A 144,179-nucleotide genomic window follows, 5' to 3' on the forward strand; every position below is an offset into this window, starting at 1 on the left:
TTTATACGATACTCTAACTACCGTAATACTAATAGCATTTTATACGGTACCGTAAACACTAACCCTATTATAGGGCACTAAAAATATCGTAAACCCTTTTATCATTATGTTTTTCTCTTTCATCTTTAATTCTTTTTATGTTTACCTATTCTTTCTCTCTCTTTGATTTTTCTCTCTCTTTGATATCTAATTCTTCTGTTTATCTCTTTGATCTCTAATTCTTTTTATGTTTATCTATTCTTTCTCTCTCTAATGATGCCGTAAACTCTTTTCTTCTGCTGTTTATCTCTTTCATCCCTATTTTTTTTTTTTATCTTTTTTTTTTCTCTAATTCTTTTTAATATTTATCTATTCTTTTTCTCAATAATTTTTTATCTATTCTTTCTCTCTCTACAATCTCATCATCGTTTCCTTAAAAGGAGTTCTCTCTTTAATTCTTTTTTATCTCTTTTTCTCTCTCTACAATCTTATCATCGTTTATTAAATAGAGTAATCAAACACTCGGCTATGCAAAAAAGAGGACATGATCTATCTAAGGATACGATGATGAGATTGTAGAGAAAAATAAGAGATAAAAAAACATGAATGAAAGAAAGAAAAGATAAACATCTCTTTCATCTCTAATTCTTTTTATGTTTATCTATTATTTCTCTCTATCATTCTTTTTAATATTTACCACTTCTTTCTCTTTTTTATCTCTTCTTTTTCTCTGTACAATCTCATCAAGGAAACTATTTAAGGAAACAATGATGAGATTGTAGAGAGAAATAAGTGATAAAAAAGAACGAGAGAGAGAAAGAAGAGATAAATATTAAAAAGAAATATAGAGACAAATAAGAGATAAACATAAAAAAAATAAGAGATGAAAGAGATAAACAGAATGAGAAAAGGGTTGCCGTATAACATGGGTTAGCGTTTACTGTACTTAAAATGCCGTATAGACTCTAATTAAAATGTCGTATAATGGGTTTTAGTTTTTACGGTACTTAAAGTACCTACTTCATGGTCACGACCAGAGTTTTACGGTATTTAAAGTACCGTAATATTACTTGAAGTTACTGCAGTATTTAAAATACCATATAAAATGATATGTATTACGAACCGAAAATGAGATAAAAAAGTGTAGACGAGATAAACGAAAGTTTGGGGTTTTTTTTCTAATTAAGCATAAATTAAGGTATATTTGCGATAATTTCCCTTTAATGTTTCACTAATATTTTTTCATTTAATTTTAGAAGCCGATGATTTCATGCAATTGCTGTATCATAGTATAATGCAACTACATTTCTAGAAAAGCATATTTTGTATAACCCAAAATTTTGTACGGTTGTATCATAGTATAATGCAACCACACTTCTAGAAAACCATGTTTTGTATGACCCAAAATTTTGCATGCATACTCCATTCACCTCAATAATCAAATATAAAAAAAACTAATGTGTACCTTGTATGTGGTCAAAATGAGCTCCTCTAAAAATTAATCTAGACCGTCCATTTGATGAATTTCAAGATCTAGGCCTTTATGAATTCAAAATTATTTTTTATTATTGTTAATCTAATGATAATAAAATTATCTAAAAAAATTGAAAAGAAAAAAAATCATTCTAAAGCCTAGATCTAAGCATCTCACCAAAATAGATGGTCTATGTTAATTAGGCTAAAAAAATACTTTCTAGATTACGTTTTCAAATTTTCCTTTTTTGTGATTGTTCATTAGAATGAAAAGACTATATATTCTAAAATTTGGATCAAACAAATGGCTCTAACTATTGGGAAGCAATGCCTTTACCTTATATGTGTGAATCAAAGGTAAAAACATATCACACAATATATGTTTTACAAATAATAAAAATGGGCAATTTGTTAAGTGCCAAGAAAATAGAAATCACAAAAAAGGAAAGGAAAGTTCCACTAAGCACAATCACAACACAAGATTTAACTTGATTCAATGTGAAGGGAAAAACCACAGGGCAACTTCGAGAGAGAAATCCACTAAAAATAAATGAGGGTTACAATATAGTTTCTTATCAAGTTTTGCCCAACACATGAGGCTTACAATCAAATTAGAGAACAACAATAACTTGGAGAAAATATAAGGTTATCTCACAAGCATCAACAAGATAATCTCTTTTCCACCTCAAAAATTCCCAAAGATGGTCTTCCAATGGCTTGGAGAAGCAGCAGCAGAACACACCAACTATTCTTGTGGAGGGTGCTTGCTAGTCGAGATAGTCGCTCATGGAGGTCATCACTGGTGGATGGAAGGTGTTGCCCTCTCCCTGTCCTCTCTCTACAGTAGTGAGAAAACCCCTTTTGGGTTTTGTCTTTTAAATACCCCTAGGTTCTCTCTCTCTCTCTAACCTTTTCTTATTTTATTGGGTCTCTTTTTTCTTTTCTTTTTCACTCCTAATGGGGCTAGACCCCACAAAGTAATCACCCAACAAACTCCCCCTCCTGACCTATGAGGAGGGCTCCCCCATACTGGATGCTCACATGGCTCCCATGCCTACCAAAGCTCTACATAACTCATGTTTCTCTTTTGGTATTGTCTTTGTCATCATGTCTGACGGATTCCGATTGGTATGGATTTTATGAATCTTCATCAACCTATTTTTTAAGGCATCTCGAATCCAATGGTATCGCACCTCAATGTGCTTGGTTCTAGAGTGGAATGTAGCATTCTTGCTCGGATCAATGGCGTTTTGACTGTCACATCTAACTACCTATTCCTTTTGCTTCAAACCCAACTCTATAAGAAAATGCTTCAACCATAGCATCGCCTTACAGGTTTCTGTGGCAGCAATATCCTATGCCGATGTAGTCGAAAGTGCGACACATTCTTACAACTTTGATTGCCAAGAAATGGCTACTGCTGCAAAAGTAAACAAGTAACTCGAAGTAGACTTTCTTCTATCAAGATCTCTTGTCATATCCGCATCTGTATAGCCTTCCACCAAGGGTAATGAGTTTCCAAAATATAGACAAACTTTAGATGTACCTCTTAGATACCTTAGAATCCATTACAGCTTCCCAATGTTGTTTGCATGGATTTACCAAGTATCTGCTAACTACATCGATGGCATGTGTCATGTCAGGTTTTGTACACATCATATCGTACATCAAACTTCCTACGACTGAAGCATAGGGGATCTTCTCCATTTCCTTCTTCTCTTCGCTGTTGGTTGGAGATAACTTGGCACTCAACTTGAAGTGACTAGCTAATGTGTACTAACTAGCTTGGCATTCTTCATGTTGAATCTTTCAAGTACCTTCTCAATTTACTTTTCTTATGATGGCCACAACTTTTTGTTCTTCCTATCATGCTTGATTGTCATGTCCAAAATTTGTTTTGCGGCCCCTAGGTCCTTCATGCCAAAAACCTTGTTCAATTCTTTCTTCAACTTGTCAATCAAATTTGCATCTTGACCAACGATAAGCATATCATCAACATCTAACATGAGAATAATAAAAGAAGACTCGGAATACTTTCTAAGGTAAACATAATGATCTGCAGTGGTTCTAGTAAAACCATGACTCGTCATAAAAGAGGCGAACTTTTCGTACCATCGTCGTGGAGCTTGCTTCAATCCATACAAGCTCTTCTTCAACTTGCACACCATGTGTTCCTTGCCCTTCTCTAGGAAACCTTCTGGTTGTTCCATATATATTTTTTCTTTTAGATCTCCATGCAAAAAGCTATCTTAACATCCAACTGCTCAACCTCCAAGTCTTTATTAGCAGCTAGACCTAGGATGGTGCGAATATAAGTCATTTTCACAACATGAAAAAAGATTTCATCAAAATCAACTCCCTTTTTCTGCCTGAATCCCTTGACAATCAGCCTTGCCTTGTACCTCATTTTTTTATTGCCATCTTCATTTTTCAACATAAATACCCATTTGTTCTTCAAAGTTTTTCGTCCTTTTAGTAGCTCAACAAGCTCATAGGTTTTATTCTTATGCAAGGATTCAAGTTCTTCTTGCATGGCTTTCTTCCATTGATCATTTTTCTCATGTACTATAGGTTCTTTAAAACTTTCTGGTTCACCACTGTCAATGAGTATGACATACTCTGATGATGGATATTTTGTTGAGGCTTTTCGTTCCCTTTGTGACCTTATCACTATAAGTGGTTCTTCTTGAAGAGGTTGCTCCCTCTACTCAATATCATCATGTATATCATCATTTTGAGGAGTCTCACCACCCCAAACTTGGTCATCTTCATCTTAAAGTTGCTGCCCATCATCATTATGCCGGGGTAAAGGGGTTTGTGCTTCTGGTAGCTCATCTACAACCCGATTTGGCGGTTCCTCCTTATCAAAATCGAAAAGTATTTGATTTTCACGAAAGATCACATCTCGGCTTCTATGCAACTTCTTGAACTTGGGATCTCACAACCTGTACCCAAATTCATCATATCCATAACCCAGAAATACACATTGGGTTGCTTTATCATCTAACTTGTTTTGATACTTTTTAGGTGCATGTATGAAAGCCTTACATCCAAAGACTTTCAAGTGTGAGTAGGATACATCCTTGTCGATCCACACTCTTTCTGACACATCCGCTTCCAATAGAGCCGAAGGAGATAGATTTATCAAGTAGCACGTTGTATTTATAGCTTCACCCCTAAACTCCTTTAGTAACTTAGCTGAGGAAAGCATGCTTCTAACCTTTTCCATTATTGTACGATTCATTCTTTCTACAACAGCATTATGTTGCGGTGTGGAGGGAATAGTCTTCACATGTCGTATGTCATGCTTGGCACAATTGTCCTCAAACTTCAATGAGGAGTACTCTCCACCATTATCTGTGCAAAGGCATTTCAAGGACTTTGATGTTTGTCTTTCAACCATGATATAGAACTTTTGAAAATTTTCAAATACTTGGGTTTTACTCTTCATGCCAAAACTCAAAACTTTCCTGGATGCATCATCAATTAAAGTGAAAATACAAAGCACCACCAATAGTTTCCATAGTCATAAGGCCACATACATCAGAGTAAACCATTATTTCAGTATCCCATTTAGTTTTAGCATGTGAAAATAAAACTCTATAATGTTTTCCTACTAAAGAATTATCACAAGGGGTTAAAGACGTACCTTTGAGACTTGGAATAGAATTTCTCTTCACCAAAATCTCCAAACCTCTCTCATTCATGTGACCAAGTCGCTGATGCCACAAATCAGATAGAGATTCTTCAATGGCAGTGTTCACCTCACCTTTGGACAGCTGGGCTTCGACATTGTAAAGAGAGCAGTATTTTTTGCTTTTTGTCACAACAAGGGAGCCCTTTTTCAACTTCCACACTCCATTGCCAAATTGTGACTCATACTCTTCATCATCAAGCGTTCCTGTTGAGATGAGATTCAATCTAAGGTCTGGAACATGTCTCACATCCTTGAGGACCAACTTGTAGTCGGTATTGGTAGTAATGCAAACATCACTCATTCCAACAATTTTAGATACTTCATTATTTTTCATCCTTACTGAACCAAAGTCTCCCGACTTGTACATGGTAAAGAAATCTCTGTGTGAAGTAGCATGGAAAGATGCTCTTGAATCAATCACCCAATTTGAATCATCACATGATGCACTAACACAACATTCACCACACGTCAAGAAGATTATAATCTCCCCAGATGCAACCGTAGTGATTTCCTGATGTTCTTTGTTTTCGTCACCACATTTTCCTTCTTTTTTCTCTCTTTTGAACTTCCGACACTCATTATTCATATGTCCGGGTTTCTTGCAATAGTAACAAGTCACATCTTTTCTCGACTTGGATCTCCCTTTTGATTTGCTTCGGTTATGATTTTCTCTATTCTTCGATCTCCCCCGTTCTTTAGTTATTAATGTGTGTGAGTGGGAGGAATCTGAAGATTTTTTTTTCACTTTTTCATTCAACAAACTACTTGTAACTTGGCTCATGGTAACAATCTCATTGGATGACGAGTTGCTAAGGGGTACAATAAGGGTCTCCCAAGTGTTAGGCAATGAGCTCAACAACCATAGTGCTTGCTGCTCATCATCTAGCACCATCTTCATAGCCGCCAACTGATTTACAATGCTTTGCATTTCATTCATATGCTCCACAACTGAGCCATTCTCCTTAAGCTTCAAGTTTACAAGTTTTCTAATTAAAAATGCTTTATTTCCAACCGTCTTTCTCTCATACAAATCATGCAATTTCCTCCACAAGGAAATTGCACTAGTTTCCATTTATGCATGGTGGAGCACGGTATCATCCAACCATTGCCGAATGCAAGCAATTGTTTTCCGGTCTACCTTCTTCCAATCATCATTGGTGATGGTTTATGGCTTCTTATCTATCTCCTCAATTGGCAAATAGATGCCTTTAGAATAGAGAAGGTCTTCCATCTTGGCCTTCCAAATTGACCAATTACCCCCATTCAAACTAATCATCAGTGTAAAGGTATTTGCATCCATCTTTGATTCACACACGAATAAAAACAAACACTTGATGTGCAAATGCTCTAATATCAGTTGTTGAGAAGCAATGTCATTCCCTTCTATGTGTAAATCAAAGGTAAAAACATATCCTACAATGTATATTTTACAAATACTAAAAATGGCAATTTGCTAAGTGTCAAGAAAAATAGAAATCACAAATCATAAAAAGGGAAAGGAAAGTTCCACCAAGCACAATCACAACACAAGATTTAACGTAGGAAACCCTTCAATGTGAATGGAAAAACTACGAGGCAAATCCGAGAAATGAATCCACTAAAAACAAATGAGGGTTACAATATAGTTTCTTATTAAGTTTTTGTCTAAAACTTGAGGCTTACAATCAAATGAGATAACAACAATAACTTGGAAAAAATACAAAGTTACCTCACAAGCATCAACAGGATAATCTCTTTCCCACCTCAAAAAACCCCGAAGATGGTCTTTCAATGGCTTAGATAAGCAGCCACAGAGCACATCAATTGTTCTTGTGGAGGGTGCTCGCTAGTGGAGATAGTCTCTCATGGAGGTCATCGCTGGTGGATGGAAGGTGCTGGCCTCTCCCCGTTCTCTCTCTACGGTAGTGAAAAAACCCATTTTGGGTTTTGTCTTTTAAACACCTTTAGGTTCTCTCTCTCTGTCTAATTTTTTTTTCTTTTATTGGGTCTTTTTTTTTTTTTTCACTCTTTATAGGGCTGAACCCCACAAGGTAATCACCCAACACTAACAAAGTTTGTGAAGGTTGTTGCATCATATTACTATACAGCCGTTGCATGAAATCACTACCCAATGTTAAGGCCAGTGCCCATAAAAAGGCACTCCCAATAAAAAGAGAAAAGTTTATATAAGTGTGAGGCTCTAAATTATTAAATTAAGACACACCTCAAAAACTCATTTTAAAATGTCATTTCTATGCTGAAAAACCCCCAATTCGATCATCTCAAATGTATGGACAAGAGAAAAAAAAAGTTTTCAAGTAATAAAAATAATTTATCTTGTAATGTATTATCTAGAATGTCAATTTTCAAGATTTTCAAATGTTCATAGATCTACTCGATCTATACTATTTTTAACTTTAAATTTTATTATTAAAAATAAAAATAAACTTTCATGTCATTATAAAGATTTCTAAGATTACAACAACATATTTCGCCAGTATTTAAAAGTGCGCCTATTTTGATTGTTTCGAGCCTCGGCTTTATACATACCACGCCCCCAACAAAAACTATGATGGAGCCATTGGCGATTCTAGAGATCCCCGGTCTATTGGATGCAATCTACATACCTTGTTATCCTTAAAAAAATAAAGGTTCATGAAACTTGGTTGGGTGTGTAATTTTAGTATGATGACAAAAATGGCCTGGGGCTTTGGCAGTAGTCTTGTTTTGTTTTTTTGTTTTTTTAGTTATCTGACAAATGTTACTACTTTTATTGAATACTAAAGAAATGTGATTACAACATTAGAAATAACAATATAAGATAAATAAGCACCACCCTTTGCCAACGCATCACGGTAGTGTTGTTGAGCCCCATTGTGAGGTCTCTGACTCCATTTTCACCAAAGGGTAGGGGCTCAAATTCCCACTGACTTTTTAAATGGTACGTGTCCAACCCCCACTAACTTTACAACTTTTTAATGAGTAATGATACTATGAGACCCTCCTACATCCATGTGAGTAGGACCTCAAATGATCACCATTAAATTTTAACACAAATCTCTATAAAAGTTATCAATAAATTCATTCACCCAAGTCCCACACCCATGTCATAACTTTTCTAGATATTTATGTCAAAATTTAATGGTGATCCTATGGGGTCCTACTCACATGGGTGTGGGAGGGTCTCATAGTGTCATTACTCCTTTTTAATTGCCCCAAAAAATCACTTTTTAATTACTCCAAAAAAATCCCTTTTTCAAAGGGTACGGGCCCAAATCCCCACTAACTTTACCACTTTTTAATTACCCAAACAAATCCTACGATAACCTAAAAGTCTATTTTTGCCCTTAATTATGAAATTTAAATCTCCAAAAATAATACAAATAGAGAAAATCTATAAACACTTTAAAATCTTGAAAATGGTTCAAAAGGTACAGGCCCAAATCCCTACTGATTTTTCCACTTTTTATTTTACCTAAAAAAATCCTACGATGACCTAAAAGTCTATTTTTGCCCTTAATTATAAATTTAAATCTCCAAAAATAATACAAATAGAGAAAATCTATAAACACTTCAAAATCTTGAAAATGGATGGCCAGACAGTTTCTTATAAGATGCACTCCTTTTGGGACTTGGAATTATTATTTTTTCCTTTTTTTTTGTTTTCCTCTCCCTGCAACTCGAGGTCAGGATGAATAGCCTTTTTTGATGGATTTTTGAAGTGAGTCTTATAAAATGGGTTTTTGAAGTGAGTCTTACTTTTATAGTGTAAACTTGATATACATGAACACCTTATACAAATTTTTCACCAATTTACTTTTACTTTGTTAGGGTTGCTATTTGTGCATTATTTATCTCAACTGGATAGACAATTCAATATATGCCGAAAAAATTAAGCTACTAAGATTGAATAGTGACCACTCACTATTTGTTCGATGAAATATAAGTGTGTAAAAACACAACATCCAAAATTTTTCTTTTTAAAAATTGTCATCATGTGATTTTTATATGGATTCCAAAATTTTAGATTAAAAATTAAAATCATCCTAAGTAACTCTTTCACCCAAGGACTAAATACATAATATGTTCCCCAAGAAGCATACTATATGCGCTCTAGATTTACAAATAAATTATTGATGTTACATTTAATATGTTTATTTACCAAATTAAATATAAAAAAAAGTACACTCCTCCCGTTAGGGAAAAATGTACACTAATTACAATGGATGAGAAACTATGTCAAACGTTTGCAAATTATCTCAATTCATCCTGGCAATCAATCTTAAATAAATAAAAAATAAAAATAATATGAATTGAAGTTACACAAAGAGTTGGTCCAAATGAAATCCGCTTAAATGGTAAACACATTTCATTTTTTGGGCAGCTAAACCTAAAGTTCTTAAAAACACAAAATCAAAATTCTCGTAAAAAGATATATTTGTGAAAAGAAATCAGATTAGTCTACAAGGGAAAATAAATCAATGCACTCTAATCTGATGAAGAGTTTCCCAATAGGCCCTCAAGTGTGAGATGTATTTGGCGGTGTTAAGATTTTAAAAAGGGAAAGTATATAATGGGACTATTTACCTATAGTACAAGATGGTCACAATTAATCTTGATTATTGGATGTGAAATTGGATGGATACATTTATTTCATTGATCAAGCTCAAAGTTCAATAGAAATTTTCTCGAACATTGTGACACACACAAGCTATTAGATTTTGCATTGGATGGTGGTAAGTAATTGTGACTTCCCTGTACCAAAAGTAAATGATCTTATTGTATCCTTCTAACCTTCAACTCCTAGTTTTTATGACCTTTTACCATCCTAAACAAATATATAAATACGAAACACATCTACCATCTTCCTCTCTCGTTTTACCCTCCATCTTTAAATGTTGGGTTTATATGGCCATTGAAGGCTTTATGAGAGCTTTACATAAACATTTTATATAATGAAACATAAATTCAGTGGGAATGTGGTCCTCTTATGGACCATGTTAGGCAAATGTTATTTGTTTATATTCAGACTTCGCTCTACATGCTAAGCCAATTGAGTTAGAAAACCCAAGGCACCCGGGAATAGAGCTAAACTAGTGAGTGTTCAGTGGGTCAATCCTTGATGAAGTCAGAGTTGCCCGGATGAGTGAGTCGAGAGGGACTGTGTGGTCTTGTATGTGATGGTTGGCCTTTAGAGACTAGGTCAAAGCCTCATCCATGAACCATCTCACGACATATGCATAAATAATTGTATCAATATAGCAATCCACTATTGAAGTTGAAGCGTATACTTGTACATGTACTAGAGATTACCCCTATACGTCATGGAGTGTTAGTTGCATCATGGTCTGAGGGACTACGGATTTATCTCTAGGGGAGAATGTGTAGTCCATCGATTGGGATTACGTCCCCTAGCATATTGGCTGACTTTGGTGGCCCAGTCATGAACACCCCTGCAGTGGATTATTGGTCATAGAAACCGTTGGGTCAATTTAAGAAAGCTAGTGTGGATTGTTGTCCACAGTTGAAGGTGGAATGTTCCAGTATATTCTTTAATTCCTAGACCTATACGGATCCAATTTCCATTACAATTATTTAGTTTTAATTAATTTTATATTGTATGATTTGTAGAATGATTATTTAAACTTTTGTTATTCTCTTGATAGTTTATTTTTATCATTTGGATTTATAATATAAGATAAAATCAATTTCCAATGTTTTAAACAATCAAAGAGAAATAAGTTCTATTTTCAGTTCTAAAAATCAACTTAAATATTCACTGTAAATATGAGGGACCCTCCATATGGTATGGGGGCCCATTTAATCACATGATAGAATTAGGTGGGGCCTATGAGGGGCCACCTAGGGTGGCATGCCCCATCAATAGGAGCTTGGCTTACTAAATTTTGAAAGTGAAGCCTCCATAGCTTTCTAAAATCATGCAAAGCCTTCATGCATTAGGAATCAATATAATGAATTTGATGTCTTGTAAATCAAGATATTTTAATTGAATAAATAAATAATGAATATTCATAAAAAGAGAAGGTATGAGTACATTTTTTTTATTTAAATATTTGATGGGAATAGGTTTAGAAAATAGAAGATAAGGTTCTAGCACATTCTTCTGAATCTTGATGGTGGATCTAATGAATTGATAGTTCACATCTCTCACCCCACAAGTCTCCTTAGATCAATGGCTTAAATTTAATCTTACTAAATATGGTAAACTCTAAGGTATAAAAAATATATAATTAGACATTCTTCCTTTCATAATTCTCTACATCTCTCATCTTATCTCTTCTCTCTTCTCTCTCTAAAAGCTCTCTCTAAGCTTTCTCTCTCACTAAGGCGCACGCCCCACTGAGGAAAGTTTCTCTCTCTCTCTCCAAGAGTTTCTCTCTCTCATAGATAATGGAAGGGTCATGCCCCACCTAGAGATTCTCAATCTCTCTCATCTCTCTAGGTTAAGGAAAAGGGGCCTAAGGAAGACTAAGGCATTGAGGTCTTATCACTTTGGTCCTAGATAAGATTCATATGCTATTGGAGGGTTTTTGTCATTTTTAGTAGAATTAAGACCGATCATGATCCTGAGCACCATTGGAAGGAGTAGACTCGGTGAAGTGTATTAAGTTCGGTTGAGGTAATATCGGATAATTTTACTTGCTTTATTTTATTTCTTTTGTTGTGCTCTTCTATTATTATAAAGCAATGCGTCAAGTTTTTATTTTTTGAATAAATTAGTTGTATTTAAATGGTAGAACCTTTTTTATTTATTTATTTCAAGAGTTATTTGTAATTGGACATTGTAAGTGACATCGCCAATGAAAGAAAAGAAATTTTAATTTTATATGCATCATGCTTTATTACATAGTCCAACTTTCAGTTCTAGCCAGTATGAATTAAAAAAAGAAAAAAAAAAATATTTATATATTTGGTCCACCTTACACCTCCCCCCTTTCGGATTATGTTACACGTGGGCAACGATCCAAGTGGGAAGGAGATCAATACTTTGGCTCAACATATTCAGAACTTGTTTACTCCCTCAACACCTTTCTTCTTTAACACCCTCTCTGATCCATAGCGAAAGAGCTAATTTGGTTCGAGGTTACCCATTTAGCTTGAGGAAGGGTGCTCCCACTACTATCAAAGTATGCATACCCACGTAATCATGCATTCAACATCAACTGCAAATCTAGATGATCCCCTCTATACAGAACTTTGATTTGCCTCAAAAACAAGGGAAAAAAGTAAAGTTGTTGTTGCAGGGAGTGTGCCTCATGACTCAAAAGTAAAATGCCTGGAATCTCAAGTTGTCCCCTCTGCTTTCAGGAGGAGAAAACTGTTAAAAACATGTTATATTGTCTTACTATTTCTTGCAGGTATTATGGAAATACCTTCCTTGGAGGCTCTGCAATGTTTGAACAGCTCACACTTGTCTTTTGCTTAACTCAAAATTGATTAGGAGATTAGATGGTAGAACCAATGTAGTCAGATTTGCCTCGAAACTTTCTTCGGTTTGGTTAGAAGAAGGAAATAGTTCGATGAATTCCCAGAAAGATTTTGGATTTTTTATTTTAAAATAAATAAAATTCATATATAAAAATATACTAAGACCTGAAAAATTTTAAAAATTGAAAACTTCTAAATTTAAAAAGTTCTAAACATACAGGATTTCTAAATATTTAAAAAACAAGAATGTATTTATAATTTGAACCGTAAAAAAACATATACAATAGAGATTTTTTGCTATTTACAGTTTTACACTGCATTTAATAAATTACCAAAATAACTCATCACCATGTACCTTGCATTATTTCCTATTTCTTTCACATAATAAATTATGCTAACTAATTACTACATAAAAGAGCAATAAAAGAAGGAAAAAGTTTATATAGAGCTGAGGCTCTAGACAATCAAATTAGAGCCCATCTCAAAAATTTCACTAGAAGAGGTTGTTTTAATGCCCAAATATCTTCAAATTGATCATCTCGACATCAAGATGCATGGACATGAGAAAGAAAAAATTAATTTCAAGTTTTAGAACTAGTGCATCTTGTAATAAATTTTTGGATTGTCAATTTTCAAGTTTTTATAGATCTGCTCTATCTACACTAGTTTTAAGGTTTAAATTTTATAATTAAAAACAAAAATATATTTTAAGGCTATCAAAAAGATTTCTAGTATTGAAACCACATTTCTCAACACTAATTGAAGGTGGCTCTACTTTGAGTATTTAGAGCCTAGCACCCTTAAAAGAATTAAAAAAACCCAATATTAGGGGGCATTACTTCTTTTAGAAAGAGACGCAATATTAATGCTTAACTTTTAGAGAGAGATTATTAATTGTTTGAGAGATTAATTTTTTGGATTGATATTAGCGTCACCTATCTCCTTGAGGTGAAGCGGGAAGTAATCTTTACTCTTTGGAATAGGTTTTGTACTTAGGAAGGAGTGAGACCATTTACCTTTGTTACAAGGAATAGGTTTTGTACTTAGGAAGGAGTAAGACCATTTACCTTTGTTACAAGGAAGCCACAATTCCTACTTGCCATTAGGTGTGAAATTGTATAGCTTGAGTCGTACAAATTTAAACTTTTTAAAAAAAAAAAAATGAAAAATTACAAAAAAAATCTGAAATGCAGTGTTTAAGAACCTCTAAAAGATTGCAAAAATACAAAAAATTATTGTTGACTAATTTGGCTGAAACTCAGTTCTTCAGCCGAATTTGCCAAAATACACCAAATAAGACTGAATAGTTTCTACAATGCTTCGGCCTAGGCAAAAAACCTAAAGACTTTGGCCACTGTAGCCGCAATGAAGCCAAGATGACAACCAGCATAGAGACGAAAAAGAATGGTTTGGAACAGTTTTTTTACTCGGACTGAGTTCAGACATTGAAAACATATGACTTGGACATAAAATGAAAAAAAACTTACGATTAACGAAATGGCTCCTTTGAGAGCGTTGCTCATATGGATCTTTGCTCCCTACTTCTTCCATTTCTCTCCTTTCGTGCCCCTTCACTCTATCTTTCCTTCTGATGTCTTACCTTTTTGTTTGTTTTTTTTTTTTTGCTTCTTCCTTGTTGCTTCTGCTTCTTTCCTTGGTTTCTCTCTCCTTTTTTCTCTAGATCTCTCTCTCCCTACTCTTCTCATGGGGAGGCTGGATGGAACAAATCATCTTCTAATGGGGTTGGGCCTTCGTATCTCTCCAGTCGTGATCCTTGTGAAGCCAAGTTCCCGGCTGCCTACTCTCGCCTGAATGGCTCTTGGAGCTCTAGCTCTTGTCAAACGTCTAGGGCCCCTCCTAATCCTTTGTACCGGGGCAAGGAGAAGCAGTTTACTAAGGGGTCTCGCGTTATAAACTCTTCCAGCAACTGGAAGGAAGTCTGTTTTGGAGTTAGCCCACAGCTTAAATGCGATGTGGAAGCTCAGTCTTGGATTCCTAATGGTACAGCTTCTTCCGGTGCTCCGGTGGTGGAAGTTAATTCCAAAGCAACTGAAAGTTGGGTTTCACAGCTCCACAAAGCAGTTGTATACACTTTTAGCCCTCTGGTTGAGGACCTTAGTATGTTCCAAGATTGGGCTATTCGGTCATGGGGAGGCCCTCTAACCTGTAGAACCATACCTAACCATCGAGCCTTGGTCAATTTTGACAAGCCTGAGGATGAGACTGGAGTTCATAAACAACATTTCTGAAGGTTTAAAGGTGTGCTCATGATGGTGGAGCGTTGGTCCATTACCGCCAATACTTCCCTTATCCGATTGCCTGCGGTTAGGATCAAGGTTTTAGGGATCCCGGTCCATGCCTGGACCAAATAAGTTTTTAACCTTGTTGCTACGCAATGTGGTAATTTGTTGGAGATTGACTGGTTCACCACAGCTGGCCCGTGCTTGGAAATCCTCTGCATGAGTATCCAGCCTATACCAAGTAAAAGTATACCTTATGAGCTACAGATGAAGGTTGGTGGGGTTTTATGAATTCAGGTCGAAACTAAGAAGCCTCATTTGCCTCCTAAAAGCTCAGTTTCATCTGATTACTCTGTTGATGTTGGTCGGAAACCAGCAGTCTGGCAACCAAGCTCAACCATGGACGGCGATCACTAAAAAAAGAAGGGCCCGCTTCGCCAGACATGCTCGGACGCAAAAGAAAATTTACCGACAGGAATGGAGGAGGAAGGTGGTTGGCTCTGCTCCTGCAATGCCCAGCGGCGAGAAGGAAGCTAAGCATTTATTGCCCGGTTCAAATTCAAAAAACAAAAGTATGCTCAGAGTACCGTTGGGTGGATGGCTTAACCTTTTTCCCTCACTCAGACTACCGCTAAAGGTGAATCATCCAAGAAGAATGATAGTTCTTTCTGGAGAAAGGCTAACACCCTAGTTGCGTCTTCGGCTTCAACCCTTAAGATTTGCTCTAATCAAACGGTCACTGAGGCTTGTCATGATCCCTGCCTCTCGACAAAACGGGTGGACGTTAAGCACGCGTTTCTTTTCCTAATACATAAGGAGGCGTGCAGTCGTGCCCTTTCGAAGGCATGGAAGATAGAGGTGGACCTCATTGAACAGCTTCATGTTGACATTGGGTTATCCCGATCGCCATCTATTGAAGATCTAAAGGATCATGCTTGTGATAATAACGGGAAGGAGATTTTTGAAGAGGCACAAGTTATACCCGTCTCTTTAGTCCTGCTCATTGACATGCGGATGTTACCTTTCCAAGAGCTTATTTCTTCCTTCATGTTTCAATATTTAGGGTCCCTCCTATTGCTTTGGGAATTATTCTCTTCGTGCCCTCTACATCTTCTGTTTTTCAAAGTTCTATGTGCATGTTATTGTGTTATTGCGCATGTGCTTACTAAAATGGATCTCACTGAAGAACGCAAGGTCATTCTGACCAGTCCCACTGATATCCTAAAAAATATTGTTAGAATGTCTCTTTCGGCTTGGGAATATGGTCTAGCGTAGTGACACTTCACTTTCTCTATCCCCTCTATAGTTGCTTCTCGTAAGCAATGAGAGAACGGTCTGTTGCCCACTGCCATCCTGGATATCCCTCAAGCTCCTCCAATATTGGTGACTGAATCTTTTGATTCATCGGAAGAGGACCTTCCCCCTGATGCTGGTAAATGGTCTATCAAGGCCTTTAAGAAAGGAATGGTTTGAGAGCATGCGGCAATGCTACTGGAAGGGATGAAGGCCAAATTCAAAGGAGAAATCCGGTTTGAAGAGGAAGCCATCTTCCTGGATGATATCCCCGTGCCCTAAAACCCGAGACCTAGGAGATGAAAGTCGAGGCTGAGGAGCTTGCTGCTGGGCTCTCCTTCAACCCTCTTGCTACTGATGCTACAGGTACCACTAGGAGGGGCATAGGCTTATGTTCCCAATTATTCTGATATCTTGGAACGTGGGAGGCATGAGAGGGGTGCGGAGAAGAAGGGAACTGCACAAAATGGTGCAACCATGCAGACCTAAGGTCTTTGTTTTGTAGGAAACCAAGCTCGTTTCCCTGGATGTTCTTTTTTTAAGAACGTTTTTGGGCAATGGCCCTTTAAACTTTGCTTATTCTCGTTCCTTGGGCTTTTGTCGAGGCCTTTTGACTTTATTGGACCCCTATTTATTTTCGAGATATATTTTGGATATTTTTGTTATTTTCTCTGGTCTTGATGGTTTTACGTGATGCCTAACAAATATTTATGGACCTAATGTGAATGCGGAGAAAGGGGAATTCTTGAATTCCCTTTCCAATTCTATTTCTAGGGTTGGGACCCCTTGGTGCGGTGCAAGGGATTTTAACATGGTTAGGGGACCACATGATGTTCTCTCACCTTCTGGGCTCACCCGACCATGTCTCTGTTTGACAACTTTATTTCAAATCATGGCCTCTTGGACTATGAGATCTTGGGTAGCACGTTTACTTGGTCCATCAATTCGGCAAGTGATCTGAAAATGCCCAAATTAGACCCTTTTTTTTATCTCTGCTATTTGGGATGATGTCTTCCCTAAGGATGTGGTGAATACGGTGCCCTAATTTGCCTCCGATCATGCGCCTATTTTATTAAATACTAGTGGGGTGGCCTTTGAACCCCCGCCTTTCCGTTTTGAATTGATGTGGTTGGAGGATAAACCTTTTGTGAAAGTTGTTAATAACACTTGGGACACTGTTATGGATCATCGATGGTGGGTTTTGTTCTGTCCAACAAGCTAAACCTTCTGAAGAACAAGATTAAACTGTGGGGCAGAACTAAATTTGGCAACCTAGCCGAGAATATTGGTAGGCTGGAACATGAGATCTCAACCCTCAATTCATTAGAACAAACGAACGAGGGCTCTCACAGGACCAGGTGCTAGTTTTCCAAAAAGAATGATCTCGATAAATTCATCAGGCTAGAGGAAATCTTTTGGTCTCAAAGATCCATATCTAAATTGGTTGAGAGAGATAATAATACGAAATATTTTCATGCTATTGTTAATTCTAGAAATAGATCCAACTATCTGACTGGCTTATCCATCCACAATAATGACATGGATAATGCAACGGCTATCAGGGAAAAGCCATAGTGAATCATTTCAAACTTGCCTTTACCTCTAAGCAGAGACTACAGTTTGACTTTGGGGATGTGCCTTTTAAGACTATGTCCCAAGTTTCGGGCCTTGAAAATGAGTTTACTCTTGCAGAAGTCAGAAAGGCAGTTTTTGGCCTGCATAGGGATAAGGTCCTTGGCCCAGATGGTTTCCCTCTGGCATTCGTCCAATAATTTTGGGAAGTGCTTAAGGTTGATATTTTGCGCTGAGTTAATCAGTTTCATAATGATGAGATTGTTTGCAGCAATTAACTCTACATGTATCTCTCTGATCCCTAAAAGAGTTTTGTTTGCTCTCTTCAAGATATTCGGCCCATTAGTTTGCTCTCGGGTCTGTATAAGATTTTGACCAAGATGTTGGTGAATCGTCTACGCTTGGTTATCAATGAGGTGGTTGAGGGCCCTCAAATGACCTTCATCAAGGATCGATTTATTATGGATGGGATTTTGCTGGCACAAGAAACCACTCATACGATATGTTGGGATCAAAAGGCTTGTTGCTTAAGATTGAATTCGAAAATGCCTATGATAGAGTAAAGTGGGATTACTTCGATAAGATAATGGGCCTTATGGTTTTGGTGTGAGATAGTGAAAGTGGATTTTGGATTTCCTCAACCCATTTCTTAGTGTTGATTAATGGGAAAGTGAATGGCTATTTTCATGCCACTAGAGGCCTGAGACGGGGTGACCCATTATCCTATTTTCTGTTTACCTTAGTTGTTGAGGCTTTTAGCAAGATGTTGCAAGGTTTGGTGGACACATAAATGATCAAGGGTCTACAAGCCTGGCCTAATGGCATGGTGGTCAGCCATCTACAATATGCAAGATGACGTGCAGATCCTCTTGGAGGGGACTTATAAACTGTGCATAATCTATAGTTTCTTCTCAAGCTCTATGGGTTGATCTCAAGGGCCCAGATCAATATGGATAAATCTAAACTTCTGAGGATTAATTGCTCTACCACTAAAGTTGAAAACTGGCCCAACTGGCTTGACTGTGTGGTTGAAGGATTTCCCACGAAGTGCATGGGGCTGCCACTCCTTAATGGTAGTTCTACAATCTCTCTTTGGGATCCTCTCATTCAAAAGCCCCATGTAAAATTGGATGAATGGAAGGCAAGGTTCTTATCCTTTTGTGGCAAAACGACACTTATTAATGCCATTTTATCTAACCTTCTCATTTATTATTTATTGCCTTTTTTGGCATTAGATGCAGTTATTGATAAGATTGAACTTCCTTTTGAATGGATCCCAGAATAAAAAAATATTCTATTTGGTTAAATGGAACTCAGTTTGCCCACCAAAACGAGTTAGTGGTCTGGGTATTCGTCAACTCAGGGCTGTCAATGAGTCCTTGCTTACCAAGTGGTTGTGGAGACTATATGTGCATGGTGATCAACTATGGGCCAAGGTGATTCTTGGTAAATATGGTCGAGATGCCGATGGTCCTTATGTTAGGTGGTGTCCGAGATCGCTGAATTTGTCCATGATTTGGCGAGGTATCCAAGTGTTGAGCCTCTTTTTTTGGCTTACATGAGGATAGTTGTTGGGGATAGACTTTCGACCAGGTTTTCGCTTGCAAAATGGCTATGGGAGCTCCCTCTAAAACTACTCTAACCGGAACTATACAGAAAGTCAACCCAAAAAAGTGCCTTGGTTGCTGACTTTTCACCTTAGATGATGGTAATCCTGTGTGGAATGTCACCCTTTCCATTAGAAGGATGGACCATATGGTTGTACAACAATACTCGGCATTGCTAGAAGCTTTGTATAGCTTTTGTTTATTCCTGTGGAAACAGGATAGGCTCATTTGGAGCCTAGAACTGAGGGCAATTCTCTACCAAATCGGTTTATGTTGAGATGTAGAGATATAGATACTTTGGGGACAAAAAGCACCGTGCAAAATTCTGGAAGTGTAAGGTGCCTCAGAGTCGAATTCTTTCTCTGGCTCTTTGCTTATAGGAGGTTGCTTACCGTGGACCAACTACAGAGGAAGGACATGATTATGACTAATGTTTCCTTGTTCTGCAAAGAGGATGAAGAGGCGATCGATCATCTCTTCCTCAAACACAAATATATGACAGAGTTATGGGATTGGCTTGCTAGTTTGGCGAACTGGCACAGACCCTGGCCTTAGGATGTTCATATTCTGCTACGACAGATATGAAACCCCTTTGCATCTTTGGGGTTAATCAATGGAGAATTACTAGTGCTGCATCTCTCCATGTCCATGTCCTTTGAAAAGCGATAAATCAGAGAACTTTTGAATGTCGTTTTAGGTACTTCCCCACAATTTTGCTGTACTATTCAACGGTCTAGTCAGTTGGGCATTTGCTTCTCTTCCATTGACTGCGGTTCTTCGTGGGGTATGGACAAAACCACCAAAAGGCTGGTTCAAGCTCAATTTCGATGGAAGTGCGACAAGAGCACGGTCTGATTTTGGAGGCCTCCTTCGAGACCATATCGATTGTATGATCTGGTCTTACTCTGGTTGCCTCCATCCTTACAAGATTAATGAAGCTGAGCCTTGACCCATGAGGATGGGTGTGTCCCACCTGAACAAGATGTATCAGAAAGTAATCATTGAAGGAGATTCTATCGATGTTATCTCATGGTGTATCTAGCCAAACATTATTATGTGGAAGCTTAGTGCGATTATGTAAAAAATTACTCTGGCTCTTAGGACCATAGTCTTTCCTTTCTTCAGGTTCAACGTGGTGCTAACACTAATGCGGACTCCTTAGCTAAGCTGGCTACGGCTCCTTTCTCTTCATATTAGCATTTGCTTAGATGCCCTTTCCTTTCCTCCTCTTTTTTTTTTCTTCTTGTGTTCCTTTTCCCTTTCCTTTCCTCTTTTTTCTTTTTCTTTTTCCTTTTTATTGTAATTATCTCAACGAACATCGCACTTACTTAAAAAACAAATTGCTTATGATTAATTCGAATTGCGAAAATTAAACGAGACAATGTAGAATTTCCCAGAATAAAAATACATAGACAATGTAATTTGGACAATTACTATCAACAATCATTCCATGCAATTTCCATTTGAGCAAAAGACCAATTGGCATGTTGACACAAAAACCACACTCGGAAATACATGCACGCATTACTCGGCATCATCATCATCATAGATTATCATTTTCCTTTTTGGCCTAACATCAGACACAACAGTCTCCACATTATCATCTTCAATGCCCAAGTCATCAACCATATTATCATCTGGTAACAATTGGGACGAGGCCAACAATGAGCTCTCCATTTCACCAACAGCCATATCCTTGGCTTTCTCCATGGCAGCCATTCCATCCATCATCACCTCATTGCCTGTTAACTGATATTGTGATTTGATTCTTTGGATGTCCTGACGTCCGAAGGATGCAAGTTTTAATTCGTCGTCTTCTTTAGCATGTATATCCCTGACAAAGAAAACGCTTTCAGCATGTATAACAAAAAGTTAGAATGACTTTGGTACCAAGGCACAAACACATTTATGGTTGCCACATGTGACTTGCAATGAAACTTAAAAGCAATTAAAAGCCTGTCGCTTAATAATAAGGCACTCGATTTGAAATGGGAGAGGCCTTGGGTTCGAACCTCTTTCTTGCAAAGCAAGGTTACCTACCATTAACACTTGGAGGAACAAGGTATATCGGACTTCCAACTTTTAAAACATATCATGGAAAATTATCATAAAGAAAATTAATAAAAATTATAACACGAAGGTTGGATTGTTTTCATCATTTGCCATAAATGATTGGGTTGATTTCGTTGAAATATAATTGCAGGTATCATAGTCATCTATAAGATGGCAGGAAAGCTGCTGAACAAGGGCTAAATATTCCTACAATGGAATATCAGGAGGAATCATGGCCAGCATAGGGGCGCCCCTTACCTGCTCAGGATGTAAACTTTCTGTTTACATTGGTTAGAGCTTTTGGGCATCATATGGGAAATGAAAAACATGCAACCAATTGACTTGTATGCTTGGACAGATGAACTGCATTGTTAGGCACCATACTTAACCGAAGCATTTGCAAGGAAGAAACACAGTTGGGAACTTCAGTCGGGACAAAAAGAAGAAAAAAGAGCTTGTTGAGGACACAGCCAATGTGCAGAAAATATACCATCAAATAAAGAGCTTACTGAAAGTATGCAGATGATCTACCCTACATGTACACACAGTTGGGGAGTTAAAACAAAAGCGCTAGGCAGCTCACCTAACAAGGAAAAGAGAAGATAGAGCAAATGTGAAAGAAGATTCCATTTTCATCATGCATCTAGAAAAGGATAAATGAATATATAATTAAGAAATGCTTTTAACAGAGGGATGTGAGATACCAGTCCACTGCATGCTGAGAAGCACCACTTATGTTACTATGAGTTACTGTCACCGGAACTTGAACCAAACTAAGATGGTCATTCTTTACTTTTTTAGACGACCTTCGGATCTTTTTCCTGGTGCAAGATAAATATGAGTAAATAACCATAATTTGTACTAGTGAGCACACAATTGGACCACCTGAGAAACAGGCGGGACCAGTTAAGAGTATTGATCATTCCAGATTTTCAGCATTCGATTGAGTTCCAATTTCTAGTCACTATTTAATTGTGAGAATGTCCAATCACAATTTAATCCATTTTATATATTATAGAATTATAAATAGCCATAGATTAATTCTGTTCTACAATACAAAACTGGAAAACTGTACATTTCTTCTGAAAGTATAAATTACTTCCCTTCCAGTTATCCAAATAAAAGTAACTTTACATGCCAAAGTGATATCGGTAGCAGAATAAATGGCTGTAAAGGATGAAATAGAAGAAATCCCTGGAACTTCAAGATATTCAATATCCATCAATACTGAAAATTGGGACCATAACTTCAACAATGGCCCCTATTACTGCCAACCACAAAAAATCTTTTGTAACCGAAAGCCTCCTTGATGTATACATATAAGACAATCACTTACAATTGGAAGATTCTCATGAATAATAAAAAGAAGATTTCTTTGTCAATTTCGAAACCAAATTGATGCTTAAGGCTACCATAAAGTCCAGAGCTAAATATAACTTACTTCAATTCATCATATCAATTTTGTGAAATTCACAATACACCAAGACATAGTTAAGGGAACCCTGTGGGTAGGGTGACGATCCCGCTACGGAACCTCGATCCCACGGTTCCTGCAAAGGTTCTTGTAGGGACCCCGGTTTTTCTATTTTGGGATCTTGCTCCCAAAAAAAGGGGACCATGTTCCATCCATCAGTGGAATCCAGTTCCATTTCAAAATAGATCCGCGCTGTCATCAACTACGATCCAAGGTTTTCGTACATTAAAATCTTGGGTTCCATATTTATGGGATATAATGTTCGAAAATTCAACCGCCCGACCGCCTAGGTGAAAAAATTCAAAAAACATCTCGTCTAGGCGGGGTCACAAGGGGGCCTGTCACTGGGTACCCACCTAGGCAGCCAAGGTGCCGCCAAGGCACTAATGTCTGGGCACCCGCCTAGGCGCCACCCCGTGACAACTTGCAAACGGCAGGGAAAAAAAAACAAACATCTCAAGTGGGGTTAAAAAAAGTCAGTTTTCTCACCTAAAAAGGGGGGAAAAGGGTTTTGGGAGGACATTCTAAACCCCAAAATCAAAATTGTGGCTTTTAGAGTGAGAAAAACTCCCCAAAAACCACTCTTTTGAGATTTATTGAAAGATCGATAACTTTTTTATTTTTTCGATTGCTTTCCAAAACAAAGACAATAGTTCGCGGGTGGATTTGGAGCTTCTTTTAGAGACCCAATAGACGAGGTTTGCACCGACATTGATATGACTTTGATATTTTTAAAGTATTATCATATTTTAAGGAGGGTTTTTATTTTATTTTGCTACAACATATTATGTTATGAATCATGTGTTTTTTATTTTATTTTTTTTTTCTTTTACGTTATATTTACATGTTTGTAGTTAAAATATTGATTTTTTTTGTGATTAATGAATTTCTTCTCATTTGGACGATGAAATTGAGCATACATCGTATTCTTTTATGAATAGTTGATTCTTTTTTTGTACAATGTGTCATGTTTTGATATTCTATTTCTATTATTTTTGTTTTATTTTATTTGACAAATAATTGATTAAGTGATATTTTAATGGGTTAAGCCTTATGTGAAAGTGAAACTAATGCCTTATATATTGAATAGTTTCTTATTGTAAAGTAATAGTTAATGACTTAATTCTTTAATCATATCTATTTTACAGGTCTGTTGATGTGGTGATTGATTTTAATTTACATTGATTGATACTTGATCAATTATTATTCATTGAGGATAATGACGTTTAGTGCATCAAATAGGCCAACTGATTCAGGTTGGAAGTTTGAAACTTGTCCAAATCCTCTTGACAAGAATAGGATCGAGTGCAAGTTTTGCTAAAATTGTTATAATGCCGGCATCAACAAAATGAAGATGTATTTAGCCGGCGTTAAAGGGGATGTGGCGTCATGCAAACTAGTGCCTGCTGCGGTCAGGAGAAAGATGCTAGAGAACTTGGAGGGGTGAAAGCCAAGAAACAGGAGGTAAGATTAAAACGAGATCAACTTATAGGGGCTGTAAATATAAGTGGAGATCGAAGAGAGGAAGAACACATGTATACTGAGGTTGGTTCTTCTAATAGGGACAAGAACAAGAGGGCCTATGGATGCATTCTTACCCCACCCTGATCCCAAGGTACTACCACGAGAAAAGGGTCAAACAAGCTTAGAGACCCATCTAAAGAAGGACAAAAGAGAAAGGGTCATCCAATATCTGGGGAGGTGGATGTTCCAAGCATGCATTTCTTTCAATACCGCTAACTTGAGTAGCTTCAAGGCCATGTTGGAAACATTGGGCCACGGTTAAGAGCTCCAAACTACTTATGAGCTTAAAGGGCCAGTACTCAAGAAAGAAGTGGAGCTAACGAACAACTACTTGAAGACCTATAGTGATGAGTGGGTGTATATGGTTGCACAATAATGACCGATGGCTGGAGTGATAAGAGGCACAGAAGCATCATGAATTTGATGGTAAATTGTCCATTAGGGACAATGTTCAAGAGGTCTATTGATGATTCAAACAAGTCCCATGATGCAGAGTTCATTTTTCATTTGGTGGACCAGTGTATAAAGGAGATAGGGGAGGATATAGTGGTCCAAGTTGTGACCGATATGTATTCAGCTAATATGGCGGCCACTAGATTATGGATGGATAAGCGACCACGTATTTTCTGGTCCCCTTGTGCACCATACTGCATAGACCTCATGCTTGAGGCCATTGGTAAGAGAAAGATGTTCATGACAACCATCGAAAAGGCAACGAAAGTCACAATTTATTTGTACAGTCACACTCAAGTATACATTTTAGTACTATACCAATTTCTTTGGCCATTTGTTATTGATTTTGAGTATTTTTAATGCATTGATTTATTAACGATAATCTACTTAACTTATGGAATTCTATATTGGTCACTCCTAGCCATGATGAGAAAGTTTACTGAGAACAGAGACTTGGTGAAGCAGGGGTGAGTAGATTTGCCACCTCATACTTCCCTTGCAATCTTTATTTGAGAAAAAGGACAAATTGCGGTCCAGGTTTGTGTCTGAGGATTGGACCAAGTCCACGTGGTGCAAGAAAGCTGATGAAAGAGTTGTTATGGACATTATCATGGATTCAAGATTTTAGAACCAGGTCCAGTATGCCTTATTAATCTTTCACCCGTTGGCAAAGGTTCTCAAGTTGCTTGATGCTAAGAAGAAACCTGTTATGGGGCATATCCATAAAGCTATGCAGGATACGAAGGAAGAAATCAAGAGATCTATGGGGGATGAAAAGCGGTATGGGCCGTTTTTGAAGACTATTGAAGACAAATAGAGCTCCCAGCTTGAGAGGCCCCTACACTTAGCAAAATATTACCTTAACGCTGCTCACTTTTACACTGATGTTGAAGTACATAGCAGGCCTGAGTTCATGGATGCTCTCAACCATTGCAATGTGAAGCTCAACCTTGATCTTGAAGTGCAGGATAAGGCAATGATGGAGTTAGATTTGTATAGGCTCGCTACTGGATCTTTAGGTAAGGAGGCAGCAATCAGGCAAAGGTCCAAAATATCTCTCAGTAAGTTTAGAACTTCAATTTGATTTTGTAATTTGAGTATTTAATTTCAATTAACCAAATGGCCAGATACCTAATTTACTAAATTACTACATTCACAATTTTACATTCACATGAAATATGTACATGGTGGATGGGCCATGGAGGAAGCACCCATCATTTGAGGCAGATGGCCATGAAAATACTAAATCAGAAGTTCACACGTCCAGAAGAGCTGCAAGTTCACACATCCACACAAATTTGAAGCAAAAAATATGGGGGGACTGCCACAGCTCCCGTAGATCCGTGAATAGCATGTCCGTGATGGGGGCAAAACACTATAGGTCTGTAGCACTTCGCCTATAGCCGTTTTCAAGACTTTTCCTATATATATATATATATATATATATATATATATATATATATGGAAGAAAATACACAACGGCTATGGGCGAAAATGAACAGTGTTTTCGCCCAGAGGCTCATCACCGTCCGAAAAAATTGCACAGCATGCGTTTTTCGACCGCCACATACCTAGCATGTCCGTGGCGGTACCATCACGAACATACTAGGTCAGTGACGTCAAAAAATCACGCGAAACCGCATCGAACGGCAGGTATGTTCAATAAACTGCCACGAACATAGCAAGTCTGCAGCAGTAGCGAAACACTGTAGCATTTCGCCTATAGGCGTTTTTAAGGTTTTTACACACACACACACACACACACACATATATATATATATATAAGGAAAATGCTGAGATTAGCCCACTAGCTCATATGAACATACGAGTTCATATGAGCCCAATGGCTCAGATTGAATCTGGGCGGATTTGACGGTCACAGCCTCATTTCGTATTTTAATTTTAATTTTTTTTCTACAAATCCAAATAACTTGAAATTTTAAGCATTTATTCTTCAAAAATAGGATAATCTAATAGAAAATATCAAAAAAATAATTTACAAGAAATAAATTGACCAAAATACTTCTGAAATGTTTATGTGTGCCTTGATGAGAAGAATGGATGCCTAAAATTTCAAGTTATTTGAATTTGTATAAAAAAAATTAGCATTCAAACATGAAATAAAGTCGTGACCGTCAGATTGACCCAGATTGAGGACTAATATGTTCATATGAGCTAGTGGGCTAATCTCTGCATTTTCCTATATATATATATATATATATATATATATATGGGAAGCATCTACGCAACACCGATGGGTGAGATGCTACAGTGATTTCGCGGAAAGGCTAATTGCTGTTCGAAAAAATCCAATGACGTGTGTTTTTCGACTGCCACGGACCTAGTATGTCTGTGGTAGTCCAAAAAATCACGCGGAACCGCAAAGGGCGTCGTCGTCCGTTCAATAAACCGCCACGGACATAGCAAGTCTGTGATGGAGGCGAAACACTGTAGCACTTCTCTTACAGACGGTTTTTAGGATTTTTCACACACACACACACACACACATATATATATCTATCTATATATATATATATATATATATATATATATATATATAGTCAAAGTCGAGCAATATATCACAAGAAATAACCCTATTATATATAGTCAAAGTCGAGCAATATATCACAAGAAATAACCCTATATAGGCTTGTCATTACTTTTAAAAAAATGATTTAACAAATAAACCAAATAAATAAATGAAATACTGAATCATTAGAAGATAACTTTGTTATAAGCTTTGCATATCACAACTCTAAAGAAAAACTTCAAATAAGCATTATGTACAACATGATAAAGAACTTACTCCAGAATTGTCTTCAATGTTTCATCTTCAGACTCAGAGTCCTTTGTAAAACCTATTTTGCTCCTTCCTTGAACTTCAGCAGTTATGGCACCCTCCACTTGGACATGCTTTCTGTTATTGTTGTTTTTCCTCCTTGATCCACAATCACGATAAAATCAGGACCACAACAAATGACCATCATTCACTCAAAAGCTATCGAAGTTATCACTATTTTCCTTAAATTCCATGTAATATTTCTGTAATGTCCAATGGTAATCTAAATAACATATGTAGGTGATTCATCTTGAATGCTGGCTTACAATGAGCATCATAGATAGAAGTCGATCAGGAGTTGAAATTTGAAATAATGATGTATATCAATATATAGTCAAAGCCGAGCAATATATCACAAGAAATAACCATGTATAGGGTTGTAAACTTACTATTCTATTTAAACAATCTCAATAAAAGAAACAAAAACAAAACAATGAAAAAAAAAGAAAATGATTTGAAAATAAACCAATAAATAAATGAATACTAAATCATTAGAAAACTCTGCTATAAGCTTACATATCATAGCACTAAATAAAAACTTTAAATAAGCATTTTGTACAGTATGATAAAGAACTTACTCCAAAATCGTCTTCAACGTTTCATCATTAGAATCAGAGTCCCCTGTAAAACCTATTTTGCTCCTTCCTTGAACTTCAGCAGTTATGGCACCCTCCACTTGGACATGCTTTCTGTTATTGTTGCTTTTCTTCCTTGATCCACAATCACGGTAAAATCAGGACCACACAAGAGATGACCATAATTCACTCAAAAGTTATCGAAGTTATCATTATTTTCCTTAAATTCTATGTAATCCATATAATGTGTCAAATTTTAGGATAAAAAGTTTTGAGGGTCACACAATAATGAAGTGAATAAAGGAACTAAAAATAGTTATAAAGATTACAAATCAACTTCCATCCCTACGGTGCAAAATAATGATGCAGTTAATTTCATCAAAACTAATGTTTAGAAAAGCATGATGCAAGTGATGCACATTGGCCATGGAAGGCAACCCATGAAAATTTCAAGATGTGAAGCATGTCTCATAAATCAACATTTTTAGTATACTAGTAAGAATAAAAGATTAGTAAAAATATCAATGACTATTGGAGAAAATCTAGAAAGAGAAAAAATTGGAGAAAACTGAATTCACATTTTTCTACAGCAACGAGTTTTTAAATAACACGGCTTCAGTAAGAGACTTCAAATAGAGATAGATTGTATACTATAAGACTATTCACTTTGGGTACGAGGACACAATCACTTTTACCCATTGGATGAGAAATCCGATAGATTGAAGTCTATCACAACATTCAAGAAATTTTATTTTGGACTATGTCTGTAATGTCCAATGGTAATCTAATTAATATATGTAGGTGAGTCATCTTGAATGCTGGATTACGATGAGCATCATAGACAGAAGTCTATAAAGAGTTGAAATTTGAAACAATGATGTTTATATATATAGTCAAAGCCGAGCAATTTATCACAAGAAATAACCCTGTATAGGATTGTAAACTTACTGATCTATTTAAAGATCCTCAATAAAAGAAACAAAAACAAGAAAAAGAAAAATGATTTGAAAAATAAACCAAATAAATAAATGAATACTGAATCATTAGAAGTTAACTCTGTTATAAGCATACATATCATAGCACAAAAGAAAAACTTTAATAAAGAATTTCGTACAACATGATAAAGAACTTACTCTAGAATTGTCTTCAATGTTTCATCATCAGACTCAAAGTCCTCTGTAAAACCTATTTTGTTCCTTCCTTCAACTCCAGCAGTTTTGGCACCCTCCACTTGGACATGCTTTCTGTTATTGTTATTTTTCCTCCTTGATCTACAATCACGGTAAAATCAGGACCACACAATAGATGACCATAATTCACTCAAAAGCTATCAAAGTTATCACTATTTTCCTTAAATTCCATGTAATCCATATAATGTGTCAAATTCTAACATAAGAAGTTTTAAGGGTCACACAATAATGAAGTGAATAAAGAAACTAAAAATAGATAGAAATTACAAATCAACTTCCATCCCTACGGTGCAAACAATGATGCAGCCAATTTCATCAAAACTAATGTTTAGAAAAGCATGATGCAAGTGATGCACATTGTCCATGAAGGCACCCATGAAAATTTCAAGTTGTGAAGCATTTGCCTCATTAATCAATGTTGCAGCCAGAGGATGATGCCTGAGACATCATTGCATTGAGGTTGGAAAGATCCTATGAAGGCGCTTTCAAAGCATGCTATACGGATTGTAATCTCTTGATTTGTAGAGAACCAAATATGAGTAGAAGAGTTGAAGAAAGTAACATGATGATCTGGGTGAAGACAAGGATGGGAATGAGTTAGGTTGGGTTGATGGGTGGGTCTGGCTGGTGTGTTGGCTGCCACTTAGAGCGAAGCTTCTAGTGGAAAAGTTTGGGGGAGACGGATCTGCAGGGGCTGAAAAGTGGGGTTAGGGGCTGGGCTAAGTGGCGTTGAGGAGTGGTGGAGAAGAAAGTTTTGGGCTTTGCTCTTCGACTACATGAAGAGGTAGAATTGGGGGGTTTGAGGATAGGGAAGTCTGTTGAGAGAGGTTAAGCGGACCTTGAGAAAAAGAGAACTAAAAATGGTGAGACTTATTGTGGGGTGGTGGTGGCTTGGACAGGTGGTTTCTCGGGGTGAGAGGTGGTTTTCTGAGGTTTTTGGGGCGAAGTTGGGGCTGGTAAAGATGGGGGTTCCTGCGCTAAGGAGCAGGACGAAAGTGATGCGGGTCTTTGGGGTTTCTAGGGGGAGGGCTGGCTTATAGTGGTGGGGGACCCTGGAAGAAGAGGGATGCTGAGAGTGGTGGCGATTGTTGTGATGACGAGGGTTTCTGAGATAACCGGGTAGGGGTTGCCAGGAGTGGAGGTGTTTAAGGTGGTGGTCGTGGTATTGAGGTGTAGGCTGGTAATGGTAGGTGGATCAGAAAGAAGAGGGTTGCTGAGAGCGGTGGTAATTGTTGTGGTGACGAGGGTTTCTGGGGTAATTGGGTAGGGGTTGTCGAGAGTGGTGGTGGTTAAGGTGGTGGCTGTGGTATTGAGGTGAAGCCTTCACCGTGAAGGCTGGTAATGGTAGGTGGATCTTGAATGCTCTGGTAGGAGAGGCTTGAATGCTTGACGGGGTCTGGTTCTCCCATTACGGGTAAAACGGACTTACTTATCCTGCATTAAACTTACCAAAAATAAGAATAAGCCTCCCAAACAAAATAAAAGATATCCTAAAAACAAACGGCAAAGGTTTACTAAACAACCAAAACGTAACCCTAACTCAATAAATATAATTCCTTAAAAAGAAAAACCTAATAAAAATTACAAGTAAACCTGTCAAATCAAAACAAAAATATAAAACATAATGGATTTGACAATCTCTTGATGTGCATCCTTGTCCCCTAGTTGGAAAAAACTCGTCCTCAAGTTTTGAAATAAGCTAAAATGAATTTCATGTTAGTCTTACAACCTTTTTTAACCTGAATATTGAAAACACGATCCTGAGATTCGTAGTTTATTACACTAATCAAAAGACAATAATTGTGCATTGAAACTGAGAAACCCTTGAGGAAAGGGTCATTATATGTCGACAGAATATATTTAGTCACATAAACTTGTTGAAATTGAATCAGTTCAGCTATGTCCTTGTTGAAATTGCTTATGCTCAGCCCTAAAACATACCAAGGGAGCATTTTCGAGATCAGCACTTTCAATGTTGAACGAACTTCACATATTGATTCTCCTTTGAGTCCATCTTTTTCTTCGTCAACTATCGATTCAACCTCAAAATTTTGATCATCGTAGACCGAATGTCCTACAAAATCTTGTTCTTTATCTAAATACGCATAAAAAATTGGTAGCAGATGCCAATCTATAACCTCTTGATTTCCAATACAACCTATGCCAAAATCAATAATGTTCTCCTTCAATTCATGTAAATAAACTTTAATGTTGAAATCCCAAGATCTACTATCCCGAACATGAGGCTCTTGACGCAGAGCATATGCATAGAACAGGTTCTCAAAAGCAGCTTCTGACTCACAGTCGTCATCATGGTGTGTCAGAGCTGGGTTTTGTGCCAAGCGTTGGGCCAACTCCTCAATTTGTCTTCTCAAGACTTCTATCTCAATGTCTCCAAGGTCTTGTTCTCACTGGATGGGTTCATTCCCAATACCCGGCCATCGACTACATCCAGCAGCCATGATGCCTTATCAACAAACACCATGATCCCATAAAGAACCTACGCTTTGATACCACCTGATAGAGCTGAAAATTACTAGTAGCCAATGACCAACAATACAGCTCTGTTTTTAGAGAGAAAAGGAGTGGACTGAGAAGAAATCGCAAGAAAAAGGGTATAAACGCAAAGAGTTGAGATCTCTACTACACACCACAAGGAAGAGAACCAAGAGAAAAGCTCTCTCTCTCTCTCTCTCTCTCTCTCTCTCTCTCTCTCTCTCTCTCTCTCTCTCTCTCTCTCTCTCTCTGTTAAACTTCATTTTATTCACTAAAGAAACCACCTTTTACAATGGGACGTACCCCCTTTTATTCACTCCTAAAACCTCCTAAAAGATCTGCTTATTAAATTAGAAAATGAACACTTCTTACTAATAGCTAATTGGTATCTCATGTACATATCTTTTGGACAAGGCTCCTTACAAAACAACTCAATCAAAAAGAAAAGAAAATGACTTATCAAAACAAACCAATTCTTCCTAAAAGATCGACACGCTACAAATAAAATAAAACAGACTATTGTATCCTTAACGAACCCTTTACTAAGAAGAAATTCAGTCTCTAAAAAAAAGGAACCACTTACTTATCCTGCATTAAACTACCAAAAATAAGGATAAGCCTCCCTAACAACATAAAAAATACCCTACAAACAAAAGACAAGCTTTCCTAAAAACCAAGACGTGACCCTAACTCCTAAATAAATGTAATTCGTAAAAATAATCTAATAAAAATTTAAATAATATTGATTGAAGAATCTCTTGATCTGCATCAAATACCCTAATCTTTCACACAATATGTTAGTCCAGGATTCATTTTCTTTAAGAAGTAAGTCCAATTCTGAAACATAGAATTCTTTCTTATGTAAACAATCTAAACAAAATGATCCTACAGTCGCTAATGCATGAACAATATCCAAGCACAGACATCATTGTATTTGTGTTACATCAAGTTAATTCACCAGCCATGCTCTAAGCTCCCTAGGTTCCTTCTGCAACAAATATTCAATAAAAATGAAAATTGCATGGAATTGCAAATTGTTAACAAGTCATTGGAGGTCCTTCCCTTTCTCAAAGGGTTAGAAACCCACCAATGTAAGAGATTCAGAGATTCTAAATAACCATTGTATGCAATACTAGAGATTTCTCATTTAAATAAATTAAGGTTTGCAGTAGCCATATTAAACTACCTTTACTTGCAGATGTAAGAACTTCCAAAATCCAAAATGGCTACCTATTCCTAATAGCAGCTAATGTTTCCTCTTCAGATTCCAGTTCTCTGTCTACCGCATCCACGTCTTTGACAGGCTCATGAACAGAAGGTTGTGCACCTCTAGATGGCCCTTTTCTTTGAGGAACACAAAGACCAAGTTGCCTGAGCTTACGGGATATTTGGCTTGCAGAATACATGCCCTTGTCGTTAAGTGCAGTTGCAATTAGATGGCTGCACTTCTTATGCTCCTTAAACCTGTTAATATCGCGAGCATACAACAGGGAATAAGAAAAGGTCCCTAGAATCCTCACTCAAACCTTCACAAACATAATTATAATTATGTAAAAATGCCGCAAAGATTGTGAGAGAAATTTCATGTGTAAGCCAGATATGAAACAATTCATACAAAATTGGCTAAGAGAATACATTTCTAGACACAGATAAAAAATAGGACAAATATCAATTCTTAAATACCCACTGCTCAAAGAGGTACGTAATCATCAGCTCCTGCTCTTTGCTGAAGGCATGTATCCGCTTTCTAGGATGGCTAATTAACAGAAAGCAATGAGTTAGCTATTTCTAAGAATTAAAAGATCATAAGAAAATATTGCAACCAGAAGTATTCAATATAAAAGCACTATAATGGAGAAGGAATCATTCCCAACCAATCCCTTCAAACTATGGTTCAAAAACCACATGAAATAACAGTAATGGTGGCAGTTATAATGCTAATGGTCCCTGTCCTTCACATTATAGGCATGGCATGCTATAATACAAGTTTTGTACGTGTTAATAACATAACACGCATTAATTAACTGTATTAATAAGAAGTTTTTTTATTAAATTGAACAGCCCTTATGCAACAATATAACAATTACACCGGGAAAAGAAAATAATAAGTATATCTGCTATAACACCCATTGTTTTATTTATTTCTCATAAAATGCTTTTTATATTTGTTATATTTGAAAATTTATATCATATTTAGTTCATAAACATATAATGACTCTACGTCCTAATACCCATGATATTTTTATGACTCCTAATTATTTTAAATATTGGAAATTGGCTACTGAATTTCCCTTTATTTCCATTTTAACATCCATTAACAATGCATATGGCCAAAATTTTTATGGCCTGATGTGATGGAGTTAGAAACCATTCATCAAACAGCTCATATAAAAGAATAAGAACACTAGTATCACTAAAAAGAACCTGACACACTAGTAATTTAACTTACAACAACGAAACAGGGAATATAAGTTTCCTGGTGCAAAGGAACTACACTTAGAAGATAAATAGCTAAATCATATGCTATGAGAATTCTAAAATAACAAGAACAAACATAAAATATAAACAGATGATACCTAGATAAAACTAGGAGCACATGGTTCTTGACAATAGTATCAAAATGCAAACATGACATACGCCTAATAAAAAACTTTCGAGTAAAAAAAAAATGAGCATTCATTTGACCAATTCTAATGAATATCCACAGTACAAGACATGGTATCCACAGGACAGTACATATGAGCCCAAAACCTTCCCATTAAATAACACTTACTTCTCATAAACATCCCTGATAATATCTTCCTTATCATTATCGAAAACCAAGCGCTTCCTTCTTTTTGGAACTCCCCCGTGCTCACTGTGAGAGTCAGTAGAAATAGTTAGCTGGTGACAAACATAAAACAAAATATGCAATTGGAGCTTACCTGCTTTTCTTGCCTTCATTATAAATTAAATCATCAGCAATCTGATCAACCGAAGTGAACTCCAGATTTTTCCATGAAGGGCCATCTTGGTCGTTACTTCTCTTAAACTCTTCCTGTAAACCACCTTCATAGGGATGTTTGATCCCTTTTGAAATCTCAAAGTCCATTTCATCTTCGCCAAGGCAATCTGCAACACGTTTTCTATATGACCGTTCTCCACCTATCACAGGTCCAGCTTCTTCATTTGTATTCTCACCATCAATAGAAACATTTCTCCATTTATTAACTTCTTTCATCAAATTTTCAATCTCATGCGATAAAAATTCTGCATTGATGTCATTGCATTCCTTACGTGTTTTCCAAAATAGTATTTCTACAAATAGAAGGGGCCGACTCTTCAATTTCATAAATAATTTTGTCACCAACTTGGTGAGAAATGAAACTATATTTTTGTGATCCTTAGAACCAGATGTTTGTTGTTCAACTAGGATGTCATAGAATATGCAAAGAAGAGAAAGCTGCAGAGAAAAACATGCACAGACACAAGATAAGCATAAGATAGTTTAAGGTGACAAGAAAGAAACTTCAGTTTTCAATATGAACCTGAAAAAACATTGGGAAGAGCTCCAAATCATCAGAAATGCGACGCAGAAGACAGATTATATAGTGATTTGTACTAAGAGAGTTGCTTCTGTAGAACTTCAGCAACCAGCAAAGATTTTGAACCACAGTGTTGTCTGCAAAAGTTGCAACTAGCTTAGGTACTTCCAGGTCAACTTCAACCATGTCATCCAGGGTATCATCCTCAGAGTAGCCATCAATTCCACAAGTTTGATGATTCGGAACATCACTACAAATCTGTGCACCATCTTTAGCCAAGTCATTAGCTGGTTGCTCTGTTGTAGGCAGGACCACTCCATGATCACCTGTCGGTGATGGCATGGAGCCATTTACTTTGATTCCATCAGAAATTATGCTGGATAAAGATTCATCATTGGGGTCAGCAACATTGATTAGAGGATCTAAAATGGATTCTCTAATCTCAGGGTTCATGTCCCCACTTGCACTGGGTAATTCTGCATGCTCTTTCATCAGCCCCTCATTTTTCCTGGATTCCTTATTGGCCAACTTTCTCTTCATTGTCTGTTTCCTTGCCTTTTTGGAGACCTGAAATACATGGCCATTTGAAACCTCATGAGATATATGACCAGTACCATAAATAGATGAATAGCAATGTCAAAGACATAGATGGAATTTCATCTTTGACTGACACAAGGTATCTGAAAATCAATTTGGTTTTATGCTAGGAAGGTCAACAACGGAGGCTATTTTCCTACTTACACAACTGATAGTGTAGTTTAGGACGAAGGAAAAAGACCTCCACATGGTCTTTATTGATGTAGAGAAAGCTTATGATAAAATAACTCGAGATTGATTTGAAGGCTGTTGGAAAAGAACGGAGCCCCAAGACACACATCAGCTTGGTGAGAGATATCTACAATGGAGCACTAACTAGTGTGCGAACAACTAGTGGAGAGATGAGTGAGTTTTCAGTGACAATAGGTTTACATCAAGGGTCAACATTGAGCCCGTACCTCTTCGTCTTAATTATAGACGACTTAACTAGACACCTACAGGATGAGGTATTGTGGTGCATGTTGCTCACAAATGACATAGTTTTGATCAACGAGACCCGAAACGGCATCAACACAAAGTTAAAACTTTGGAGGGATGCTCTAGAATCAAAAAATGTTAAAATTAGCCAAGCTAAGAAAAAGTATATGAAATGCAAGTTTAGTAATAATAGGAGTAGAGACGAAGAAGTAGTTAAGAATGACGGCCAAGAAGTACAAGAAAGACAGCATTGTCGATAACTTGGGTCTATAATCCCAGAAAATAAAAAGATTGAGGAAGATGTCATACATCGAATTAGAGCTGGGTGAGAGAAGTGGAGATGTGCAACTGGAATTTTATGAGATCGTCGCATATCAATGAAGCTAGACAGCTGTGAGACCAGCTTTGATTTATGGGGCGGAATGTTGGGCAGACAAAAAACAATATACCCATAAAATGAGTGTAGCGGCAATGAGGATGTTGAGATGGATGAGTGGCAAGACAAGAAGGGATAGAATCCAAAATGAATGCATTCGATAAAGTTTAGGTATGGCATCAATAGGCAATAAGATGAGAGAGAGTACACTTAGGTGGACTAGCTATGTGTGGCGTCGACCCAGCACAGCACCTGTTAGGAGGTGTGAGTTAGTTCAATTGAAAGGATTGAAAAGGGTCAAGGGTAGGCCCAAAAAGACGGGGTTGGAAGTAATCCGAAAAGATATGTGGACTTATGGCCTCACTGAGGGTATGGCCTTAAACAGAGCAGAATGGCTGACCCGGATTCGTGTAACCAACCCCAATTAATTGGAAAAAAACTATGATGATGATGAAGATGATGGTGATAATGATGACTGACGCAAGCATTGAAAATCAAAGGCTACATAAGAGACATGCTTTAGATAAGAGAACACAGGATCAGCCCTTCAAGGCTCATAACTGAGAAGAATGCCTCTTTCAAAGATGTCACCAATCAAGAGGCTTGGAAACACAAGTTGACTAGTACAAGATGCAAAAGCAATTTTGTAACTATAATCAAGACTAGCAACAAGATATAGCACTTGGTAAAAATCTGTAAAAAATCAGTAACACATTTTGTTACGGCAACTGACAAATTGATGAACCCTTGAATATATTAAAGCAATGTATAATGCTGCATGATTTATTGTTCTGAGGCATTTGTGTGGTATCCATGAAGATATTTCCAAACCACCATAATGTCAGAAAGATCCAAGATCTGGCTCATAACTTTCGGTGTTAGAAAAGAGTAAAAGCAAGGAGTTGATAGGGAGAAAGTCCTTTGTCATATGTCAGGTTGGATTCCAAGAAAGGAACATCTGGCCAATTGCATTGACAGGAGAAGCCCAAATTTCCCAACGGGTTGTGAGAAGTCCCAACGGGTTGTTGGCTGCATAAGAAGGGATAACTCCAGTAGCTCCACCAAAACATAGAATATATGTCATCTAGTTTACAATGACTACTAGTGACAAAATGACCATGTTTTGAGACGCCATAGCAAAGCAATAAAAGGACATGAATAAAGTAGATTACTGCAAAGAAAAACAAAGAAAAAAAGCAAAGAGTGCAGAAGATAGACATATATACAGTATTCTGTATATATATAGAGAGATAGAGAGAGAAAGGGAGAGGTAAGAAAAGTAACAATCTTGGTACGAAGATTACAAATAGAAGATTTGTTTTTTTTTTAAGAGAGAGAGAGAGAAGGATGAGATATCATTTCTTCTTTATCATCTTAGCTGCATTTTCATTCTGGAAGCATTTTATTTCTTTTTTTCAGCGCTGCACTTTCTTTTCTGGCAGCAATGCACATTCTTTTCCAACCCTTTTCTTGTCAGAAGAGAAATGGAGGGAAGTTACATCAGCAAAGTGGGAGAAAGAGAAAGAGAGAGAGGAAAAGAGGAAAGGGGAGAGAGATAAAAAGATGGCTCATGGAAGGAGAGACGAGAAAAATGTCTTCGTCATTTATTGATAAAACAAATTCAGGGAGAAAAGATTGCACCATGCCAATAATTGGACGAACGAACCAGCTTTCAAACCCCCCTAGAAGACCCAGATGAGATAATCTGATCAAGTTAATTAATGATGTTTCCTCCTTATGCATGATATACCTCAGACAGATAAAAGTCATACTTATCACAGGATAATGTTATTTATCTGAAATTTCAATATCTCAATGAACACAAATGGGAAAGTTCTCATACCCTTAGACACCCACGTGCTTGAAGATTTTCCATAAGACATAAAACATAATGGACCATTTCCACCAAATCTGCAAGATCACTGATACAACAAGAAAATGAGTGCCAGAATAAGGCTTTTAGTAGTTACAAAAAGTACAAACCTAAAATGCAATTTAAAAACACAAAAGCATTGTCATAAAGTGCAGACGAGGCAACAACAAAATGTTTTAGAAGTAAGCATTATAATCAAAAACTTAATTTTTTTTTGGAAGAGACCACATTCCTGTCAAAACTGGTGAACCAGCTCGTCCAACCATACTGGAGTCCTCGCCTATTTTGGAATCCTCACCTATTCAGTGTGCAATCAATTATTGATAGCATTTGTTATTAGTGGAGTTGGCAATCCAGTAACAAGAAGACAACAGAGCATCTCTTCATGTAATTTCCAGCATAAAATATGAGAAGTGAAACATGTGCATGAGCATTTGTGTCTATGGCATGCAAGTCTACTGGTATAAGTATGAAGCTTGACTACAAAATGAAAATACATGTCAAAGTATGTGCAAGGTACCTTTTGGGTTGCTTATGAGTGTCAAAACCCCTAATCAGATTCAGAAGGAAGTGAGTAATCCCTTGATCCGTCTGATCATAAAAGATTTTGTAAAGTAGGATACGAGCTGTTTGGGACTCTTTTGCATAATCTTCCGGAAATAATTTGAGAATAAGATCAAGGACACGGATCTGCAGGAAAAAACAAACCTGCTCAGTGCAAGAATGTTCAAAAGTGATATGAGGAAATATACAGATTCTGATCCATGATAAATTACTATCCAGCACAAAATAGGCATAATATGTCCATAATTACAATAGCACCGGCCACTTATCAGAAACTTCATAGAAACATCTATGGACAATCTCGACACAATATGACCAAGTTGCATCCACCAAATACATGACGGACATCGCTCTCGTATGCACCTAATGATCAAGGAACAGGAATCCTATAATACAAAAATCCACAAACGAAAAAACTACCATTCAAGGACACAGAACATATTTGCAAACTAGGTTTTACACTGTCTCCCGCAGGAAAAAAAAACCATCTGCTTAGAAGGATATGTGTGTGTGTGTGTGTGTCTATATATATATATATATATATATATATATATATTATTTTGAGATTTGCCTTAGCATCACCAGATTAATAATTTCCAAAAAAACATTGAATTTGAGATCTCAAACACATAGATCTTACTGTCCAAAGTTGACAGCCTGTGTTCACTCTTTAGATATGATAGTTTTAGGCAGTTTCAGGGTGTGATTCCAATTTATTTTTAAATTTCTAAGATTTGTGTCTAGGAGGAGCAGATTACATCCTAAAATTTGGGATCCAAAAGATAGTCCAAAGTACGTTTTGCCCGAGGGAGTAGGCATAAATTTTGTTCCCATGGGAGCAAGTAATCATTTCCATCCAGCCAATAATGCAAGGCTACAAATTTTGCTTCATGGAGCATGCAATCTTTTCCATCCGCAAGGCAACTAAAATAAGTTCCCATTATATCTAGCAAGCGTCTTTTGCACCAACAAGGACTTGTGTTTGTCCAAAGTGTACATTTTTGTTTAGAAACTGATGCAGTCAAGGCACGATTAGAGTTTTTGTTACACTTGGTCTTTCTTTTATTATTTCATTATTCAGTGATTTTTCTCTATTATTCTTTAAGGTAAGCCCTTATTGAAATGTCAAAGGGTAGCATAGTCATTAAGTGATAGAATTTCATTTTAATTCAATAGCACGTCGAACTCCAATTTTGGTGGGATTTGGGCGAGAGGTGCATAAATAGATGGTTCATTTCAGAGATGGGTGATGTGCACATCAAGAAATAATGCTGGAAAGGGATTGTTTTACGTACTATAGGGGGAGTTAGAAAAAAAAAAAATATGAATTCTCACATTTAGGAAAGAAGTCCAAATTTTCATTATTTTTTCTATTCCTTTTGTGCATAAAAAGGATGTGTACATGGCCAAAGATATTTCTTATGAAGAAAATTCAGATGTTTCATGAAGAGAGAGCACCAACACATGCCCCTTGAAGGACTCATCTCTAACATGGTTTTCTCTCCTGTTTCAAAGCTTCTATTGGACTCTTCTAAGGCTGTTTGTGTGGCTGAATACTTCCTCTCTCTACTCTCATTCTCCTCGAGATTTGTTGTGTCAAGGTGGATAGAGCAGGTTTTATTGATCCACCATGGCAGCCAGCAGACGTGGAAGAGTTGAAAGGCACAATCAAGCCTAAAGATCCAAGAGCTACAGAGACAAGTAGATCAGATGATGCGAGAACTTCTAGTCTTGTGTTGACAACAACCACATCAACAAGTTTACGAGTTAGATGTTGAGTCAAGAGATGATTCGCAGCCGGACGAAGTGCATTCCACATGCAAGGAGGGAAAGACGCTCTGAAGGGTGGGGGATTGGAGGAGAGATTCATTAGAGTGTTGGAGAAAGGAGATCATGGGGTTCAGTTGGATATTGCTGATTTTTCAGGATGGTAGGATCCCAAGAAATGTCTTGATTGGCTAATCAGTCAAGAAAAGTTCTGAGTAGTTAGACAAAAAAAAATTTGTTGAGTGACGGTGCTAGTAGACGACAGTAAAGTCAAGTTTGTAAAAGCTATGTTGAAGGGTCATGCTTCCATTTGGTGGAATCGACAGCAAACAAAGTGGGAGAGACAAGTCCAAAATTCTCACTTGGACTAAGATGAAAAGTAAATTGGGAAAAAAAGAACTTCGATTGGCCTATGCGCAAACCCTATCCAACATTATCGATTTGAGGCAGTGTGAAAGAAGCATCATGGAGTACACAGGACTTTCTTAAGTTGTTCATCCAAGCTGATTTGGTGGATGGGAAACTGAGGAGCATCTCATGGCTCATTAAATTTATGGTTGTGCATAAAAATCCAAGCTGAATTCATTATTGAAAAGATGTGGAGTGTAAACAAGGCATACCAGCTGGCATTAAAGGTGGAAGGAAAGTTGAAGAGGGCAATAACACAGCAAGGGTTTGGAGATAGTAACACAATTTCAGGCATAAGACATGGGCATGCAATCCATAGCCGAGGATCTAGTGCATCTGGCCTCAGCCCTAATCAAGGGGGAGGCACTCAAACTCAGACTCGAGTGGAATCATCTTCGCATTGTCGTGGAGATGTTAAACAGACCTCAAGTCCCTCGCTTCAAGGGTGAGGAGAATAGGCATCGCTCTTTTGAGTGCCCAAGGGGATGAAAAGCATGACAAGGATGCAACTGATATTGAAGAAGAGTTAATATATGAAAAAACATTCAAACAAAAGAATGTTGCTCCAAATGAGGGACTCTATAACCATTAGGTGTGTTATGGTGACTCCATAATGTGAGGAGAATGAGAATTGGATTCGTACCAATATCTTTCTCGCCAAGTGTACCTCAAGTGGAAAGGTATGTCAATGATCATCGATGGCAGCTGTTGTGAGAATATCGCTTCTAACGAAATGGTAGACAAATTGGGTTTTAAGAGCAGCAAGCATCCTACCCCACAGAAGATGTCATGTTTACGCAACATAATGAAGTTCCCAATGATTCTCCTTGCCTATTTAATTTTTCAATCAGTAAAACCCATAAGGGTGCAATGTAGTGTAATGCTGTTCCAATGGATGGATGTCATTCGTTACTTGGTCATTTGCTGATGATGTGATGCATGCTACAAGAAAGAATACCTACACTTTCATGCATAATGAAGTTAAGGTCACATTGCATCCAATGAAGGGATCCAGCCTAATAAGGGGGTTGAGAAGCGATCTCATCGCTTGACTGTTTGGGGATTATTTGAAATGATTCAAGAAATTAGGCTGGTTTTTGCACTTGGAGCAAAGGAGGTCGAAGGTCATAAAAAATTGCTCAAGGGAGTAATGACTGAATTTAAGGACATCATTCCTAAAGAGTTGCCTGAGGAGCCCCCACCACTATTAAACATTCAACATTGTATTGATTAGTACAAAGTGGTACACTTCCAAACTAAACTGCATATCGAAGGAGTACACTTGAGCATGAAGAGCTGATAAGGAAAGTGGGAGACTTTCTTGAAAAGGGGCCGACCATGAGACATTAAGCCCATGTGTTGTCTCAGCTTTTCTTTCCATGACTCGAGGAGGATGTGTGGAACAATCACACTCTCAATAAAATAACAATCAAGTATAGGTTTCCTATACCTCAGCTAGACGATACATTGGATATGTTGTCTGAATCCCTTACTCTTTTGAGATTATTCACAAAGAGGGCTTATATGTCAACGAATGCTAAAGCCATGATTGCGTGGCCTACCCTATTGTCTGTTGGAGATGTGAGAACCTTTCATGGTCTTGGTACAGTTTATCAGCATTTAGTTCACAATTTTAGCATTATTATTGCTCCTATAATTGATTGTAGGACGGAAAGAAAGTCAGCATGGACCAAGGCTGAAGAAGACCTTCAATCCAGTGAAGCAAACGATGGTTGATGTGCCAATGTTGCCTTTGCTTGATTTTGAAGAAGTCTTTGAGGTAGAATCCGATACTTCACATTTGGGTATTGGTGATCTCCCTCGCCAAGAGGGGAAGCCAATTGCATAGTTCAGAGAGTGAAGCCAAGAAACAGCATCCCACCTATGACCTCAAGTTCTATGTCATTGTGCAAGCGTTTGCAACATTAGTGGCATTACTTGATCTACGGAAGTCTCATTTATTTAGACCATGAATCCTTGAAGTACGTAAATTCTCAAGAGAAATATAATCATATACATAAAATTGGTGTCTTTTCTTCAAGAACATATTTTGAAATCAAGCATAAGTCCGAGGCTCGAAATTGTGTGGCTAATGCTCTTAATCGGAGAACAACTAGTCTGAGCACTATATCAATGGGAGTTTTGGGCTTCAAGCACGTAAAAATGCAATATAAGACCGATCCATATTTTGGGGATATTTATGAGCAGTGCAGCAAGGCAGTGGGCAATCAACAGGGGACATTCTTGTTAAATGATGAGTATCTCTCTTTCAATATCATTTGTGTAATCCAAAAGGCTCTCTACGTGGAAAACAATGGAAGATCTTCATGGGGGAGGCTTAGGGGGACATTTTGACGAGGCACGACGGTTGCTTTGGTAGAAGACAAATATTTTTATCCTAGGCATCACTAAGATGTTGGCCAGTATGTCAAAAGGTGCAGAGTTTGTTAGTTGGAAAGGGCCAAGCTCAAAATATTGGATTGCATACACTATTATCTACGCTTACAACACCTTGGAAACATCTTAGTATGGATTTTATATGGGGATTGCGTAAGACTCAAAGAGTTAATGATTGTTGATTTTCCGAAGATGGCTCATTTCATTCCTTGTAGAATGACTATCGATGTCGCTTGTGTTGCACATTTAATTGTCAAAGAGATTGTGTGCCTTCATTGAGTACCAAAATTAATTACTTCAGACCGTGGTGTGCGGCTTATGAGCCACTTTCGGAGGACTCTATGGAAGAGGCTTGTTACTGGGCTTCAATTAAACAATGCATATCATCCACTAACTAATGGACATATGTACGTGGTAAATTAAAGCTTAGGAAGCTTATTAAGAAGCCTAGTAGGGGAGTAGACCAGCCAAGACATGCAAACTTCGCTTATAACAATTCTCAGAATCGAACTATTGTCAAGGCTCCATTGAAGGCAGCCGATGAAGATAACCCCAAGCAAGTTCTTGATTTGGTGCATTTTCCAATTGAAGTCAAAATAAGCTAGTCTGAGTAAACTACGAGGAAGTCCAGAATTCTAATCGTATTTGATTAGAATTGAGAACTCCACAATGAATTGGGTAGTTCTGAGGCAAATATTGATTTCGTTCCCATATGCAGATTAGTTGGTCTAACAGGATCGGGGCCAAGGTGGATTTGAGGCGAAAGGGTCAGTCCCTTAATACAATTATGGTCAAAAAGAATTAAAAAAAATGGACGTTTGCATAAAGACATGGAAGAGAAGGAGTGATATTAATAGGTGTCCAAGAAGTAGGTGATGGAATTTAAAAAAAAAGAAAATAGACTTATTTAAAGATAAATTAGTTAAAGAAGGGAAATAGAACTCTGAACATGAAGTCAATGTTATGTGGAATGAGATAATTGACTGCATTAAAAAATGGAAATGAAGTTTTAGGAGAACTAGAGGGAAACAAAATTTAGATGAGGAAACTTGGTGGTGGAGTGATGAGGATCAAAAGGCCATTAGCAAAAAACAATCATATTATAAAACTTGGCAGTGTAATAGAAATGATCAACACTTAGAAGAATATAAAAATGCTACGAAAAACGTTAAACAAATAACAAGTAAGGCTAAACTTAAGACATGAAAATCTATACGGTAAACTGGGAACAAGAAAAGGTGAAAAGATGTCTTCAAATTAGCAAAAATGAGAGAAAATAACTGCAGGCATCTAGGCCATATTAAATGCATTAAGAGAGATTGATCAAAGGGTCTTAGTGAAGGATGAAGAGGCCAATGAATGGTGAAGAGTTTATTTTAAAAAATGAGGGCGGAGGTTATAGATAGATTCATAGGATTAGGATATCGAAAGTGAAAGAAGCTTTGAAAAGAATGAAGATAGGAAACGCTTTAGGACCAGATGGTATCCTGATAGAGGTTTGGAAGTGCATGGGGGAGATTGGCATTGACTGGCTGACCAAGTTATTTAACAAGGTGTTGAGAACAAAGAAAATATCAGAAACGGAGGAAAAGTATTGTGGTACATATTTACAAGAACAAAGGAGAAACAAAATTGTGAAAATTATCGAGGGATCAAACTTATGAGCCACACGATGAAGTTGTGGGAGAGTGATTTAGCAACGACTAAGGCATGAAACGAGTATATCAGAAACCAATTCAGTTTTATGCAGAGAGGTCAATAACTGCGGCTATTTTCCTACTTAGGTAAATGATTGAAAATTTTAGGGCGAAGGGCAAAGACATCCACATGGGTTTTATTGATCTAGAGAAAGCTTATGATTGAGTAAGGTGGAAATTCTCCTCCCCCCACCCCCTCCTTTGGAACAAAGTAATTCAAGCCAAATACGGGATGAATGGCACTAATTGGTTGCCCAGATCACCCCCACACAAATCCTCAAGAGCTTGGATAAGCATATCCTCCACTACAATAGATTTCACCATCAGAACTCGATTCTGGTTAGGCAATGTTTTGAGAATTAAGTTCTAGACTGATGGCTGACTAGGATCTTCTCCACTCTCCCTAACCTTCCCTCTCTCTTCCTTATCGCTCGCCACCCAGCGACTCTTATCACTAACTACACCTCTTTCTCTGGAACTACTATGGTCTGGGCACCAATATTCAAACGAAATCTTAATGAGCAAGAATCCACCACCCTTATCTCCCTTTTTCAAACCTTAGAAAGCTGCTTTAGTACTTTGTCTAGACCAGATTCTCTGATCTGGTCCCTAGCCCCCTCAAGTTCATTCTCAGTGTCTTCTTTCTACACTTCCCTTATACCCAACCCCAACCCCCTCATTAACCTAACTTGGTCCTTAACCATACCTCACAAAGTTCAGGCATTCATTTGGGTTCTTACATGGAAAAACCCTCACCCTTGATCAACTCAAAAAGAGGGGCCTTGCATTCCCTGATCGATGCATTCTGTCTCCAAGCAAAGGAGACTATCCCCCCCCCCCCCCCCTACACGCACCTCTTTCTCCAGAGTGATGTGTCTCAGAGCCTCTGGTATTCCCTTCTTAAGCTGTTTGGTTTACAATGGGTCACCCCAACTAATTTGACCCAGTTCTTCAAAACCTACTTCTCACCTCCCTTCTCCAAAAATGGTAGAAAACTACGGCACCTTGTTGTTGCCAACCACTTTTGGAGTCTTTGGCTAGAAAGAAACTCCAGGACCTTCAGAGGGGTACAGAAAACTATAAAGGCAGCTTTTGACTCTATAACTGCACAAATAGCCTTCTGGGCCAAATCCATTCCCATCTTTTCTACCTTGCCCATCTCTCATTTTCTAAAAGACTGGGAGTGTCTCTTTCTCCTTGCAGCCCAAGCGAACAGACCTAGACCCTTATGGTCCCCCCCTCCCATAGGTTTCCTCAACCTAAATGTAGATGGTTCCTCTTTAGGCAACCCAAGCCCTTTGGGCAGAGGAGGAACATTATCGGATCCGAATTCTACCAATTGGACCTTCTCATAATACATCGGGCATCGAAATTCTAGTTTCACAAAGGTTATGGCCCTTCTGGTTGGCCTCAAAAGATTGTTTGAGTTGGCACCAGCAGTACAAGGCATTATAGTGGAATCAGACTCTTTCAACACCGTTTGCTAGGCCACACAGATGCACCAGCCTCCCTGGAGGCTCTCAGCTATTTTCAAGCACATTTATTTCTTATGTAATTCCCTTCCTTAGGTATCCCTCACCCATATCTACAGAGAAGCAAATTCGGTGGCAGATCGATTAGCCAAGGAGGGTGTTAAGAGGGGCTCGTGAGCAATCAAAGGTCAGTAAGCCCAATCAGCCAACTCAGATAGCTACAAAACCTGGATTCTCCCTCTATCTCATCTCTTCTTTCTCTTCTTTGCCCCTTTCTCAACCTCACCTCTCCACTCTCTCTCTATTCTATCTCTTCCTCCTCTCCTCTATCTTTGTTCTATGGTTGTACTGAGCCAGATATGGGAGGGAAAAAAAAAGAAGGGAATTTTTTTGGTGGAGGGCTCGGTTGTGGCACTCTTCTCCCCGCACGTCACCTCAACCTATAGCTTCTGCAACGGTACTATATACTCGTAGCCACGGCTGAATTGCTCGAGCAAAGAATGGTACTTCTCCACACCACAGTCTTTGTCCCTTCAACAGTTCATTCTTTGGCTAGACCTTCTCAGCAGGAGATCCCTTAACAAGGTAAGCACCTATTCACCCATACCCCCCCTGAAACCTCTCTCTCTCCTTCACCTAAACCCTCTCTCTCTAACCTTTTAACTGCCCTTCTCTCTAACCAACCCACTCAACTTCCTCTTCTATACTCAAACCACAATTCTCCCTATACCCGAATACACCAAATCCCTTCAATCTAATACACCTCCTATCAATCAAACCCCTCTTCCCTACGCATCTCTTATTGTTGCCCGAACCTTATATCTTTAGTGATGACAGCAGTTACTTCTCTCTCAAGACTCCTTCTCTCTATTTTACATTTTCTCTATTTTTCTCTTCTTCTTGCTTAGAGTACTCTTTGTACTCTCTCCTTATTCTTTCCTTTCCCCTCTTCTCCCCTCTCTCATCTATTCTTTCTTATCTTCTCTACTCTAATAGCAGACCAAAGATTGCACCTCGTAGCCACTAGCAGCTAGCTCTTTCTCGGGACAGTTTTATGTCCCCGCATGTTCTCTATTTTCCCTCTCTTTTCATTTTGAGTACTCTATGTACTCTCTCTCCTCTAATTTCTTCTATTCTCACCTCTCATCTCTTATATCCCTTCCTCCTCTCTCTCCTCTCTTCTCTTACAGTAGACCAGAGTTTGCCTCATGCAATAGAGGCTACCTCACCCCTTCTTTTTTCTCCCAGTTCTCTCCTCTCCTCTCCTCTCTTCCTCTCTTTTTACTTTTGTCACCTAGTGGTAGCTGTCTTCATACTACAACACACGATTGAAGGCTCCTCCTTCGACAATCGGAATAGCGGTGTGACAGTTTTTTAGTGACAGACCAAGATAAAAACGAAACAGAGGTGATGGGCAAGTTTGGGGCAAAACGAAATTGGACAATGGGATAAACTACAACCCCGATCAGTTTCAAAGGATTTCAGGGTGAGGAACGTCTGCTGGATAGCCTCTCACCAGTAGCCGGAGCCCCAATTGTGCACCACAATATCTCCGCTTATTCTCTATCTTGCCTCCACATCCTTATTACCTCACCAACATCACCCCTTTTTACCTCTTCGAGCTGCTTCACCTCATAATGTCGGCTGCTTAGCTCGCACCAAAGCAGGCAGCTTATGAAGGCAATTGAAAGCTCGCTGGTCAAAAGCAAAGTCTCGATCCACAATTTTTTTGGGAGATTGTCGAATATTGTAGTTCCTTTTAATCCGTTTTTTTTTGTTCCTTCCTTCTTTCTTTGACTACGTACCTCTCCCGCTTTCTCCCTCTTCTCTTACTGCTATTTGTCTGAGCACTTGTGGGAGTGTCGCCTTTAGGTTATAACCAAATGTATCATTTCTATTTAATTACAAATTTAACATTTCTCAAAAAAAAAGAAAGCTTACGATTGAGTACCTTCATATTAGATTTGGTGGGTGTTAGAAAAGAAAGGAGCCTTTAGGCACTACATCGCCTTGGTGAGAGATATGTACGATGGAATGCTAACTAGTATACGAACAACTAATGGAGAGATGAGTGATAATAGGTCTACATCAGGGGTCGGTATTGAGCTCGTACCTCTTTGTCTTATGGATGACTTAACAAGACACCTACAAGATGAGGTACATGGTGCATGTTCTTCGTTTGAGGTACCATGGTGCATGTTCTTCGTTTGAGGTACCATGGTACATGTTCTTCGTAGATGACATAGTTTTGATCGATGAGATCCGAAACGGTGTCAACACAAAGTTATAACTTTGGAAGAATGCTCTAGAATCTAAAGGTTTTAAATAGTCTGGCTAAGACATAGTATATGAAATGCAAGTTTAATAATAATAGGAGTAAAATGAAGAAGTAGTTAAGACTAACAGTCAGGAAATATTAAAAAGAGTGCACTTTCGATATCTTGAGTCAATGATCCAGAAAAATAGAGAGATTGAGGAAGATGTCGCACACAAAATTAGAACTGGGTGGACGAGGAGGAAATTACATCCAAAATTTTATGTGATCGTGGCATACCAATGAAGTTGAAGGGCAAGTTCTATTAGATAGCTATGAGACCAGCTTTGCTCTATGGGGCGGAACGTTGGGTGGTCAAAAAACAACATACCCATAGAATGAGTGTAACGGAGATGAGGATGTTGAGATGGATGAGTGGCAAGACAATAAGGGATAGAATTCGTAATGAATACAATCGAGAAAATTTAAGTGTGGCACCAATAGGCAATAAGATGAGAGAGTAGACTTAAGTAAGCTAGCCATGTGTAGAGCACACCTAGCACAGCATCTGTTAAGAGGTACGAGTTAGTTCAATTGGAATGCTCAAAAAAGGCAAAGGTTAGGTCCAAAAGAACATTGTTAGAAGTAGTGAGAAAAGATATGAGAACTTATGACCTCACTGAAGGTATGATATTGCCCTTAATAGAGCAGAATGGCAAACCAGGATTCGTGAAGCCGACCCCAATTAGATGAGAAAAGGATTTGACGATGATGATGTACAAAAAAGAGTTTTGGATCTGATGAACAAGGTCAATGATTTGTTGTTTTGTATGAAGAAATTTTAGACAAAGAAATGAAGTATCAAGACGAGCTCCCTGGAAGGACTCGTCCATGGCAAAGTCATCTTCTCTTATTTAAAGCTTCCATTGGATTCTTTTAGGGTTGTTTGTGTGGTTGAATCCATTTTTTTGTACGCTTCTTTCCTCTAGATTTTGTAGTGTCAAAATACCATGTGATCACTCCTGTGAGTGTCGCTTGTGAAGAAAATAATTCCTGTGTAGGCATGATACAAACCATTACTTTATCAGCTTGCCTTGTGGCAGGCATCCATGTGTTAGTTGATAACTATCCAATCATTTGCTTTAGTTAGGACAAGTCACTGAGGAATGCTGAAACTCCTACAAAACTCAATCAGTAGCAAAATGAGAATAGAGAGTTTGAAACATAAAAACTTATTTGCAGAAGATGGACTGGAAAATGTTCTTATCAATTGACATGCATATCACTGATATGAGGGGACTGCGCATGAACAATAACAAACAACCAATTTTGTGTACAAATTGTCATAATAAAAATTCAATACAAATACAGTTTGCAACTAATTGTCCAACATGATGAGAGGATTAAGTCCAACAGACCAGTGGGACCACATGATGACAAAAAGAAAATTCAACTGCTAAGGCAACTGGATCTGAGCAGCTCATATCTGTATTTTCTTTTTGGGTAGTTCAGCGATTTGGAATCAAACGTGGAATGTGGTCTAGCCGTCTTGCAATGACCAGCAATTAAACAATCAAGCCCAAGTCAGATTTCCAGCTAATACCCATAATAACAAGATGAATTATTACAATAAAATGGATATCATTTGAATAATCAGATGTGCCTTGTCTAGTAAATCATGCTGCTCTACCATACAACGTCACAGTCAATTAAACATTCTAGAGTTAAATAGATTGGAAACAAATGGATATAGATATGAGAAATGCCTACAGAAAAGGTGCATCACACATTAAAAGCGTGAAAGTCATATATACACCCACTGGAGCTAAATAAAGCAATATGCCAGGTTGCTCCATTAAATGATAACGCCCATGGATAATAATGGCAGCCCTCACACACTGACAATCATGATGACCACTCTGTGAATAGTAAAATGAAAAGTCAAGCTGTGATTAGACAATCAGCAAATTTTTACAATGATTTACAGAAACATGTATATAAAATAACACATTCCTACACAAAGGGCCATGTATACAATATCAACATTCAAAGTTTCCAGTTAGAAAATCATAATCACCATTTCTTTCATAAGAGATCCAGTGACTGCTAAAAACTTCCAGTTGTTTGTTTCTTTCACACCATCAAAAGAATAATGCCATTTTGACATGACTAACGCAAACATGGCTTCATTCATTGTTGCTGCAATTGGTCCACAAATGTCCCCATAGAATTCCCTTGCATCTGCAGCATGACTGATTGGCAAATTTTTAGACGGAGTTGCCTTCATCATTACCTGCATTATGGGGTTCATTCTTCATTCACTCACGATGTACCACTGGTAAATAAGAAAGAACAGTGTATTGAAGATAGAAAGAATTCAAGTAAGATTAAAGATCTCAAATCAAATGAAAGAATTCAAGTAAGATTAAAGATCTCAAATCAAATGGAAAAATAAATGCACCAACAGAAAATCCCGAGTACAAAAGCAAGATTTATGCTTCACTTAACATAAGAATCCAACAATATGTGTTCTAATCATACTCAAAACTGAATCAGAAAGCTCGAAGTGAAAACTACCTAAACATTAGACTTAGATTTGAAAATTAATCAATTATACCAAAATGAATCGGAGACAATAAAACACAAAAATTATTAAAAGCCGCAGAAGCATCAATGACCAGGATACAAAAGAAAACAAAGGTCCAGCATGTAATTCAATACACATTCTATAAGCTGCAGATTAGTATAATTTGTTTATTCTATTAGAATTGGAGAATGACTTATTTTTAAGAGTTTTTAAAATCCTCCAAAAACAATGCAAAAGAGGGAACTTGTTATCTTCAGGATTAAAACAAGAAAACATCATGATCAATTTAAACATGCCCTACAACAAGCAGGAGAATTCGTGGATGAAACTTCTGTAAGACTGCAAAATGTGGAAGCTGTCTCACTCGCAGGCCACACACTAATTAACTTGGAAAAAAATAAGATTAACAGATGCATTTCTGGGGTGACTTTCTAAGAATGTGTGTGTGTAATGGGATCTGACCTTTGAATTTGCATACTTGTGACGTTGAAACGCCATTAAGAACTGAACCACTTGGAAGAAAATAACAACATCACTATTCTGAATTGCATGATGCTCTTTTTCGATGTCTTCACGAATGGACTCCATCAAAACTGATAAAGATTTATATCATCGCATAGCAAAAAAAAACATTACATGACCTTTTTAAAAATCTAAAATCTCATACAATGGAGCCCAATGCGAAACTAAATAATGCATGAAAGAGCCCAAGATAAAATGTAAGGGAAACACTTACCATTATAACCTCGAGATAAGAACTGGTTTGCAAAATTATGAAGCAACCAAAGAACATTCTCGTTTGATGCAGATGAACTTCCATTGTCACATATTATTCGCTTCAATGGACCCCGTGGAACCTTATGAGCTTCGAGCAGAGTCTCAACAGGAACTGTGACCGGATTCCCTTTTATTAACATCTTAGAACCATCCTGATGTAAACAATGCAAATTAAAATCAACAGAGCAGACCTTTTCAATGACTTTCCAAGTAACATCTTAACTGTTTTTTCTTTTCATACGAAAAGTAACCAATAAGAAACAGTTGAGAAATCTCATACAACAGCTAGCCGAACAAAAGTTCCACTGAAAAGAGAATGTCGAATCAAATTTTTTGATCTAGTGACCCTCCTCTTTTCTTCTTCCTCCTTTATTGATCTAAAAGAACTTGGAGATGTTTCACCTTTACTCTGCGTAATGCAAATGGTGGCATATAATTAGTGAAAGAGAACAATATACAATTTAATGATTTGATGACTAATTAAGAAATAAGACATCAACAAACATCTGATTTCATCAGATTGACTTAATAACAATGTTTTCCAATTGTGCAGGGCCCCAATTGCAAAATACAAAGATTTAATCAATTAAAGATTCGTTTGCATGGCGGTATTTAACTTTATATAGAGTGATCATAGCATGAACATAAGGAAAAGCCAAAAGCAAACCACCTGGTTCTTCTGAGAAACTTTCGCAACCAGCTGCGGCTTTTGGTGCAAGAAGATGTAGTGATAAATCTCCAATAAAAGCAACTTATCTTGATGAATATAGCCATGAAAATCAGTAATATGTTGGGTTAGAACAAGGATCAGGTCCATAACATTCTCGCTAAATAAGATCTCCAGAAATCCATCTCTCAAACACAAAAACTGATTTGTGCATCCAGACGCCTGCTGTTGCGGAGAAATCTCATGGATAGATAGAAGATTCCGAAACAAAGTAAGCACCAGCTGAACCAATTTCCAATCATCCTCTGAAAATGCCTCACTATAGTAAAACAACAATTAGAATTGACTATATGAACATAAATTAAAAAGCAAAGTGGTTTTTTAAGGAAGAAAAGTTTAGACGAAAAAGCAAAGGGAAGACTTACTATACTTCCCCACCCACATATTTTTCCCACATACCCCATCCCCCAGCCGTCCAATCTGAATGGACGGCTGAGATGGCCCAAATCAAAATATCACGCCTATACACTGTTTTATTTTTAATCTTTTTTTTCCCTTAAACTCGCACCTGCAAAAAATCTAAACAAAAAATACTCCTGAAAAAATAAAATGACAGATATACCCCTGAAAGTTTTAGGGGTATTTTGGTCATTCCAGGGTTTCAGGGGTATTTTGGTCATTTCAAGGGTTATTTTGATCATTTATTTTATCGAGAATATTTTTATTGCAGGTGCGCCCATTGAGATGATTGACAAGTACCAAATTTCATCTTCTTATGATTAGTAAAAGAAATTAAAATAAAATATTCTGAGACGTCAAATCTAAGATCCTATGGTCAGTGGCTCATTTGTGACATTATGATTGAAGTCATCGCAACCATCCATTCAGATAGGACGACTGGGAGATGGGGGATCTAGGAAAAACATATATGGGTGGGGAAGTATAGTAAGTTCTCCCAGAAGCAAAAAACTACACAAAATTTAAGATTTGTTTGCATTCCCTTTAACATTTATGCAACACGCATACAGCCTCAGGAATGTCTATGCATAAATACTTAAGCAAACATTGACAATAAAGAAAGCCACCGTACTAAATGCACATGAAATATAACAATCAAAAACCACTACTATAACCCTCTGGAGCCCTTCCCAAATCCCAAGATAATTGCCACTCAATGCCAATGTGGTCAACATCTCAGCCAAACAATTGCCCTTCTTGGTTTTATGCCACATAATAGCAATGCCAGTTCTATGTTAAGAATTTACAACCCTATTGCACTCAAATGAACAAGTCACTCCCACTCTTCACCCATCCAATGCATCAGCATGATCTTCAATGTCTTAAAAGAGAAAACATAAAATCAACATGCACCATAAGTTAACCTAAGTGACCATCTGAAAGGTGGACAAAATGATCTAGCCAAGTATATACAATTGAAATTTTTCTTCTTTCTATTATTCATACCTGCAGAACACATACAGATGTCCAAAATACAACACTAATTTACAAAAATAAACCCTAATACAATCTAGGATCATCTCTTATAATTCATTACAATCAAACAAAATACAATGGCTGAAGTTGAATTAAGAAACATGGAGCCATTAGAATTACCAAGTAACTTGCCTTAAGTTACCACCAAGGACTTCGTACACTCCACACTAGGTCTCCTCCACTGATGGCGCACGGAATCTCAGTCCTAACCTTGTCTCACAATTCGTGAAGCCTAAGCAAACCCCTTGCTCAAGGATGAAAGTATGACATAGTATAGGATATGGGCCTTTCTCAACATCTAAGGTTATGAAAGCTTCTGTGTGCCACCCCTTTTAAGGATAGGGCATGGCCCCCTCTTTATTTCTCTTTTTCTTAACCCTAAAGAGAGAGAGATGAGAGAGAAAAGAGAGTAGAGAGAATGGGGCATACCTGCCTGTCGAGAGAAAAGGCGAGAGGCCAACCTTTTCTCAAGTGTAGAGAATCCCCCATAAAGAATATTTATAGAGTAGGGCTAGGGTTTTGGGGTCTACGGTTTTGCCATCATTATGAGACTTAATCTTGACAGTAGACCTTTGAGACCTATGGGGTAAAGAGATCTTAACCCTTCAATCCATAAATCAGCCACCATGATCAAAGGAATGAGCTAGAACCATTATCATTCAATTTCCATAACCTATTCCCATGAAATTAAATTAAAGAAAGTAATATAAATTTACTTATTTGATTTCCATCAATCTCTAGACTTTCCCTTTCTTATAACAATCCTCCAATTTCAAAACACCTTCCATTTTATTTCAACATCTCTCTAAAAGGCTTGCTCATCAAGCCATTCCATAGAGAAAGGAGTGAGGTGGGGAGTGCCACCTAGTATGGCCCCTTGTGAGCCCCACGGTGCCCATGTCTGGGCCTCTTTGTGGTGGGCCCAGAACTCCAATGGACCCCCACAACCTCTAGTTAATTTTAAATTAATGAAAATAATTTTTAGAAATCAATAAATATTTTTTTTTTCTCTAAAATAAATAAATCCAGAAAATTCACTTTACCCTATTTAAAACTTCTTTTAGCCAAAATAAAATATCCAGAGAAAAATTCATTTCAATAATCTAAAATACAAATAAAATATAATTAAACATATTAAAATAAATTTGATGGGAATTAGATCCAAAGAGTTAGGAATAACACAAATATACTAAGGACTTCCATCTATTCTAAAAACCGTATCCCACTGTCATATTCTCAAACTGACCCAACAATTTCCATGATCGACAACCCATCGCAAAGATTCATGCTTGGACTATCAAAGTAAGCCAATAAATGAAAGAGACACGATCTTAGTCCATGAATTATAGGTCCCTCCTTAAGGACAAGTCCATGTCCCATTCTAGCACAATACCTCATGGGTCCTTCCAACATAATCCAGTGTTGCAGGGAGACATCTCTTCGCCACATGTACGCAACATGCCCTCAAAGGTCTGCTTCACAGACGGCTATCTAGTGTACATGCCTTGTGATGGTAATAATGAGTATTTGGCCCTTGTCCTCTCCGGTCAAACACTACACATATCACATCTAGTCCCCTAGCCAACAATCCTATGCACATTTCTGACCTCATCAATGCGATAACCCCACAAAAAAACCCTTATTGGTTGTGCACGTATGCTCAGGGCTACAGGTTCTAGACATCATCCCAATCCTAGCCAATCAAAACTCAGATGAATCATGGCATTAGCAATGCCATGCAGTCCATCCAGACCATACCTCATTGTCCATCCGAACCACGCTCCCACTGGAGTTATCATATGGCTATAAGAAGCTTTCAGTACATGCTCTCATAAGGCCTTTAAATGGCCCCATAACCCCAATACCACCAACAATACACCAAGACTCAACCCCAATATTTCCTCCCTTCATAGGCAGCCCCAAATTGCCATATGCTTGTCACATTTTAGCTTGAAATGTCAAGCAAGGGACCATGACACTCTTATCTTTGTCCCTAAACCGCCAATGAGAACAACTAGCAAAACTAACACAAAACCCATAATCACAAAAAACAAAGCCTAAATAATTTTGCATACCAGTCTTCCCAATTCCCAAACATAAAGTTCTCTCAAGTCACAAAATCAATGAACAGAAGCTCATTCCAAGTCAAAAAAACTCACCCAAGTCAACTTGACTCATTTAGAGGGCTTTTTTAGTTAGAATATACATACATGCATGTGTGCATACATACATTCATGCGTATATATGTAAGTACATGTTTAATTATCACAAGGAGACAATTTACCTCTGTCATTTTCATAAGAATATTGTTGAACATCTCACTAAAGGACAAGAGTATTTGTACTAATCAAGTTCATAGACTTGCTTTCAAAAACCATTTTGCATTTGAGGAATTTCTAACATACCCTCGATGATTAAGCTACCAATAAAAATAATTATTTTTACAAAAAAAAAAGCCCTTTTGAGGGGGTACACTTTTGAGGGGGTACACTTTTCCACTCTAAAATTTTATAGAAAGACGCTAGAGTGAAGAACAAGTAAGGAAAAAAATACCTTGTACCAGTAAAAGTTATAGCCACAGCTCCAAGATGGTGCTCCAGCAATAGTCCAATTGCAAAAAAATCAGCAAACCAGAGTTGCATAGTGTAACCACCTAAGACTTAGTACGACCGATGAAATCGCCCTAAGATCAACAGCATACCTGCTATAAAGTACCCTTTCTACTAAGTTTTGGTTGAAAATATTACAGGTTTGGCATTCTAGGTAGCAGGCCCTTCCTCCACTCTGGACTTCTCCACAAAGCTAATTAGAAGAACACTCAATGCCTCACGCTTGCCTCACCTTCTCTCTCTTTCTCTAACCAAAACCCACTATGAAAAATACATACAGTTTGTATTCTTTGAGAAAACAGCCATGGAGTTGCAGGTTGCAGGCCCACTTCCTCACTCTTGGGATCTTTCAAAAAGAACTAGGAAGAAACCCAATGCCACTCTCTCAACCTCCGGCACCTCCATTTACTCTCTTTCTTCTCACTCAAAAACTCTAAGCCTACTTCTCTCTTTCTATTTTAGACAGCCCTAGGGCCTCAACGAGATACCCTAGAGAGAAACCATTAGGAATCACTTTATAGAACCTTACGAATAGAGTAAGAAGTAGTCTACGGGTAACGTGGAATTTGAATGGGAGATTCATTGTATGAGAGGGCCAACCTTAGCCATTCTCCCCTACCCAGCCATCATGAATCAAGGATAGATAACACACCATATCCATTAGGAAGACCCCAAGTTCTATTTCTCTTCCAATTCTGTTGCAGGTGGACTATGTGATCCGAGCAAGTCAATATCGATTAAAAGCTTTCTATCATTTTCAAAGTATAACAACACAAATCACTTACAATTGTTCAAATACAATTTTATAAACCAAAAGAAAGCCAAGGACTCTCACTTGCTTGCCATTCAAGAAAAAAAACATTCATGACATGGATTTGAAAACTACATAAATGTTGCAATTAAATCATGAGAACATAAAATAGGAAAATACAGCATACCTTACCTCAAGTTACCCCCAAGGACTTCGTACACCCAACACCGGGTCCCCATACCAATGATGCATAGGATTTAGGTTCCAGAACTTGTTTCACAACTTGGAAAACCTTGGCAAAACCAGCAGAGAGCATGACAGCGGATGAACTAGACCGAGGCTCACCACATGAGCATAAGGCTAGTACCTATGGGCTAGGCATGGTGGCTTGGGCGTGCCACTCTTTAGGATTTATTTTCTTTTCTAAACGCTAATTTTAGAGAGAGATCAAAGAGGGGTGTGCCACCCTTAGGCTCAAAGAGAGAGAGATTAAGATATGAAGTGTGTATAGCATGAAACCCCATAGCTAATTTATATAACATAAAGACTAGGATTTCAAGGGTTGGTTTTGCCATTATTATGAGACTTCATCTTGACTTTTGATCATGGAGACCTATGGGGGGAAAAGATCTCATGCATTAATTCCTTAGCTCAACCATCATGATCAAATGAATGAGATGGAACCATTATCCCTCAATTTCCATAACTCTATTCTCATCAAATATTATGCAGAGAAACCACTAAATCAAGTTTAATACCAAATCAATTTTAATACCTTTTGAAATCAATCAAAATCTCTACACCAACTCTTTCCTAAAATAATCCAATCAATTGCATGCCTTATGCCACAAGGCATAAAATAGGAAAGAGAAGAATAAGGAGACGGGGCGCACCACCCTATGGGTGGCCATGTGGACCCCTTGCCCCACTAATTGCTGGGCCCAATAAATCCCAATGGGCCCCCAATACATTAAATATATTTTACAGATATTAAAAGAAATTTTATGATGTCATTAAATATTTTATTTTCCTCTCTGATTAAAATAAAACCAAAAAATTGGTTTTTTCATATTTAAAAATTATTTTTCAATAAAATAAAATACCCAAATAGGTCTAAAAATTCATTTTGATTATTTGAAAGATAACTAAAACATATCTAAGAAGATTTGACGGGAATTGAATCCATAAAGTTAGGATTACAACAAATATACTAAGGACTCCATCTTTTCGAGAGACCGCATCTCAGTGTAACTTCTCAAATTAGCCCAATAGTTCCCATGACCCCCAGACCTTTGTGGGGGTTCATGATTGGACTATCAAAGTCAACCAATTAAATGAAGGAGACACGATCCTAGTCCATCGATTACAAGTCCCTCCCTAAGGACAAGTCCAAGCCCCATTCTAGCATTATGCTCCATGGGTCCTTCCAACACAGTCCAGTACTGCATGGAATCATCTCTTCAACACATGTATACAAAACACACCCTTATCCAAAAGGGTCGAATTCCGGACGGCTATTTAGTGTACATGTCATGTGATGGTAATAATGAGGATTTAGGCCTTTGTCCTCTCCTACCAACCATCACACACAGGGTCTTACATCGAAACCCTTATCAGTTACGCCCACACAAAGCCCAGGACCACATCTTTTAAACATCACCTTGAGCCATAGCCAATCAAAAACTCAAGTGAACCTTGGCATAAACAATGCCTCATAGTCCAAAGTAGACCACACTCCCACTGAAGTTATCATGCCAATATAATAATTTCAGTACATGCTCTCATAAAGCCTTTAAATGGCCACATAACCACAACATTTTGTGGTGTCCAATCGAATCTTCCTAGGAAACTTTCACTTCTACGTCGATTCTACAACAAGATTCAATTAGATTTAGAATTCCCTCTTAAGATTCTATTCCCAACCAAAAGATCTTTTAACCACCAAGAGAATTTTCAAAATATTTGCTAACCAACTTGATACCTAAGATTCATGGCTCCTAGAAACACCAAGACACCATATAGAGCTCTACGCACCTCATTCGATACATAGAGGGCCCCAAGCTCCACCTTTTGACTACAATGCAACACCCATGGCCAGTGGGACCATTTTGGTCAAATGGTCTAAGGCATGTGGACCACATGGACAGAAAACCATGCCCACAGTGAGCCATATGTATGTGTATAGTATGCTCCATATTGGTTCTTGAAAAGAAAAATAATAATAACAAGAATACCCTAGATTAAAAACAAATATTTTATTTAAAACAAATCCTTTCTTTAAATACAAATTTAACAACACAATATTGAGGTGTTTAAATATAGAAAATAAAAACATTTCATTTTCCCCAATAACCTTTGAAGAACTACTTCGAAAACAACTGGAAGATTATGCTAGCACTAAAGCTAGATCTTTGTACAAGGCGCTCCATGAGTCCTATGATTGCTTCTAAACCACAAACAATCCACCAAACCCACGAACCATGTGTCTCCCATGCAAGGGCCGCAAGGCTGGTCAAGGCATGTAAGTGTCACAGCCTACAAATAGCCATGGATAACATGTGCTCTTCCCCAAGAACATGGTTAAAGTCCAGTGCACAAGACAAAAACAACTGCACATGTGTGTCAAGGATTCTATCTTAAGTGGGGAGTCCTGCTTAGGCACATGTATGCTAACAGTCATGAAGACCCAATAACTCCAAGATCACACATATTCGAGGCAACTACCATTATGTATTATGTGCAGGATTTCAATTGTCGACGTTTTCAATAACTCACAAGCCCCTATACATCTCATACTATAAGAACCTCTTCCATGTACTGGCCCACCAAACAACATCTAACCTGGCAGCAGCAAACTTCAACATGACACTTTTTGACCCTCTTCGGCAATACGCATCATGGGACCAAAGAGCAGCCAACCTAGAGTGTGGGTTCACAAATCTAGACAAGGCCTAGTTGGATGCAAAGTCAAGAGTGATGGAGTCGACTACATCCTAGATAGAGCCCACTTCTCTACTCATGCCTGCTCTAGGTAATCAAGCAGAGCACAATGAGACTTATCATAAATTTAAAGCATGGGGACAAGGGGAAAACAAAATAAGGCTTTAAATTAATACTTAGGTTACAAGCATTTAAAGGCCACAAACCCCAACAAATTCTATAGTTCAGGATACCCACTAATGTAGGACCAAATTTAGAACTTTTTCTTTTGCATTGACTTGGTCATTGGCATGGCCAGTCAATTATCGAATGCACTTTCAGGTGATTTTGTATAGTGGTAGGCCTGGCGCTTCCCCCCCCCCCCCCTCGGAAAAAAAAAAAAGAAAAGTGGTCGGGTCCAATGTTGTCAAATTAACTTCGCTTCGACTGACGAGGCCAAGACCTTCAGTTTTTCACTCTGAACCAAAGTGAAACAAACAAAAAAAGCAGCTGCTTCTACCAGATTTGGCACGCTTCAGTCGCTTTGGCCCCATTCGGGTCGATTCAGCTGAAACATCATCCTTCGTCTGAAGAGGATGAGGGAAAAAATGAAAATATAAAAAATCAATAATTTATTTATACCCATATTTCAAATGGTAGAAGTGATTCTCTCTCTCTCTCTCTCTCTCTCTCTCTCTCTCTCTCTCTCTCTCTCTCTCTCTCTCTCTCTCTCTCTCTCTCTCCCCCCCCTAAGTATCGTACAGCTATGCACTTAACTCACGAACATTATGAAATATTTTTTCATTGCCACTATTGAGTTTATTAACAACCTCTTTTTTTCTTTGCATATTGTAAATAGATGTTGTCAAATGGATCGAACTCATCATGCCATTGTTGTCAAATGGATGTTAATACATGAAGAATTATCAAATATTTTTTCATCACCACTACTGAGTTTATTAACATTCATTTTTTTTATGCATATAATAAATGTATGTTGTCAAATGGAACGATCTCATCAAGCCACTGTTGTCAAATGGATGTTAATAAACTCACTCATGAAGAATTATTAAATATTTTTCCATTGCCATTATTGAGCCTATTAACATCGTTTTTTTTTGCATATTATAACAATATTTACTTTTTTATTTTCATGATTTTTTAATTCAAACTTAAAAGTTAAAACTTTTAAAATTATAAAACTATTAGTTTTTTTTTTTAGAGATATAAAAACTGTTACTATTATAGTCCCTAAAGACCCCTCCTGCCCCAGCGTGGCCTGGGTTGCCTAAAGAGCAACCATCAAAATTCAGTTTGATGACTCCTTGAGGAGGGGGTTGCAAAAGAGATTTAACTTTGTTTTTCTTTGGTTGTGTAGGAGGATCAACTCCCAATTGGATAGGAAGGAGTCCATTGAGAAGGTTACTAAGGAGGTAACCTTAGGGAAGAGTGCAGACGGGGTTAGCCAATCCTCGAAAGATACGGGCATTTCTTTCAATCCAAATGGTCCAAATAGTAGCAGCCACAGATGCTTTCTAGAGGATTCTACCCGCCTTCAGCCAATGAGCAGCCAGGTTGAGGGCTAGAAGGTCCTTAACCGTTGGGGGTATTGCCCAATACACCCCGAACAGTTGAAGGATTAGGCCCCATAAGTCAAAAACCACCTTGCAATGTAGAAACAAATGGTTCTTAGATTCCTCTTGACACAAACACATTGTGCACCTATTAGGAAGAGGAAGACCTTTCTTTGAAGTTGATCCAAGGTGAGAGCTTTGCTTGAACCTGCTATCCAGTTGAAGATTTGCACTTTAGGAGGTGCAATGGACTTCCATACCTAAGAAAGGATGGAGGTGGGATTCAGAGGGAAGGTAGGGGGTTGGATAAGCTTTTTGTAGAAAGAAAGCACCATAAAGTTCCCCGAAGGGGTCAGCGACCACACGATCTTGCCCCTTCCCTGGGCTGGGATGAAGGTGTTGTAGAGAAGAGAAGAGAGAGAGAGGAATTGAAGAGTTTTGTCCTCCAAAAAACCCCTCCTAAAAGAAGGATGCCAACGCCTACTGCCTCCTTCCAATCTGAACTCATCCTCAATTGTAGCCTCTCTATTCAGCGCTAAAAGGAACAAAGAAGGATAGCAATCCTTCAGAGGGGCTTGACCAACCCACAGATCAGTCCATAAACAAACAGAAGAACCACCTCTTGGGCAAAATCTAATGTGTTGTCTAAATAACTCAAGAGTGGTAGATAAAGACCTCCACACCCCAAAGGCATTAGGCCATAGTCTGGTCACGGGGATCCAAGAGTGCACTGGGATATTGTATTTATGTCTTAGAACCTGCACCCATAAGGATTCCAATTGGGTGGCAAGACGCCACCACCACTTCCCCAAGAGGGCAAGGTTATGTTTTCTTAGTTATCTAATGCCCAATCACCCTTGGTTTTTGGGTAAGAGAATTTTGTCCCATGAGATGAGATGGAACCTAGTTTTCTCAGCTTGACCTGACCAGAGGAAGTTTCTCATAAGCTGTTCAAGGCGGTTGGCCACAAAGGCCGGTATTTAGAAGAGAGACATCATGTAAACAGAAGCATTAGTTAAGGTAGCTTTGAAGAGGGAAGTTCTACCTGCTTGGGACAAGTACACAACCTGCCAACCTTCTATCGACCTTATCAATGACATGGGACCCGAGGCATTTCTTAGGTTTCCCGAGGCCTAGAGGGAGGCGCAGGTAAGAAGTCGGGAGGTCCTCCACTTTACATTCCCACCGTGGAATAAGATTTCGGATCTGGTTGGGGGTGATAGCAACACCCATCATCTTAGATTTCTCCATGTTAACCTTGAATCCTGTAGCCAACTAGAAGCATTTGAGGAAGATTATGAGATTTTCCACCTCTGTCGAAGTAGCATCAAGAAACACTAAGATGTCGTCTACATATTGCAGATGCGACACAGTAGGTCCTATCCTAGAAGAGCGAAAACCCGAAAGAAGACCCGCTTGGCATAGGTGACCCAAGGATCGACTGAAAACTTCAGCCGAGATCGTGAAAAGGAAGGGGGAAAGATGGTCGCCCTGGCGCAGCCCTCTCAATGACTGGAAGTACCCTTTGGGAGTACCATTGATAATGATAGAGAAACAGGGGTGCAAGATGCACCCCTTCATCCACTTTTGCCACCGATCTAGGAAACCCATCCAGACCATTGTCTCATCCAAGACCTACCAATTAACATGGTCATAGGCCTTTTCCCAATCAATTTTGAAAATGAGTCCAGGTTTTTTGGTGAGGTGCCTAGAGTGCGATGTATTCATGAGCTGTCAATGCCCCGTCAAGGATCTGTCTATCCTTAAGAAAGGCCGATAGCAAGGGAGAGATAACCTAAGGAAGAACTTGCTGAAGTCTAGAGGCCAGAACCTTCATGAGAATTTTATAAGTAGAGTTGAGTAAACTTATAGGACGAAAATCCTTGAGTTCCTCAGCCCTTTCTACTTTGGGGACCAGGGTGATAAAAGTAGCATTGATCGCTTTGTTAAGGATACCCCGGTGAAAGAACTCCACGAAGAAGCTTACGAAGTCATCTCGAAATGTTTACCAAAAAGCTTTAAAAGGAGCCACAGGGAACTCATTAGACCCAAGAGCTTTGTCTTTAGCAAGCTCAGCCAAAGCAGTAAGGATCTCCTCCTCGAGGAAAGGACGTTCTAACCAGTTTGCCTGATCCACAGAGAGAGATAAGAAATCTAAGTCATTCATGGAGGGTCTAGGACCATTAGGGGCAGTGTAAAGGTGCTGGAAGAAATTGATGATAGCTGAGTCAATCTCCACCGGTTGTTCAAGGTAGCAGCTGTTGACTTTAATGGTCGAAATAGTATTGTCTCTCTTACGACAATTAGCGCTCCTGTGGAAGAAACGGGTGTTGTGGCCCCCTGTTTTCAGCCAGTTAACCCTTGACCTCTGAAACCAATAAATCTCTTCTTTTTTCAGAGTAGAGAGATACTCCAGATTAGATTGGGTTCTGAGCTCAGCTTCGGAAGAAGACAGGGACGAGATTCTTCGCTGATATCCAAACCTTGTAACTTCGCGGGAAGTTCAAACTTGGTTAGAGAAAAATTCGTGGAAAACGAGGACCTCCAGGTCTTGAGAGAGGCTTACAATAACTGGATCTTCGATTGGAGCCTGAAACCAGCTCTACCATTTACCTGAGCAGAGAAAGAGTTCCACCAAACAGGAATGAGACCAACCAGGCCAATTCAAATCTGAATGGTTTAGGGCCCCTAATACATGCTACGGTGGACAAAAGGATAAAGCAACGGTCAAAGATTGGTTTGCGCAAGGCCACTGCATGGGAGTCCGAAAACATTTCCTCCCAGTCAACGGAAAACAGAAACCTATCGAGCTTAGAGAGAGAAAGATGTGAGGAGTGGCTGGACCAGGTGAATCTGTTACCTTGGAGATAGATATCTAGGAGGTTATTCCTAGTAATGGAGTCAAAAAACTAAACCATACCCTGAGAGATATTGGCAGAGGAGTTGCGCTCATGAGACCAACGGGTGATACTGAAATCACCACCCAGGCACCAAATCGAGTTGGAGAGGGAAGCAACAAGGTCCAATTCGGCCCAAAAAAGAGACCTAGAAGACGAATTGCAAGGGCCGTAAACAACCCTAAATTTCCAGGCCAGGCCATCTGAAATTCTAGAGAGCAGTAGGGTGACCGAGACCTCCCCTATGTGCGAGGAGGTAAGAGCATGACTAGTGGGGTCCCAGATAATCCAAATTCCCCCTGAAGCACCAGCTGCAGGTAGAGCAACCCACTGGCAATGTCATCTACCCCAGACCTGACGTACTTGGAAAAGGGTGGGGTCAGGGTTCTTAGTTTCAAAGATGGCTAGGATAGAGGGGCAGAATTTTGAAGACAAGTCCTTTAAGGCCTACCTTTTCGAGGGATGGCGCCTCTAATGGTCCACGAAATGAGCTTCACGAGGAGGAGGCGGAGTAAAGTAGGGAGGCAATCCTAGGGGAGCACCTCAACGAGCAAACTTGGAGGGAGGTAAGAGACCCTTCTAAAGAGGGGGAGTATCCTGCGGAGCTAGGGAGGAGAAGAGATTAAGTAGTTCCCTCTGTCCTTTGAAACCCACCTCCGAAGTGCTCAGTGGATCGACTAGCCTCAGCCGGTCCGTTGGTCGAACAAGGGCATCACTTCGGAACCCCATCACCTGGTACATGTCGATCATACTATCGAGGTCACGGTCCAGCCCTTCCCCATTGACCCCCTCAATCACTGGAATCAAGGGGGGGGGGGGGGGAGAGAGAGAGGGCCTCAGTGAGAGTAGTTGTAGAGACATCTCGCCCATCCCCGTCGACCACCCTGTCAAAGACACAAGACGAGGGGGGAGAGATGGGCTCTTCAAGCCGAGCAACACAGGGGTCAAGAGCCTGCAATGAAGAACGGGAGAGCGACGGGTAAAGGTCAGGGGGGAAGGCAGAGAGAATGCTAAGGGGGGCGGAAGAAGAAACCCGGAGGGTGGAGGATAGGGTAGAGGGATAAGAGGGAGGGGCCAGAGTATGCAGAAAGGAGGGAGTAGGGGCCAAGAGGGAGGATGACGGCTGCAGAGGAGAAGGGGAAGGAGGAAAGAACTCAAAGAAATGAGAAGAGGAGAGGGGAGGGGGAACAGGTAGGGTAAGAACGGCAGTGGGGGGGAGAAAAGCAAGGAAGTGGGAAATAGAGACCAAGTGGTGAGAGAGGCAGAAAGGGCCAAGGCAGTGGTGACAGGAGTGGACTCTGTGAACTCTAACCACACAAGGATGGAGACCAATAGGAGGTGGGGAACCTAGGGAGGTATTGGCAAAGTCCAGATCGCAGGAAAGGGAGGAGGGTGTATCAGGGCCAGAGAAGGAAAGAAGGGAGGCAAAAGGGGCGAAGCGAGGGTACAGGGGTGGGGAAAGGAGGAAGACCAGAGAGGGAACAGAGGAGGAAGGGAGGCAAGGTAGGGGAGAGCTGAGGGAAGAAAAAGGGACGGCCCGCTAAACTCAAGAAAAGAACCTGAGGAACCACAGAGGGGAGAGGGAAGAAGGTAACGCGGCTTGAGGCCAGGGTGGGCGGCCCCCAGAATTAACTCCACTGACTCCCAAGGAGGAAAGTCTCCATTAGGCACAGAAGCCGCAGACACAGGAAGAGAGGTGGCAGGGGATAAAGTTGGGTCGGGTAAGGGACAAACCGAACCAGGAGCCCAAAGAGGGGAGAGTGGAAGAGCAGACGAACCGAGAGCAGAGGCCCAGACACGGGACAGAAGAGAGGAAAGGAGGAGAGAAAAAAGGGGAAAGCGAGGGGAAAAAGAGAAGGGAGCACGTGGCAAAACAAGCGGGGGGAAAAGACTGTAAAGGCGACGCTAGCAGAGGAGGTACGGAAGGAGAAGGGAGAAAGACTGAGGAAGAAACGGTGATGGCGACGCCAATAGAGGAGGTACGAGAGGTGGAGTACCAACGGTGCCCCCAGTCGACATGCAGCCAGAGGGAGCAGAGGAAACCGGCTAGGGAACCAAGGAGGTTTCGAGGGGGGTGGGAATGGCAAGCGAAGGTCGATGCGTGGCCAGGGGCAAAAGACAGAAAAGACATCAGGACCGGAGAGGCAGCGGGGGTGGGGAGAGGGGGGATACACGTCCTGTGGAGAGGCAGATGGGGGGCACTCGTCGGACGAAGAGGGAAGAGAAGAGAAATTTGAAAAAGAGGGACTCGGGTCAGAGGAAAACCCGAGGAGGACCGGATCTCCTTACCGGGTGGACGAATGAACGAAGGTGAAGCAACGATGGTCGGGGCCAGAAGGGTCGACCCGTTACACTCCGGGTTGAGAGAGGTTGGCGAGGATGAGGGGTGGAGGGGCTGAGGGTTTTGGTGGCGGCCTCCAGCTCCATCCTGATCAGGGGGGCGGCGATGCCTCTTGCGCAAGCGTGCTTTCTTAGCAAGGAGAGTCTAAGAGGCCTGCTGGACTAGCAGAACCTTAACAGGGGCCGAATTGTCAAGGAAAAAAGGGGAAGGAGGGAAGGCCAAAGACCATGAAATCGAAATGGGGAAGAAGAGGTCCCCAACCTCGAGCGACAAGACCTTGGGAAGGAGGGAAGGGTCCAACAGTTCTACCAGAACATGAATGGAGCCACGGGGTAGAGATTCAAGCGAGATCCAATGAATCGAAACAAGACCCGCACACAGAAACGAGGCATCGAAAGGTTACAGGGGACCATGCTTGAAGAGGATTCGGTGGAAGATGACCACGCCCGAAGGGAGTAGCGAGCACCTTGGAAGGTGAAGGGGTTGGGGTCTTGAAGTGCGAGAAGCACTATGAGAGGAGGGAAAAGAGAAGAGAACGCCACCTCTGGAAAGGTGACTGCAGGTGAGGTTGGGCAAATTCCAGTGTTGCTGCGCGGCCCTTTCAATGCCTCTGAAATCTTGGCGAGCGGGGCGGAAGCAACCAATCTGCGAGTCCAGAAGCTTAGGCTTAGATTTCTCAACCACTTCAGGCGAGACAGAGATAAAGGAAGGAAGGAAAGGAGACCTAGAAGGAAGACCAGGGGTCACAGGAGAAGACGAGTGAGGAACAGGGTGAGGTGGGGGAGGGGGGGGGGGCTGCTTACGGGAGGCAGCAACCCGAGAATAGGAAGCACAGGGGCGAGAACTAAGAGCCTCAGGCCTGGAAGGCGAAGAAGAGGGTTTGGCGTAGAGAGCGTAAACATCTTCCCAGCACCTAAGAGGCGGAGCAGGTTCAAGACGAGCCATTTTTAAGTTGGGACCAGTCTCATACCTTCCATCTATTCCCAAGCATATTGTTGTTGGATATTTTGTGATCTCTATGGTTATAGATTCGCACACATATATTTCTGACCATTGTATTTGCAATTTTTCATCTGGTGTAGAACATAAAACGATGGACATTCACATATTTATCATTACATGTTTATTTGAAACGCAAAATGATGAATGTCGAAGCTATAACTCAGCTCTTTTTATTATGGTTTGTCAAAGGTAATAGTTTGAACGTATTAGTAGTAACAAATTTATTTATTATTCATTTACTTTTTAAAAAAAATAATTATTATTTTTCAAATTTTTGTTTAAAAATCTTCCCCGGAATCAACTGAAGCACCGAATTGCTTCATTTTTCAGACCAAACCGAAATAGACTACGAAGCGAATCTGACAACATTAGTTGGATCTCCCTCTGTCTCTCTCGCTTTTGACAAGTTTTCAATAGATATATGCATACAAATTGCAATATATGTATATCTTCCCAATTGAATAGGTGTCACAACTATCTTAACATGCATAGATTAAAAGAAGCATTCAAGTAGATTTCTCACGTCGCATCTAATGTCTTATAAGAAAATATCAAATAAGAAACTAACTTCAATTGTCAAACAACATTCACAAAATTTGAGGTTGTTCAAATTGATGCAAGTGGTAGTTTTGTAAGGTAGCTGACAGCCATTTAAAAGTCCTTTAACTCATAGAAAGAATAAAAAAAACTCATAAACATATATGATACCAAAAGATTATTACGAGGGTTCTTAAGCCAAAGAATCATTGCTCACCATTCCAAATGTTCTAAAGGATCTTCCAAGAGGGATACAATGACTGCTATTGCATCGTTACGTGTGACAGCCACCTTTATATTCCATAGATACTCCATTTGTCCACTAATGTCATCAGAGGTGGGATCTATAGGCATCGTTAGGAAGACCATGACTTTTACTGGAAAGGAGAAAGAAAAGCATATAAATCTCTTACTAGCATCAATTATTTAAAACATAATCAGAAGCAAAAACCAAAATACCTGCATTTATCACTAATTCACAATCACCCTGGTAGTGCTCAATTATGGGTATCAAGTGATTTGAAGCGATATTCCATTTGCTAACCAGCTTAAAAACATCTCGTGTTTGTGGATCATCCCTTCGCAAAAATCTTTGCAAATCCTTCAAGTTTTCTGTAGTATCAGGAACAAAAAAGGATAAGGATGAATTCAGCCCTTATAGGAGTGCAATTTTAACATATCATGGATGAAACATTTTTTGATGAACAACGAGATCAAAGAATGAAACCAGTGATCCAATACTATCAAACTTTATGAAACTTAATTGAGGAAGAGAATAAATATGCAACAATAATATTTGTGACAAAGCCTTGCATTGTATAAAAATTTTCAAGGTGCCACAGAGTATAAACTCTACACCATGCAAACCTGCTCGAAAACAGCACTGAATTGAATTCAACAAGGAGCATCACACCAACATTTAAGTTGTGAGTTCTGCTCTCAATAAAGAAACCCACCCACACAAAAACGGCATCAAATTAGGCATGTAAGAATCACAATTTCTCTATAAGGATGAAATCACGAAAACGTAATTCACAATGATCCAATTGACACTAGGAAGCAATTCACAAACAAATAATCATGATAAATAGATGTCACAAGCCTATGCTTACAAGGAACCGGTTAGATATTTGGATCGCGCAAGCACCCTTGCAATTGTGTTTTCATTAGATTTTAGGGTTGCTTTTGGACCCCTCTTTATTAGGTTGAGATTGTTTCAACCTTCCATTGGAGGTGATGGAGGTTAGTGACATGTCCTCCCATCAGAAAGAGTATTAGAGATGGAAAGTGTGAGGCCTTGTGCAAGTTTCTGGCCAGTTTAGAGTATAGGATACCCAATACAGTTGGTGCAGCTGATAGGATAACATACCCCCAAGATAGTTCTTATATCTTCTTCATTAAATCCTTCCACTTGGCATTCAGTAGTACACAACATATTACTATCCCGCAACATTCATTTGGTCAATTCTAGCCCCATTGAAAGCATTTGCTTTTCGTGGATGGCCATAATGGATAAAGTTTCTTGTGATCATTTTCACCACCATGGCCTTCAGCTCCCAAACATTTGCTACCTATGTTGAAGCACTGGGCAAATAGTGGATCACCTCTTCCTACATTACAGTTTTGCACAACAGGTGTGGAGATAGTTCTGGGCATGTTCCATATATGCTAACTAAAGCCTTATAGGTGGATGGTTCGCACAATGCTGGAAGAGTTACTTAATGAGGCTGTTTTGCCTCCCAACACACTTTTTGCATCCAGACCCAAAACTAGACTCAGTCACTACTGTATCGGGTAGACCTATGACTCAAGGGTTGATGACTTAGGTCAAGTATAGAGTTTTGGAACTTCTAGAGTAATTTGTTATAGTAGGAAATAGATCCAAGGATAGAACAACAAAAATAAAATCCAGCTCAAATTTCATAACCTATAATCCATATTTCCGTCCATACTTGTTTCTCATACATAATTTTAAGTCCGATAGTTCACATATTCTGGTCATCAGAGATAGAACCCCAAATCCAAGATTTTGATAAATTATTCACTTTTTGTAAAGTTTGTTCTCAAATAAAAGGACAAATGTGGATCATTCCATCATTTAGAATGCAGATTGTAAGCTTAATTTAATATAATTTATGTCAATTGGTATTTATAATTTATGTAAGGGTGTGGTTTCTACAAGGTAACAACCTCAAACAATCCAATTAAGGCGCACATCTAAATTATATCACAACATGCAATTTTGGCGTTAAAAATTCTTAGGATTATTTGAATATCTATTTTCATATCTAATTATAAAATTTTAAACTCCACAAATGGATAAAATCAAGTAGATCTATAAACATAAGAAAATCTTGAAAATGGACGGTCTAGATAATGAGTTGCAAGATGCACTATTATGGGACTCAAAATCTCTTCTTTTTTTTTCATATCCATATATCTCGATGTTGAGATAATCAATTAGAGGGCTTTTCAACATTTAAACAGTCTTTCCAATGGACTTTTGAGGTGCATCTTTAATTCTACATATTAAGGTTGCAACCTTATGTAAACTTTTTCCTTTATGTAATCAAAAGAAGAAGTCTTTTGCAATTTAATTTATGTTGTTTTGAGTCATTTAATATAGGAAAATGTTTATATAAGGGTGAGACCCCAAACAATAAAATTAAGGCGCACATCAAAAATTCACTAGAAGAACTTGTTTCGATGCCCAAAATCCTCAAATCAATCATCTCAACATCGAGATGTATGGAAATGAGAAAAAATGGATTTCAAGTCCTAGAAATAGTCCATCTTGTAATGCATTTTCGAGACCCTCAATTTTCAATATTTTCAAGTGTTCATAGATCTGCTCAATCTACACGAATTTTGAAGCTTTAAATTTGATAATTAGAGATAAAAATGAATTTTAAGGACGTCACCAAGATTTCCAATACTGAAACAACATCTTTTGACACTATTTGAAAGTGCGCCTTACTTTGATTGTTTAGGGCCTCAGCCTTATACAAACCACACCCTTTAATATAAGGTGCAATCAAATTGATTAAAGTATTCAATAATGAGTAACTAATTTATGTCTTAACTTAATGTACAACTACACTTGCATTTTCCATGCTAATTAATAATTAAATACTCTTCCCTTTTTCTACACCTACTGGACTGGCAGAAGCAAGGGGAAGAGGAACTACAAGGTCTCAACCAAATCTCACCCAATTTGTGACTTGGTCAGGTCAACTGGCAAGTTCAAGGTCAACCCACTAGGATTGCGAATTATGCCTCTCAGCAATCATAAGGCACCCACAGAAACAGCAAACAGAAGGATCATCTCTGATCACTATACATCATGTCATCCTCAGTGAGACGATTAAGATTGCAACTATCTTTTGGGCTTTACAATTTCCCAACTATTTTAACGCCAAAGTGGAGGATTTCATCATTTATTGTTGTATGGTTGCCCTTACGAATGATGCCTCATTCTAGACCTCCCCTTAAAGGTCACCTCAAGTGTTTTCAAATGCGGGATGCTGTATCAATGCAGTTTGGCTTTGATGCACCATGATGCGACGATGAGCTCTGATGCAGTCAATAAATTTAAAAGGAAAAGAATAAAAAAAATATAAGAACGCGTTAGAAAACATTCATGTGTGATTTAATATCATAGGAGATATTGTAATTCAGTACTTATCCTTAAGATATTTTTTTTAAGAAACTTATCCTCAAGATGTTAGTTGCTCAAGTCCCTAGACAACCTCATAAAGAGTGACAGTTTTTTGGCCCTATTCTATAATAGAATAACTGTCTAATACAGTTCACGTGTAAAATAAAGCAATGCATTCCATCTCATTCACTAAGTTAAATGAACAAAATTAAAACCCAAATTGCCAAATAGTCATGGCATAACATCCAATGACCAAAAGCCCTTCACAGTCCACAATCACAAGTACATATTACATGACATCCAAACTTCAAATTCTAAACTCCAAAGACCAAAAGCTTATGTCATATAAATAAGTCTCAAGTCTCTTAAGTCTCTTAAGTCTCAACTCTCAACTCCCAATTAGACAAGTCATATGATGATCCATCATTTACATGTGCATATCCCACATCCAAAGGGAGGTGTAGAGGCATCATAATCACTATCATCGACCCCCTCCACATATACATCTTCCTTCTCCATCTCCTCTAAGTTAGCCCCCTCAACCTCTAGACTCATGTGAAACTGAACCCAAATCTCCTCCTTTGTGATCTACTGTGAGGCATTACTTCTTCTTCAGTCGCCCATAATTTGTTCAACATCCAACCAAGTAAGGTCTTCACCATCAAACACCCATCCTGTTGCGGATCTACTATCCACTCACTTGCGCCTTCGACATGGGGATCATGCCCCACAATTAGGTTGACACCACCCATGCGCATCATGTACCTCTCCCTCCCTAAGGTGCTCACTGTATCATACATAGACAAAATCATTCAACAAAAAATTTTCTCAGGCCTATTTGGTATGGAGTCATTATAGAAAGTAAGGAAACAAGCAAAGGAGAAAATTATTATTTAAGTTCACCAATACCTGACATATTAATACTTTTCTATAATACAGATTTTTAAAAATTGAAACCCAAGCAAGTAAAGAGTTACATGTTCAAATGTGCTCCAGTTGTGCTCGCAACTGTATGAACTACATTTGAGGATCAATACTCGAATGGCAAGATGTTGAAGATTTGATGTCCCACTCCCATATAGGACCTATTACTCAGCGACATATTATTTCAATATTTATTTAATTAAAACAAAGTAAATAAGAAACAATAAAGTTAACACTTTTTTAGTGAATTTCAACCTTCAAAGTTCATAGTTATGATATTTTTTATTGCCTTGTGCAGTATCCGCGTTCCGAATTACAATATCTCATCCAAAGTTCCCTAAAACACATTTGAACTTGAGCAACTCATGAGTTTGGATCTCATCTTGTAAAGCTAGGTCAGGAACTAACCTTGAATTATATCTAAGAAACCTCCATTTATTATGCAACCTGATTAAATCGATGGGCACTAATGGTGAAGAGATGGATTCAAAAAGTAACTAGCTAGCTGCATGGAGGTATTGATGAAACTGGTTATCCTATCGCCTATCCACGATCTCAATCATAAGCCAATTTTTGGTTTCATCATTCTTCAAAACCATTCTCCCGAAGTATTATCTCATGTATGTAGCCATGGCAGGCGTTGCCTCACATCAACCAATCAAAGCACCTTCAGCAAAGGGCGAGAAGCATACAATGCACGATAGACTTTGATTCAAAGAGATATATTAATAACAATTTCCTATAATTTTCTCCCATCTTGATGCTTTAATCGCTTACTTCTAGTCCACCTTTCTGAAGTGAAAATGCTCTTTAAGGCATCTCGTTGCTTGCATAGCCATTGAAGAGTGAGAAATTTCATGGCAAATCTAGTTAGTTCTGCTCACACTATCTCTCTCATTTGTAAATTCCCCCATCATGCTTAGGTTTTCATATGGTTATAGATGAAAACAAAAGACAAACTTGGCCTTTGTAATTGCCCCTTTAACCTTTGATGTCCTCGTTGAGTCCTCAAGGAGCTGAGCAAGGAGTCCAAAACATATATCTCTTCTTCAAAGTCAAGAGATGCCTAGCTGCAGAATAAGTGGCACCATTGCCAAGTGACAATTTGTATAACATGCTCTTCCCTAACAAACTTTACAATCTCATCCATAAAACCACAAGCAAATTGCATCATGTGACTTGTTTATCGCATCAATTGGCTTATTAAAAAAGTCCCTAAGGGACAATTGACCACAAAATCAATAAATACATGAGACCTTCCATTTTACCATCCATCACACACGATGCTCACCACATACTTCTCCAACCCTCTTCTTTAAGAACTCAAAATTTTCTTCACATCATTCACTGCAACCTTCAAAAGCAGTTCCCTACACATGTACTGAAAGGGGCCTGAGCCCTGGGCCAAATAGCCCAATTGCCTCGACGTACCCTTTAATTTATCGAGGCACACAGTATTGAAAGGAGTACCCACCTGGTTAACCACTTAGCAATGTACTTACAAGCCTTATTCCTCTCTTCTTGTATCGATCTTCCAAGTGTGTGTGTGTTGTTTTTATCCTACTATCCTCTGCCACAATCTCGGTGTTAAGGGCGCATGCATCTAATCACCCCTTGGGGAGAGGTCTTACATGCCCAACATTGCGACCAATATAACCCTCGCCACCATAACCATATGCCCACTTCCAACTTCAGAAGCATCTTATTTATCATCATCAAGTTCTTTAATCCATTCATCAATTCTCTTTGCTTCATTGTCTCGTCTTTTTCTTCTGTTACATATACATCCCTTAATCTCTCTTCAAATCCCATCAGACGCTCCAAGATATGCTCTAACATTCCTAATGATACAAGAAGATGTTCCTTTTGCTAGAAGATGCCCCCATATAAGTATTCCATCATAGATAATTCCAAGCCACATCCTTTTTACTATTTTGATCCTTAGGGTTGTTTAGTATAGAATAATTCAAGCCACATCCTTTTTACTAGAAGAAGACGGAGACATTGTCCCAAAAAAAAAGGATTAGAAAATGGAATCTACCAAAAAATTGAAAGAAATTTTGATTTCTGCCTAGCCCTTGAAACACATGATTACTTGGTGATCGCCCAAATACCTTCAAAACATTTGCAAGAACAATCTCAAGCGACCGCTGAAATATTCCCCCTAATTTCTTTGAAAAACTTTGGATTCAAGAGAAAATCGATCTCTATTTTCTCGTTTTTAATCCCTTTTTTTTTGGGGGGGGGGGGGGGGGCATATTCCACACCACACCCTTGCCCCCCTCTTTCTGGGGGTAAAATTACCTAAAATGCCCCTATTTCTGGTCATTTTCCACTTATAAGCAGTGGGCTGAATCTGCAGGCACATCATATACCACATATTTGGGCCCATCACCATATCCTGCATAAGCAGGGCAGTGATGCATGTAACCACATAATGCATTACACGGCCGCAATTGAAAAGAATGGTCACCTCAACCACCTGAGGACATCAAGTTCAATTTTCGGATAGTATGCCCTTAAGCAAGCCGGACCTGATAGGTGTCCTTTGGAGTTTTTGACACAACATAGGATACATGAGAACGACTTTGTTGAGCGCCTTATGATTTTGTGCTTACCCAGGCTCAGGTTTCTTCTCTTCTCACTTAAGCGATAACATATAAGAAGTCCTTCTCTATGGCTCTATTGACCTCCTCTCTACCCTGCCTCTTCTTTCTACTCGCATACCTCTCTCCCTGCTTGATTTCCCTACTTTTTCCTTTCCCTCTGCCCAATGATGTACATCTGCGTTTATAGGTACACTTACAAATATATCATTGACATATATTATTATAATATTTGATTTTTAACAGATTGTTTGCCAAAGGTAAAATAGATTGTCACATGCATATCTATTTAGAACCAAGAAGCTCTATAAAGATTCAATAGAATAGAAGCAAGCAAGGACATCACATATGTGAACCCCTCCCCTGCACACCTATCGCTAAGAAGATATAGCCTTATTAGTCATTAGATCGACATGACTTCCTCATTACCAAAGTTCAAAGAATTGAGCTAAGAAACTTTACTAATGGTGCATTTAATGCATGTGAATTGAGCTAAGATGATAAAATAATGGTACACTTAATGCATGGATCTTTAAAAAAAAAAAGTTAAAGCTCAAGAGAGAGAAAGATGCTACAATCAACCCTAACTCAGGAGCTCATGATACACAATGCCCACCATACATCAAAATAAACAAACCACAAGAATGACCTAGTCAAAGAACTCAGTTTCTAAAAAATATCAAACATACAATACTCTATCAAAACCTATGTCGCATGTAATCTTGGATCCTCCAATCATCTCTCCCATCAAAAGCATTAGGCCACACACATATGCAAGGCAATGAAAAACATATTAAACACTAGGAAATGAAATCAGCGTGCTCAGGGGAAAAGATGAATGGGGTACGTTTTGCATAAAAAATCTAAAAAACATACATAAAAAGTAGCAAAATTCTCTCAATTAAGCCCTGAGTGAGATTTCTGTTGTTATCCCCGCACTGCGCTTGATTTACTAAAGGTTATAACGAACTGAACAGAGAGAGGGAGCTATTAGAATCCAAAAAGCCGAGACAGGGCCGGACTAGAATGACTAAATTTATATCTAATATAAGGCTTATCAAAAAAAATAAGAAAAGGGAAATGAACGCCATCTTTGGCTAGACCTGACAAGTTCATCGGCATTGTACCGCATTTGTAAAAGAGAACATCCCACCTCCAGCTCAAATTAAAAACCTCTTAAGGGATGTTAGTAAACTACATGGCAGATCAGTGTCACTCATTCAATAAAGTTAGACTAATCTTCCTCCACCAATAAGGGTTCCAACCCCAATGGTTATCAACAAAAACCAGCCCAAAGATCACAATTTCAACCTCATTTGGATAACTCACCTCATTATGCTTGGGCAAGCTAAAGAGCAAAACCCCCAAATTCCTAGTAAATGCCTCCCACACTTCTAGGACTCACTATTGAGTCATTATCAAAACTAGAGCTTCATGGAGTCGAGGGGAAGACATCATTGCAATGACATAGATAAATGAACTTATATGGGCAATTAAAGTATCTATCAGCCATAAAGATGCTCAAGTTTCTGATGCAAGAGCAAATGCCTCGCATTTTTTGAACTTTTCCTATTAAAATTTAAGGATTTATTTTTTGAGGGAACTGCACGATTCATTTTGCTGGTTTTTAAGTATTTTTTTATGAATTTCAACGATTTTTTAGTCTTTTGGGATTTTTAGCAGTTTGGAAAAGTAGTTAGCGTAAATACGGAATTATTTATTCTTTAAGGAAAGAATATCTCCTTAAAGAATATCATTACAAATATTGTTTTCATTAAAACTTCTACTATTATTATAGTTGAGATTTCTTTAAGTAAGGTCTTTATTATAAATACGGATAGGAAAAGGGTAGTAAAGAGAATCTCGTGATTTCCAGAGAACAAAAGAGAAGCTCAATACTTTAGTGAGCCCCAGTTAGGGTTTGGTGTCGGAGATGCCTCAGTTTTCTTAAGGAGATTGCTTGGATTTGCCTAAAATATTGATGCTTTTATGTCCTTGAAATTTTCTACATCAAGTTGGCATTAGGCTCAGGTTTCTTCAACAGCAAGGCTAGATATCTACAGCCAAGCCTAGGGTTTGCTATTTTTCTACCTAGGGTTTGTAATCTCATCAACCCATGGCAGCAAGAAGGGGATGTGGAAGAGGACCTCGCGTAGATCTACCCCGAGATCCCAAAGATGAGCCGATTGAAGACCTTAAGAGGTAGACATCACCCATGGGCAAGACATTGTGATCTTTCTACCCAAGAATAAGTTGAGTACAACCCTTTTCACCGTCGTGTTATGTGCGAGGAGTCGAGAGAAGATGAAAGTGAAGGAAGGCCTAGACATGGAGAAGATCACTCAAGAATTCTCAATATGAAGGTTGATATCCAATATTTTGACAGTAAGCATCAACCCTGAGAATTTATTAATTGGTTAATACTGTACAGAGGGTTTTGGTTACTAAGAAGTTCCTGAAAAATTAAGGGGAATTTCTTCCCCAAACCCTTGATGATCGTCATGATTTCATGGTGATCCAATCTTGATGAGGAACCTTTTGATGGAGTTCATGATATTCACTATTTTGAGGCTAAGCTCAACCATGAGAAATTATGAATTGGCTAAATATTGTAGAGAGGGTTTTTGGTTATTAAGAAGCTCCTGAAAATAAAGGGAATTTCTTTCCCAAACCCTTGATGAATGCCATTATTTCATGGGTGATTCAATCTTTGATGAGGAACCTGTTAATGGAGTTAGTGATCTTGTCTTTGATAGTGATCCAATGACTAATGAGTGTCTTATCCTGGATATGATTTGGAGGGTGATATATGTGGAGAATAGCAAGATGAAGAACTCCACGGAGAATCAGTAGGTGAGGTTGTTGGTTCGACCATCAAATCTAGTGTTGTCATAAAGATGTTGTCTTGGTCTATTCTTCAATTGACCAAGTGTATGTATCATTGCTACCCCATCAACATACAACAACCCTTTTCTTGATGAGTTCTCAAATGAGTTCATGAGTATATCAGTTCATTGCAAAGACCATGTTTCAACGCACAATGGCTATATCTTTATTTTGGTCGATAACCCACAGGTCCCAAGATTCAAGGTACAATGTTCAATTTGATAAGGATAATGATTTTAGTGTAGGATTCTTAACCTATTTCAAAACATGAGGATGAGTTTCCTTCAACAAGAAGAGTTTGATGTACAAGCAAATGGCTTGTTCTCTTGAAATTTTCGTAATAAAATTAAAGAATGTAGTATTTGTCGATTTTCAAGGTTTATTTTTCATAATTTTAAGTTTTCACGGTTTTTTTATAGGATTTTTAAGAGTTGTTTGGAAAAGTAGTCAAAGAACTTATGGAATTATTTTTTTACTAGTAGAAAGGTCACTACAAAAACTTTGTTTTAATTACGACTTCTATTGTATTTAGGGTTGAGATTTCTTAGGGTCTAAGTGAGGTCTTTATTATAAATTGGGATTGAAAGGGTTCTAAGGAGATTGACGTGATTTTGAAATAAAAAACGAATAGAGCTTTGCTCTGGAATCCCTGGTTGGGGTCTTGTGTGGAGAACCCTCAGGTTTTCTTCAAGAGATTGCGTATGTTGTCCTGAATATTGCTGATTTTATGTGCTTCTTCAAAACTCCTACATCAATTTCTTTTCTTGGCAAAAGCCATGGAATGGTGTTTTTCTAAACCACCTTGTCAAGCAAGATAGTTAGTAGATGTTCCATCTAGGGCTTGTAACAGGCCGAGCCTGGTTTGGGCTAGCCCTTGCCATAGTCCCTATGAGGCTGGCTCGAACTTGGCCAACTCAAACCAGACCAGGCCTAATACACTCTAAAGAAAAGTAAAATAAAAAGTTAAGGGTACAAGGGTCGAGCCAGGCGAGCCATGTCATGGCCTTGGCACATGCTCAGCTCAACCTAGCCTTTGGGCTGTTGTGACCTTACCCTTGGGCCACAAGCCTCTAGTTTTACAGGGCCTGGCAGGCCACCTGGCCCATAGCCAGCCCTAGTTCTACTGAAAGATTTTTTATGATGTTCAATCCAGATACCGTGAACATCAGCCAAATTCTTAATGCTCCAAGATATTTTTCCTATTGCCACTCACCAACAATGAAAGGCATAGTTACGAGGAATTCCAACTTCCCTAGTAGTTCTACAAAATATTTCCATTTCAGTAATGGAACCCATACTCCTTTCAGAAACATGTTTCGAACCATAGTTGTCATTGTAGTACAAAGGGGTAACACACAAGGTACTCAAAAAACAAAAAAAAATCACTTAAAAGTCACAAAATACATGCATTATCCCAACATTACAGGAAGGTTACCTTGGGGAAACCCCTCAAGGACTACACATACAGTGCTCCAAAATAAAGATATAACAACTGACCTACACTCCTAGCCCCACTCACCTGACAAGAAAACAGTTCTACAAACCCAAGAAAATAAAACTCAATATAATGCTCACTTGATACAACTCTTTCTTCTTCTTTTTTTTGATAAAGTTAACTGTTTCATTGAAGAAAGAAAGAAATGGATATAAGTGTTCGATCTAGCGTCCCTTAAAAAAATTGAGAGCTACCAGAACCCTAACGGGCAAGGTGATCCCTTTAAAAAAAATCCATAAAAGAGTCCAATGCTTGTGACAACAATGAGTTGGCTCAGCAAAAAAGGTGAGAGGGTTTATATAGCACCCTATTTACAACATGAGAGAGTAGTGAACAAAAAGGAGAGAACGGCCCAGCAGCTAGCTTAAAGGGGGTCCAATATTGTTTGTAAGATTGGCTCCGTCATTGGCCATGAGATCTGCGAGCGCATTGGACGTCCTGAATGTATGCCTCCATGAGACGCTGATACCCTGCAAATGAATTCAATCTCATCAAAGATCGGAAGTATATACCAAGGTGGTATAGACTTTTCAGATGCCCAAGATATAATGTTGTATGCATCCCCTTCAACTATCAGGTGGGATCCCCAAGAGGGGTTAAAGAGCTTGGGCCCTATCAACGGTGTCATTGCTTCGGCAGGTTGTAAGTCAGTATAGCCAAGGGATTCAATGGACGTGAGCAGAATATTCCTTTCATGGTCTCGAAATACACCCCCAGCCCCAGCTGGCCCTGGGTTGCCCCTTGAGCAACCATCGAAGTTGAGTTTGATAACTCCTCTCGGGGGTTGTTTGGTTTTTGAGATTTCTTTGGTTGATGAAAAAGGATATTACCCCATTGGCTTAGAAAGAAGTTTGTTGGTGTACCGGCAAAGACTTTGTGGTTGGTAGCCCAAAAGGTTACCAAAGTCTTTACCTTGTGTAGGAGTGCAGGCAGTTGTTGATAACATCCCTGGAATATCCTATTATTCCTTTCTATCCAAAGAACCCATATAAGCGCAGCAATGGCAGCCTTCCATATGATTTTTCCAGCTTTGGGCCAGGGCTTGGTGAAATTTGTGGATAGAGGGAAAGTACTGTGGGTGGAGTAGCCCATTCTAGTCCAAAGAATCGTAAAAGTCTGCTCCAAAGGTATCTCGCCTGTTCACAATGAATGAACAAATGAGCATTAGATTCCTCCTCATTTTGGCACATAATACATCTATTTGGAGTATGAATTCCCCTCTTTTGAAGTTGGTCCACAGTTAGCACTCTCTGTGATCCTGCTATCCAATTGAAAGTGTGAACACTTGGGGGTGCTATGGAAGACCAAACTTTGACTAGAATTGAGGGAGGGTTGAATGGCAGAGTGGGAGATTGAATGAGCCTCCTATAAAATAAGGCTACTGTGAAGTGCCCAGAGGGAGAAAGAGCCCACACCAAAGAGTCGTACCCACTGATAGGAATGTAGCAGGCATGCAAGGCTGCTAGCTAGGAGTTGGGTAAAAGAGGAGGATTCTGCTTCAGAGAGGTTCCTCCTGAAGGACGGATTTCATACTCTTCGCCCTCCTATTGTAACCACTTCATATGCCACTGTAGATTCTTTATGTAAGGCAATGGAGTAGAGGGAGGGCTAGAGTTCCCTTAGAGGGGTATGACCAAACCACAGGTCGGACCAGAATTTTAATCTCGACCCTTCTCTGGCGTGGAATCTGATAAAGTTATTGAAGAGAGGGAGGGACTGGCCAATCGAGTTCCACACGCCTGAAACCCGACTCCGGCACCTCACATGCGGTACTCAAGTAGTAGCTGGAATCTTATATTTCTAACGAATAACTTGAGCCCACAGTGCATCCGATTGTGTGGCTAGGCACCACCAAAACTTTTCAAGGAGTGCCAAATTATGTTTTCTCAGGATTTTAATCCCAAGTCCTCCTTGTCATTTCGATAAGCAAACTTTTATTCCACAAGATGAGATGAAATCTTCACTGTTCAGCTTGTCCTGACCATAAAAAGTTTTTGGAAAGTTGCTCTAAACGTTTGGCTACTGAGGCTGGCATGTGGAATAAAGACATGAGGTAGAAAGGAATGTTTGCTAAAGTAGCGTTGATCAGAGTTTTGCGGCCTACCATAGACATAAATCTTCCTTTCCAACCTGATAGGCGTCTGTCTACTTTATCTAACACCTTGGACCACTAGCACTTTTTCGGTTTTCCTAATCCCAAGGGAAGGCCAAGGTAGGTAGAAGGCAATTCCTCAACTTGGCAAACCCAATTTGGGATTAGCGATCTAATCTGATCAGTCGTGATGGCCACCCCCATCATTTTTTATTTATCTATGTTGATCTTGAACCATGTGGCTTCTTGAAAACATCTAAGGAAAATCCTCAAATTATCGACTTCTTGTGGGGAAGCATCGAGCAAAACAAGTGTGTCGTCTGCGTACTGAAGGTGGGACACGATGGGCCCTTGAGAGGAACTCTTAAAGCCAGATAGCAAGCCTTCTTGATAAAGACGAGATAAGGACCTGCTGAAAACTTCAACCACTATCGTGAAGACGAAGGGAGCGAGGGCATCCCCTTGGCGCAATCCCCTGAACGACGGGAAGTAGCCTCTAGGGGAACCATTTATGATAACAGAAAAGTATGGATTTGAGTAACACCCTTTCATCGTAACACCCATTCATCCATGTTCTCATGGTGTGACCGAAACCCATTCTAGCCAGAATTTGGTCGAGTAAGGTCCAATCAACATGGTCATAGGCTTTCTCCCAGTCTATCTTGAAGATCAGACCAAGCTTTTTAATGACATGTCTGGAGTGTATGCATTCATGTGCTACGAGAGCGCCATCAAGGATTTGCCTGTCTCTAATGAAGGTAGTTTGAGAAGGCGAAATGATCAAAGGGAGTACCTGTTGGAGCCTAGTTGCCAACACCTTGGAAAGAATTTTATAAGAAGAGTTGATGAGGCTAATAGATCGGAAGTGTTTAAGTTCCTCAGCGCCTTCCACTTTGGGTACAAGGGCAACAAAGGTTGCATTTATAGCTTTGTGTACAATGCCCTTAGTGTGGAACTCCTCAAAGAAAAAGATGAAATCAGGACGGAAAGAGTCCCAAAAAATCTTGAAAGGCGCAATGGAGAATCCTTTAGAGCATGGGGCCTTGTCTTTTGTAAGATTTTTTATGGCCCTAATAATTTCTTCCTCCAAGAAAGGTCTCTCACGCCATGTTCTCCACAGATCCGCGATAGTGAGGAAATCAAGAGAAGTCATCTTGGGCCTATGTGCCGAAGGAGCGGTATAGAGGGTCTGGAAATAATCCAAAATGGTTGTCTCTATTTCCCCCGGATGAGTAAGATAGATGTCCTTTTTGAGGATGGAGATGGTGCTATCGCTTCTTCGACAATTAGCTATCCGATGAAAGTATCCCATGTTCAGATCCCCTGCTTTCAACCATTGCACACAGGATCTCTGGAACCAATAGAGTTCTTCTTTCTTAAGGTTTGCGAAATATTCCATTTGCGCAGAGGATCTAAGGCTAGCTTCTTGGTCTGTTAGAGGTCTGGTTTCCTCTAAACAGTCTAGAGAATGGATAACCTGAAGAAGGGATATTTTATTCTAGGAATAATTCCCAAGTAAAGAAGAGCTCCAGTTTTTCAAGGCTATTTTGAGGAGTTGAATTTTAGTTTGTAGCCTGTACCCTGCCCTTCCCATGCAAGTGTGGGCACTAAGTTACACCAAAGGGGAATCAATGTTAGGAGTGATTCCTCTTGAAACCAAGCCAGTTCGAATCTGATCTGCTTGGGGCCTCTGTGTACTGCTACGATATCTAGGAGAATAGGGCAGTGATCAGATATAGTTTTGGGAAGAGAGAGGGCATGAGAACCAAGGAAAGCCTGCTCCCATTCGATTGGGACTAGGAATCTATCGAGCTTGGAGCAGATGGGTTGAACAGAGTGGCTAGATCAAGTGTATCGACTCCCCTGGAGAGGAATGCCTATAAGCTCATTACAGGATATGAAGTCTGAGAAGGCATTCATACCCCTGGAGTGGGTTTGGGCAGTGTTTCTTTCATGTGAGCATCTTATAATGTTAAAATCCCCCCCCCCCCCAAACACCAACAAGGGTGATGTAATGTAGCGATATGGCCCAGTTCCGCCCATAATTGAGGTCTATTTGCTTCTGAATTAAGGCCATAGACAGCTGTGAATCTCCAGAGAAATCCATCTGAGATGCAGGAGAGAAGGATTGTAACTGAGAAATCTCCGACATGGCAGGAGACCAGAGTGTTATCTGAAGGATCCCAGATAACCCACCCCTGCCGCCCCAAGTGCAGGCCGGGAGACCCATTGGCAAGGTTTGCGTCCCCAAACCTGCTGAATAAGGGGGAGGGTAGGCTCAGGAAGTTTCGTTTCTGGAATAGCCAGAATGGTTGGTGAGAACTTTACAGTCATATCCTTGACTGCAATTCTTTTGCGAGGCTGGCCCAAGCCTCTGATATTCCACGACAAGAGCTTCATGGGTCCAAATGGAATACCTAGGTAGCTCCCTGTGAAGAGATCAATCTGGCTGACCTTCTCAGGAGCGAAGTAGGGTGATCCCACTGAATTGGTGAATTAAAACCATCAGATGAGAGAGAGGAAAAGAGGTTCAAGAGTTTCCTCTGTCCATTTGACCTCACCTTCATGCGACTCTGAGCATCAGCTTGTAAGAACAGGTGAGTAGGTCCCTCTGGTCCATCGTGTTCCAAGCCCATAACTTTGTAGATTTCCTTCATCTATTCCAGGTCACTGTCTTGTTCTTCCCTGTTATATCCATCCGCTCTTTCTTATTAGACAAATTACATAACCATTTGAGCTCAACAAATACAATAAAACAAAAGTCAAAGTAAGTGCACAAGATTAAGATTGGCACAGGAAGCTGAAAGATAAAATTCTCAAGGTGTCGGGATAACCCACAGACTTAATTACACCCTCATTACAACTCTCTCTGAGAGCACAAGATAGTAAGTCGTAAATTCAATTAGAGGGTAGCGTGCATAAAATATAATCAATACCACAATAAGACGCAAAGCGCTCTATGAGATAAACTCAAAGGGAAGGCCTATTTGCGAACCACGTGAGGAACATAGGAAGTGAGAACAACGTGGGAGAGAGAGTGAAAACCTAGGCTTATGCGCAACGAAATATAGGTATATGTGCGACACTCAACATAGTATCATAGTATGATAATGGCTCCAAAAGGATACTATAATGAAGTGATAAGGGACTCAAATGCTCACTGTTATGGCCAAGATACTCAGAAAATCCAGCAACAAAATATTCACAAGATGATGAAAACAAAGTGCTCGAAACTACTCCAAGACACTAAGCACGCAACACCATAAACCCTAGCTTTGAAAGCATGAAGGAAAACTCAAGAAATAGACCAAAAGGGAGACTAGACCTTACTGTTTTGCTGAGTTTACAGAGGTTTGGCAGCCAAAATGATGGAGAAATGGCGCCAAGAGGATGGAAGAAGAAGCCTTCATGTGTTACATAGGATGGCATTCATACAATAAATACACTATTCACTCTCTTTAGTACACTATTCACCAAAGAAAAAAAGGTGGCAAGCAATGGGTGGTGTGTGTCATTCTTAGAGCTCACTAAACTCTCTTGAAAATGTTCAAGTTAATGAGAGAAGTTAGGGTGCGGGTTTAAAACTAGATTGAATCTGAGCCTTTAAATGAATTATCCAAGGGTCAAGAGAGGCTTTGATGCTAGCCTTGTTCATCACCATCCATAGCTATCATAGGATGCGTGAGATTAATTCACCTTTATCACCAACATTTCCAAAATTCCCTCCAAATTTCCCATGTGCTCTTTTTGCTATTGAAATCCTAAATTTTTTTAATGTTTTTTTATCACCATTCATTTTCTAAGACTTTGATCTTGATCACACATCTGAAACTCTCCATGAATGGGGTGTGCCACTCCATTCACTCTCTATTTCTCTTTTGAAAATTTGAAATCCATAAAGTTAAATCATCTCTCTCGCACTAGGACCACCTCTCACACTTGGTTGTCATAAGTTGTCTCCTTTTACACGTGATGACATAAACCTTACACTTGGCCAAACAGAAAATCAACACACATAGAAACACCTTTTTGTCCACAAAAACTATTGGTTGGAATTTCTAAAACATAAATAATATTTAGAAAATCAATTTTCCTCAGTCATACATGTGACCACACTCACAAATGTGACAAAACCCTGATGGCACCATTAGACATAACCACAATAAGTGGACAATCCAAACAAGGGCCCACATCCCACTGGGACTATCCACGTCACATCCATGTGGGACTGACATGGCCTGCATGTGGCATGGTGACACACATCGGCCATCTGTGTGCCACTCTAAGTGGAATTTTGTGCCAACAATCTTCCAAAGCCATTTTTACTCAAAATAAAAAGTCCCAAAAAGTCTCAAAAATTACCATAAATCACTTTTAATTATTCTCCATCAAAATAACTGGATTTTGCATCTAGGAAAATTCTAATAGGGAAATTAGGATCCTTTATGAGGTAGTATTGGGTTATATTGTACTCTACTGGGCTAGCTTCAGAACCCTAGGCCATTTTATCAAGTTAACTCAACAAACCCATGTCCCTCAGTCTAAAGCAGGGGCACATGCTTGGTCTATCAAAGTTAACCCAATAGGTGGCCTAGTTTCTGGATGCTCAATGGATTACAAATGCACCCCTAAGGACATGCACTCTTGTGAATGCTGGGGTCCTCTCTCTTGCACATGTGCATAGCTCTGATTAAGTGGATCAACTTTATCAGAGAAGCTTTCCACTTGCGACTGTCCTATGCACATGTTGTGAGACGCTCGATGCCAAGGACATAGGCTCATGTCCTCTCTAAGCCTAGTCTTCTCACACAGGACTTCTCACACATTTGCTCTATCAAATTGGATTCTCTGACCCCTATCTCTTATGCCCTAGCTCATAGATTCATGAGGCGATTTCATTCGGACTTGACTAGAGGAAACCCTCAAAACTCTCAATTTTGAATAAGGCCATCTAGACTTGCCTCATGACTAGGGGTATTTCGACTTTCCGAATCCTAACGCATTGAAGTTCGGTAAATGCAATGTTCCAATTCACTCCCACTGTTACCAAGAACTATTATAGAACAGCGAAGTCAGGGCCTTGAAAGGCCATAATTCCAACAAATGTTGAGATCGAGAACCAACAAATGTTGAGATCGAGAACGAAAGTGGGATTAGGATTAGGAGCGAGGAATCACTGTCCGTGCAGAGAATATGTTAAGGATCTCAATCCCCACATCTTAAGGATCGAGATCCCAACCTATTGGGAATCTTGAATCCAACCTTTTGTGATCTTGATCCCAACCTTCTATGACCTTGCTCCCAACCTTAAAGATAATTTATTGTCTAGGACTATATAGACTCTTTAAAATAAGGATCTCTCTATGTATGGCCAACAAGCCATGCAACTATATTAATAGTTGATGTTGCTAGCCAGCTATAAATAAAGAAAATTATTAATTTGGTTGTTATCTTGATCTCTAAGGTTGGGATTAAAATCCCTAACAGTAGGAATCATATCCTTAATAGTGGGGATCGAAATCCCAAAATTTAAAAATCGAGATCCCTTGAAGTTCCCTTTCCCAGAGCGCCAAAGCAAGATTCTAGAGTGGAATCGCCATCCATGTAGGGATTTCCCAACAACTATGTTCCAAACCACCTAATGAGTCAATCCCTTCTTAGGAACCAATGTTCTTCCTCTTAAGAACATATTTACCTCCATTGAAACATTGCTATAGGTGACGAGAATTGTTTTTCTTATTCGATAGAATAAGATATTTTAGTTCTAGATAAAGGATAACTTTATGGCCAATCCCTTTTTTTTGTTGATGGATGGGAAGCCCAATATCCTCCATTTCACAAAAGGAATATTGGGTAGTCTGCCAACCCTGACTCCCATAGTTAATGAAAATGCAACAGCTCCCTAGTTAATGAAAATGCAACAGCTCCCTAAGAATATAGACAAGAAACTTGGAGAACATTTTGAACAAACAACTAGAGAGGATGATAGGCTGAAACCATTGATATCTTTGCACCTATGTTTTGAATAAGGGAGATAAATGTGCAATTCATAGTAATATTAATTCCTTCGTGATCAAAGAATTCTAAAACATTATCCTAAGGTCACTTTTGGTGAGAACCATTGATTCAAAAAGCGGTCCATCTAGTGGATAGGCGGGCTAGGGGGGCCTAGGCGGACCAACTAGGCAGTCTATCCTTGGGCACCTGCATAGTACCCCGTCTAGGCGAGCGCCGCGGGGACTGCGCCCGTCTAGATGCAAATATACCCAAGCTATCTAGGTGGGGTATTTTTGGTATCCTCTTATGTTCAGGTTATAAAAAATAGGATATGCATTTTTTATACAAAATCTAGACCTAAAATAGGATTAGAGGACACATCTTGCCCCCTTTTTAACCTAGCCATCTAGGCATCCTCCTGGGCGCTGGGAGGTCCCCCCCCTCGGCAGCCTAGGCACCACCCAATCTTTTTTGGAACACTGGTGAGGACCCGAGAGCACTAAAGGAAGGAAAGAGAAAAAAGGATGCCCTTAATTGTCTTTAAAATATTGTTGGACCCAGGTTGCAAGGATGAAGAGTAGCCATTTGAACATAAACCCAAAAAGCGAGGGCACAACATAAGAGTTGAACACAACCTAAAAATAGTAATAACAACAATCATCCCAACATCTTTCTCCACATGCAGAACGCCATCAACCCTGATGTTGATAATAGTGTTCTCGCATCCTCTTCCATTGGCAATGCTATGGAAAAATCTAATAGTGGATAATAGTAGATCAAAAGCTCACGGGTACGTCAAGACATCTAAAATAATAGTGAATAGTAAAATACATCATAAAACATGCAATACACATGATGCAAACAATGTCATGAAACTTCCTTAATTGCATTTGTTTGGATAGATAATTGCAAGCTGAAAAAAGACACAAATGGCAATACACACAGCAATCATCCATTCAAAGGTTAAGGGGAAACGCAAATTACACAATCAATAAAGTTTAGCAACATAAGCATATATTTTATGAATAAATAATGAGACACAATTCATCAGTCAACTTATATATCACTACTGTGAAAAGTTACAACAAAATGCTAAGTATAAGAACATGAATAAAAATGGGAAAAAGATGTGCGCCTTCCTCTCTATAATTGTAATCCCAAATAAACCTTCAGGTCCATGACAAGCCCATGGACTCCCTCCAAGTTAACTTTAACTACCTCCCACTTTTTCCCTTGTCCAAATTACAATATTTGTCCTTTCCTTTTTTCTAGTGACCTTATCATCTAAATGAAATTTGGAATGAAGTGTTCAAACCACTTGTGAGGTACACAAATGTGTGTGTGTGTGTGAGAGAGAGAGAGAGAGAGATAGGGCTTCAAGGGAGGGAGAGCAAGGGAGGAAGGGGTCCATAGGAGATGAAGAGAGAGAAAGAGAGAGCTTTTTTAGGGTTTGAAAAGAATTGAGGGGATTAAACATCCTTATTGATGCACAAAAAAATAAACCAAAAAAAATGAAAGATAAAAATGAGGCTTGGAGATTATACCCTCTCTCTGGATCAAGGGAGTCCATCCCAAAGATCCTTTCATAAGACTAAAACATTTTCTTTATGCTCCATTCACCATCTCTATAAGAAGGGACTCTTCCCTTTAAATACAAACTTAAAAAGAAATAAATAAAAATAAAAATAAAAAAATCCAATAAAACTCACTCTCTCCCACATTTTTCTCTCCCTCTCATGTAAAATCTCCCTCTCTCAATCTCATGTGAACCCCCTTAAAAATCTCTCTCTATATCAATTAAATAAATGTGGGAGATTTCTTTTACCCCCCCCCCCCCCCCCCCCCCCAATATCTTACTTATAACCACCCATATTTATCTTCCTATCTTAAAATAGAGTAAACTTTCTAAGTTTACCCTTAAAATATCTACAAGTCAAAAATATAAAAATCTAAAAGTAGTAAAATAAAAGTTAAAAAACCCACTACACATCACTTTTCCTCCCAAATTGGAGGGGTTCCATGGACTAGGAGTTTATTTGGGAATATAATTACAAGAAGGGCTGTATATGTGTTTTATTCCCAATAAAAACCTTTACAAATGAATGTTTCAGAAACCAAAATAGGTGCCTAAAATATCACGGGCAAGGGTCATTGGGGCAGGTTTTGACCAATATTACGGGAAAGAGTTTTCTTTTTATGAGACAAACAATAAAACACAATATTGATTTCTCCAATTTTCATTATAGTGTGCAAAGGCCGGTCCATAACATCAGCTAGAGGTAACTCATCGCATATAAAAATAACTCTCTCAAGCGATGTGGATGATCTAGTTAACTTCTTAATCTATTTATTATAGTTCAATCAAATAGAATACGGCTATAATAAGCAAACATATAGGTCATACTTGTGCTGTGTGAAATTAAAAAACCATGAGACACTAGGCATAGAGAGAGAGAGAGAGAGATTGTTTGTTGTAGCAAAAGAAGCATTGCAATTTCATGAGAAAACTATGTGTAATTATTCAAAATACAAGCTCATGTACATAACAGAAATTCACATAAAATTGAACCAATAATGAGAAAAGGCATGAAATCTCAAAAAAAGTGTTAAGGGACTCAGTTGAGTCAATTCCGACTCGGCCAAGTTACTTGCACAAGCCACTTGCCAAGCCAAGTACTCATCAAGGTTATCAAATGCAAGATGCGAACTTGATGCGGTCAAGGACCAATGCGGGATGTGGCTCAAGATGTGCACATCACATGCAATGCAATCAATAAATATTAAAAAAAATAAAAAATAGAAAAACACTAAATTTTGATTTATCTAATAGGATAATTTAGTACTTTTCTCTAATGTAATAGACTTTTAGTCGCCTAACAGCCTGATAAAGAGTGACTTGTCTTATATGTAATATAAAGTAATCCATTTCATCCCAATAGCAATGACGATTAACAATTTAACATAACATCCAGAGACCTAAAAATACTCCACAATCAAAAGTTCACACCTACAACCTCACAACCACAACCTAAACATAACTTCCAAACTCCAAAGACCAAAATTTTAATAAGATATAAAATATAAAAGAAAATAAATACACCCAAGCTCAATGAGTCAATGTGCCAATTCTCAACTCTCAAGTCTTAATCAGATAAGTATCAGCTTCCAAATAACTATCAACTCTCAAGTCCCAACTCCCAAATTGAAAGAAATTTTGATATCTAAGATTTAGTCTCATAGGCCTTGAATCTTTCGAATCCTGGCTAAATTTTGACCATAAAACCTTCAAAATGAATCCTAAAACAATATCAAACAATCCACCAAAGATTCAAGAACAAACCTCAATCGTTTTCAAAAATTTTGAAAACATTAAAAAAATTTGTTTGTTTTTTATTTTAATCCCCTTGGAAGTATGGTTTTAAGGGTTTTATAACAACAAACCCCAACCCTCCTGGAAAACAAATATCATTTTCCCCTTTTCATCAATAAAAGTTACAATTTTGCCTTTGCATTGTGCATTGTGAGCAAACTTGTGGCCCACAAGTAGTGCCACATATGCAGGCACATCGCCCTAATGGGATGAGGCCACATCAACTGCATATGCAACCACATTGCAAAATCCCACATATGCAGTTAGGGGCAATGTGCCCAAAGTTGCATAACACGTTATGCAGCTGGATTTGATAGCAATGGTACTCGGGTAAAACTCGGGGTACTTAACAAAATTCATAAAGATTATATTAAAATATGAAATTTTTATAAATATTTTATATGTAGTTTGGATGTTTATGATGATGATTTGTGAGTTTTTCTTGTATTGTGCCTTATTTTTATATTTTCTTCTTTTTTGGATTTTTATAAAATGTCTCCAATGGTAAATCAAATACTCTAAATTCATGTTTTAAATTTTTTCCAAATTATTTGGACTTTCTATGTTGTTTTATTTTGAATATTATTATTTTCATTTTATTTTAATAGTTCTTTTGTATTTTTAGGGCTTTTTTAGCCATGTACACTACTCAAGCGAGGGGCAAGTGGGCTCGGGCCAGGGCTGATTCCCTTGCCCAAGCCAAGTTCCTAAACATAGTTCAAAACCAAACTATTAAGTGTTAAAATCGTAATTACATGCAAAGGCATACAATTTCCACGTACCATTTTGGAAATTAAATGATCATCAAGTATAGAACAATCTTGGTATAGAACAACCAGAATACCTAAGCAGTAAGTTCTTCGGTCATAGCCTTGAGGCACATTTTTCTCATCCACAAGGGCGCATTCAATTCCAGCACATACCAGAGATAATCCTTCCAACTGCATTTTCTTCTGAAAAAGTTAACGAACACCCGATTGATGCTTTCTGTCTGAGAGAATCTATGAGTCAACCTAAGATTGCTTCAAAGGGTATTTCATCTGCAACACAAGAGTTTTCATACTGAAACAAAACAAAAACAAACAACCAAAACCAATTCGTTGTTACACTTCCTTTGAAATGAATTAGATGAAAGTTTCTTATGAGGGGAAAAGGGGCCTCAAAGACTCAGTTTTGCTAGTACTATGTTCTAATGGACGACAAAGACTAATGCTTTAAGATAACTTCACAAACTAGGGTTTTGATTGAACAAAAACCATGGGTACTCTTAAAGACCTAAAGAAACACTAAAATAAGCAAAATACAGTATGGATCAGGATATCTGCTACAATAGAAAGAAAGAAAGAGGCGAAAAGAAACCACAGAAACTTGTACCTGATAAATAACAGAGCGTCAGCTGGATGTAAACTGAAAAGTGAGGTGAGGTAGCCTGGAAATGGGCTAGCAGGAGGTTGTGGAGATTAGGGTTTGGGCAGGCGGCGAGGAGGTAGATCACAGAAGCAAGCTTTGTTGGGAAATCCTGAAATGCAAAGTGAAGCAAAGGCGCGCCAAAGAGGAAAAGATCAGAGTTTTCCCGCGCGTTGGTGTTCGCGTGAAATGTGTATAACAAGTATCTGAAATCCAAACTAGTCCATATAATTTTCCCGAAATTGATGGGAATCAATAATTATTTTGCCCCAATATAACCCCATATTATCACAATAATTCATGAATTAATGGAAAAGTACACAATGATACCATTTACCATTGATACAAAATAATCACAATCAATATTGATCATTACATGTGAAATTAGTCAGCATCATTTATTTCATTGACCAAGCTCAAAGTTTAAAATAAATTTTCTCAAACTTTCTGACACACTCAAGCTATTAGATTTCATATCTATTAGTATTTGTGACTTCTTTGTACTAAATGTAAATAGTTTCATTCATCTGCCCACGGTTGTAAGCCATCCAAGAAGTAAAATAACTTGTCCTCCTCTAACATATCCCTTATGTCAAGCATTAGGATCGAGACTGCTTGACATAGTCACTAATGGAGCATGTTTGCTTAAGCTTCTTAATGCTCTTATTTGCAACCATATTCTCAGTCAAGATTTGAGCCTTAAGCTCCTCCCATGTGTCAATCTTGCACCGCCCCGCTTTGCACGTCCTCATAGCGAGTACACCACCATATCTTGGTTGTATACAATCTCATCATGATTACAAAAAACTCGTAACTTTCGTTTGGTGGGACTGGCTCAATCCTCCTACTCCTCTTTAGAGGCTTCACTTTCTCGTATAGGTGGAGGGTCAAGGGCTCGTTGTCTCTCTTCCTTTATTTGAGTGGTCTTTTTCCCCATTGTTCGCAACCTTTGTCGTAATATTACTAGTTTTAAGCAATATTTTGAAATCTACAATTTTCGATTTGGATATGGATGGGAATTGGTCGGGGCTAAACTATTTCTAGGATGGTATGGGTCACTGCCAAGTTCCCCCATAAAATGCCCTATTTTTTTTGTCCTTTTTCTTTTCAAGCTTAACTAATTTTTTATCAGGTCCCCTCTAATTCCCCATCCTATACTCTATCTTTTTTTTTTATGTAATTTCATTTATTTTAAATATTTGCTGGATCACTGATCCAGACCCAAACCTAATAATCGATTTGATGCGGATTTATAGGTGAATGATCTGCCTGAGAGATTAGGGTTTTGAAAAACTTGTTTTAAGGAATTGATCGCCCTAAACCCGTAGCATATACTTCACGCAGCTAATAATATTGGTTTGTGCTGGAGCTTAGGAGGGATGACTCGTGACCGCCCTATGTGTGAGCTATCATGGAACCATGGACAATAACCTCATTTAGGGTTTGATGTATTGCCTAAAAAATTAAGACCCACAAGATTTCATTGTATGACCAGGCCAGGGCTCGCCTACTTCAACTAGTGGGACTAGGCATTATGAATGCCCCAGCCCTGCCCAAAATTGGTCAAGGCCCTGAGCCAGAATTGGGCCAGGCCACTTTTAGCCCGGTTTGTGCATGGAAGGGGCTGTGCTCGGGCTAGCCCAGCTTAGGCTCAATCAGTTATTCACCCTATTGTTGTCCCGTACTGTCCCTCTTAAATTATATAATATTGTCCTTTTTTGTCTAGCCAATTCAACGATAAAGGTGATGCGAAAGGAGCTCGAGAAATGAAGCACAAATTTTGCTTAATCTTATAACAAGCCAACAACTAGCAACTCAAGAGAATAACAATTATTCTAAACAATTAGGTTGATTGGAAAGTGTTTCAATATATCATGGGAAGTATGGGTTTTTGATCGAGGTGGAGAATATGGATTGAGGGGTGTCTTTCATTTACTCATTTCTCAATTCTCATATACGGTGAGGCAACTGGATTATTTAGAAGTTCTAGAAGACTAAGACAAGGTGATCCTTTATCACCTTTTAATATACATTGATGGAATAAAGTTTTAGTATAATGCTAAGAGGTATATCATCACATGTTCTCATTTCAGGCATTAAGATTGAGAGCAACAATTTGACAATATCACACCTACAGTATGCATATGATGTTATAATTTTTTGTGATCCAAATGTTATGGAGATCAGTAGAATGTGGATAGTTTTAAAAAGTGTTGAAATAGAAACTAGGTTGAAAGTAAACCTCTTTGGAACCAAGCTGATTGGTATTGCATGTCCTCCACCCATAGTGTCAAGAATGTCTCGATTGTTCGAATGAAGTGTTGAGAATATATGCCTTACAAATATTTTAGTGTCCTTTTGGTGGATTCGAGACCTTCAAAGTCTATATAGGTAGTAGAGAGATTTAATAGAACATCGGATTTGTGGAAGTCAAAGACCTTACCTTTAGGAGGAAAATATGCACTTACTAAATCCACTTTATCCAATGTACCAATCTACTACATGTCCATGTTTAGAATGCCAAAGCGGATTATAAAGATTCTAGAGAGACTAATGAGAAATTTTTCGTGAGAAGAAATGAGGTTTGGAGATTCACAGTATGAAAAATATGAATTCTGCATCATTTTTAGAGAAATTTACACATATATCCGTTATAGTTTCCATTATTACGGTTACACCAAATAGTTTTTGTTATTATATCCTTATCCATTTTTTCATTTCAAAATGGAATTTAAAAAAAAAACGACTTGACCCTTTTTCGGTTGTTGAACAACCGAATTCAAGGGCTGTTCGGTTTTTAGGGATTAGCTCGTTTAAACTTCCCACTATGGTTTTACCGAAATATATTTGAATTCGGTTTGTCAACAATCGAAATTGTACTGGGCTTGTTTAAATTCCTGGATCTGTTTCTTTTGCTTCACCGGTCAGGTATTGCTCATTCCCCCCATTTCTGTTCTGACATTCAAAACAATATATTTAAATCTGGATACAAGTATTTTGACGGATCATAACTGCATTTGAAGCATTTTGAGGGCATTTGACGGATTTATAATATGTAGTGAAGGAATGTATAATTTGATTTCTTGTTCGATTTTTAGAAGTTAACATTGATAAAATTATGATTTAGGGTTTCATACTTGAGTAGAAGCGGTCAATTTAGGGTTTATTTGATGGATTTTACAGATTTTTTAATGACAATTTGTTTGAGTGATAGTTGGAATTTTTAAGAAGTGCAATTATTTGGGGTTTGTAATAACTGTAAATTTGGAGTTATTTTTAGTTCTTGGATGCTATACATGAGTTATTGAGTTATGTCTTTTTTTTATTTATTGTTTAAGAATTTCTAAATTTGGGGTTATTGAGAACTACAAATTTGAGGGTTCTATTAGAACTCGAAATGAATTAATCTGCAATTTGAAATCAAATAGCTTAAGATAGCTAGATGTGTTGTTGGATGTTGCCTTTGTATTTGAAAATGTATAACTTATGCTATATCGGGTTTGCAATTTGCAGTTTGCAATTTGAAATGAGTAGTACTGAAAATTTTGGGGTTTATCTGTAGTTGAATAGGTTTGTGTTTTGCGACTGTATATAAATGAATCCATTTGTAATTTGAAATCTGTAGCTTTATACCAATGTTATTGGATGTTGCATTTGTCTTTGAAAATGTATGAATTATGCTATGTTGGACTTGTAATTTGAAATGAGTAGCTTAATAAAAATTGTTGGATGTTACTATGTGTTGTTAAATGTTGTTGTCTGTATTTTGTTGTAATTAACATTTGGATTATAATAAATGCAAAAAACAAGAGTTGTCTTTAATTCATTCCCTTTGAACCAATGTCTTAGTTGTCTGAAACGGTACCTTAGTTGCTGATTTCTTTGATTTATCATAGCTGCATGGGCTTATAATGAATGGGTGGGGGTTTTGTAAGTTGAAATTTCTTATAGCATATATTTTGAATAGGGACATAGATGGTACAAAGATGAATAGGTACATAGATGGTATAGAACATTGTTTTAGTTATCATATAAAAACATTTTTTTTGCATTCATTACTTCATGCCCATTCCATTGTTAGTGATATATGATTTACTAATATATGGATTACATATGAGTTGCAAATGTGTTAGTAACTCCATTTGTAATTTGGATTGCTATTTACCTTGAATATTAAAACAATGCTTGTGGGTTTAGGAGTACGTAGGTAATAAATAACTTTATGCATACTATTTGTAAATATGAGTGGTATTTGATATGTAAATTTATTATCATATTCTTTTGTTAGAGTTGTATTCTATATGTAAATACATGATGCAATTTTAAAATGCATGATAAGTTACTTTTGTCTCGATTTCAGTGAATATGAATCGTATCCATCCAGAGGGGGGATTCCCTGGAGGTCCTCAAGATCCTAGTTTGCTATAGCTTTACTCAAAACATTCATCATATTTCATATGGGAAGGACATGTATATGCATATATTCATCTGCTCTTTCCATTAGTTTGTTATTTTTCAATAAATTGTAGTTTGTTTCAACATCATATGAGAAATACATGTGTATTGTGACTCGTATGTTTTCTATTTATTGTATTCTAGAAAAATAAGAAATTAGCATCGACGAGAAGACTTTTCAATTGAACGATTGGCATCTAACTAATGAGCAAGTTTAATTAGTGAACTCGTCTGGGTTGGGTACTCTATCTATCATCTGCTCAGGTCAAATTTATGATCATTTGGTCGCAGCCAATGTAGAGAGGTAGTGTTCTGAGACAAATTCATTCCATTACAACATTCAAATTGGTGAGATGAAACTAACTTTATTTGATGTGTACGAGATTTTAGGACTGGTTCTGGATGACGAGCCTGTTACATGTCATCCTATTAGTGACCTCCCAGAGTTCATAGAAAACAATTTGGATATAGTTTCCACTAGAGGCAACCTGGCAACCATTAAGAATTAATGGTTGAAGGAAAATTTTAGGGAATTGCCACTTGATGCAACCCATGTGGAAGTACTCAGATATACTCGAGCTTATCAGCTCTTCCTCATCGGTGTTACCATTTTCGCTAATGCATCAGTTGCAATAGTGCCAACAAGATACTTGTATTTATTTGAAGATATTGAGGAAACTGGGAGAAATGCGTGGGGTGCTGCAGCCCTCACATTTCTTTATCCATCACTTGGAAAAGCTTGTACACTCAAGCAAAGACATTTTAGTGATTCAACCACTCTTATGCAGGTAAACTTAATTTTTGTATAGACATAAGCATAATAGTTTAGATTACTTAGAAATAATATTTATTACTTGTCATATCTTGATATAATGCAGTGCTGGTCTTATGAGCATATTATGCATATGAGGCCCATACTGCATAGTATCTCTCCAAATAGGCCTAGGACAAAAAGATGGGAGCCACCAAATAACTATTATAGCAATCCACATAATCTGATGCCTCCCATTAGACAAGAATTAAATAACCTCCATCCTAATGAGGTTAGTGTGTACTTTGATATTAATTACTTTCAATTGTATTCAAATTTTTTATTGTTGACTGATCGTCGAATGTGTGATTACATTAATATAACAAGTAGTATGAAATCCCTATTTCAAACCTGATGTGGCCATTTCAGAAGATAGGCATCAAGCATTCGAAACTGCAATGTGCATAACGACGCTTATCTTTGACGATATTGCCGAGCCGTACATGCCAGATCTTGTTTGCCTACAATTTGGAGCTAAATAGTGCATTCCAAGAAATCCCACTTCTGTTGGTATGAGGTCTAGCAGACATGTTGGGTAACGAGATTGGCGAAATGTCAATTCAGACAAAATCCATAATCGGTTGTCTCGCAATGATCACATGATAGCAGACATTAAAGTCGATACTGCTAATAGGTTGCCCTTATAGAAGTACAAGGCCTGATACAACTGTGTGTCCCATCCTATAATACATAATGTCTCTAATCCACCAAAAGACATATTGCAACCTTAGGATCAGGATGAAGAAGAGGTGGTTCCTGCACATGAACCACAGTATATAATGAGACATCGAGGATATGAGGATCAGTTGGTATGTTTATATTAACCTATACAATATTTCCATTTTGCACTTGCCTATCAGTTGATATGTTTATATTAACGTACAAATTGTTTTTGCAAGTTAGTGCAGTTCAAGCTAATACAACCACGTTAGTAGAGACACTTACACTTTGACATAAGTGGTATCCTGAAGTTTATAATCGCGTTAACAACGCGCTTGAAATGCTGTATAAGTTTGTGCATGTCAACATGGTTGATATAGAAGCCAAGATGAAATTTTATAACGTCAAGTTAATGACGAAGCTGTACAAGAAGAGGGCAGACAAGATGTATTAGGTGAAAGTAGTCGACCTACATAAGACTTGGCTCCATTCACACAACCTGCAGTTGAGGAGCCCAAAATACATAACACGCGAAAGAAGCAGTATCAGCCGAAGAGAAGGTGGTCAATGTAAATGTCTTATTTGGCAATGTAATGGTCATTGAATACATTTGTAATGTATTGAATACATTTGTAATGTTATGAAAGGATAATGTATTGGTCATTAAATACATTTGGTAATCCATTTTGGATTGCTTCATGGTTCCTTGTGATCAGATTCATAAGTAATTAAATGAGTTTGAACCAGCATTGCTAAATATACTTCAAACCTCCATTCCAAGGTGACTTTCATACTTGTGCTGAAATTAATTTATGTAGTTCATTATTTGGGTGCCCCAACTAGAGCAAAGACATTGATAGGTTTTGAAATTTTAGCATTCTACATATGTTGCATGAACAATCTAAAATAACAAATTTACAACCAAACTGAATATGACGAAGACAACATTCAGAAGCCCATGAGTAGCTTCAGCCCTATGCACATGGTTGGTAATGACCAACCCAATTAACATATTGAATGCAACCAATAAGTCCATTACGTAGTAACCGACAAAAAAATTTAAACTGGATGCAACTCAAAAGACATAAAATGAGCCAAATCATATATGATTCCAAAAAAACATGGAAAGCCTTTTGCTTGACCACAAATGAAATCATAATAATTTCGGTTGCTCAACAACTGAAATTGAGTATTTTGGTTGTTCAACAACCGAAAATGGGCATTTTCGGTTGTTCAGCATTTTCCATTGTTCAACAATCGAAAATGAACATTTTTAGTTGTCCAACATCCGAAATCACAATTTTGGTTGTTCAGCAACATAATTGTTGACTGTGAATTTCAGAAGGTCCTTGGATTTTCGCAGTCAGCAATTTGGTTGTTCAACAACCGAAATTGTAATTTCCTTCAATGTACCAAAATTGTACATTGAAAGAATTGCATTATGGTTACCATTAAAGCTTGATTTATTCTTCCATTGCTTGTTGTAAATCTTATATTACAATAGTTTTTCATTGAATCATCCTTTTGTTTCAATGCTCTTCTATGTTCTATTGGAACTTTATACACCACAACTTGAGTATGTGTAGTTTTGCTTGAAACTACATTACCTTGTCATCGATTTCCATAGTTTTTGATTGCCTGAATTTCCAAAGCATTCTAATGAGTTTTAAACATCATATTAGTGGGATTTCCTTCATATTAAAGGTCGAATAATACCTTTTGTTTTCATGCTCTACAATGTGTAGTGCAGATTGAATCTCTTAGTCTACGTCTCGATTTCTATAGACTTTTTTTGCCCAAATTTTTTGAGCATATTACTAACTTTTATACATTAGATTCAGATCAACACCTAAATCACTCAATTCACACTAACACCAATTACAACACAAGATTACCATCACCTAAATTACTCATTTCATTAATTCATCAAATTGTTAATTCCATACAAAAACACAATATTGACAACAAATAATTCACTCCATCGGTTCTCTGTATGTCCTCTTATTATGACCCACTGCGTCGTATCGTTTCCACTTCATAGGCCTGGTGATGGGCTGTTCAATCTCAGATCTCTTTCGTTGCTTTTTCGATCTACCGGGAACGCGTGTCGTCCTTGGTGGCAACACTGTCCGGTTGAATATATCTGTCAACTCAATATCATATGGGATAGGCCCAAAGGGAGTTTGAAAGGCCCTTTTAAATGTTTCCACTGTGAAATACTTAAGGCAGTACGCGGTGGAATCCAAATGCATATGATTAATAGCTGCAATCGTATGAGTACACAGTATGCCACTGAGTTGCCATTTTCTACAACTGCATCTCCAGTGAGTTAAATCGACATCGTACTTCTTCCCAAGATAGTGGATCTCAAGCTGTGTATCTATGGCGGATATAACTGTGTGTAAAAATCTAACCTTCATCTTTCGCAAGTTCAGTAATTATTGGGCTTTTGGTATTAACAGGCCGCTCCAACTATTACCTAACTCCCTCTTCTCTTCAAACCTGATCATCAACTATATCATTATTTCTTCACACTTTGTAATGATCGGCTTCTCTCGAGCCGACATTATCCATGCATTGAATGACTTGGCTATGTTCGAGGTAAGATGATTGTATCTTGTTCCTGGAAAATATGCATCTGTCCAATATTTGGGAGGGATATTATGACGACCCTAAATTTTTGAAACTGAAAACTAATAATAATTATGTTAATAAAAATAAATAAATAAAATAAAATAAAATACATAAAGGAATATTTAGAGCTATAGTTCATGGTGTCAAAATGCACCATATGGACCATCTTTTCTCTTACGTAAAAATTACCCCTCAATTTGAATATGGACCTTGGATATTCGATTAATACCCTGCTCCACCATCCATGGTAATTCAAAGCAACTATTTTCTCAAAATTTTTGGTGCTATTCTATTTCTTTAAGGTGGACCTTTGGTCCATTAGCTCTTTTACCATAATTGAATGTAAAGCTTCCAAAACATTTATTTTTGCAAGCGTATTGGGTATGGTAAGGTTGACGTGCCTTCATAAGATGGTGCATTAATTGTCACATTGTGTGGTAGTATTACCATATATTTTAGTTGAGGGAAAAGTTTATATAGAGCCGAGGCTCTAAACAATCAAATTTGAGCCTACCTAAAAAATTTCATTAGAAGAGGTTGTTTTGATGCCCAAATATCTTCAAATTGATTATCTCGACATTAAGATACATGGACATGAGAAAAAAATGGATTTCAAGTATTGGCAATAATGTATTTTGTAACGCATTTTTAAATCGTCAATTTTCAAGATTTCCAAGTATTCATAGATCTGTCGATCTACACTATTTTTTAAGCTTTAAAATTTATAAATAAATATGAACATATAATTTAAGGCTATCACAAAAAAACCACATTTCTCGACACTATTTGAAGGTAGGCTTTAATTTGATTGTTTAGAACCTAGGATCTATACAAACTGCACCCTTTAGTTAATTATCTATTGACGTAGTGTCAGGTCTTTCACTTGTACTGTACTCACTTTCTCTTATTTTAATCATCTTTCCCTCTCTAGGTTATTAATTTGTATTCACCGTACTCTCTCTCTCTTGTACCGTTCTCTCTTCCATTTACTATGTTCTCTCTCTACAATCGTTCCCTTTGCGTACCCAATGTCCCCTACCGTGGCTGAAATGTTCAAGCTTTCCATTGAAAACCTCGTAAGTCACCAAGCTCCTCTATCTCTTCAAGATTTCTTGAGACAGGCTAACTATCTGCGATAGACAAATGAAAACCTCGTGTGCTACAATCCAAGCCATTCTTCTGAATCCAAAGCTTTACTTCCTCTCAGGGTCTTAACCATGGCATTCTCTCTCTAGCAGTAGAAATAGTGAACTCTACCAAAACTCAGAAGCCATGAAGATTGAAGGCAAGGACTAGGGCAGTGGATAGTGATAAGCAAGTTTGGGACGAACGGTTGGGAATTGCCAAAGTAGACCATCCATATCGATTTGTTTAATACGATGATGGCTGAAGTGTCGACCAAATTGTTGATATAAGGACGCATATGTGAAGATTCATGGTGGTGGTAGTTGCAGTAAAATGGGTCAAAAGGAATTTAAAACTAGTAGCACAAGGTAATGCTTTAGAACCATTGACCGTTCTGATTGAAGTTTTGATGGGCGTTCAGTTTAACCATGTAGATGGAGGCATCAAAACCAGACCCATCACTCTTCACATAAAATAAAATGCTTGGTGTGAGGAGCATGCTTGCCATCTCTTATCTGAGAATAAGCCACCTCAAGCTGTGGAGAAAGCTTGGAAGAAATCCAAGCTTACATTGAAGCTGAAAACATTTTTACTGATGACAACATTCACTAGAAACATTTTATCTATTTCATTGAATCCTGATGCTCAAGAATATAACAGATAGGTAAAATATCACATCCTCTTGAAAATAAAATAGTGATATTTTCATCTAGCATCTTTATTTATAAGTTTTATGCGTACGAGACCTCATCTTCTTGAAAAATAGTCTATTTTTAATAAAATAATGATATTTTCGTCGAGCATCTTTATTTTATAAGTTTTATGTGTAAGTGACCTGATTGTCTTGAAAAATAATTTTTTTAGCAAAATTGTGATATTTTATCTATTGTTAGGAATTTTAAATGTTGTAAATTCTTAGAAATATATTTATTTTTCATGTCTATTGTTGAGAATTTTAGATACTGTAAATTATTAGAAATAAATGTGATATTTTCGCTTTTAGTAAAATTGTGAGATTTTATTCTACTGTTTTTGAATATTTAGACATCATAAAATTCATGTGTAAATGACTACCTCATTATTTGATGACTACCTCATTATTTGAAAATTTGATATTTCTGCACATGAATGTAGTGTTGCCTATGAAATGATTATTTGCGAATTGGCAATTCCATAAATTGTGATGATTCCACATTTAATTTTGGATTTCCATAAGGGTTCTTCTATTGATACTAGATTGTCATCAAGTTAGATTTCAAGAATGTCCTTTAGAACTGCTACCTTTTAGAAATTTTTGCCAAAATGTTTGACTGGTTACTTACAGTTATTTCAATGAAAGTGATTGTTTAAATTGCTTCAAGTGAATTCTTGTTAATGATTTCAATGATACTTTGCATATATGATGTTGCTGCTTTATGACGTTAAAAGAGTTTCAAATATAATTTGAGTATAAGTGGGCCTGCAGGGATTGTTATGACCTATCCGATTATGCCGGTAGCGACTATTTGGACTCTTCTGAGATGTCGATGAGGTATGATCGGACATAGAGGGATTGTTAGGAACTATCCGGTTATGCCGGTTGGGACTATTTGGACTCATTCAGGACGTCGTTGAGGTATGATCAGACCAGTAGGGATTGTTATGACCTATCTGGTTATGCTGGTAGGGACTATTTGGACTCATCTAGGACTCCGATGAGGGATTGTTTAAACCCATCCAGGACACTAGTGGGGGTATATAGGTGACCTACTTGGGACGCCAGCATGGTACTTTGTGAAATCCATTGAGTTATCAATTTCTGTTAAAATGTTTCTATGCATTGCAATCATTTGGATTATATTTAATTGTACATTTCTGAAAGTAAAATTGTTATCCATAAATACTTTTGCTTCCATTGTTTTTAATAGACCTCCCTTTTGAAAGTTTTTATATCTTGCAACCATGATTATTTTTAAGGACCATTGTGACGACCCAAATTTTTCCCGACCAGTTAGAATGCATGGCTGGATAGGGAAATGAGGAGGCCAGCACCGTGGTTGAGTTGCCCAGCGCCGGTTGTGTTGGAGAAGGAGGCCAGTGCCGGTTGGATTGTATGAAACGCCGACTGTGAAGAGGAGAAGTGCCAACGCTGGTTGGATTGTGTGTAGCACCAGCTGTGAAGAGGAGACGTGTCAGTGCCGGTTGCCCAACGCCGGTTGGGAAGTGTAGCGTCGGCTGAGGTAGTGAGCACAGCACTGACTGTGTAGAGGGCTAGTGCCGGCTGTGTCTCTGACATGCATGAGTTGGAGGTGACACTTGTTTGATGCATGCTGATGTGAGTGTCACTTGTCTAGATTTTGAGCCTCCATGGTGACACTTGGCCAGCTACCCCAAACATGAGAGTACTTAAGCCTCTTCTCTCACCCATGCCCCTCATTCTTACCCCTCTCTCTCTCTAAGACACAAAGTGGAAGAAGTGACTTTTTGAGCAGCCATTATTGGGCGGGGGAGAGCTGTGAGCAAAGGTTGGAGAAGGCCCCATTGTTAATTAGGTAAGTGGATCCATTACCCTTGTTTTGGAGTCATGGGAATGTATGGAAACTTAAGCATGTGAATGAGCAATAGAAGAGTATGTGATGTAGAAAACCTTACACATTTTTAGAAATTTAGGGTTTTTGTTCTATGATAATTATTAATGTAAGAATGGAGTTGTGATTCTTAGATTATGTAAGAAAAATGCATGTTATGTGTGTTCACATTGTGATGGATGTTGTCATGTTCTTCATTATGAAATGATGGTTATGGAATGCATTCTTGACACATGTTAAATGAAATCATGAAATTCCAGGAATAAGTGTGTTCTTGAATGAGGAAATAGCCAAATGGAGTCCGATTGACCTCAAACTACCACCGTTGGAAAGATACACGAGCCTAGTAAAATGTTTGTTTCTGCTCACTGTTGAAATTCTTTACAAAAATGAAATTATATTTCGAAATAAGAGGGTATGTCATTGTGGACCATTTTCCTGGAATTGTTATTATTACCATTATATTCATCGATTTTAACTAAGCAAAAGACATCCATTTTGGGTCAAAATATAGCCATTTGAAAGATATTTGAATGGGTTAAATGTTGCATGTAGAAAATATTTTTAAATTCTCTTTAGATTGAAAGTTACGCTTCATTTTATGAAGGTATGTTGTTGTGGACAGTTTTAGCAAAAAGCACAAATTTAATGCCTCTGATGTCACCGAATTTGACTGACCAAAAAGTATCTATTTTAGCCCAAACCCTGGCCATTAGAACTGGTTATGGGTCATCCTTAATTCACATGTTGAGCATTTTTTGAGACTCCTTGATTTTGAAATATGGTCGGAATTTCAAAGACGTGTCACTGTCTTCACTACACAACAGATTTCAGATGAAGTGTCTCTGTTCTTGGGTTCTTTTGAGGGGCCAAATAAGGTCCAATTGAGCTCAAACCACGCCTATTTGAAAGATAGTTGTGTCTAACATAAAACTGATTTTGGAACCATCTTCAAATTCCAAATGAATTGAAAGCTATAGCCTTGTTTTGTCTTGGATGTCACTGCTTTAATTTTTAGAAAGCGTGACATCGATACTCTGACTCTATTATATGAACTCTGATTCTGTTATATGAGCTCTGACTCTGTTATAAGAGCTCTACTGTTATATAAACTCTGATTATGTTATAAGAGCTCTTACTTTATTATAAGAGCTATGACTATTGTTATATGAATTCTGATTTTGTTATATGCGTTCTGATTTCTGGCCACTACGCAATGGGTCCTCCATTGGTAGTGGATATTCTGAATTTTTTTATATGCGTTTTGATTTCTGGCCACTACTCTGATTTTCTAACCACTACAAAATGGATCCTCCATTAGTAGTCGGGTATTATGTACCTCGATTTCTATGATAGGAGTGGAGTCGAGATGTATATGTTTATTACTGTGAGAGTCGCACCCCCCGAATTGTTTTGGGCACTACGCATTGGGTCCTCCAATTGTGATTTAACTCCCTCTCGCCTAAGATGTAAAGGAGGGTCGTGTCTTGCAAGGCCTCAGCCTATCAAAAACCCCAAAGCACGCTGGGGATTGTGTACGTGAGTGAGGACATTACGAAGTAAGGCCCCTACTTGTCATTACCCTCCCTCTTGAATGAGGATAGAAGTCCCAAGCTCATGATTGGCTTAGCCTAATCACAATGACTTCTACTTCGGGAGTTAACTACTCTGTTCTGCTTGTCTGGATTCTGTAAGATTATATAACTGTAACTGTGATATGCAAGTAATGCTCCGTTAACTGATTTTGATTCTTTTATACGGCTTTCATGTGCACTCTGATATGTGACCTTATTTTGTAAGACAAAATGCGATTTCTGATGAACTATGAGCATGTTATCGTGTATATACTGATAGTTAGGAAGGCAAGGATAGTGATCTGCTTATTGGGCTTTTAGCTCATTCCATCTTAATTTCATAACTGTAGAGTGAAGGGTGGTGGCAGTTGTGCTTAAGGTGGGTGGCAGATTGAGGGCCTGAAGCCTGAGGTTAAGAAGTTCGAGAATCCACCTTCCAAGATTTTCGCAGTATGTTTTGTTGATTTTAGTGATATGATGTATTCCTCATTTTGTGCATTTTGGGCCAGTAGTGCCTTAACGAACTTGTAAAGACTTTTGATTTGGGAAGAAATGAATTGGATGTACTTTTTAGATTAATAATTATTGGATTTGTTTTAGTTTTCTTTCGTGGTTTGCTATCAATTTCGTGTTTTATGCGTTGAGCCACTCCCACCTTAGTGACATTCGCAACCTCCGGTCGCGATCCCGTGCTCTATCATCCTTTGGCAGGGGTCAGGGAACGAGGTCGTAACAACCATGATGATCACTTACTAAGTAGCCAAACTCACAAAATTATGGTAAAATTTTTTGGGCAATTTTAGTCTCATAGTTCGAATGCAACATGACCATACTTGAAGAAATTGTAGTCATGATTAATTTCCCTTTGTAACTTTTGGCTCAAATTCGCCATTGTAATTTTCGTTATTTGTTATGAGTAGACCTTGCACATATTAAAAGAAATGGAAAAATATGTTTTGATGCAATATACAAGTAGGAATTTTAAATTTGTTCTATATATAGATAATATAAGAATAGTTTGTCACACCTCGAGAATGTTAGAAAACTTGGAGTATGATAGATATTCTTAATCCACTCATATGCTTTTGGGTCGACACACTGTATGTCAAACATAATTTTTTCAAACTTACTAATGGTCGCTTTACGGGCAGCCTTCCAAAACAACATCAGCAATACTTCGGTGTTTGTTGACTTATTCATAAAGCCCTTAAGGTTATTTCCCATATGTCGCATGCAGAATGCTGGAAAACATGTGGGAAAATATTTTTCTAATTCTTATAGCAGGCATTTCTGTCGATCTGATATAATCGTTAAGGTAGACAGATTAGAAAACTCATTTAATAGCCCACTCAGTATACTTAAGAACCAATACCAACTCTGGTAGTTTTCGTTATCGACCATTGCAAATGCCAATGGAAAGAGCCCATTATTTGTATTTATAAAAATGACGCACAATAATATGCTTTGATAATTTCATTTTAAAAATGTCTCATCAATACTAATTAGTTGCCTGCATCCATTAACAAAACCGATGATGCATGGACGATCGTTTTAACCTGCCTTCATATGTGTTGATGCAAACTTCGGTTCCTCCGTTGGTTCTTCAGAGCTTCTCTGCATACAAGGGGAGGTCATGTTATTGTTGTTCATGTGATCCATCTATCATCTCTCTAGCAACCTTTTTTTCCCCGCCAAGCTTGTATATGTAGGAGAGCCTGACACCGTGATTGCGTTGGACATCCTTTATGATGTCTTTAGGTTTAATTTTTAGTTGGTCACTAAGGCGGGCTTTAATTTTTTTTGCCACCCAATCACTACGAGCTAGTGGCTGATGGACCCTCCCCATTGGACTACTACATGTGTGCTCCTTAATGATAGATTTCACTTTGAAGTATGCCGTATTGCCAACTTATAAGCACCGCACTTGCCATGTGCATCCCTATACCTTACAACTTGCCCACACCCATCCCAATTTACTTTTGTTAAACTTCAGAACAAAATTTTTGTGGATTGCAAAATTAACAAGATGCTAGCATTCATCAACACTTTCAAAATATTGCCCTATATTCAATTGGACCTCATTACCAACTCATCTACATGGGCTCTCTAATGGTTAAATATCCTTCATATCACGTTGTGGTACAAGCTTAGGGTCAGGCGCCACTTGAATGTTTTGATCTTGATCAGGTAAAATGTTACGCCAACTGTTGACAAAAGATAGAGTGTAAGCTAAAGCAACAATTTCTATACATAAAAGAATAAAATAAAGTAAATTACAGATGAAAAAGTAAATTGTAGATATACCTATTTCTTGAAAATAGACTCTCACCAATAGATTCCCGTTATGGCTCCATTGTAGAGGTAATATATAAAACAATTTTCAAAGATTCCCTCCCAACATAAAAGATACATCTACATCATCACTTACATCAATCAAATCAAGCCCACTAGAAAGACTTGTGTTGTGGTACATAATAGCTAATTTGTTTGGATTACACATTGTTAAATTACTAAAATGACTTTTTAGTTCCTTCAAAGAATTATTTCCTTTATACTTTGTAACCTTCAATTTTTCCCTTTTGTAAAAGATACGACCGTCATCTGCATTCGTCTCAAATGACCCCCCATATTGGAATGCCAGTTGCACTCTCTCAATAACCATCGTCAATGCTACTGTATTAAATGAATAGCAAAATTTGTGTTACAATAAATTGATACAAAAAAGAATATAAAAATTTTGGATATTTCTACCTACTTTAGGGTTCATAAAATGTGAGTATTACACAATAAATTGAAATAGTGTACTACTATAAAAAGACAAATAATCAATAAACAACAAAACTAACAAATACTCAAACAAACACCAAGTAAATAACCAATATTAATACAAACCAACAAGTTGAACAATATTTAGCCAAAACAATAAATACAATTATCAACATTAATACAAACAATAAATATTTATACAAACAACAAATAACTATACAAAGAAACAACTTCAACAATATTTTAACAAATATTATTTATTAATCAACTATACATAAAAATTACAAATATAAAAATATAATATTCTATTAATTATGACAAAATTAACAAAAAATAATCAACAACATAAGGCAAGAATAAGAATGGTACCAATCACGACCGTGAGCCAATCTCGTGGGATCCTGTATTGGGGTAAAGTAAAAAAATATGATCCACGTATAATACTATATTTGGCTTGTTTTCTCCCAACTTTATATAAAAACAAAATTTCTTACGCTAAAACGCGGGAAATATTGGCACGAATATTTTCGGTTAATAAAAAACAGAAATCCACAAAATTTCGGTTGTTGAAAAATCAAAATCAAATTTTCAGTTTTTGAACAACCGAAAAACCTAATTTTGGTTGTCGAACAACCAAAACCATAGCGGGAGAGCAACTCCCGTTTTCGGGTGTTGCAAAACCAAAAATTTACTGTTTTAGTTGAAAATCTACAGTTTCGATTGAAAATTTACGGTTTCGATTGAAAATCTACGGTTTCGGTTGTTCAACAACCAAAATTAGATTTTCGATTTTTCAACACTCGAAAGCTCTAATTTCGGTTGTTCAACAACCGAAACCAGAGCGTGAAGGTTATACGAGCTATTCCCATTTTCGGTTGTTAAACAATCAATTTTTTTTTGAATTCAGTTGTTCAACACTTGAAAAAAGGTAAAGTTGTATTTTTTAAAAAATTTCGTTATGAAAGGGAAAAAACGGACATCCTGGTAATAGCGGAAACTGAAAGGTGGATCTGTAATAATGCACATGATAACAGATTTTAGAGTAGTTTTCTCTTATTTTTAAAATGGTGGTAGAGAGTCCATACTCAACAAGATTCCTTTTGGGTATAAATTTTGAGAGAAAACTATGGTTTTGATCAGACTTATGGTATTATAAAGAGCCCAAAAAATAAGGTTAGTCTCTCCATACTTGGAGGGAGGTTGATTTTGAGAGGCCTATCTATCTAAGACACTTTCAGAAAGTGGTGGGTAATGAGGAATCCGCACTTTTCTAATATGATAAATAGTTTGGTGAATGCCCTCTCACACACCTATTCCCTGAAGTTTTTGCTAAAGTCTCAAACTCACTAGTTATGGTGACGGAGGTTAGTGGGGACACTCATACTAACATTGTTTGGTCTATTCATTGCAGTTACAGAAGAACGGCTAATACTTTTATTTATGATTATCAAATATTGGTGAATACATTAAATGACGTCCAGTTATTCCCTAATATATAGGATGATGCGATATGGGTTCTCACTACCTCATGGGACTTTTCTATAAAGTTAGCGTATGATCTTATCTTTTGTGATCGATATAGATAACTGGACTTAGGACTTTTCCAGATAAATAAACTTTATGTTCTACGGAAAGTCAAGTTATTTTTATGGATCATGTGTCAATATAAGCTAGACACAATGGATAATTTAAGGAAGAGAGAATTTAATAAACCAACATATGTATTATATGCAAAGCTAGCGACAAGACAACCCACCACTTATTTCTCTCGTGTCCCTTCATCTCTAATCTTTGGAGTTGGATTCGCCAAAGTTTTAACTTATCCATATACACAACGGATAATTTAAGGAAGCGAGAATTTAATAAACCAACATATGTATTATATGCAAAGCTAGCGACGAGACAACCCACCACTTATTTCTCTCGTGTCCCTTCATCTCTAATCTTTGGAGTTGGGTTCGCCAAAGTTTTAACTTATCCATATACACAATGGATAATTTAAGGAAGCGAGAATTTAATAAACCAACATATGTATTATATGCAAAGCTAGCGATAAGACAACCCACCACTTATTTCTCTCTTGTCCCTTCATCTCTAATCTTTGGAGTTGGGTTTGCCAAAGTTTTATTCTTATAGATTTCTAAAACACTTCATATTATTCCTCGCTCACTGGTTATTCCCTAGTATTATGATCTTATGGCGCTCTTTATGGGTATGTGTTATTTGGGGTGTGTGGAAGAAGAGAAATCAAAGAGTGTTTGAGGGAATCAATACAAAATTGTCTATGCTTAAATCTAATATTATGGGCTTAGCAGCAGATTAGTTATCCTCTCATGAAGATAGTGGTTCTACCCCAAAGAGCATTATCATTAACAACCGCTTAGCAGTGGTATCATTGGGCAACACAAACTCTAACTGAAGTGCTGCTATTTGGTTCCCACCTCTTCTACATTCAATCAAATTGAACTTTGATGGCAACAATTTTGACAATCCAGATGCAGCAGGCTATGGTGGGCTGATTAGAAACCACTTGGACCACATTTTTTGTTCATACTCAGGCACATGTGGAACGGCTACTGCAAATGAAGCGGAGGCTCGAGGTCCCTTGGAGGGATTGAAAGTTATTTCACGATAGGCAGTCGTTAAGATTATTGAAGGAGATTTGGCAAATGTTATAGCTTGGAGCCGAGAAGAACTCAATGTTCCATGAAGTCTTAGAGTGTTGTTTCACGAGATTAGGGACATTCTTTCATCCTTCAATGTTTATATGCAACATTGATTTCATGAGGCGAATGAGGAAGCATATTGTTTGGCTAAATGAGGAGTTAATTCCTCTTCTTTGGTTACCAACTTTTTTCTAATGTTCTTATTGATATTTCCATGTATATCTTGTATCTTGTAACTCTCTTTGATTTAATGGAAATGTTGTGTTAGCGTTTAAAAAAAGAAAAAGAAAAGGAAGAAGAAATTATTTACTTATCTCACAAAAAAAAAATTATCATAAAAAAATTCAAGTCCAAGTGATGGAACAACCCACCCTCTTAAATAAATAAATGAATAAACTAAAATAAAATAAAGAAAAAATTACGTAAATATCCATTTTGGTTTCGTTTTATAAAAATACCGAATACTTTACGTTATTACTGATATGTCTGTTTATTGGATTTCGTAACAAATTATTTTGAAAAAGATGAAACTACCTATTTTTAGTTTTTCAAAAACCAAAATCAAACCAATTTCGATTTTTTAAAACTGGAAATTTTAAATTTTCAGTTTTCAATAACCAAAACTTTTTTTTTCTCTCTTGTGGGTCTTTTGCGTATTTTTTCTCTATCTCTTTCTCTCTCTCCATCATTTGACTTTTATCTCATTCATGGCTTTCATTTTTTCCATGCCTTAATATTCGAGAGTTTGGACTGAGAGAGAAAATTATTGATGGTCCTTATGCATAGCCAAGACTTTCTTGCTCTTCTCGAGTGTGGCATTAACAACATCGTCTATAAAATCTCCTTCCTCATTGTTGGGGTCTTTTCCAGCTGCCTTAGCCACCAAATTCTTTCTTCCCTTCTTACATCTCTCTCTACAAAAACCCATCTCTCATAAATCTCAAATTGCTTGAAAATCCCTACCTAAAGTTAAAACCAGCGTTTTAAAAATCGCAGTCGAACCGGACTCGCCCGGTTCGACTCGGAATTCACGAAAAAGGGACCGGATCGGTTCAAAAACTGGGAATCGTCCGGTTCTAGAGAGAACCAGACGATTCCGCACAGTGACTCGCCGATTCACTGTGCGGAATCGGCGAGTCCGTGAAGAACACGGGTTGCACAGTGTTCTTCACGGATTTTTTTCAAATTTGTCATTTTTTGATCATTTTTTTTGTTTTTTTCGGCACGTGATCTGTTTTTCAGGCTGTAAACAGCTTTATTCAGCTTTTTTAACGATTTAATGGTGGAAAAATTGGTTGTTTTTGGATCAAGAAAAATTCGGGGTTTAGGGTTTCCGCCATTTTTGAAATTTCATGCCAAATAGGGCATGAATCTTTCAAATTTTGTTGGCATATTGATCTTAAAGCTGTGAATCAAAAGATTTTGTTACTAATTTGTGAAAATCGTTGAGAAAAACAGACTTTTTTGGAGATTGAAGGCTTCGGTTCACAAAAACAGGTAAGAACTTTGGGTTTTTTTGTTTTTCCGCCATTTGATTTATTTCATGGCATATTTTGAACAAAATGAGTTCAATAATTAGGGTTTTTAATCTTTATTGTGTCTAGTATGATTTAAAATTTTTAATTTTACGTAATCTGGTCAATTACAGCAAGAAATTTGATATGAACAGTGAGATGTCAGGGGAAAAAAATTCCGCTGTTTTTTTTTTTTTTTCCGCCTTTTGATTTTGTTTTCATGATATATTAGAAATAATGTGTTAAAAATTTAGGTTTTTGATTCCTTATATTGTTGTTTATCAGAAAATATAGTCAATTGGATGTAATTTATTCACTTGGAGGTGAATTTTTGAGTTAAAATCGCTTATGTAAAACGACTCTGTGAAGAACAAATTTTTTTTTTTTTTTTTTTTTTTTTTTTTTTTTTTTTTTTTTTTTTGTAGCCCATGATAGATTTTTTTGTAATCTATGATCGAATTTTTTGTAATCCATGATCAAAATGTTTGTTTTTTTTTCTTGTAATCCATGATCGAATTTTATTTTTTATTTTTTATTTTTGTAACCCATGATAGAATTTTTTGTAATCCATGATCGAATGTTTTGTAATCCATGATCGAAATGTTTGTTTTTTTTTGTAATCCATGATCGAATTTTTTGTTTTTTGTTTTTTATGTAACCCATGATAGAGTTTTTTGTAATCTATGATTGAATTTTTTGTTATCCATGATGTAATTGTTTTTTTCTTTTTTAGTAATCCACGATCGAATTTTTTGTTTTTTTTTGTTTTTTTTTTTTGTAATGCATGATCGAATTTTATGTAATCCATGAACGAATTTCTTGTAATCCATGATAGAATTTTCTGTAATCCATGATCGACTTTTTTGTAATCCATGATCGAATTTTATGTAATCCATGATCGAATTTTTTGTAATCCATGATCGAATTTTCTGTAATCCATGATCAACTTTTTTGTAATCCATGATCAAAATGTTTGTTTTTTTTACTTGTAATCCTTGATCGATTTTTTTGTGTTTTTTTTTTTTTTGTAACCCATGATTGAATTTTTTGTAATCCATGATGGAATTGTTTTTTTTTGTTCTTGTAATCCACGATCGAATTTTTTGTTTTTTTATGTTTTTTTTTTTTTTTGTAATCCATGATCGAATTTTATGTAATCCATGATCGAATTTTATGTAATCCATGATCGAATTTTTCGTAATCCATGATCGAATTTTTAGAAAATTTATGAATTTTTTTTTTTAATCCATGATCGAACTTTTTGAAAATTTGTTAATTTTTTTTTTAATCCATGATCGAATTTTTTGAAAATTTGCTGTACTTTTTTTTTTTATTTCTTTTTATCCATGATCGAATTTTTTGAAAAATGATGATTTTTCGAAAAGATGTGAAAATCGTGATAAAGTTTTGATTATCATGATGTATTAAACATTTAAACCTAATTTTTAATTTTTATTGTTTGAGTTTGCTGTAATTTTTTTTTTTTTTTTTTTCATGATCGAATTTTTTGAAAATTGATGATTTTCCGAAAAGATGTGAAAATCGTGACAAGGTTTTAATTATCATGAGGTATTAAACCATATTTTAAATTTTTATTGTTAAAGTTTTTGTTGAAAAAATTGTATGTTGATGGATTATTTATGCAAAAAAATGCATGTTATTATATTTTCAATACAAAACTGTATTTTTTTTATTTGTTGTTCATGGATTTTTAAGTTGGAATGACTGATGTTAGCCGGCTCTTTGAAGAATTGTTTTTATTATTAATTTTTTAATGCAAAAAATGTATGTTCTTGATAATTGAGTTGTAGCCATGTTTGGAGCTTGCATTTTGTATTATTCTAAATGTTTGTAATTGATATGTACGAAATATTATTGTCAAAAAAGGTATTTTGCAATAACAAATAACAACGAATATGACTACATGAACTACCGCAACATATTATCACTACATATTGTGATTATTTTTCTTTTTGAACTGTCAGGTTAATTTAAACTTTTTACATCTTAAAACAGTTGAATCATGTCAAGATCTATAGAAGACCCTGCATGGCAACATGGGGTCAGACTTGATCTCAACAAGAAAGACAAAATTATTTGTAATTACTGTCAAAGAGTGATAAGTAGTGGGGTACATAGGTTCAAGCAACACTTGGCAGGGGTTAAGGGAGAAGTTTCTGCATGCACTAGTGTCCCTAGTAATGTAAAAAAACAGATGGTGGCAATTCTTAATGCTAGCAAAGGTAAAAAAATTGCCAAACATAGGACATATCAATATTCGCATATTCATCCAAAAACATGAAAATTCTTAATGGAGTACCCTCATTTTTTATTGAATTCCTAAAAAACAATATTTATAATGAATTTTAATAATTTTTTCGGATTTTTTTGAAGCTTTATTCTGACCGATTCACCCGATTCCGATCCGGACCGCCGATTCGCCGATCCGGATCGCCGATTCGCCGATCCGGATCGCCGATTCGCCGATCCGGATCGGTTTTTGAAAAGCCCGATCCGGGTCACCGATCCGGTTTTTAAACCATTGGTTAAAACTATTGGCGGCACTAAATTCTGAACTATAATTTTAACAATAAATAAATAACGTGGTTTCAAACTCCAAGTTCCGAACCACATTTTTTGGTCAAAAAAAGTTTTAAAAATTGGAGTTTCAAATAAAGAACAAAGCGTGAATGACAAAGAATCCAGTTTGGAACTTAAAAGAGTTCAAAGTAATGGCAATTTGGGAAAAATAAAATTAGGGAAACAATTACATAGGTATAAAATTGGAAATTTTGAGGATTTTTTTTTCAATACTACATAAAGAAAGGGATTACATTATTTCCTTTTTACTCAACCCAAAAAAATTATTTATTTATTTATTTAAATACTGCAAATTTCAATGATATTTACGAAAGTTTGCTTAAATAAATAAAACAGGAAGAATTTAATCAAAGGGCTTAAATTATCTTACTGAATATTAAAAGGCTCAAAAGATCTCATTTACATGGCATGATTTACTTTTTCAAGTTCATTTAAAAGGCACGTCATCAAAAAAAAAATGTTTTAAACTTTTAAAGTTACCACTTCAATGTTCAACCAGGGGCTTATGTAATTTAGACCAATTAAATAGGGGTGCAGTTTGTATAGAGCGGAGGCTCTAAACAATCAAAGTAAAACGCACCTTTAAATAGTATCGAGAAATGTAGTTTCAATACTAGAAATCTTTGTGATAGCCTTAAAATTTATTTCCATATCTAATTATAAAATTTAGAGCTTCAAAAATAGTGTAGATCGAGCAAATATATAAAAATTTGAAAATCTTGAAAATTGACGATAAAAAAATACATTACAAGATGCACTATTTCCCAAACTTGAAATTCATTTTTTTTTCTCATATCCATGCATCTTAAGGTCGAGATGATCAATTTGAGGATTTTTGAACATCAAAACAACATCTTCTAATGAAATTTTTGAGGTGCACCCTAATTGGATTGTTTAGAGCCTTGCACTTATATATATATTTTTATTATAGCTCGAGAAAAATTTTAAAAATATCTCTAGTTATTTAGGGTCTGGAATGTATAAATATTAAATAACCAAAATACTTCAGTCATTCAATGTTAGCCATGTGAAACGGAGAAGTTATATTTTCCCAACCATAAAGAACCAAAGGTGATGTATAATTTAGATCAAGTGGTTTTTGGTTATTTTGAAATGAAATTTTAAATCCATATTTTCATCAAAATAAAACTAAAACTTAATCAATCTCTCAATAAGTTTTGATAAAATTTTATGTTGGCAGCCTACCTAACACAATCTACATCAAATGGGCAGGAGACGCGAAAGTTTACAAAAACTCACCCTTCTTAGACCAAGGTCTTTAAGCAGCTGGATAAATGAGTTTCTTTTAAGAAAAAAGTTTATATAAGGATGCAATCTTATAATGTAAAACTACGGATGCACATCGAAAAAAGGTAGTTTTAATATTGAAAAAGCCTTTGATTGATCATCTCGATATTAATAAAAAGATGAAAAATAAAAAGATTTTAAGTCTTAGAAATAGTGCACTTTACAACATATTATCTATACAGTCTATTTTCAATATTTTTATATGTTCATGAATCTACTTGATTTTAACCATTTTTAGAATTTTAAATTTTATAATTAGATATAAAAATAAATTTTAAAATAATCTTAAGAACATTTTACATCAAAATTATATACGATAATAAAATTTGAGCCTCTACAGCTACGGATGCATCCGTATGCCAACTGCCGCTTCTTTAAATGGTCCTTTAGATTTGTGAGATAATTTTGCGGTTATTAAACCCTAATTTGATTATATCAAAGCAAACCAATATGGAGGCAAAACTGGGACTACAAAACACGGCAGAACATTTTGGTGGAGAGTGATAGAGAGGGCGACGTGCGTTCTTTGTACGGTGAGGCAGGGAAAGACGGAGCAACCGAGAGAGAGAAAGAGAGCGTGTGCTGCTCTGCTTCCATTAATGTTTATTTCCGATATTAACGAGGTTACCGAGTGTCGATTTATCCGCCAAACGGATCTTATTAACTTCTCTCTCTAAAGCCATTTCCTCTTCCTCAAAACTGAAATGCGCATTTGATTCTCTCTCTCTCACTCAGCTTCAATGGCGCAGCTAGTTGCTAATGGATCCATTAATGGCTCCTTCTTGAGCTCCCCTAACGACACCACTAGGAGAAGAAGATCTTCTGGTAAGTTTTCCGGCGTACTTAACCGTAAAAATGGCCGTTTTTCTCGTCAGATTCCAGCCATGGCCACTAGTTTGAGTACAAAGAGGACTTCGCAGTCCCAGCCTGAAGTTCTTCTAGTTACGCCGGAAGATGTTCCAAGCCTTGTAAGTTTGTCACATTTTATGGATTTTTGACTTGGATCTTATAATAAGAGATGTTTCATTTACATGATGATTCGAGTCTGTGCTTTGGTTGGATTTTTACTGTCTGCTTTAGAACTAGCCATTTATTAGTTGATTTGCGATATGTGTTTTTTGTCCCACAAATTTTGGATCGCTCTCTATTTTCCATTTCTTGTCATTTTACACTGCATAATGGGTATGCAATGGGTTTTACGGCGTAAATTGTTTTCGCGATAGTAAGTTGGGACTTCTTATGCAGTAAATGGGGATTTTGTTATTTGTTATTGTGACAATTTAAGTGGACTATTACTCAGTTTTGGGCGTCCGGTGATTTTTCATCCTTACGTTATTTGTCATTCAGAATTAATGTCTTTAAACCTGCGATATTTATACAATGTATGCTTAATTTTTGAATCTCGTAGGAATGATTTTTTTTTTTCCTTTCTCTATAAAGGTCTCACATGGCGCTGATATTTCTTTTTCCGTGAAGTATGTTTGTTTGCATTTGCCTCTGAATTTGAGTGGGCGGGGTGGGAATGGATTGCTAATTCGGCAACTTATAGCCTATACATCTTGCAACTGCATTTAGATTTTATTGTTACCAAAAAATACCATATTATGTTAAGGTTTGGCGTGTCATAGGGGTTTGGTTCTCTTTCACTGTAATAGCTTGCAAACTGCCTAGTTAAATGGAAATTAAGTTGCCACTTTGACACGCTCCCCACCTCTCGCTCTCTCTCTATATATATATATATATGCATGTATAAATGTGGAGAAGTATACAAAGAGACCAGTTACTTTTAGTACAGGGAGGTCCCAATTATTTATGCCCATCAGATTTTAAATCAGGTTGTTAATCAGTTTGTTGTAGGTGTTTCATTTACTAGACTCAAAGTTCAAAAAAAATAAAATGTCAAACTTCATAACATTCTAAGGCATCAAATTTGACATCTAATGGCTAGGATTGATTGTAACTTCCTTGTAATAAAGGTAACTGATCTCATAGTATATAATCCCAATGGACTGCTGTTGAAAGCAAAGGATAAAAGTTATGTGGAATGACCTCTATGGACTGCTCTGCTGTTGAAAGCAAAGGATAAAAGTTATGCTGTTGAAAGCAAAGGATAAAGGTTATGCCTTTGAAAGCAAAGGATAAAAGTTATGCTGTTGAAAGCAAAGGATAAAAGTTATGTGGAATGACCTCTATGGACTGCTGTTGAAAATGTGTATCCTCTAGGAATGTCTGATCCAATCCAATCTTTAAAACAAATATCATTATCTGCCCATTTCATTACAAATTACTTTGAGGAGATCATCTGCAATGGCAACGAGATTGCAGGAGTTGGATGCAACATGATTTTTTTTGTTTTTCACTTCTATTCTTTTGATATACATGTAAATTTTGACATATTTCCTTTTTGTTTTGTTTTTGATTTTTATGACAGCTTAATTGGGTATAAATTTTTTTATGCCTCCAATTTTAATTTATTTTAGAAAATTAATGTGCTCCAACATTTTCCTGGAGAGATAGATGTTTTTGGTATATGAATTTTTTTTATAGAAAAGCGAGTTGCACTGGCATATCTGTGGTTATTATGTCATTTAAAGTCAGAACATTGATTAGAATGTTAATAATGGCCTCTGGTCATAGATATATATGGTTGTACTAACTTTTGTACCCTCAGACCATGGAATGATACTTTCATTTTTTTTCGTTCCAAAAAGTAATGGATTGTTGTTATTGAACAGGGAAAGGATGATTTCCCGCATCTTGTAGGTGCTCAGCTACATGGTGACGTATCAGTGGGCATTTGGTCTAAGCCAAGTGTTACGCGCAAGACAAAAATTGTCTGTACAATAGGCCCTTCAACAAATACACGTGAAATGATATGGAAGTTAGCCGAGGCTGGTATGAATGTTGCACGTCTAAATATGTCTCATGGTGACCATGCATCACACCAGAAAGTTATTGATCTTGTTAAGGAATATAATGCCCAAGCAAAAGACAATGTTATAGCAATTATGCTTGACACCAAGGCAAGTTATTTCTTTTATATTCTGAGATTTCTTTTTCTTTGATAGTTGCAAAGGGTTTATTTGCTTTATATATTTCTATTATACTGTTCCCCCTGTTTCATTTGTCTAGAATAGTATCTAATCTTCTCTAAATTGATACCAGTGCATTGTACGTCAGAGACTGAAGTTGAACTATTTCAGCATCATTTGAGACATTTAAATCTCTTCAGAGTGCACTTTGAGACACTAAGACTGAAAGATATGCATCTTATGACTTGGACAATTTTTTGAAGCCCTAGATGCTTTCTCATTTCATGGATGAGTAATTATTAGTACTGATTTAAAGAAAGTACGTCATACTGCACAAGTGATGCAAATGAAAATTTATCCCTAAGGAAAGGTGTCAATGAAATAGGTGGGATTGTTCCCTAGTGAAACAGCTACTATTTGGTTCCTCTTTGATTATGGAATCAAAATTTCAATTAGTGTGGCTAAGGATGTGATACCAAATTGCTCAATTGAATATCTCTTCCATCAAGTCTATGATCCTTTGACATGAAAAGCCCCCCAAAAATTGATGGAGTTTGAGTCGTGTTAAATGGCTCTTGCCATGAGAAGCCCACACATAAGGTTAGTTACTTCTCATGTCATGTTTTATTTTTAATAGGTTGGACATGATTGTATATGTTGAGGAAGTTCTATACCTTGCACATATGTGTGCATCTGGGTTTTCTTGGATTTGTTTTTCATTTTTCCCTTTGGACATGTCCAGATCCTCTTACAACTGGATCAAATATTTTTTTTGATGCTGTTGACTGTTCTATATTAAAAGAACAAGGAAGGTACAAGGGGGGGAGTAGAAACCACCCACACGGGGGTTCTAGTCCAAAAAATAGGCTATCCAAGAGTGGTGGTCCAAGAAACCACCCAACTGGATCAACTATTGTTCAACTACTTTATCATCATTCACAATGGGAGGCTTCCTTTACGATTCCAGTGAAATAATCATTTAATTTCTCTGGTTCTTTTAAGCATCCCTAATAAATTACATGAAAAGCTTATTTTTATTTCACTGGAATCGTAAAGGAGGCCTCCCTACTAGGTTTTCATCCCTAATAAATTAGATTTAATAATCATTTAATTTCTCTGGTTCTTTGAAAAGCTTTGTCTTATTCATGACATTTGATAATTACACCTCCCATTTTTAGCACTTTACTAGGAGCATAAAGGCTAAAGAACAAACAATTGCTCCAATAGGCTTTTTTTTACAGTTGCTGTCTCCCTTCTCAAAGAAGTAGTTTGTGGTTTTAGACAATTTATTTTCTATAATCACGAGTACTTTTGCCTCTGTTATTCTTTCTTGATTTAGTTGGGACTCAATAATTGACAATACTCTATGTTGAAATTGGGACATGTACTAGACCATTGAGATTACCTCTAGAGATTGTATATGGATTGGTTAGGTCGTATTAAAATTTTACTTCACCCATTATTTTCTCTCATTTCTTTACTTGCATGATGCATGTGATTGATTACTATTTGCTTACATTTCAGGGACCTGAGGTTAGGAGTGGTGATTTGCCACAGCCAATTATGTTATCTAGTGGCCAAGAATTCACATTCACTATAAAAAGAGGGGTTGGCAAAGAAGATTGTGTTAGTGTAAATTATGATGATTTTGTTAATGATGTGGAAGTTGGAGATATGATCTTGGTTGACGGTAAGGCTTAAGTTCACATTTTTTTATAATCATATTTTTTTCCGCTTTGCTATTAACCTTGAATTCCCTTTGATCTACATGTACATATTTCTCCCTTTTTTTTTAAAACCAGCAACTAGAATATTCAAACAGGGAGAAGTGCATACTTAGTATTTTGAATGGTGGGTCTTTTGCAAACTTTATCATCATATTGATCTTGAGCAATCTATTAGAACTCCAACAAGCTAAGTTATTTACGCTATGTTTTATCTGCGCCCTCTTTATCATTAATTTCACCATACCGGTTGGTAAATACTAATATGCTTATATTACCTTTTCTGATAATTACTAATTGTGGTTGTTCTGTTGATCAAAGTAAATATCTGCGATAAATGGCATTAATCGGCTCCTTGATTTAGCGATACCAGTTTTTCTGGCTGTTCCTTTTTTTAATGAAGTTTTGATACCAACGATTGTCTGCTCTTTTTAAGGTTTCGGCTGGGTAATCCATCTTTTCTTTTAAGCAGAAACTGAAATTTTTTGTGGTTTCTCATTCAAATCATGCTCTAATCGCTTCAGATTCTTAGGAAGGTTTTGAAAGTTATAATAGGGGACGATGTTCTCAGGTTGTTCTCTAGTTCAGCTTTAATAGCCACCGAAACTGGATTCTATCTAATTTAGATTCATACGTTCCCATGCCAGAAATTGTTTTCCTCTCAATATGTGGCTTTTAAGCTCTGGTGAAATCTCAACACAGTTTAATGTGTTCAGGTGGAATGATGTCTCTCATTGTGAAGTCCAAAACTTCAGATTCAGTACAATGTGAAGTTGTTGATGGAGGGGAACTGAAGTCTAGGCGTCATCTGAATGTTCGAGGGAAAAGTGCTACCCTGCCATCCATCACAGGTTAAGACGAATTTTCCCCATTTTCTTGGATATTGATTTGTACTTCTGTATTGCTATGCTATGTAATTCTTATGAACATTTTAAAATGTCTTTGTTGATCGCAGAAAAGGACTGGGAGGACATTAAGTTTGGGGTGGAAAATAAGGTTGATTTTTACGCTGTGTCTTTTGTCAAAGATGCAAAGGTGGTCCATGAGTTGAAGGACTTTCTCAAAAGTAATAAAGATATATCTCTAATTTGTTTCTTTAGTTACCGTTTCTAACTTTCTATTAATGAAATAAACTAGCACATTTATCAAAAGAAAGCTTCCAACACAGTTGAATTCACAGAAGTTAACAACTGTCAGACAAGTATATTTCCATTGTGGAGTAAACCCTGAGGGATTTCATGGAGTTTATCTTGTTTTTGCAGGTTGTGCTGCAGATATACATGTGATAGTGAAAATTGAAAGTGCAGATTCTATCCCCAATTTGCATTCTATTATAACTGCATCTGATGGGGTGAGAATCCAAAATTTCATTTGGTTTACCATTTCAAGTATGTTTCACTCCTCAAGGTGCTTCTCGGAATGTTGGCTATGTTATTGGAGCTTTATTAATAACCTCAGTTGAGTGCATGGAATCGATGCTCTTTCGAGAGTGGCATACTTTTTTTTTTTATTTTTTTTGTCAATTTGGATAGTCTATCTAAAGGGCTGTAACCCGGTACTGGTCCGCCCTAAGCAGGGTCCCGGGAGGGGTGAGATAGAAACGGTCCTAACCTCTGGCTTTTTATGCACAAAGTGGCTGCTCTCAGGACTCGAACCCACGCTCTTGCGCTGGCTACCGGAGCCTTTTACCGTCACATTGGTGTGACGGCCCCTTTTAGATGGTCTATCTGCAACTTTATTTTTAAATCCGAAAAATTTAGGTCAATATTTTATTGATTGTTTTGGGGCTTATGTCAATCTTCTTGGTCCTTTCGTTTGACGAATTGTAGGCTATGGTGGCTAGGGGTGATCTTGGGGCTGAACTCCCGATAGAGGAGGTTCCTTTGTTGCAGGTATCATTTGTTTACTTGTTCTCTTTTCATTTTGCCATGAATACATAGAGCAATATGCATTTGGAAAGGGCTACCGTAACTTTTAAAGAAGATAAATCATAACCAACATGGCTTATTAAAAGATTTCTAGTCTCTTTTACATGTGATACTATCTCAAAGCCTTAATAAAACTAAATGCGATAAGGAAGTTTCTCTGTTCAGCGATCCTTTGGCTATATAAGTTTGTTTTTCTCGTTTTTCCTATTTCTATAGTACATAGCATCCATTACACTAGTTTTGTCCCATTGTTGAGCTCTTGATTCTTTAGATGAGGGACTAACCACAGAATCATTGCAAACTCCTGGTTTATAATTGGACCCTTTAGATTCAACAGTTCTTTTACATGTTGACTTGCTTAATATGAGCTGCAAACATGTTGAGAACAATGCCACTGCAAATTAAGGAATAGAGGACATCAAAAAATTTATAAAATTAAAAACCTATGGAGGTGGAGATAATAGGGTGACCACAATTTTGAGTTCTTTGATGTACAATATTTTTTTCAACCAAGTAATTGGATTTTCTACTTAAAAAATTGTGATCGAACATTTATCAGAATTTCTACTTCTTTCCATCATTATTATGATTAGTGATTGAACATATTTGGATGCCTTTTTTTCTTGGAAAATTTATTTAATGATAATCCAATGACATGGATCAAGTATTTACCAGCGAATTCAGTCGTTAGCAACGTCAAAGGCCTCATCGCTTCGTTTCAGAACAAAACGTCACCCATTCAGTGGTCCATATCATGAAACAAGCAAAGTCTTCCCTCAGGATGAACCTGAGAATGGGCTTGAGCTCGAGTCCTACGATGGAAACGTAGAGTTAGATCTCGAGCTCATGGATATGTTCTTGCTGGTTTATAAATCAAAACACTTCTTGTCAGTTCATACTAGTTTTCTCTGCTCCCCCCCCCCCCCTCTTCTTTTGGGGTATCTTAAACTTTACAAAATAATTGGGATCAATATCATGTTTTCAACGCTATAGTTGAATTCTACACAAAGGTTACTTTAATTTCTTTTTCCTTTCTGTCCAAATAAATTATTGAGGTTAGAGCTGAGAGCTGAGTTTGGGAGCACAAATGATGATATGGGAATAAATGATTAGCGGCATAACTTAATTGCATAGCTTACAATAAGAAAGAAAAGTGGTCCCAAACTGTTCCTCTTTCCTAAAATAAAACACTGCCTATCGTGGTGTTTGCATTACCGTGGGCATTATATTTGGTGTTGGCAAACAAACACCTGTTGATCACTAGCTCGAAAATCATCATAAAGCTCCGAACCAATTTTGGAACTAAATGACTAGTTGGAAACTATTGGAAAATTAAAGTCCGTTCCTTTTTTTTTTCTTTTTTTGCTGTAGGAGGAGATTATTACGATTTGTCGTGGTATGGGAAAAGCAGTCATAGTGGCAACAAACATGTTGGAAAGCATGATTGTTCATCCTACTCCAACCCGAGCGGAGGTATCAGATATTGCAATTGCAGTTCGTGAGGGTGCTGATGCAATCATGCTATCAGGCGAGACTGCCCATGGAAAGTATGAATATTTCGTGCTGTCAGATACATACACAGTTTTTTTCATTCTTCTGTGGTCATTGTTTTCTGCTCAAGTGACATAAGAACACATTCATATAATTCATTTTTTAACCTTCTTTAGTTTATTAAACTCCTTGGTTCTTATAAGATTCTCTGAGTTTATCCTTTTTGATAACTTATCTTGTTCTCTTAGATTTCTTATGATTATAATGATCATTGCTACCAAATTTAAAGCTCCAAATCTCAGTATAGGTCGACATCATTGATTCCCATTTTTAAAAAAATTGGAAAATTGTCTTTAATCTTACACTTTTATATTGGTGTTGTCTTTGATCTTTCTTCTTTGCTACTCCTGGTTTTCTGAGCTTGCAATATCATTCATCAGTCCCTTGACAAGGACTATTGGGTTTTTTGGTAATTTGAACTTTCTTCTTCTGGTGCAGATTTCCTCTGAAAGCTGTGAAAGTTATGCACACAGTTGCTTTAAGGACTGAAGCAACCATTACTGTCGGAGAAGCACCTGTTAATCTTGGTCAGGCTTTCAAGGTTGGCAGTGTTGGTTGTTGGCAATTTGAGTTACGTTTTCAAGGACTAATACTCGATCTTGAAAATTTTGTCTCTATGTTTTTTATATTCAACATCCATGGCTTAGATAATGAATCTCTGAGAAAATTTAGATCTAAAATCCATCTTTAAGATGGATTTTAGATGGTGCCCACATTTGCACATGTGAGTCGGCCGACTCATAGAAACCTTGCCCCTACTTATATTCTGCTGTTCCATGTCTATGCCATTACTTGTTGAGTGACCTGAGTTATATTTTAAGTATTTTTTGAGGACGTCTTTATAATTCGTTCACAAAAATAGTTTTGGATATTATGATTGGGGTATTATGCTTGAAAATATTCCTCTCATGTTTTCTATGTTATGTTTTCTATTTGAAACTTATGGGTATGTCCCATTTCCATGACCTTCAGGAGACATCTTCACACACCTTTAGTCTTGCAACTGTTTCTACTGGAATTGGAATGCTGCTTCAAGTACATATTGGTTAAAATGGACTTAGATGGCAGTCATTTTTGTTTCAATAGCATTTTTTCATTATTAAGTTAATGGATCAACATGAGATAGCCTCCTGTTGGCACCTCTTTTGTTCTATCTTAATGTGTGTGTATTTTTTCTTTCAGAATCATATGAGTGAGATGTTTGCTTTCCATGCAACTATGATGTCAAACACTCTTGGCACGCCGATAGTAGTCTTCACCAGGACCGGTTTCATGGCTATCCTGCTTAGCCACTACCGTCCATCTGGCACTATCTTTGCATTCACAAATGAGTAAGTGCTTGGTCTCTAAACTGGGTTTTCTTTTTCCAATGTTTGTGTGTGAGATGGGGGATTTTGCTTTTTTTATAGGGAAAATTATGGATACCCCCCTAAATTGCACTTTGTAGATATTCCATCCTCTAATATTTTTAGGGAAAGGTTTCTATGCTTCCCCTACAACATAGAAGATCTATGCTTCCCCTATCATCCAGCCGTCCAATTTTGATTAAGAGAGCCACTCACCATTTGATCTTAAATCCGACGTCTCAAAATTTTATTTTTAGTTTTTTCATACAAATTGTATGAATATGAAATTCGGTACGTGCCATCTTCTCATTGGGGCGCACCTATAAAAAATATTAAAAATAATTTTTTGATAAAATATAATGACGAAAATACACCTTTAATCTTTCAAAGGTATTTTGGTCATTTCATTTTATTAGAAATATTTTTTTATATTTTTTGCTAGTGCGAGTTTAATAGAGGATTGGACGTACAAAATTTGGGGTCAAAATAGTTTATAGAAAAAAAATTAAAAATAAAATAGTGTAAAGGCGTGACATTGTGATTAGGGCAATCTTAGCCCTCCATTCAGAATGGACGGTTGGATAAGGGGAAGTATATAAGTTTTATGTTGTAGGGGAAGCATAGAAAGCTTGCCCATATTTTAATATCACACCCATAACCCAGTTACTATATTTTCTTGCTTTTATTCCCCTAGTCAAAAAGTTAATATTTTAAAAACTAAAATACCCTTCCCCTCTCTATACCCTACCAGTTAAAACACATACACTCTCTCTGTCTTTCTCTCTTTCTACCGGTCTGAAATCAGTCTCTCTCTCTCTCTGTCTCCACTTAATATTAGTTTCTCTTTCTCTCTCTCTCTTTTAAAGCTTTTTTTTATCTTTGTTTGGGCATGCTAGGGGTTGGGGGTTAGGGGGTATGAGACTTATTTTATCACTCTCTCTCTCTCTCACGTGTTGAAAAATGTGGTCTGGCAAGCTTTCTAGCTTATGGAATTCCAAAGCCTCGTGGCCGGTTCGTACACTTTTGTGTCGAACTGGATTTTTTACTTCGGTCCGACACAAAAGTGTTCCCTACCGGCCACGAGGCTTCTGGAATTCCAGAAGGCAGAAGTTGTGTGTCGGACCGCTTTTGTTTTTTGTTTGGGTTCGACACAAAAGTGTGCCAGACCAGCTTCAATCTTTTGGAATTTTAGAAGCCTCGTGATCGGTCCGGCACACTTTTGTGTCGGACCACAGTTTTTCAATGTGAGAGAGAGAGAGAGAGAGAGAGAGAGAGAGAGAGAGAGAGAGAGAGAGAGAGAGAGTTTTAATGGGTAGGGTAAGTGAGGGAAAGGGTAGTTTAGTCTTTGAAACAATAACTTTTTGACTAGGGGGATAAAAGCAAGAAAAAACAATAATTGGGTTATGGGTGTGATGCTAAAAGTATTAGTGGGTGTAATATCCAGTGTTTTAAAATGCGAGATGCGGCCCTGATGCGGTGGGGGGCCGATGCGGCTCGATGCGGCCCGGATGCGGGTGCATCGCAATGATGCGGTCAATAAATGTAAAAAAATTTTAAAATATCTAAACTATTAAGTTAATACATCGAAAAAAATATGAAAGTGATATATGTAACAGTAGGTATTTTAGTTTAATGATTAACTTCAAAACTATTAGCTATCGGAGATTCTATATCCAATTATCCACTTTCCCCTGTTAGAAACTAGAAACTTGAAACCAGCTTCATAAAACACTCAACAATCAACAACGATAAGCACAAATTTGCATCATAAGCACAACTATAAGCACAACCATCAACCAACCCTAAGCACAAAATAGTGATATTACAAAATACAAACCAAAAGTCAAGCTCAAGAAGAGTTAATAGTTAATAACTTAATACAATCATCCATTTTGAGAGTCAATTTTGAAATTTGAACTTCATTTTTTCAAATATCAATCAGACAAATCATCTTGAGAGTCGTCATGTGCATCATCAATATCATCCTTGACGGCCTCCATGTATTGTTCTTCATCGGTCTCCTCTGAGTCAGCTTCCACCTCCTCGACCTCTGAAGCTAATGTGCTAGTGCGACTAGACCCAGCAGCTCCTCTACTCCTTTGTGCTCTAGTGCTAGGTCGATCTTCTTCATTAGCCCCTATTGCTAGCTCGACATCAAGCCATGTAAGATCGTCACCCTCAAACACACGCTCTTGTCTTGGATCCATGGTCCACTCACTTATGGAATCACCTTCAGCTTCATATAATTGAATGGGGTTGAGCTTCGTGCGATTTTTTTACCTCTCCTTAAGCCGCTCGTTATACTGCACATAAACCAAATCATTCAACTTTTCTGCTCCAACGTATTGCTTTGTTTTTTTTTTGTATGGAGCTGTGGTAGAAATTTGAAATCAGATGAATTAGATTTTAGATTAGAAAATTGAAATTCAAGAAATAAGGATTAAGGAATAAGTAGTAAAGGACTTACATGCTCAAATGCACTTCAATTGCGCTCTCAACCAGATGAGCTACATGTGAGGTTCAACACTTGAATAGCGAGGCGTTGTAGATTTGGTGTCTTGCTTCCATATAATGTCCACCATGCAGCTGTATAATATTTTATAATTTAGAATATAGTTAAAAATTAAGGGTATAAAATAAACAATGGAACTATACATAAAGTAAAAGACAAGTAAGATTATTTTTGGGCTTTTACCCTTTATCTGGATCTGTAGTGTCCCTATTTTGAGTGGCAATATCTCTCGCAAAGTTTCTCAAGGCTAACATGAATTTAATCAATTCATGGCTCTGGATCTCATCCTGGATATCTTTGTCTGGCACCAACCTCTCCAGCACATTTAAGAACCCACCATTTATTATACGATCTGACTCAATGGATGGGTGCTTGTAGTGAAGAGATGGGTTTAGAAAATAACCGACTGAATGGAGGTGCCTATGAAGTTGGGTATCTCATCTCCTATCAATAATTTCAAGTATAGCCTTGTGCATATTTTCATCATCCTTTAAAACATTTTTTATTTTAATTCTTGTCCTAGTCATTGCCTCATATATGTAGCCCATGGCGGGCTTCGCATCACCATTAACCAGTTGAAGCACTCTCACTAAAGGGCGAGCCACCTCCAATGCAATAATTATTTGACTCTAAACAGATGTATTCAGAATAATTTTTTCAGCTTTTCTCCCATCTTTATGCTTTGACCATTTGTTTTGACTCCATTACCCTAAAGCAAACATAGTCCTCAAGGCACTTTTTTCCTTGGCTAGACGTTTAAGAGTGAGAAATGACGTGGCAAATCTAGTGATACCCGGTCTTACTAATTCTCTCTTCTTTGTAAAAGACCTCATCATGCTTAGGACTATGGTGTGATTGTAAATAAATCCAATAACAAACATAGCTCTTGAAATCATCCCACTAAATAGAGATGTTGTACCCATTTTCTTAAGCATAAGATTAACACAATGAGCTGTACAAGGAGTCCAAAACATATGCTTCCTTTTCAAAGTCAATAAATGCGCCCAGCTGCAGCATAGTTGGCACCATTATCAGTGATAATTTGTACCACATTTTGCTCCCCAACAATATCGACAATCTCATCCATCAAGCTACATAAGTATGTACCATCATGTGATTTGTTTGATGCATCAATAGACTTAACAAAAAAAGGTACTTGTTGGGCACTTAACCAAAAAATTAATGAATGCCCTTGATTTCCCAATCGGACCAACTATCACACATAATAGTGGCCCCATATTTCTCCCACCTTTCTTTCTGAGAAATCAAAGTTTTATTCACATCAAATACAGTATCCTTCAACAAGGGCTCCCTAACCTCATGTAGTGAAGGAGGAATAAGTCCTGGGCCATATTGCCCAATTGCCTAGACCATACATGCAAAACTATTTAGAGCTATAGTATTAAAAGGAATGCCGCCCATGTAAATCGACTTTGCAATCCACTTACATACCGACTTCATTTGTTCTTTCTTATATTTATTTTCAATTGTGGTTTGTTTTGTTTTTTTCTCTCTCCTGAACCACAATTTCGGAGCTAGGGGTGAAAAAAGAATCCATTGGCCCCTTAGAGAGAAGGGTTATTCTCTCAGTACTACCACCAATATTTATAACTCTTTCTCTTGAGGTTGGAGTATGAGTACCCCTTTGACTCATAGCAACTTCAGACATATCATCATCATCATCAACATCATCAAATAATTGCATATCATCCAGTAATTCCTTTTTTTTTTCTCTTTATATTTTTTTAATCTATCCAAATATTCTCTAATCTCCTTTTTTATATCATCTGTAGCTTGTGGGCATGCTCTTATATTTCCAGAAATTCCGGCTAAATGCTCTTTTTGTAGAAAAATACCACCCATTTAAGTATTTCCACAGAGCAAGCATATCACACAATTTCTATCTTTCGGATTTTTTAGTGTAGCATATTTCCAAGCCGGATCCTTGTTACTAGAAGATTGGGAAGAAGATATTGCCCCAAAAATAAGTATAACAATATTATTGTATAAGAAGGAATAAAAAGTTACCGACTCTGTGAAGTAGTGCTCGATTTCTTCACGGCCTCTGAAACTCCCAATTTCTTATCACAAATTCACCTTAACATCCCCAAATCAACAATCAAAGGCATCAAATGAACATCCAAGTATCAAACAACCGCCAAATCGAATATTTGGATGAAAAAAAAAATTTCCACCAAAATTTTTTTAAAAAAAAAATTTCCACCAAAATTTTTTTTTCCCTCGATTTGATGTAAAAAAAGCCACAAAAATGGCTGGAAATCTTCATTTAGGCGGTATAATAACCCCCCAAACAGTTTTTCTAAACTTTGGAAGTTCAAAAAGACGATTTTGCCCCTCCCCGAGGGGCAAAATCGATAATCTTTTCTGCAGATAACAGATGGGGCACGATGCGGCCATGATACGGCCTGATGCGGCGCATATGCGGCCGCATATGTCAAAAGCGCATATGCGCCAGTTTGCGATGGGGATGCGAGCGCATCTTGTATGATGCGGCAGCATATGCGGCGATGCGGCCTCATTTTGAAACACTGGTAATATCTACAAAGGGCATTTTAGGGGGTATCCATAATTTTCCTTAGTATTCGAGGGTATTATTGTCCTTTTTGTGTGTTTGCGTCCTTTTGAGTGACAGATTGTATGGTGATTGTTTCTAAATGTGTTGGATAAAATTGTTAGTATTCCTTAATTGAGGAGCTCCATTACATAGTTTCCCCAAGAGAAAGATCGTCTCACACTGTTTACCCTGTGTTTGTTTTTATGTAGGGAGAGAGTAAAACAGAGGCTGGCACTATACCAGGGTGTATGTCCTATATACATGGAATTCCTTACTGATGCTGAACAGACTTTTACAAATGCCATATCTTTCTTACAGGTAAATTTACACCCATAAAAATTTATTTTATCTGTTTCTCTTTTTGACAAGTTGTTTTATTTGTTTCTTACAGGTGAATCCCCTAATATTTGTCTGTTTTTTATCTTATTGGTTCCATTTTTTATTCCAAATTCAGGAAAATATTCTAAAATAAACTTGCTCATTCTTTCATATTTAGATGCGTTTATAAATCTGAGTATGCTGTGACATAGAAAAATTCTGAACGATGATGGATGAGTTATCACTTTTCATGTAAAAGACGATGGGTTTACCTGTGGGGTAAGCCGATAGCTAAATCAAGAAACTTCAAGAGCCTTCAATTCTTCGTTCTTTTTAACCAACGCTGTTTCTGCAGAATTGACAAATAACTCTAGAAGTGAGAAGCATAGTTCTGTGTGTGTGTGTCTCATTTTCTGATTTATTTGGGACTTGTTCTGCCATTTTTCAAGAAATTAGTCTTTGAATTGCATATATTGTTTCATTGTGATGAAAGTCACATTGTAATTTTCTTTCTCCTGGATAAAAAGTATGACTGCTCTAAGTAGATTGGGACTTCGATATTTCAGAAGCAGGGAATGGTGAAGGAAGGTGAAGAGATTGCTCTTGTTCAGAGTGGAAGGCAGCCAATCTGGAGGATCCAGTCCACTCACAATATTCAGATAAGGAAAGCAGCGGCTTAGGACACAAAATTTCCTTTTTGTCGTTGTCTGTTTTTTTTTTTCTGCATTTGTTTTTTCTTTTTCTTGGAATGGTGAGGAGTGGGGGTGCGGATTAGGGGGATTGGAGACTTATTTATTTTTTGTATTGTTAAAGTTTGAAGTTGTCTATTTATTGTCTAATACAATACTTCATTTGCCTACATCTAAGGAGATAAGCGGGTACATTTTCTTTTTTTTGGGGAAAATATCACCGTACCTCTTATTTTTTGTTTTCATATATCAATAGACCTAAAGATTAAAAATATATCTCCTATTCGCCTGATTAATTTTACCCACTTTTAAATATATTTTAATCCTAACAAATATTAAAAAGCCATGCTCATTTTAGACCTTTAATCTCTGCATGATATATTCCTTCAAATTTCTCTCTCTCTCTTTTCCTTGATATTCTCTCAAACCCTTTCCGTACCTGTGTATTTTTCCCCACTCTCTTTGGGTCTCTCGCTTTCTCTTTACCAGGGTTTTTCGAAACCCCTCTCTCAGTTTGGGTTCAAAAAACAGGCACAATCTACATATGATTAATCTTCCATGCGAATAATATCCAATCAATCACTAGAAAAAATCCATAGAAATCAAGTAAATATATAAAGAAAAATAAACCATGGAGAGAGAGAGAGTGGGAAAATAAGGAGAGACAGAGTTTGGAAAAAGTAATGGAGAGAGAGATTTAGGAGAAAATCACATGAAGAGAGAAATAATGGTGTTTAGAAAGGATAAATTTTTATTATATTTATTTAGAGTAAAAAAAAAAGTTTAAATGAGATAAAGTTAGTTCAGGAGGTTAGAAGATACAAGATTTAGGATTTATGACCCAAAATATATTTTAAAACCTTGGGTCTATTGAGATATAAAATGTTAGATATAAAATTTTTGAATGGAGGTTATGTAGATATTTTTCCTTTTTTTTTTCTACTTTTCAAAACTAGGGGTGCTGGCCCAAAATTCCATGAAGCAATGGTGCATATGAAAAAAAATTCAAGAAAAAAAAAAAAAATAGCATACCATCGCTTTGATGCCCTATAAGAAGTGAATAGTGCATAATCAATTTGGAGGTCGCTTCCAATGCGAATCGAACTTGGGTAAAAAAAACGGGCAATACGTTTGAGCCACCAAATATTGGAACTTTTTTAAGATGAATAAATATCTATGTTGGCAAAAAAATCCCTTAATCCTCAAACAACTTTATGAGATGATTATGGTAGTCAGATGACACCCCATTTATCATTATATTATTTATTTTTTAAGTTTTATTTTACTCAATAGCCTCTAAAACTTTTTTTTGAAAATTTCCAATTTGTTTGGTAACTTGGCTATAATGAAGTGGCTAGTGTCAAATAATGATAGTGCATTTGATCGTTTAGGGGTTGTTTGGATACCTAGAAATATGTTGCTATGAAATATATTATTGGCGTAATACATTACTGCGTAATACATTACCTGCAAAATGGATTGTTACTGTTGTGGTGTAACACATTACTGCATAATACATTATTTGCAAATGGGTTGTTACTGTTTGGGTAGTAGTTAGAAGCAACCTGGGAAATACATGACTACTGTTTGGCTATATCTAGAAGAAATATGGGAAATGCACTACCAACATTTTACCAGTATTTGCCTATAAACTATTATTTCTTTTTTTTTTTTGTCACAAAATTCCACTGAAATACGGAATTAAAGTCATCATCACATCATTCCAAAAATATTTTCCAATAATAATATCATCACCATTCCAAATTTTTTTTTCTAATAATAACTTGTACCATTCCAAAGTCATCATCACACAATTTTTTACTTGTTTTGCAGGCTTTTGGCACTTACATAGAATCACATGTCTTTTAATATGATTAGACTTTGGTTTCAACGTGATAAGTCATTGGAATAATATGATTGGAATAACATGTTTTTATTGTGATAGGCCTTATTTTTATTTATTTTTATAGATGTCTTTCAAATGTCTATCTATAAAATTTCAAATAAGTAATAAATTTATGATACCAAATTAAAAATCTTTATGGTACAAGTTAAAAAATAGGAAGAAGTTTGATCAGTAAATTAGAAGGTTTGATAATTGCAGTACAAAATTTTGAGGTATTAGAGGAAACTAAAGATGTATCTTATTTGAATTGAGCATTTACTAATCTCTTATGAAGATTATGTTGGATGAAAATTTTTATTATAATTGTGTTGTCTAATTTCTTATGTTGGGTGAAATTTTTTATTATAATTGTATTGTGTAATTTTTCATTGATTAGATATGCTATGGAGAATGGATATGCTAAAGAGAGAGAATAGACAAAGTTCTCATGATAGAGTAAAGAGGTTTAAAAAAACGAAAAAAGTCCAGATGGGAAGAGGGGGCTTAAAGATAAAGGGGCTTTAATAAAAGAAAAAAGAAAAAAAAGTACATGAGAAGAAGGGGCTTAAAAGTCCAGATGGGAAGAGGGGGCTTAAAGATAAAGGGGCTTTAATAAAAGAAAAAAGAAAAAAAAGTACATGAGAAGAAGGGGCTTAAAGAGAGATGAACTTTATTCAAATCAGTTATTAGGGTTCAAGAGACAGGGGACGGGCTTAGAGTCATGTATGAAAACCGACGAAGACTCGTTGGCATTTTATTAAGCTGGTATAGGGCAGAGCGCACGCGACATTAACTGTCAAACGCGTAATAGATTTTTCACCACGTTAAATTACCATCAAGTGGCGAAATAGATTTTTCACCTTTTACCAGGTGCAATGATTTTGAGAAAATCTCGGATAATCTTTTTCCATTTTTTTATTACAGAGTGTACCAAAATAGTTGAAATGTCATATTTCCTGGTAATCGATTGTCTTGTAATAGATTTCCGATTAAAACAGTGAGTTCTGTGTAACTAGTGATGTTATTGTTATTTGGCACTTCTTGGTTACTAAACAACCTTGAAGAATCTAGGCATTATTGTCATTTGATTTAAGACACTTAAGTAGGGCTATATTATCAAAATGTACCCCATGTTTTGGCGTTCGCCATCATGAATAAGTAGGAAATTTTGAATTTTTTTTTATAGAGATACTTGAGTATAATGAAACTTTTAAGTAAACATCCTAATATTGAATGAGATCATTAAGTAAACATCCTAATATTGAATGAGATCATTTTGACCATCTTAATGATTTTCTGAAGTGGGTTTAAGGTTTAAGTGGCATTTTCCTACGCGCACACACATATATAAGTGCGGTTCCTATAAGGTTGTAACCCTACTTCTTTGAAATAAGCTTGCATATAGCTACGGTGTTCATTTATTTAGATGGTGCAGATTAGGCATCACAAAACAAGAAAACAATAAAATACTCAGGATTAGAATTCTTGGCTTCTTAGGTTCTTGTTCATTTTTCACTTGGTTTTCCCCAAATCATAACACTTTTCTCATTCGCTTTTCCTAATTCAATGAACGAATGCTTTGAATTTTAATTATATTTGAAATTACCTAAAAGGCGAAATAAGATGTTCAAAATGAATCCCCATCCTTGTCAAAAAAAAGTTTTCCCTCCCTACGAGCGATAAAAATGTAAAGAATTGTTATGGGATTATGATAAAATGATAATGAAGTCTTTTATCGTGAGAAAAATGGTTGTTTTCCTTTGAAAAAATATGGGCCTGTTGTATATTTTTATATTATTTGGAGCAATATTTCCCATTTTATTTTCACTTAAATTGCACTCAAATACATTAAAAAATAGAGAACAATATCAAATTTACTATGCGCGATTAGCAATTTAACACTCCCATATCTTTTGATTTAATTTTTAAATACCAAAAAAACTTAAAAACATTTGGTATTGAGTTGGAAGAGTTCCAAATGGCTAAATTATTGAATAGTTAATGTGATAAATTTCCCTCTAAAACATAAAGATTAGGTGTTGAAAATCTAACGATTTGCCGAGAAGGCTAGAGGGGCCAAAGAAGACCAAGTCACCTTAAAGAATATGTTTTAAATTTGATTCATTTTGATTTGGGTGTAAAACCTGAAGACAATCAGCTAGGATGGGCAAAGGGCTAGGTTTGAGCCTGGGCTGAGCCATGGCCTGAGCAACCCTTGCCCAGGCTTAACCTTGGCCCAGGCCTACAAGACTCAAAAGAAATAAATGAAAAAAATACGGGGAAAAAAACGGCTGGATCGAGCTTGCCCTCGCTATGGTTGGGCCTGGTCCTTGGGCCACATTTTTGTGGCCTAGGCCCTAGTTTTTCATGACGGGCCGCCTAACCCAGCCCTAACTCCACGTTCCTAGGGTGAAGCAGCCACCTGACCCAGCCCTAACTTCAGGTTCCTATGCCGAAGCGGCCATCAGACCCAATCCTAACTTCAGGTAACTAGGCCGAAGCGGCCATCCGACCCACAACCCTAACTTCAGGTTCCTAGGCCAAAGCTAAGGGAATATGATAACATTGGTGCAAACATATGAAGAATTTAACGATGATGGAGCCGTCAAATTTGTTCAAGTACATGTGTTGATGCAATCTCCTTGATCTGAAACATGAAAAATCATGATAAATGTCTATACATTTGAAAAAGGAAAAAGTTTATATAAAGGTGAGACCTTGAACAATTCAAATTAAGGCGCATTTAAAAAATTTCACCAGAAACAGTTATTGCAATGCTAAAAACACTCGAGTCGATCATTTCGACTTCAAGATGCATGGATCGAAAAAATAGATTTCAAGTCTTGGAAATAATGTATTTTGTAATGTATTATCTAGATTCTATTTTTAAAATTTTCAAGTGTTCATGGATCTGCTCGATTTGGAATATTTTTTTTATATTTAAATTTTATAATTAGATATGAAAATAAATTTTCAAGCCATCATAAAGATTTTCGATAATAAAACAATATATTTCCGCACTATATAAAGGTGCGCCTTGCATGCCTCATTATACAAATCACACCCTTTGACATACCGAATAGAGAGTTTTCTTTTCCTTTGAACCCATTTAAAAGTGAAAAGTGGTCTGATTCATCTGCTTATATCCTCACAGACTGCTTTTTGGAGCCAAGCGTATTAGCAAAACATCACAAAGCACCAATAGTCCTAGAAAGAAGAAATGCTTCTCCTGTCTCCATTCATCTAATGAATGGCATGTTTGGGCCATCCAACTTTTTTTCTTGGGTTATTTATCACATTTATATGAAGCAGAATCTAATTAGAGGGGTTTCACAATATTTAGTGACCATAAAACTTATGTTTTAGATCGTAGAGGTTTTCTTATCAGATTCCATGGTTCGTTCATCTATTTAAGATGTAGGTATTGGCGTAATGGAACTATGATTTTCCGTTTTATTTTTTGTCTTTTCCTTTTTTAATCATTGTGGGGTAGACAAAAAGAATAGCCTGTTTATGTTGAGGATTTATATGAAAGGAAATTTATCAAACCATACCTAAAATACCAGCTATTTAATATTCTGCCTATTTATCAAATCACATCTAAAATATCAAGTCTTCTAACTCATGATCACATATCTTTCAAAGGTCTTCGAAAATAAACCAAAAGGAATAAGTGAAATGTTAATAACTAATCTGTTAAGTGCTTTCTGGTAAATTATCTTTTTTTCCTCAATGGGTGTGGTAAACAATCTAATTAAGGCGCACTTCTAAATTTGATCATAAATATAATTTTAATATAAAAAATTCTTAGGATGGCTTGAGAATCTATTGTCATATGTAATGGTAAAACTTTAAACTCTAAAAATAGTTCAAATCAAGTAGATCTATAAACATATAAAAATCATGAAAATGGACAATTCAGATAATGTTTTGCAAGATACACTATTTCTCGGCCTTGAAATCTTTTTTTTTTTTCATATTCATACGTCTCTATGTAGAGATGATCAATTAGAGGGTTTTCCAACATCAAAACAATCTTTTATGATGGATTTTTGAGGTGCACCTTTAATTCTACATTTTAAGGTTGCAACCTTATATAAATTTTTTCCTTAATTAAACGGCCATCTCAGTTAAAGTCACCCAATAATATAATTTCTTTATAGCATGTAGCCTAGTGGGTTTTGCAATTCAAATATTCTAAAGTTCCAAATGGTTTCAAATCTCAGCTTTGAATTCAAAGGAACTCAATTAAGTAATTTTCCTCGAAAACAAAATACTATAGAGACGAAAGGCTTAATTAGTCACCCCCAAAAATGACATTGCCACACACTCAATTGAGTCGATCAAACCCATGCTCATGTTTTTGCACTATAGTCTTGTGTACGAGACAGCCTGAACATAATTCAAAGAGTTGATTTTGCTTGAATCTGACACAACACAGGGAGTAATAGATCTGAAGTGGATGTTATCCCCAAACAGAAGCAAGACATCTCACGACATCAAAATTGCTGCTAAATCAATCAGTAGATCTTAAACTAAGCACGGGAAAATTAACCACCAAATAGAAATGCAATCATATTAATAGCCAACAAAAGTGCTCAATTTATAGTTTCATACAACACTCAACGTTTTCATACATTTTAGTTTGGGTAACTGGTCAAGTTCATAAAACCGAATACATCCCCTTCTCTATGCATGACAGATTATGAAGTATACACAAACTTTCATAATTAAGTGTTTAACAATCTAAACACATCAAGAGTATGCCCGTGAAGCCCATCTTTCTTCTTGCCTCATATATGAATATGAAGAAGGCATCTCCTGAAGACGAAGAAGGTCCGGCTCTATGCCATAGTCCATCAAAGGCCTGTGCTCAAGATCATTGTCATGAGATTGTACAAATTCAGGAATTTCAACTTGCCCTTTCTTGATCTCATCCCAAAGATATTCCAACCGACTAACGTATTGGATTTTCGAGTACAAACTGCAAACCAAATGAAAAATCCATACAAATAAACTAACCGAATGCAATACAAATAACCATCCAAGAGCGTGGGCGATTGTGATACAATATCACCTACAGGCTTACATATAGATTTACATTGATTCATTGAAAAGCAAAAAACCTTTATTCATGCTAAAATGTACAAAGCAGATAAATTATTAACCATAGCAAGTTTCACTTACCCTCCACTTAAAAAGCGCCCGAAAGTCGCAACAAAGAGCCTAGATCGAAGCCCTGGATGCAGAAAGTAAACGATTTGGAGTCTCTCCTTGAAATCTGAGGGAAGATCTTCATAAATCCACCTTAGAATGGAAATCCCTGGAGAGTTATCCTCTTTCTGGACACAGCTGTGAATATAAACAATGCAAAATGGGCTTTCTTGTAGTTCACTTGATATCTTATACAAGATGTATCTTTTCAGCCTCTCCCCACTGATCACTGGAGCTGGAAAACCAGCAACATACAATTATTGGCAAAAAAAAAAAAAGGGATCATGAACTTGTTTTCTTATAACTGGCTGCTCGATTTTTGTATTACAAAGAATACTCCATCAAGGAATTAACTGATTCTCCTCCAATTATAAAAATGATGCTCGGAAATGCATGTTGCTCCCAATTTTCACCATATCAAGGAGAAGAGAAAAAGTTAACTATTATATTCTTAGATGTGTATCTTCACAGAACGACAGAAGAATGAAAAAAAAAAAAAAAAGTTTTATTTATTGATTTAACTAAACAATTGAGCTTCATCTCTAGCCATAAGGAAATGAAAAAAGACACTGACAAGATAACACGATTTTTTGTCAAGTTCACTTGGCTATTCATATGCAGCGACCAAATTTCCCCAGATTAAACTCTAAAATATCAGTTCAATGATAACTAAGTAGAAATCCATGTTGAATTTTTAATTCCAATCAAGGATGGGAAAAGAGATTTCCACAAATTAAAGAGCAGAAATGTGTCATATTACATCATCGTAGGACTAAACTAACTTTACCCTATTATATCCTTCTCTCTCATGGTTACATTAAGATACATCAGACAATCCATATAAAGTTTATAACATAGGCTCGATCACAGGGAATCAAGTTGCAGACAAGGAGTCGATCGAAGTACTAAGCTTTAGTGCCCCATTGCAAGCTATTAATTCTAACAAAGAAAAGGCAAAATGTCAAATTTACCATAGCAAATATCGGGAAGAAGTAATTCCTCATCCAATCCACAAAGACCTGAATAAAATTTTCTAAGCAACCTATAAATGGGTCAGATTCTTCCGATTCAAAGCAACAATTATTGATGATCTTCTTCCTCTTAAGAAAATTGTAAAGCCTCATATGTTATAGAACTAATATATAAAACCAACAGTAAACGCGATAAAAAACAAGGAGAAGAAGACCCATCAGAAATTCAGAAGGAGCGAGAGATTGCAGCGGTGGATACTGACCAGGAAAGAGCTTTCCAACTATACGGACGATACGATTGCCATGCTTATCAGTTCCCTGCAAAGTGAAGACCTGAAGCATGTCGAGGTCTGAGAAATCTTCAGGTGCAAGAGAAGAAGGACATTCATGCCATATATCTCTCTCTTCTTCTTCTTCTGCTTCCCTCTGAGACTTCTCAAGGAAAGGTCGAGGGTCTATTGTGAGATCAGAAGCAAGAACGAAGAGAGAGACATGCTCTTCTCTCTCCTCATTTTCTCCTCCACTTGCCATGCTTCTCTCTCCCCCCTTTTATCTCTCTATAATCAATAAATCGTCGTCTTGATTCAAATCTCTCTCACTCTCTCGCTCTACTGCTAAAACTCTCTCTCTCTTTCCCCATCTCTCTTTCTCTCTCTGGGGAGCAGAGCATGCCCACCATTTTTTAGGGCATATGCTTTCCGATTGCGTCTCGTCAAAGTTTGATCCAGATGGTCCAGGTTTAACACATATTTTGGAACAGTACAACATGTACAATAATGGTTCACCCACTCATAAATGAACAAGAAAAAATATTTTCATCGGCCTACATTCGAATCATAATAAGTGAGGTCTTATCTCAAAACTCACAAAAAAAAGATAGTTTTGGTGTGGGAAAATTTTTAAATCAATCATCTCGACTTTGACCATTATGGTTGTGAAAAAAAATTTAAGATTTTAAACCCTTGCTGTCAGTATATTGGACACTTGCAGGTGACACTCTTGATATATAGTGTACCTTGTAACATATTATCTAGACTATTTATTTTCAAAACTTTAAAGTGTTTATAAATGTGTTGGATCTATAGCATTTTTAGAGCTTTAAATCTTGTAACATATTATATAAATTGTTTATTTTCAAAACTTTAAGGTGTTTATAAATATGTTGGATCATTGTTTATTTTCAAAACTTTAATGTGTTGGATCTATATCATTTTTAGAGCTTTAAATTTTCTAGTTTTGTGTGAAAATAGAATTCTAGGCCATCTTAAAGTTTTTCATCACTGGAGTAAGGCCATCTAAAGTTTTGTTTTTAGGTTAGTAAAAAGGTAAGTTAGTAGGGATTTGGGCCGCTTCCTTTTGATGAGAATGAAGTAAGAGACTACATCATAGGGGTAGTACCAAATCCCCAACCCTTAGGTGAGAATGAAATCAGAAACTGCATCATAGGACTTGTTGGTACTACCGCTAAGGCCCAAAGCCCCCCAGCCCATTCTAAAAAGTTGTATGTCAGTGGGGATTTGGGCCCCTACCCTTTGATGAGAATGAAGGCAGAGACCTCCCTATAGGGCTCAACAATACTACTGCTAAGGCCCCAATTTAAAGTTGACATTTATATAACCCACACCCTTAATTAAAGGAATGTATACAAAGCAATGTTCGCAAAATCGAATCGGAATGGTTAACCGGTTTTGGGGCTGGGAGTGGTTTGAACCAGAACAGGATTAACTGAGGTGGTTAACCATTTTAACCGGTCAAGTAGTTCTTTTTTTTTTAAAAAAAAGGTAAAAAACGTCCAAATAAAATTTAAAAAAATTTGAAAAAAATTAGAAAAACTTAGATTAAGTGTATATTATTATATTACATACATTTATCTTACAAAAAAAATTGAAACAACTTTTTATATAAATTAATATTTGAATACTATG

The 144,179-nt window shown here is 37.3% G+C and overlaps 3 protein-coding genes and 1 long non-coding RNA gene across 25 annotated transcripts; 1 reads left to right on the plus strand and 3 right to left on the minus strand.

Moving 5' to 3' along the window:
* Window positions 1–20,616: 20,616 nt before the first annotated feature.
* On the minus strand, window positions 20,617–94,025 carry ATIM (timeless family protein). 20 transcript variants are annotated; one of them, XR_016053561.1, is made up of 22 exons: window positions 93,796–94,025; window positions 93,266–93,483; window positions 69,853–70,005; window positions 69,611–69,770; window positions 53,273–53,588; window positions 52,883–53,011; window positions 52,562–52,754; window positions 52,288–52,418; window positions 51,316–51,531; window positions 51,059–51,157; window positions 39,200–39,369; window positions 38,650–38,728; window positions 35,420–35,983; window positions 34,817–35,334; window positions 34,666–34,749; window positions 33,580–33,648; window positions 33,079–33,356; window positions 29,340–29,477; window positions 28,210–28,341; window positions 27,599–27,730; window positions 22,046–22,162; window positions 20,617–21,123 (listed from the first exon to the last, which is right to left on the minus strand). XR_016053561.1 is itself a non-coding variant. In XM_020666581.2 (22 exons), the coding sequence occupies exons 2-22, from the start codon at window positions 93,366–93,368 to the stop codon at window positions 20,814–20,816; spliced, it is 4,047 nt and encodes a 1,348-aa protein (XP_020522240.1). In that variant the 5' UTR covers window positions 93,369–93,483; window positions 93,796–94,025; the 3' UTR covers window positions 20,617–20,813. The 20 variants fall into 20 exon arrangements, 12 of the variants coding, with proteins under 12 accessions (XP_020522240.1, XP_088720158.1, XP_088720161.1 ...); XR_016053570.1 differs by having other exon boundaries at window positions 33,123–33,356; window positions 33,576–33,648; XR_016053575.1 differs by having other exon boundaries at window positions 33,576–33,648.
* Window positions 94,026–119,011: 24,986 nt separating this feature from the next.
* On the plus strand, window positions 119,012–134,354 carry PKP-BETA1 (plastidic pyruvate kinase beta subunit 1). 2 transcript variants are annotated; one of them, XM_088864113.1, is made up of 12 exons: window positions 119,012–119,477; window positions 121,245–122,141; window positions 123,066–123,231; window positions 123,982–124,116; window positions 124,221–124,331; window positions 124,528–124,616; window positions 125,095–125,157; window positions 126,565–126,740; window positions 127,183–127,285; window positions 127,927–128,075; window positions 133,387–133,495; window positions 134,062–134,354. In XM_088864113.1, exons 3-12 carry the CDS (start codon window positions 123,105–123,107, stop codon window positions 134,173–134,175), a joined length of 1,176 nt encoding a protein of 391 aa, XP_088720239.1. In that variant the 5' UTR covers window positions 119,012–119,477; window positions 121,245–122,141; window positions 123,066–123,104; the 3' UTR covers window positions 134,176–134,354. The 2 variants fall into 2 exon arrangements, with proteins under 2 accessions (XP_088720239.1, XP_006843356.1); XM_006843293.4 differs by having other exon boundaries at window positions 121,245–121,532.
* Window positions 129,871–134,062, minus strand: LOC110007180 (uncharacterized). 2 transcript variants are annotated; one of them, XR_002280770.2, is made up of 4 exons: window positions 133,768–134,062; window positions 132,631–132,699; window positions 130,558–130,676; window positions 129,871–130,393 (listed from the first exon to the last, which is right to left on the minus strand). It is a non-coding gene; the product is annotated as an uncharacterized LOC110007180 (long non-coding RNA). The 2 variants fall into 2 exon arrangements; XR_016053606.1 differs by lacking the exon at window positions 132,631–132,699.
* Window positions 134,355–140,619: 6,265 nt separating the features above from the next.
* Window positions 140,620–142,965, minus strand: LOC18433197 (SEC14 cytosolic factor family protein / phosphoglyceride transfer family protein). The gene is made up of 3 exons (XM_006843292.4): window positions 142,518–142,965; window positions 141,257–141,518; window positions 140,620–141,053 (listed from the first exon to the last, which is right to left on the minus strand). Exons 1-3 carry the CDS (start codon window positions 142,783–142,785, stop codon window positions 140,825–140,827), a joined length of 759 nt encoding a protein of 252 aa, XP_006843355.1. The 5' UTR covers window positions 142,786–142,965; the 3' UTR covers window positions 140,620–140,824.
* Window positions 142,966–144,179: the final 1,214 nt, after the last annotated feature.

Source organism: Amborella trichopoda, chromosome 1 (assembly GCF_054954075.1).
Source record: "Amborella trichopoda isolate Santa Cruz 75 chromosome 1, AtrichopodaSantaCruz75HAP2 v2.0, whole genome shotgun sequence".
NCBI classification, from domain to species: domain Eukaryota; kingdom Viridiplantae; phylum Streptophyta; class Magnoliopsida; order Amborellales; family Amborellaceae; genus Amborella; species Amborella trichopoda.

Bases quoted from the DNA above. Each gene is read 5' to 3' on its own strand.
- LOC18433197 (XM_006843292.4), bottom strand. From the start codon at position 142,785: ATGGCAAGTGGAGGAGAAAATGAGGAGAGAGAAGAGCATGTCTCTCTC. The intron at 141,519-142,517 runs GTCAGTATCCAC...CTGGTTTTCCAG, and splicing joins AGTTGGAAAGCTCTTTCCTG to CTCCAGTGATCAGTGGGGAG. The intron at 141,054-141,256 runs GTAAGTGAAACT...TTTGGTTTGCAG, and splicing joins GGGCGCTTTTTAAGTGGAGG to TTTGTACTCGAAAATCCAAT.
- PKP-BETA1 (XM_006843293.4), top strand. From the start codon at position 119,250: ATGGCGCAGCTAGTTGCTAATGGATCCATTAATGGCTCCTTCTTGAGC. The intron at 124,617-125,094 runs GTGAGAATCCAA...GACGAATTGTAG, and splicing joins TTATAACTGCATCTGATGGG to GCTATGGTGGCTAGGGGTGA. The intron at 126,741-127,182 runs GTATGAATATTT...CTTCTGGTGCAG, and splicing joins GGCGAGACTGCCCATGGAAA to ATTTCCTCTGAAAGCTGTGA.
- ATIM (XM_020666581.2), bottom strand. From the start codon at position 93,368: ATGCAGTTGGAAGGATTATCTCTGGTATGTGCTGGAATTGAATGCGCC. The intron at 52,755-52,882 runs GTATGAGATTTC...TGTTTACATCAG, and splicing joins CTTTTGTTCGGCTAGCTGTT to GATGGTTCTAAGATGTTAAT. The intron at 52,419-52,561 runs GTAAGTGTTTCC...AATCTTTATCAG, and splicing joins CTTATCTCGAGGTTATAATG to TTTTGATGGAGTCCATTCGT.